Genomic DNA, 144,179 nt, shown 5'->3' on the forward strand with positions numbered 1-144,179 from the left:
GAATGCATTTCTTAATGGTGATCTCTAGGAAGAAGTCTATATGGTCCAACCTCCTGATTTTCTAGTAATTATTTCCTCTGGCCATGTATATCATCTTCGTCGTTCTCTCTATGGACTAAAATAATCTCTTCGCGCATGGTCTGAACGCTTTACTAAGACAATGCATTAATTTAGTTTTCCTCAAAGTTCTGCTGATCATACCATTTTCCTACGTCATTCCCAAGGTAAAACTGTCACTTTGATTGTTTGTGGATGATATTGTCCTTACTAGCGATGATTGTGACAGCATTAAAGAGGTAAAATCTTACTTAGACCGTCAATTTGATATGAAGGACTTTGGGCGTCTTCATTATTTTTTGTGCATTGAAGTTACGCGGTCCCACTCTAGTATCTTTATCTCTCAACATAAATATATCCTTGATTTACTTAGTGATTTCGATCAACTTTATTTTTGTCCCGTCGATACTCCTAGTAAGCAGAATCACAAGTTGGCTAATTCTAAGGGGGAGTGTTTGACGAATAGTAACCAGTATCAACTTCATGTGGAAAAATTGATGTCTTGTCTATGACTCGTTCCAACATTGCCTATGTTGTTAGTGTTGTAAGTCAATTTATACACTCTCCTCACACATCTCATCTTACTATTGTCTATCATATTCTTAAATATTTTAAGGGATATCTTGATCGATGTATTTTGTTCAATAATCATGGTCATCTTCGCTTTAAGGCATGTATTAATGCAAATTATGCTAGTTTAGTGACTAATAGACGATCCACTTCTAGGTACTGTACTAAAGTTGATGGCAACTTAATAACCTAATGCAGTAAAAAGCAAGATGTGATTTGTCAATCCAGTGTTGAATCAGAGTACAGAGGTATGGCACTTGAAATGTGAATTGTTATGGCTTAAGATTTTACTAGTTAATTTGTGTCTTCCTGTAACAGTCCCATTTTCATTATATTATGATAATAAATCAACTATTAACATAACGACAAATCCGATTTAATATGACAGAATGAAACATATTGAATTTGATGAACATTTCATTAGATAAAAGATTATTTATAGACAAATTTCTATTCTCTTTATTCCTACATCTCAACAACTTGCGATATTTTTACTAAAAGTGTTAGTAAGAACACCTTTGAAAGTATCTTATCCAAACTAGACATTGCGTCCACACACCAACTTGAGAGAAAGTGTTGAATAACTCTATTTTATTAAAAAAAAATTTCTTCTGCCCTTTTTAATTTTTTCCACTTATTAGACTATATTATCACCTTTAAAACCTAATTAAGACTTAATAATGAAGAAATTATTAGAGTTCTTTCACTTAAAATTAAACATAAACCGAACTGCCACAATTGCAGCTGGGATATTGTGCCTGTTAACAGCCATACCAAAGTAAATTATACCGCACCATAGTAACCACATCTTAGTACATTAATTGATGAGGTTTTAGGACTGCTGGTGATATGAAACATGATTGTTTTACGACCATTGGTGACCATCCTGAAATGAAGGGGAAGGCTCTACCTATTATGGAGCACATCCCACCCACAACAAATCTAAATATGATTCAACTTTACTTGTTTACAGCAATTGAAATGTTGAAAACTCGTGTATAGAACTAGAATTGAAGTCACAATCAGATTAGATTTATCCAAAAAAAAGGAACTTTCACACGTCACATGGCATCAGAATCAATATTGATTGAAATTTATTACATTTACCTGCTATTTTCCTTTCTAACTATGAGCATGATCCAACTGGTCATTCTCTCAGCCTCCAATAGAAGCAACATTTCATCAGTCATTACACCTACGGCACGCTGTTCTCATTGATGATGGATTCTTGATCACCACTACCATCGTGGCTTCTCACTGCTTCGGAGCTGACTATATCACCTTCGTGCTGGTTATCTTCTTTTTGGTCACGGACTTCTCTTCAATCTGTTCATCACTTTTCTCTCCATCTATGGTCACAAGGGGTAGGCGACCTGAAGTTTCTTCGAGATCATTCCCAAAACCCATGTCACTCACCAGAGCCTCTCTCACACCACTAGATTCTTGATCATCGTCAATAGGTAAAGGATCTGTCGATACATAATTATCATTTCCACCACTTTGGCTACTCTCAGTTCTCTGCTTGTTTTCCAAAAATCTCCCAATACTCAACTCTTCTTCCTCATTGAGAGGTTGAGGATCAGAGAACACTTGAACATCACTGTTCTGGCTTGTTCTGGTCTCACCACAAACACCTGGATCTTCGGAAGATGACTTAGGCACGCCCTCAGAAGGTTGGGGATCATTAAGCTCCGAAAGATCGTTTCTTTCATTTTGGCTTGACACTGCCTTCTCTCCACCACCTTCTACATGCTGCTGCATGTCAACAACCTCTTCAACACCTTCGAGAGATTGAGATTTAGAGTGCTCTTGGAAATCATTGGTGTCAGTATAACGTTCCAAAGAATTGTTTACTGTTGCAGGTTCTGTTGCAATCCTTTCCACCACTTGTGAATTAGCTGTTGTGTCTGTATCAGCAGTGGCAGGAAATGACTGGAAAGCATCCCAATCATCGTCTTCCTCCATTATGTCTGCATCAGATTGCATTGTAGAAGATGCCAAAGTATACCCTTGTGAATTCTCTCTTGTATTTTGCTCTGTTTGCACTGGTAGCTTAATGATGAGAGGCGAAGAGGTGGGCTTCGTCTGGGTAGGGTTCTTATCTTGGGTGACGGAAGCACGTATTATGTCCTGAGAGCACAGAAACCAGCCCTTCTAAGGAAGCTCCATAGTATAAAATAAGGGGAAAAAAAGAAAAAGAAAAGAAAGAGCTTCCTAGCAGAATATTAGCACCAGAAGTAATATATAATACTACCTTTAATCAAAGTAAATACTAGTATGTAGTACATGGAGTAGAAGCTATTATACCTAGATATTCCAATATGTCCTTCGTACGGGTATCCAAATTCCAAATGATATGATAGAAACATCAATACTGGTTACTGCGTCGATACTTCTACCTTAACATTTTCTTAGTGTTTCGTGTACTTTTAACTCCCATAAATGCCTCATTTTTCTTTTTCAACAATAACATATAGTTAGTAAAAAAATATATATGATAATAATATTAGATGTTTAATTACATTTCTCGCACTATCTTGTTTATAAAAATGATCTTGAGGTTAGAAATAATTTAATACCAAATTTGATGGGATACTTCCATGTAAGTGTGAGATTTTAGGAAATAAAGAGTTATATCCTCATTTTCCCATACCATTCTGTATGGTATCGCTATGAAGGCATCTCAGACTATAAGACCAATAAATTGATGCTAACCCTACAAGAGTGTAGAATGGTGCAATGAATTTCCATAATTTGCCTCTTAGCAGCACTCGAAGCTCTGAATGTTGTTTGATGGTTGAAAAGTTCTCATTTTCTCAGTCCAGAAACTAACATTATGCATAAATTATTTGAACAGGTCTGTATTGAAAAACCAATGGTTGCTTTCCAGAATAATAACCAATCATTTGGTCCCCATCATTGTATTGAATTTCAACATAATTCCATGAAATGATATAGAAATATTTCCCATTCCCGTAGGCCCAACAAGAAATGTAACTGAAAGTTTCATAGTTTCGTAAAAAGTAATATTGGTAGAAGTGTTTTCTTATTTTGGTGAACGGTAAATTTTGACTGAAATATTCTTTCTAATGTTAAGCACATTTTTAAATTTTCTGATAACATAGTAAAATTATTAGAGTTATTACTAGTAGAAAGAAATTGTAGATAGGGTGGAGCTTTATAAAATTTATTAATTCATTCTCAACCACAAACATTTGGGGTGAAAATAGCTTAAAGTGAAATTTTCCATAATTTTTTGCATTATCAACCCATAAATCCTTGACTATCTGTGTATAATTTCGATGTACATACATGATACATCATAAACCTAAAGATCTTGACACATTTAAAGACAAATAAGTTTCACAAGAGATTTCATTTCTACGTAAAAAGTTGTAGGAAGATATCACTTTGATTTGCTGCACTAATTTAGGTAACAATATCAAATTTTATAATTGGATACTGCAACAATTCAGTCGAGACTCACAAAGCATGGAAAGAAAGGTTAAAATGAATAGTATGCATATATATATATATATATATATATGGGGGCCGTTCGGCTGACAATCTTAGGATGACAAAAGTTTTGTCTTTTGTGGCTTAAAATTTTTTGATTGGGTTGACTTTTTGGAAGAATGATCACAATAGTGAGGAGATCATCCTCACCAAAAATCAGCCGAATCTGAAACTTCTAAGTCCATCAAAACTGGTTTACAAATTTTTGGTAAAAAATTGACAGTTCACAATTTTAAACCACTTTTTATGGACGTAGAAGTTTCAGATTCAGCTGAGTTTTGGTGAGGATGATCTCCTCACCATAGAGATCATCGTCAAAAAAAGTCTGCTAAATCCGAAATTTCTAACCCACATAGGACAAACGTTTTGGCAGCGTTTTGTCATCCTAAGATTGGCACCCGAATGCCACCCTATATATGGATAGCATTCTTTTGACAAAATCCTAGACAAAAGCATTTTGTCTTATATGGGCTGAAAGTTTCGGATTGGGCTGATTTTTTGCAAGGATGTTCTCTATGGTGAGAAAATCATCCTCACAAAAAATCAGCCAATTCTGAAATTTCTAAACCTAGTTTATAAGTTGAAGAATCGTGAACCGTCAATTTTTTACCGTTAGTTTGTAACCACTTTTCATGACGTTAGAAGTTTCAGAATTGGCTGATTTTTTGTGAGGATGATCTACTCATTATAGAGATCAACTTCACAAAAAATCAGCCCATTCCGAAACCTTTTAACCATATACGACAAAACTATCTAGAATGTTGTCTAGGATTTTGTCAAAATAACCCAACCTATATATATGTATGCTAAACGGAAAAGGAAAAATCCTGCCAATAAAATATATCCAACACTAAGAAAATTGCATAGAACTATTTCTGCAAATCTAGCCAGATAAGTAATGGAGTTAAACAGAGTAGTGCAGGATGCATATTATTCAACTTTAGAAAGGTCACCTGAAGTTGTTGCCTATGTGTAACATGCATAGCTAACAGAACATCTTTGAAGTGAACAGCCGAGGAAGGAATTTGAGCAAGATGAGAGACAAGCCTGATTGCAGTCCCCCTTATCTCAAGGAGTTCCTGAAATTATCACACAAACAGATGAATCCACACACACACAAAAAAGACGTTTTAAGTTGCTAGTGTGATACTAAATCACTTATAATATACCTGCGAATGATCATCAGTGGAGGCAGAAACAACCATGACTATGGCTTCCAGAAGCAGATTCAAAACATTTCTCTGACATTCACTTACTTTAGAGAGTGTCTGGAGGAGGAATAACAGTCTCAAGCACTCATCAATGACAACCATTGATTCCCTCGACATTGGTTTCTGTGAACAACATAATACAATTCCTTCAGAGGCCCATTTTGAAGCAAAAGTTTACTTTGACAACAATTGAATCAGAAATTACCTGCAATGTTTTCTGGATTAGGTTGAAAATATCTTCGAGAAGTTCTCCAGTAAAGAATATGAAGAAAGAGTGGCTTTCCATATTTGAGCCTTCACCAAGTTCTTTCTGGGCCATGCTTTTCAGAACTTGCAACCCAATTGTTTGAACCTATAAATGAAGAAAACAAATCTTTCTGTGCATGTTAAATGTAAGAAAAGATGGGCATATTAATTAGAGAGATTCTATTGCCACACCAACTTTTGCTAGCACCACCCCAATTCATATGTAAATCATCAAAGAATTAGCACAATCTTGGGGTGGCGATAGCAAAAGTTAGTGTGGCAATAGAAGCTCTCTAGTAATTATTACAGACAGATTGAGTCACCTGTATATGAGAATCATTAAGAACTGTCTTGATGCATTTGATGCAGTATCGGTTTAAAGGAAAAATGATCTGATAGTTATCTTTGTTTTCTTCATCATGATGAGTTTCATGAGCCAGTTTGGCAAGTGAAAAGGCTTGTTCAAGACAAAAAGTAAGCTTCATTCTCATTGGTTTGCACATGTTTGTTTTCTTATTCTCCAGAAAATTTATGCCCTTAACGCAGTAAAGTGTCAAGCTGGAAATTGCATTTTCCCAAGCCCCCAAGACTGTCTGCAAGTGGGCATCATCAACAAGTTCAGCTTTATCTGCAATATAAAACACAAACACTTCTTGGTGAATCTTTCCAAGTTGAAATAATATTTAACTTATTATACATGTGGCTTAAGGATAAAGCATAGCCTATTTAGCTCTCCACAATAATAATGATCAAGAAAAACCTGGCATGCAAAGTCAATCTTGGAAAAACATAAAAAAGACAGAAAGCAACGTGACGGAAAAATAGATAGGTGTCAAGGAATTTTCATCCTTATAAGGCTATATATCATGCGATCCACAATACACTCCTTACATAGAACTTAGCAATACCATTCAAAAGAAATAAAGTAAAACAAAAAGTTATTCAACACTCAATGTTTTAATTCCTTCTACAAATGCTTACCTCCCACATGTTTCATGAGTAAAGGTCCAATACTTTGGACAAAAGCAACAACTTTTGAGATGCATGGCTCAGTTGAAGCTCCTCTAAGACAGTTGTAACTAGTTAACAGAAATGCTAGCATTGCTGTAAATTGCATCTGAACCTCAAGAAGTGAAACTTATTAAGTAGATAAAAATGAACACAACAAAAGAAAAATATGATGCTAGAAAATAGATACATCAAATGCATGTTATCACAGGGATCTTTGATGCAGAGCTTGAGAATGGAAAAGCATATAAATATACATAAAAAAAGCTGTACATCAGACATACCTGTGATTTGCAACGGTGTATTAATGTTTCAGCTGTGATAAATAATGTAGAAAACAAATCCATGCAATTTGGGTCTTCTGAAATTGCTTCAGTACTGAAATACGATAAGGAATACAAAACAGACTAATGAATTATGGAAGACTCTTTTTAGAAGCTTTGAGCAGCAAATTATTCTACAAAAATAAAAAATAAAATAAAAAATCGACTTTTCATGGATAGACTACCTATGAAATATTTTATAAATATAGGTAATACAAAGTTCCATTGCCATGGATGCAAAACCTTCGATATCAAAAAACTCTTCAGGGCAGGCCTGCACAATCTGTTCATACAAGAAACAATTAAGTCATGATACCATACACAGACAGATCTCAATTGAACATGTCATAATAATACACATCAATTTATTTAGTAGTCCAATTTCAGATAAGAAGATGAAAGATACAACTTCAAGATTTTCCATCCGTTTTTGTGAGTGCCAAAGTGAAATAGACCCTATTTTTTCAATATATCCATAAATAAAGTTAAATGTACATAGCATGGAAATAATCAAATAGTTGTAGATTCTTAAGCACCAACAGAGAAGGTAAAAGAAAAAAACAGGAAGGGTCAACAAAAGTCAGTCAATGGCTGTTAAGGGTGGTGCAGAGTTTGGATAGAGTGAGTTAAAAGACTAGAACCATCATAAGTGCCGACTACATATTTGGCTGGAACATACTCAGTCTGCACAAATGAACATTGTTGTCATGGGCATTGTATATATCAACTCTTTCTCCTAGTACTTCTCTTTTCAATAAGTAATGTTGCATACTTGGTACTTAAAAAATTGAAAGAAAAAAATCCAATTTCAAATTACAGGTAAGTGAATGGGGAAAGCTTTGGTCTATGAAACAAAGACTAAATACTGCAGAAATGGCTATAGTAGATTTATCTTCAAATCACAGAAAAGGAATGGGGTATGTAGTCCGAAAGAGATGGCTGCTGAAATTCACCTGTGATAATATCGGAATTACAAGACCGTTCCGTGAATCTTCCATGGGAATGTAATAGGCAAAAACCTGCATACATTAAATATGACAAATCCTACATCAAGTAATGACTAGTGGGAAAAAAAAATTAGCTAGAAGAAAGTGTTTTCTGTTTGTTAATCCAATAAATATTGGACACAAAGATAAGAGTAGAAGTCACAAACTATATTACCAAAGACTAGAATAGAGAAAACAGGAAAAACACTAAATGAAGGTCAAGAACAGGATCTAACACCCCTATCTAAGCCCTTGTAAGACTACCTATTACCTCCGGATTTTGCAAAATAAGAAAACAAATAGTTGATGTAATATGTAAATACAATTAGATCAACCCTTGCCCAGACAAGTGGTTTAAATTACTCCAAAAAACATTGTACCTTCCCTCTCTATGCCATACATGTCATATCATGACACTGAAATATCTTACTCGAAATTGAAATAGCAAATATTTACCGTTACACTCGATTTAAAGTGGAAGAAATGGGTATGAAGCAACAATATGTGACCAAATGGATTCACAAGGGGCTCCATATGTGCCACCTGGGTGGACTATGTACAACTCTAGTGCGAGCCAGGTAACATGCAACAACTCTTTGCAGATTTCCAGATAGCATGAATTGAGAAAAAAAAAAATAGAAAATAAACAATTCAAATAGAGAAGATGATAGAGGTACACCACCACCTGCAGCAACTCTTTGCAGATTTCCAAGGTAAGAAACCCCGGACTAAAAAAAAGTTCTGTTGAGAGGGACTGAAACACCAGCAGTGCGATTTCATAATACTTTGAACCGAGGCGATTTGTTTCTTCAAGCATTGAATTTCCACTTGATTTAGCATTAGAAGGATCAAACATTGGAATTATTTGTGTACCTATGGCTGAATGCTGTCCCTGGAATAAAACAAGAAGTGCAAATCCCCAAAGAAAATGAAAATCTTTAGACTCTAATTTGACCATTTTGTATCCAGATATCAATGTAAGTTTCACGGAATCTTCATCAACTTCATTCAAAGATTCATCAGTTTCAAGTTTCACAGGAACAGCATCCTGCGTAACTGCTTGCAGAATTACAGGCCAGGCTTCTTCTAGACATCGTTGCAACTTTGAAGAAACCAGCGGTGATTGAATTCCTTCGAGAAATGGTTTATACTGTAAATAATAGACAAATTATAATGGAAGGTTAGTCAATGTTGAACTTAGCCACTGAAACACAGACTGAGTTCTACAAAATTAAACTTACACTGCAATTAGATTGTAGGTGGAAGCAAATATAACTGTAGTCCTTCAGAATCCATATCCAGTACACCCCGAGAATGCTTGAATGTTTTGAGAACTGTGGTATCAACCCTAGATATTCCTCGGGTAACTCACTGTGCTGTCTTCTTAAGAATGCATATGTATAAGATTTAACAGAGGCATGGGCAGCTAGAAGTCTTATTTTGATCTACCAACAACCACATAAGTTACGTTAAAACCTTGTGAACAAGGAAAAAAAATTTGTGGAGGTTCATTCAAGATAATATGAAAATTTTGAAAACAAGAGTGGGAATACCTTGCAAGCAACCCATTCAGCAAAGGATGGATAGTAGAGATCCTTGAAATCATTCAGTGGGTGTGAAATCAGTGAAAATATTCGCTTGACTGCAACTTGATCCCCACTAGTAATGCTGCTCGTTAATATCTAAAATTGAACATTATCGAACTTAATTTATGTTCCCATGATGAAAATGGAGAACCTGGACAGAAGTAACCTATAAAAGTCTAAATTCTGAACCTTAGTAGCTAGGTTTAGGCCTGCTTCCAAAAGTAGAGGACCGGAGGATGCATCCAAGGCTGTCCGGACTGCAGAAACAAGTTGGGCCTGAAAAAATTGCCAAGTTAATTGATCAACACCTGCCCATAGAGCAATAGAGTAGTGTACTATGCCTTGGAATTTCTTATGTTCCCTTTGGCATTATCCATTGACAATTACATCATGGACTTCAAAAACAACATTGCATCTGAAAGCGGGAATATTTAGCATGACCCAAATAAATAAATAAAAATTGAAAGCAAATAACAAATGTTTCGACAAACCTGATATTGTTCCATGAGAAAGTGTCCTGGAAGTTCTGGGTCAGGTATGTTCTCAAACTGAAAGGTGAAACAAAGAGAGTTATAAAAACCTAAAATGGTGTGAAATCATAGAATCAAATAATTGAAAGGACCTACTACATGAAACTATTTGGAGGGTAACAAAAAAAACATACTTCATACAAAACTTTCATCAGATATGATGTTTATTTTTTCATTTATTTATTTCTATGTCCTTCTCATTTTCCTCTATTTAGTTTTTTTCTTTGATTGATTATCAGGATCCTTTTCCTCTATTTATGTATTTCATATAAATAGGGAGTAATGAAATAAAGAAGATACTTTTTCTCTGGCATAATTTCTCCTCCTCTTTTTCTCTCTCTCTCCAAACCCTAGATTGAATTTGTACAAAAACAAACTGAGATATTCTCACCACAGAATCGCAAATAAAAAACAAACAAGATCAGTAAAATGTCAAGAGTGGCTATAAATTATTGGCCCATTTAGCTCTTCTAGTGGTAAAGTATGTGCTTTCATGTCTTTTAGAAGAGTCCAAGCTTCTTTTTTCAATCAACACTTGGTTAAAAAAGAATTTAAATCCCCCCCACCCCATAACAATGTCTGTTGTAGAAAACCTGTTTAATCTAATACATTTTCTATTCAATTTGAAGATTAGCCCTCCAAAAGAACTTGTTATTTATTCCAAGAAATCTAATAAATTTTGGTTTTAGTATTATGTTGGTCAGCCTAGGTGGAAATATTTTGTAGATTATTAGAGTTCTAGATTTAATTTATTCTATATTTATGTAATAAGTAGTATTCGGCACATAACTTATTATGTAAGTGGGCCCACACATAATAAGGAGGTTTATCAACTAAATTAGTCTCTCTCTCTCTCTCCATCTTTTTCTCCTATAGTCTTCTCAAACCCGAATTCTTCAATCTAACATGGTATCAGAGCACCTCTGACTCATAAATTTCAGCTATTTTCTCCAATTCTTCTTAGTTTCTTTCTTCTCCGACTCTCCGGGTTACTAAATCCTATGGCTTTGCTACAAACAAAGCATTAGGGTTTATTTGTTCGAAACTTGTTTAACCCTAGATGGTTATCTAAGGTGTGGTTTGTGTGTGCCTAGTTGTTTTTCCATGTTTGGAAACTTCTATTGGTGCGTTTGAATATTGTTGGTGTGTTTATCAATTTTTCGCTCCTAGGGAGAGATTGTGAAGGAGGATTCACTTTCTGCGTTTCTGCTCCTCTATTGGTTGTCTATAGAGGTTATTCTAACCTCTTTTCAAGTTTTTGAAGTCTCTGATCGAGAATTTAATTTTTTTGGCCGCATTTGATCTCCCAGAATCCTGCTAGGTTTTGCAGATTCTTCCAAAATCTGTGTTTTTCTATATTTCTGGTCTTGCCACCCCTATACTATTCCCTTGGGAATCTTCTCTCATTTTTTGACATCCCGGGTGAAAGTTATGCTTTGTTTTTGGCTTTTGATGGCTATGTCTAGAGTTTCTGATGTTGTTGGGGGCACATATTACCCTTTTAAGTTGAATGACACAAATTTTCTTCTATGGCCACACACTATCAAAATGTTTCTGTGCCAAGAAGAAATCGAAGTAACTTGTTGAAGATCCACCACAATTGATGATAAAATGTATGAAAATTGGCAAAGCGAAAACTCTATGGTGATGACTTGGCTGAAGAATAATATGGAGCTCTCAATATCCTCGAACGTGATGTTTTTGGAGACTGCTATTGGAAATAATTTAGTTTGTTGCTATAGTTGCTTTCTGGTCTTGATTACTTAGTAGTGATAGTATCTTTTATTTAATTCCTATTTATAAGGACCTTTCTGTAATTTGACCTTTGTAATTAATATAAATTCCTACCAAGCTCTTACAAAAAGACTTGACACAGTTATTCTCAAATTCTTCTTCGTATCAAAGCCGAGGAATTTTCTCCTTCCTCTCTTTCTTCTCTTTACTTGCTAAATCCTAAACCCTAACCTAGAGTCAATCTCATTCGATCTTCTCCCCTTCGGGGGTCTTTCAATTTTTTTTGTTTTCGTTTTATCACATGGTGCAATAATGCGTTGTGCTTCTACCCTATGTTAGGGTTTGTCTCTACATAACAAGAATTTTTTTTTTGGGTGTGCAATAGCAACTGTGCTGCTTTAGTGGTTGTTTTTGGTGCTACAACCACCATTATCGAATCCTACGACAACCTAGAACAAGATGATAGAAGTTACTATGTAGTTTTGGTCGTACTACCTTAGTTTTTGGTTCTGCGATAACACTAGCTACCTCGTCTTGGTTCTTCGACAGCCTGAAATCATCTGGTGGACTTTGCGACAGATTTTTTTTCTAGTTTTTGGTTTTGTTTTGGTCAAGAGACAGTAGATTTGGTTTCATTTTGATCAGGCAATAGTAGTATTGGCATCGGTTTAGTCCTACGACTTCACAGCAAGAGTTTTTGGTTTCATTTTGGTCAGGCAATAGTAGTTTTGGCATCGGTTTGTTCCTACAACTTCACAGCAAGAGTTTTTTGGCTTCGTTTTTGGTCAAGCAATAGTGGTTTAGCTTCGTTTTGGTCAGGCGATAGCAATGGCTATCTTGATTTGGTCCTTCGTTAGGTCTCGATATCCCTGGAACCTTTGTTTTGGCCTTGTGACAACCCTAATAGTTTCAAATTTCCCTGTGATTGGTTTGTTAGACCTTGTGGAGCGAGTACGACACTAGTGGACTCTTCTTAGGTCCCTGTGTCCTCACTGAAATCTAGTGACAGCTGTGGGATATCTTGTTTTTTGGCCCTTTTTTTGGTGGTCTTTGAGTCTTGTAATTACAACAGTAGGCTTAGGACTCTTCTTTAAGAAATTTTTACATAATTTCTCCTTCAGATCTCCCTCCAAACCAAAGTGATGTCTTCAGAACAAAGAATTACAACTTTCGCTACAGTCCTTGGGTCTAACGTCTCAGCTCAACGTATTACCACTGCTCTTCTTGATGGTCTCTTTCTAGGGAGTAGAGGGAAATCTGGATGACTCTCTGGAACTGTTATTAAACCACTTCTAACTGATCCAAAATTTGAATCATATCCTTGGGTGGCTATTTAACTCCATGGAGCAGTGCATTTATACCATGTTCATGTACCATGAGACAATTCTAGCTTTATGGTCAACGCTTACTTGGACATACGCACATTCCAGGAATGACTCGAGGATTTATGAACTTTATCAAGACATTGATCAGGCTACCCAAGGGACTCAAAGTATAGCTGATTACTTTGGATACCTTCAGTAACGCTGGGAAGAAATTTCTCACTATGAGTTTATAGCTGAATTGTCTTTAGAAGCAGCCGATTATGTTGTCAAGCGGATTGCTCGACATCAAACATATGAGTTTCTAATGGGTCTACATCCAGAATTTGAGGCATTTCAAACATAGATTCTCAACACCACTCCTTTACCTTCATTATTTGAGATATTTGCGACCATAAACAGTGATGAGCGTCGTTGCCGTATTCCTCATCCTCAGACTTAGGTCCCTGGCATTCTTTTTGCTCCAGCTACAGATCAAATGCTCTTAATTGTCAACTCGATTTCTTCTGACCTCCGTACCCCTGGATCAGGGACTCGTGGTCGTAGTAGGCGTGGTCATGGTAAAGGGAGTGGTCTTACTTGCAGTCATTGTGGGAGGACTGGTCATGAGAAGGCTCGTTGCTTTCAATTTTATCCTCATCTGATACCACGATCTTCCTCCACTTCATCTTTGGGACATTCTGCTCCTCGTGCTGCTACAATGGAGTCCTCATCTATTGATCTTCCTTCACTTGGCATTGCAAAAACTACAGACTCAGATTGCCACTATTGTCCAAAATCATATTCAAGCTCACACCAAAACCTCTTCAACTGCGACCTCAGGTATTATGCTTCCAGGTACATCTTCTGCATTCAATGTCACTCAGTCTAGCTCTACTCCTTTGAGATGGATTGTTGATTCTAGTGCCTCTGATCACATGATCGGTGAATCTAGCCACTTTACTTCTACTTTTTCTACCACCCATAGGGAAGTCGCTTTGCTGACGGATCTCTTACACCTATCCACAGCAAGGGTATCATCCCTTTATCCTCTGGGATTTCTCTAGATTCTATGCTTCATGTCCCTCACCTATCTCTTAATCTTTTGTCTGTTAGCAGTATTACTAAATCTCATAATTGCTCAGTTACCTTTTTTCCTACTAATTGCATTTTTCAAGACCTGACTTCGAAGGGGATTTTTGGCAAGAGGTATGAGAACGATGGATTGTACATGTTTGGATTTCAACCTACTGCTACTCCGACTTCCGTACTTCTACCATCTGGCAGTCACATTTTTACATCTTAGACACTAGATTTATGGCATGCTCGCTTAGGACATGCCAATTTTCAACATTTGAGTTTTTTATTTCCTGCTTTAAAAACTGCTTGTAGTGCACATAAATTTCAATGCTCTGTGTGTGAACTTTCTAAACACGTACTTCTTATATTCCTCGTATGCATCAATTTAATGCAATATTTAATTTAGTTCATTCTGATGTGTGGGGACCTTCTCCTGTTACTGCTTTTAATGGCCCCTGCTATTATGTTACATTTATAGATGACTACTCTCGTTGCACTTGGGTTTATCTGATGCGTTCACGTTCTAAGGTACTCCCAATTTTTATTAATTTTCCTAAAATGATTCAGACTCAGTACAATATCACTATTAAATCCCTTAGCTCTGATAGGGGGGCGAATATATATCTGATGGTATTCACTCCCATCTTCATGAGAATGGTATGCTTTACCAATTGACTTGTCCTTATACTCCTGAACAGAACGAGGTGGCGGAACGCAAGAATCGCCACCTCATGAACATTGTCCGTTGTCTTCTTCGCGGAATGCATGTTCCAAAGTCATTTTGGAATATGGCAATCCTTACTGTGACTTTTCTTCTTAATCATGTTCCAAATCGCACCTTGGAAGGACAGGTGCCCCTTCATGTTCTTCAACCTAATAGCATTCCCTTCCCTATTACATCTCGTGTCTTTGGGTGCACATGTTTCGTTCAGGACAAGACCCTCAATCGTATGAAATTGGATGATAAAGCCATTCGATGCATTTTTTTGGGTTTCTCCTCTATGTCCAAGAGGTATCAGTGTTATGATCCAGTTTTTCATCGTATCATCCACACTCTTGATGTTACCTACTTTGAAAATGTTTCATTTTATCCTACTGCTTCTACTTCGCAGGATTCTCCTACTTTGCAGGACTCGTCTCCTATTGAGTTACCTTCTCCAGTTTTTCCTCCGTCTTCGCCACCGCTTCAAGTCTACACTCGTCGCACTTGCCCCTCTACACCCTTGCCAACCTCCTCCTTGGATTCAGGTATACCCTCTTCTACCTCCACACATATACCTTTGCTTCTTCCGTCTATTTTTGACTCACTTACCTATTGCCCTTCGCAAAGGTAAGCGGGGGTGTTACTGATCATCTTATTGCCTAGTATGTTTCCTATCAAGGTCATTCTTCCTCTTATCAAGCCTATTTTTCCGCAACTGATTCTATTCAAGTTCCTCGGTCTATCTCAGAGGCATTAAGAGACCCTCGGTGAACAAAAGCTATGACTGCTGAAATGGATGCTTTGCAAACCAATAATACCTGGGAACTTGTTTCTCTTCCGTCCGGGGCGCGGACTGTTGGTTGTAAATGGGTCTTCACAGTGAAATATCTCACAGATGGTACTGTTGATCGGTATAAGGCACGACTTGTTGCTAAGGGATTTACACAAATCCTAGGAAAATATTTTGGTGCCACGTTCGCTCCTGTCGCCAAACTCTCCACTGTTTGCCTTCTTATCACCCTAGCTATGTGTAACTCCTGGCCACTTTACCAACTTGATGTGAAAAATGTCTTTCTGAATGGTGATTTGACTGAGGTTATTTATATGGACCCTCCTCTAGGGTTTCGTCTTCAAGAGGAGTATTATGGGAAGGTATGCCGCCTTCTTAAGTCTTTGTATAGCTTGAAGCAATCCCCGCGGGCCTGGTTTCAGCATTTTTCTGAGGTTATTCTTTCTATGAAATTTTCTAGATGTCACTCAGATCATACTTGCTTTGTTCGTCAAGGAGTAGATGGTCGTTGCAACATTGTTTTGGTATATGTGGATGATATCATTGTGACTAGAGATGATGCACAGTGAATTAACAAGGTTAAGGAGCTATTAGGCCATGTTTTTAAGATTAAAGGCTTAGGTTCACTCAAGTACTTCTTGGGGATAGAAGTGGCTCGCTCTAGTCGTGGTATATCATTATCTCAACGTAAATACACATTGGATCTTCTTCAAGACACTAGGATGCTTAGTTGTCGTCCTGCTTCCTCTCCTATGCATCAGAATCATCGTCTTCATGTTGATTTTGGTGATCTTTTTATCAAACCCCTCCTGGTATCAGAGACCTGTAGGTCATCTGATTTATCTAACACTAGACCGGATTTGTCCTTTACGGTCAGTGTGATCAGCCAATTCATTCATATTCCGAGTACATCTCATCTTAATGCAGTCTATCGCATTCTTCGCTACTTGAAGTCACGTCCTGGTCTTGGCATTGTCTACTCTTCCATTACTCAGCCACATTTGTTTTGTTTTACAAATGCTGATTATGCTGGCTCTCTTATAGATAGGAGATCTACCTCTGGTTTTTGTAACTTTTATGGTAATAATCTTATCTCATGGAAAAATAAGAAACAGAATGTGGTATTTTGTTCTTCTGCTGAAACTGAGTATCGTGCTATAGCCCTTGGTACATGTGAAATAATGACTTTGGTCTTTGTTGACAGAGTTGGGATTTCCTGTTTCTGGTTCTTCTACTCTGCTCTGTGATAACAAGTCTACTATTATGCTTGCTTTTGACTCTGTTCTTCATGAAAGAACTAAGCACATCACGTTGATATTCACTTTCTTAGGGAGAAAGTTCGATCTGGTGACCTCTAGACAGTCTTCGTTCCTTCTTCAGATCAGCTTGTCGATATGCTTACGAAGTCTGTTGGTCCGTCTATCACTAATTCTCACATTGTCAAGCTAGGTTTAGTTGATATATTCTCCCCAACTTAAGGGAGAGAGTATTGGAAATAATTTAATTTGTTGCTATAGTTGCTTTCTAATCTTGATTACTTAGTAGTGATAGTATTTTTTATTTAATTCTTATTTATAAGGACCTTTCTGTAATTTGACCTTTGTAATTAATATAAATTCCTGCTAAACTCTCACAAAAAGACTTGACACAATTATTCTCAAGTTCTTTTACTGCAAAACAAATCTAGAAAGCTTTACACGAGATGTATTCTCAGGAGAAGAATGTTTCTAGAATCTATGATTTGTTTGAGGCAATGTTCACTACCAAGTAAGGAGATAGATCTCTCAACGAATATTATAGTTCTCTTCAAGGTATGTGGGAAGAACTTCATTAGTATTAGCCTTTGAATTCTGATATTGAGAAATTGAAAGGACAACAGGAAGAATTTTAGGTTGCTTTATTCTTATCTAATTGAAATCTTGAGTACAGTTCTATTAAAGTATAAAATTTGGTTGGTGAGTCACTTCCCACTACAGCCAATGCTTTCACTCTTCTTCAAAGAAGCTGGTATTGAGTAGTGATTCCTCTGAGTCTTCCCATGGTCGGGGTGGTAAGCATGGCCGCGGTAGTGGTTTGGCTGAGCTAAAATGCTCGTATTGTAGTCTTTCTGGACATACTAAGTAGTTTTGTTGGAAAAAGTTTAGACAACCCCAAACTACACAACACCCAAATTCAAGCCCAAATCTGAAATCCAAATCCAATCCAAACCCAAACCAAGTCAAATCCAAATTCAAATCCAAAACAAACTCCCTTTAATTCTCTCAACCTTTACCACCAACGATTTTTTCATCGATTATACCTCAAAAAATCATGTTGATCGACAAATTGAATCACCCAAGATTTATATTTCAAATTTCAAAGTAATTAAAGTGTGAAAAGAGCTACATTTTATATATAAAAAAAAGGGTTCCCTACTTGCAATAAAACCAAGTCATCAACTCAATACAACAAGTTTCGCATTATCTAAATTCAATTGGCCCACAAGGTGCAACATCAATAAATAAAAATACTAGGATTTAAAAGACAAGAAGACCACTAAATTTGCTCAATAGCGATTTAAGAAAGCACATAAGATTTAGTTGAATAGAGAACAAAAGATATATTGATTCCTTCAAAACACATCTCAATGATAATATTTGAAAAACGAATTATTTCTCTTCTTTGTGAGTGAAAGTCGAGAAACCAACCCAAGAGACTTGATCCCTTTTCTAGACATTTTTTTAGAGAAAAAATAAAAGTGGGTATTGACCCATTGGAGTGAGAAAAAAATAGGTGGTGGTTATTAGCTATAGAATTTGAGAGAATTAGGGGGGAGTTCGTTTTGGATTTGACTTGGTTTTAGATTTGGATTTCGGGTTTCGGATTTAAGCTTTAAATTAGGGTATTGTGCAATTTTAGGGTGTCTACAGCTACCCCTCTTTATGAGAGTTACTTGCAACGAATTGCAAAGACTGGATGCAACAAGAAATTGCACAACTATTTCTTAATCAAACTCTAACTCGATCAGGTGTTACATGTAGTTTAAACTCGTTTCAGAGTATGTGGTAGTTTGTACTTATCTCAGAGTGTATAGTAGTATAAACTTGTCTTGGAACATGCACAATAATTTAAACTCATCTTGGAGTAGATATAATAGTTTAAGCTAGCTCATTTCAGAGCATATACAATAGTTTAACATAGGATCAATCGAAAGATTTGTTCAACCGCCTACCGATCTGAAGAAAAAACAGCAATCATTCAGATAACTCCGAAATGAGTATAAACTATATTTTCGAAATCCACTTGGGTTTACTAGATTCTACTACTTCAACAATCTCCAATTTTCTTATTCTAAAATAGTAGAATTGCGAGTTTTTGAGTTTCCCAGTAACAGAACACTCCAAAACGATCTTAAGCTACTAGAGAGTTCCAAAATGAATGCCAAAGACCTCTGAAATAACCATAAACTACCAACAAGATCAAGTGAAGGTCAACAATCAAGATTGTTCTAAACATTCTAAACTGAGCTAGCTTAAACGATTGTATTTGCTCTGAGATGAAGTTAAACTATCGTACATGATCCAAAATGAGCTAGCTTAAATTATTGTATTTGCTCCGAGATGAAGTTAAATTATTGTACATGCTCCAAAATGAGCTAGCTTAAATTATTATATTTGCTTCAAGATGAGTTTAAACTATTGTACATGCTCTAAGATGAGCTTATACTACTATATACTCTAAGATGAGTATAAACTACCACACACTCCGAAATAAGTTTAAACTATATGAACACCTAAGCGAGCTAGAGCCTAGGGGGCAGTTGTAGACACCTCAAAATTGCACAACACCCGAAATCGAAATCCAAACTCAAGCCTAAACCAAGTTAGACCCCAATTCAAATTCAAATTCAAATGCAAAACCAACTCCCCTTAATTCTCTCAACCTCTATAGTCAATAACCACCACCTATTTTTTCTCTATCACTCCAATGAGTCAATAACCACCACCTATTTTTTCTCTATCACTCCAATGAGTCAATACCCACTTCTTCTTTTTTTCTCTCAAAACATATCTATAAAAGAGATTTGAGTCTCAACAAGAAAAGCACCCAATATTCCAAGCAAAAAAATTCAGAGAACAAAGTCTCTCTCTCTGTACAAACTTCTAGAGAAGATATTGACACTCCTCCCTAAAGCTCTCTTTCAACTCTCTCGGATCGATTTCTCGGCTCTCCCACTCACAAATAAGATAAATAAATTTTTTTTCTTTTTAAGTATCATCATTGAGATGTGTTTTGAAGGAATCAATATATCTTTTATTTTCTATTCAAGTGAATCTTAACGAAGCAAGGAATCATTATATGTTTTTTTTAAATCTCTACGATAGGGATTTTTTGTTTTGGGCTGCATTTTCTGGCTGCCTTTGTTATTTTCTAGTTTGGTAGGACTTGATAGTATATCCTCTGCTTTTTCCTGGTTTGGGATTCTACTGGTTATAAGGCTATGTTGCGACAAGGACGGCCATGATAAGGCTGCCCGCTATGCGACACAACTGCTATGCACTGGCTTATCTGTGTCTACTGGCTTATCTATACGATAAGGCTGCTAAGATAGGGTAAAACACACAAACCTAGAGTTTATGTTAAAAATTTGATTCTAGGGTGAAATCCCAAGAACTAAAAGTAATGAAGAATCTCTACGTCGAGCAAAAGAAACTAGAAACTTCAATCTAGGTTTGAGATTGATGAAAATCAATCGCAAACACTAAAACTAAGAACCAATATCAGGTTCTTATGTTCAAAATAAATAAAAAAACAAAGGGAAGAAAAATCTCTTCTTTTTCTTTTATTCATCAATCTTCAAAAAAATTAACTCACTGAATTTGTTTATTGGAGCTCTTTATGTAGATAACTCTATCATAACAACTTAGAAACCTTCTAAAATACTAAAAAGTAACTTCCTAATCTATCTATAATATATTACTAACCTTGTAATCCTATTAGAACTCGATTTAAACATTTAAAAAGACTTATAATTATAACCTAAAGAATAAAAACGAATTTTAAACATAAAAAAAAATAGAAACTAACTAGGAAAAAAAACTTTCTAAAATTGAAATAGAAACAAACTAGGAATACTTAAGCAACTTAACAAATTGAAACTTAATCAAAGAAAGAGTCCTAAGATAAGTTGGACTAGGTCTTGTGGGCTAGTCAAAGATTGGACTGAGTTGAATCGGTCAAACAAAGTTGAGCCGGTTTGACTAATTTAACTCTGTCGATGTTGTTGATTTCTTTTTTCGATGCTTCTTAACTCGATCATGGGCATTGAGATAAGTGTCCGCAAGTCTATCTACATCATCCTCCCTAGGTTGGAGAGAATTCGCTCTTGAATTCATAGCAGCATCATTAGGAGGATTACCGAATCAACTCACTATATTTTCAATGGACCAAACATCGAGCTAACCCATTGATTTGATGTCTGAAAGAACCATGAAATTTCACATCTCTAATGAAATAATTATTGACCTGACCCACTGATTCGTCATCTCAAAGAATCATGGAATTTCCAAATTTCTTACTGGCTCGATTATTGAATCAACTCACTACCACCAATTGACAAGGTCAACATGTGGATCTTGACTTGGGAAATTCACAAGTGAGTTCTCACCTATGGATCATTTTAACACATTGTTCTAATTGATTATGTTAACGTACCACTTATGCAAAGCATTAGTGAGTCGACTGTTTCATCTTTCTAAATTCCAAATGAAGCTTTAATAATGACATTTGCACACGCCACATCGACTGGTCATGTGACTCAGTCTAGCCGTGAAATCTGATTTATCAATTGAGCGTAGATGGAAGGTATTGCCGAAGATGAGCTAGAAATCTTCGGACAATTAGTTAGTCAAAGATATATAATTGATTTGAGTATCCTTCAACTCGGTTCATTGTACATTAAATGTAAATATCAAACAAAAATAAAAAATTTGCGAGTCAAAACACTGAGTGATATTAATTAATTGGGCATGAATGGCCACCCGATTTCATTTTTTTATTTTTAAAACAATTTATTTTTCTAGCAAGTTGACCCTAGGGGAGAAGTTTACGAATCACATATTCAAGTTGGGAAGTTCAATTATCACTCAGGGAAGGTGTTACTCGTACACTTATGTTTCATATGCATGTACCAAAACTTTATTAGGGGATGCGATTCTAACTGCTTGCTATCTGATCAATAGTATGTTCTAAATGGCCAATCACCTTTTTCAGTCTTATATCCCAATGTTTCCCCTTTACGGTTCCTTGTTTGTTTGGATGTGTGTCCTTTATCCATGTACTTGATCTAACCATGAAAAACCACCCCATCAATCTGTTAAGTGTCTTTTTGGGTTATTCTCCTACTCAGTAAGGGAATCGTTGCTACTTCCAACTTCTCATCGGTATTATGTCAATGTTGATGTCACCTTTTTTGAGACCACTCTCTTCTTTTTATCTCGTCGAAAGTCATATGATTTAGATCGTTTACATCCACAACAGGGGAAGTTACCATCTACTACAGCTAGTCCTTCATATGTTAGTCTTGTTGTCATTCCAGATGTGCATATTAGTACTCCATTGCGCGTTTATGAGCATACTACGTCCCCAGTAGTAGTTCCATATGGACCATCTTATGCTACATTTGTCAAGTCTCAATCCATGACTTCTACTGAGGCTTTTGCTACCTCGATTGTTTCGAATGCTAATCTTCCAATTGTTGAAAGGAAAGATACTCGTACATGCATGAAACATCCTATTATTGATTTTGTTTATTTTCATAGGATGTCTCCTTCCTTTTGGATTTATTGCTCTCTCCTTGTCTGTTGTCTCTATTCCTACTTCATACACACAAGCATTATCTTCTCTAGAATGGAAAATGGCTATGGATGCGGAGATGATAACTCTTCATCAGAATCATATGTGGGATCTTACTCCACTTCCTACTCAAAAGCAAGTTGTTGACACTCATTGGATGTACACCATCAAGTATTTACCCAATGGATCTGTTGAACGCTTAAAGACCTGTTTGGTTACCAAAAGGTACACTCTTGAGGTATTTTAGAATTGAAGGTTCATTTGTCAAATCAGATTCATCATAAGGATGTAGGGCTTCTTCGTTACTTTTTAGGCATTGAGGGATCCAAACCTAAATATACACCATTGGACCCCACTATAAAGCTTGATGCAAAGCAAGAGGAGGTTTATGTTGATGTTGCCTGCTACCGTCGATTAGTTCCTTACTATTACCCATCCCGACATCACATGTTGGTGTAGTTAGTCAATTTATGCATGCACAACGAAAACCACATGGGGATGTTGTATTTCGCATTATGCAATATCTCAAGAGCTCACCAGGCAAGAGATTATTGTATAGCCCATCTCAAACTTAGTAGTCACAGGTTTTTCAAATGTTGATTGGGCTGGTAGTTGTACAAATTGTCAGTCAACCTCAGGATATTGTGCTTTTGTTGGTGGTAATTTGGTAACTTGACATAGAAAGAAGCAGGATGTGATTACATGCTCTACTGTTGAGGCAAAGTACAAGGTTATGGCTCATATTTGCATGTGAGATTTTATGGGTTAAGTCTTTACTCAAGGAAATGGGAATTGATATTCCCCTTACAATATATCTATATATTGTGATAGTCAAGCAACTAGCTATATTGCTAGCAACCCAGTGTTTCATGAGTAGACAAAACATATTGAGGTGGATTATAATTTTATCTATGATATGTTATTGATTAAGCAGATCATTAATCCATACATCAAGTCAAAAAATCGATTTAAGGGATGTACAAAGTCGTTGCCGATTCTAAATTATGTACCAAGCTAGACATGTTAGATTTGTATGCCCCAGCTTGATGGGGAGTGTTTTCTAAATTTAATTTATTTTATCTTTATATAATCGGTAGCATTGGGCCCATAAGCCCATAACTTATTATATAAGTGGGCCCACACACACACACACACACACGCACACACATATATAAAGGAGAGAGGAGATCTATCAACTAAGTTAGACTCTCTCTCTCTCTCTCTCTCTTTCTCCAACGTTTTCTCCTCCTTCCTTCTCTTCTCAAACCCTAATTCTTCAATCAAACATAGATATATTTCAATCAATGTGGAAATGAATACGATTTCGTGGAGATGTTACCGAAATATTCAGGAAATCATCATTAAACTTTACTGAATAATAATAAAACGAACATGAGAACTCATTCATGTTGACAATTATTTGAGAGCTTAAACAATTACTGAAACGAATTATCATAGATAAGAAAAAAGAATAATATTTCTCCATTAATAACATATTCCTTACTTTGTATAAAATAAATTACTAAAGTGAACAAACTATGAGTACTATACTCACACATTATTAATATATATATCAACATTAAGAATTATATTACAAGACAAGATTATTACACTAAACACAAGGGTTGACTTTCCAAGATGGATTGCAAAATAAAAAACAGACAATAAGTGGTTTCTTCAATAATTAACAAAACTGTATATAAGATTCGCTAAGTCATACCTTGTCCATAATGGTACTTAGAAGTTGCACACCTATTGGCTGCATGTTTTCAAACTGGATTGTGCTTATCTGTAAAATACAAAATGTAAATCAAATCTATACACATAATAAGAAAGTTAGTATAAGAATTGTAAAGAAGAATGAAAATAAAATTATGTGCATCATTTTGGATTGACCTGATACGCAAGTGCGACTAGCTCTTGTATATGCAAGACAAGCCAATCACGGTTTCCCTGTCCATTTACTGATGATCTCCTAGCCAATGAGAGGTCAAAATGAGCGGGATCCATTCCAACAGCTGTGGGTAGATGACTCAAACACCTACAGTTCCAACTAATACCTAGTAAATATAAATCTTACGTAAAATGAAAACAAAGTCAAGTATAAATGTCATTGTTCTTTGTCGGGACCATACACTTATCACATATGATACTGTAGCTTGTGTTCCATCACAAATAAATCTTGAATCAACTCTAACCGTATTCTTTAGAAAATTTTATGGACATGGAAATACCAATGAAAGGGTATGATACATGGTGTGCTCATTGTAAATGGACGTCTTTTTTTTCATTAACAACCAAATCAGTACTAAACAAGTAGTTTGGAAAACTAAATGGTCTTTGAATTAAAGCCACGGAAACCATAGAAGAACTACATACTCTGCAGCAAAAACCCTAGTCCTATATCTGAGATGATCATCTCTTATACGATCAACACCAGAAACATCAATGGTGGAACCTTGTATCTGCCTGTCTTGTGCACTGGAAACCATGTTTTCATCATCTTCCCCATAATATAACCTGCTGTCACCATCTGAAGTGCTAGGAGGATCATGTTTCGATGTAATAGTGTTTCGGTAACCATTTCTTCTTGTTGATGTAGCAAGAACCTGGGCAAGAATTTCAAGAATTATGTTAAGTAGCATGCAAACTGAGATGACAAGGCAAGTACAAGTTTTTAGTGCCCTGATATTCTAAGATACAGAATAGCATTATGGTACCATAAAACCACATTATCTGAGTAGCAAAAATATATGTTGAATGGAATATGAATTTCAAGATAGAACCAATGACTTTTCTTTTTAATATAAATACGATGTATTCCTAAGGAGTATCCTATGTACAAGCTAGGTATATTTACTATTGATTCCCAGATTTTCTTTATAAGTAAAGGTTGGGGCATTCAAAGGAAAAGAAAAAAGGACTAAAAAGCCCAATCTATGAATGTAGGATGGGATGAGAAGGCCTGCAACAGAAACCCATATGAGGTCCCTCCTCAGTTAAATTGCAAACTCTGGCATAAATACTTTCCACTTGAAATATCAAGCTTGTATGAGTACCACCCCTGAAATATTTTAGAATATGCTCTACTTCAAACAAAGGCAACTTCATCCTGTCCAAATTCACATATTGGTAAGCACCAGTATAGACTTACCAACCTTTTCTGTAAGAAACAATAAATATTAGTCATAATAAAGGACTATGGTTAACTCCCTCCATTGACTTCACCACCTAACTCTTGCATAAATACTTTCCACTTGAAATATCAAGCTTGGATGAGTACAACAACCCCTGAAATATCTTAGATTCATCATTGTTGGATCCTAAAAGAGTCTTTATTTTGGCTTTTAATAATGTACACGCAGGCCTACACTCCTTCCCAAGTTTGGTTTGTGATAAATCTGAATTTACTAAAATAAACCCATACCTCATGTTTCCTATTCTGACATTTCCTAAATTTTTATTTTTGAAAGATTATTACTAATCCTCTCTAAATTTTTTAAGAAATTCATATGTACTATTGATTGATTATAACTAATCGTATACAAACTAATCTTGTACCCAATTTTTTCCATATATCAAATTTGTCCACGCCTGTGATCTACTTGAATCTGTGCAAAACCTAACTGCATGGATGCTGAGTGAATCTCTCAAATCATGTAGTAGAGACTGTTGAAACTCAGTCATGACTTCCAGCAAGCTTCAATCTAGGTGGTAAAGTCATATAAACCACCAAATAATCTACATGTTTGCAGCCAAAGAAAGTACTCTTACTGAGTTCGTCATGGCTATATAGACAAAAGTTTCATTGTAGTTTATCCCACAGGTTTGAGTAAATCCTTTAGCCATTAGTCTTGTCTTGTATCTGTCAATAAAACCAACAGCCTTGTGCTTCACTATATAAACCCACTTACAGCCCACCAGTTTCTTTCCTCTGGGCAGAAAGACAAGTTCTTATATTCCATTTTTTACAAGTGCTTGCAATGCATTCATCATAGTTCTTTCCACAGTGGGTAAGTAAGGACATTTGCAACATTAGATGCCAAGGAAATAGACAACAAGACCTAACAAAGCTCTGATAGGACAGAGACAATGAATCATATGAGACAAAATTAGATATAGGGTGTTGTATATATGTACATACACCCTTACGAAAAGCAAGGGGAAAATCATCATAAACAGAAGTACCATGATCAGTAGGAGAATCCATGGGTAGAAAAACTATAGGGTAATAGAAAATGCCAATAATGGTAGGAGTGCCCATGTCAATAATAGAAGATGCAGGAACTGGCATAGATAGGGGAATGGAACTCTTTTCATTGCTACCATGAGGCTCACTTTAAAGAGAGGGTTGGACACCAAGTATTAGAACAGACTCAACAAAAGCATCATTCATCAACACAAAACGATGACAATTAGCTGAATGATAACATTTGCATCCTTTTGACTTGGGAGTATACAAATAAATGCCTTTGAAAGCCTTGATAACTAGTCCCGATGAAAATGAAAAATATGCACATAACAAAAACAAGAAGATCAGGACTCATAAGAAAAAATCCATGAACTATCCTAACCTTGTCACAGCTAGAATATATGTCATAACTGGAAAAGACTAAGGATATACCAATCATATTATCAGAGGGCCTTGAATCAATTATACCAGTAGTAACCAATGGACTTGAAGTATCGGAGAACGTAGACCCAATACCTATGTGAGCAAAAGTGAAAGTAGAAGCTAGCACACCGAGTTGGGTCATCATGGGTGAAGTCGCTCCAAGTCAGAAGTGAAAAAGTCTGACCCCAAAGGATGTAATATCTATGGTGAAATATCCTAAGTCATGGAATCAGCAGTATGTGGCTCGTGGCGAGATTTATTTCCTCTTTTCGGGTAGAACAAGTCTCCTAAGCAAGTTTTAAAATCCTGTCTGAAGACAATATTTTGATCAAGAGAAAAAATGACACAATCTTGACTGAAACATTCCGGGACAATCTGAAACATTCAAAGTTTAGGGGTCAATTCCAGTCCCACCAGAAAGCAGAATGTCTCAATACAAAACATTAAACCATTCACTTGATGAATAAATTCCACATCTCAAAATGTATTGTCATGTAATGTATTATGTATCATGAGAATGAATGTAAGTTTTTATGACCTCCAAGGGAAAAAATCACTGTCGTATATTTATTTAGAATGGACATTACCCACCCTAAACACAAGTAAAGTTCCTCCAGAAAATCATGAGCAATTCTAAAAAAACAAGAGGGAGATGTATAAATCCCATTTCACAATATATTAAGTAGAAACATCACTATTTTATGAGCAAAGCTAGATCCTTCATATGCTTGGACATCCATTCCTATTTACATGTAAAAATTCTTATTGGAAGTCCGGAACCATATAATTTTGTTTTGTTAATAGCACTTTTCACCACTAACTAACAGTGTTTCATTATATGCAGAAATCCAAATCCAAAGCATACAAATAATTTGGCAGTTGAATAAAAGAATCTTCAAGGAGTGGCAAGGCATGTTACCATGTTACGACATATTAAAATCCAATGTGCAGGACATGAAGGGCACGATGTATAAAGCAATCGATGGATAGTGGCACGCACCAAATTCGCTATCCTACAAGAATAAAGAGAATTTGAGATTGGGGTATAGCAAGATATCATACAGCCTATGTACGCTACTGGTTTCAGTGCATGCCTGTTAGATATATCAACCATACAAGACAATTAGTTTAAAGAAAAACTTAGATAAAAGATAAGGTTTGGTTAATGCAGAAAAAAATTATAGCACCGTAGAATGAAATGTAAGCATCTTTGAATTTCTCAACAAGAGTTGATAACTGCCCAACATCCACCTCCATATGCTCACTAGGGAACTTAAGTTGCAAGATTGATCCAATAACGTTGGGGAAGGATACAAAATAAAAACAAGAATAGTTTAGTATTTTAGAGTAAGTTTATAAAGATGAAAAATTTTCACAAGGTTTGGGTTTCACCCCACCAGAGACTATCCAAAATTCTTATACAAACCAGAGAACCAATAGCCTAACAAATATCAGGAAATGAAGAATAGATAATATATATCCAAAAAGGATCAATGGAGCCTTGCAAGAAAATGTCCACAATTACCTTTGAGAAATTAGCCACAGAAATGACAGAAAGAAACCCTGTTGTGTAGTTACACTGAATAGTGTGATGACTGATGACACAAAAGTTTTCTACTTTCTTGTAGATGTACAATATGGATTGTTGCTTACTGTTAGTTTTGATGCAAAATATCAACAAATTAAATTTCCCAAACTAATAAAAAAAAAAAATTACGAGATTTTTCTAGTGATTTCTTGTCATTTCATTGTGAGAAAATCCATGGACATGGAAGTCTGCCGTCCAGTATTGTTGGATTAACAAGTGACTTGCCTTAGAGTATCGTCATCAAAATTTTCTACTGTGCTCCCAAAAGTGTCATATTGCCATTAAGTTGGTATTGGTGAGGTTCATTGGAGATTATCAGCTATTACATTTGCTAAAAATCTCAGTAACACTTTCCATAACAAAGAAGAGAGGAAAAAAAACTACGTTTAGGAGTTTATGTGTTATGTTTAGTTGCAAGTCAGTCACAAAACTCACTAAAAGCTTGCTTTCTAGATTCATTTTGACAGGCAACGCATGCTTCTTTTGTCTATGCATTTTACTCTTTGGACAATCTCACCTTAACCCACTCTCTCATGGTAGTGCATTTTGCTTTGAAGAATCCTTAATTGCTCAAACGGAAGAGAAAATTTTCAGGCTTTATGAAGAGACAATATTACCAGCACCATAAGCAGCAATAACAAAGCAAAACGGAAGCCAAACATATCTGTAAATGATCTACAGAGACAGTTGTTGACATCTGCATCGTAGTTCAAAAAAGGAGGATAAGAACTAGAAGTGGTTCAATCCTTTGCAACAATGTCACTGATCTGGGAACAGCTTTTTAAATATCTGCCATCAACTTTTCATTCTCTCAAAAATAAGATATCAAGAAAGATAGAAATCAAGAGTGGAGTTCAACTGTGAATGTTCTGTGGGCTGACGAGAGAGTAGTAGAATATTACGTTTAAGAAATATAAAAGACGTCCCTAATGAGCTGGAAAACCAACAATCGGTTTTTAATCCATATGCTGATATTAAATCCTTTCTTTACTTGTGAAATTTTTACACTTTCTCAACTAGGAAAATCTCATACCTAAGGCTTAGACCCATAGCTCAGTTGTTTGACACATTCTAAAGCAACTTTGAGATCGTGGGTAAAAGTCAGCTTACCCATCCAAAAAATAAATCCCATGCCTCATTCGATAATTATTTAGTGATATCAAAAGAGCAATATTTGCAAGATGAAAAGAAATTATGATTTTAAATGAAAAGAACTTATGGTGATATAACCTCTGAAAACAAACTTTTTGAACAGTTTGAGATGTAATATAAAGGGAAATTGCAATGCAGTCCTTTACTTAGACTGGATCCAATAAATAATAGCTTTATAGAAAAGGGAAAAGAAATCATCAACATAGCAAAAATTCATGGTTTAATATTACATGGTAATAAAATTTATTGCCACATCTCAAACTCCAATAAGGAAAAAAAGTAGGCAGAGAGAGCCTGTTACATACTCGGAATTAGTTTCTTCATCGAGCATATAGAACAAGTTTTCTTCTATTTGCTCGCCAATAATGGCAACCTGAGAAAGAGATGATCAATGACTACATCTAAATACAAATACTCTTGAAAAAACAAACAATAAATTTACAAATTTAGAATTCAAGTTTAATGTAAAATTGTGACTAAGATTTAGATAACAAGCATCTAACCAGGGACGAGATTTTAATATCCATGTCACCGACATTCATGATTTAGGTGACTTCCCGATTCATGGTTTGCTAGTAAATATCAAAATATATCATTTTCATGACTTACTACTTAAATAGCATCATTATCCATTCTACTATAGAGCCTCTAACTCAAGTTGCAAAGTTACACAACTAACCAAGATAGGCCAACAATTTACGATGTTCTCGGTGGTCTTTTTATCTCAGTTTGAGCAACTTGGAACACAAATTCTAGCCATGTCAGCTCTTCCTCCTGTTAGAACTGTTTATACTATTCTATTGGATGACGATCGCCATCATGTTCTTATGGCTTCCGTGTCCAAATATATATGGGTATTTCTCAGGTGCATGTTGCATTTGTCACATCTGTTCACCCACCATCTATGGGCCCTACTAGAGGGACTGATGGAGACAGATGAGGTCATGGACGTAATCAATCTACTGTTACTTGTATATTGTGGAGAGTTGGGCATGATCATGATCACTACTATCGTCTTCATGGTTACCTTGATGGTCACCCTGAATGTTCATCTGCTCATATTGAATCATTCAATATCACCAAGATACAATTCATCCCATTGAATTTATAGGAGAAGGATTAATCATCTTTATGGGATTAGATCCCGATTTATTTTTAGCAGGTTAGGCATATTTATCTTTGTTGCATGCATCGAAGTAGTTTTCCATTTCAGTTAATTCATTCTGATATATGGTGTCCTTTCATGTTACCTCATTATTCTTTTCAGTATCTTGTTATGTTTATAGATGACTGCACCCGTGTTACTTGGATATATCTTTTGAAATCTAAAGACAGGGTCTTATCTAATATTCAAGAATTTCGATCTATGGTCCCAATATGGTGTTCTGCTCAAGTCTCTGCATTTGATAATGGTGGTGAAGAACCTCTCTCTCTTTTTCAATATCTCTAGGATCATGGTATGGTTCATATGTGCATACACTCCTCCACAAAATTGTGTAGTAGAAAGTAGGAAGAGACATCTTCTTAGCGTAACTACATCCTTGTTTCAAGGTATGCACATGCCCAAGTCTTACTGGTACATGCCCTTGCTTATTATTTGCCTCCTGACTACTTCCCGAATCTTAGAGGGTTGTACCCCATTTCATACCATATCTACTCAGAATCCCCTTTCTCTCCTTAAGTTCTAGGGTTTTAGTTGTACTTGCTTTGTTCAAGACATTCGTTCTAGTGAAAAGAAACTAGATGATATTGCTATTAGGTATGTCTTGATTGGCTATTCTATATGTCCTAAAGGTACAGGTATTATGAACCTCAGACTCAGACTGTCTTCACTTTTCTAGATGTCTCCTTTTTTTACTAGGTTCCTTGTTTACTTCTCCTGAATGTTCTGGCTCTGTCTCCATATCTCCTTGTCCCCTACCTATTTCCATAGTTTCTTTTCACCCTCCTTTGAAGCAGTAGGTTATCTTACATATGTTTGCAGGAGATTGTGTGCTCCCTCTTCTATTGCATTAAAACCTCCATCCTCCCCGCAGGTGGCTCCATCTGGTATTATCAGTTCTATGTCCCATCCTCCTATTTTACCCAATACTATTATTCGTACTGATATTCCACCTGCTGCTGCTTCTAATCTTGATTTTCCTATTGCTTTCCAAAAAGGAGTTCATAAGTGTGTTTCCACTCCTTATCAGCTTGCTTGGTATGTATGTTACAAGGCAGTGTCTCCTTTTCACATGGTATTTGTGTCTACTAGTGACACTATCTCCATTGCTTGTACTGTCCATGTAGCCTTCACCCTGAATGGAAGGCTGTGATGATAGAAGAAATGAAGGCCCTAAAAACAAATAACACTAGGCAACAGGGTTTGGTATTTTGTATCATTGGTGCAAGTTAGATGTAGCTTTTAAAGGGGTTCTCTTTGAGGAGTTTGGCTTTAAGTGAGACTCTTTGTGTTCTTCGTAATTTTTCATCTGTGGCTTTTGCCTCCCTTTGTTTTTGTTGCTTTTGCATCTCTCTCTGTATTTGTGGTTGGTCTTGACCTCCGTTTTAGTAACATATTGGTTTGCCTATCATAAAAAAAAACAAACAAATAACACTAGGTAGATAGTCCTCAGGGAAAAAAACTGTATATTTTCATAGAGTGTTCATTGTGAAGCACAACTCTGATGACAGTGTTGCTCAATACAAGAAAACTTAGGCAGGAGCAGCCACAGATCGGCAATCTGGATACTGTTCATTCCTTGAAGAAAACTTGGCTTCACAGAAAACTAAGAACAACCTCTTGCTTCTCATTTGAATGCTAAAGCTGAGTGCAAAGCTATTGCCCGCGGCACATGTGAGACGTTATAGCTTTGCCCCTTTATTTCTGAGTTAGATTTTGCCATTAGTGGTTCCATGCCTCTCGACCGTGATAATGAGGCAACTCAAAAGATTGCGTCGGATTCAGCTCCTCATGAAATAACTAACAAGATTGAAGTTGATGTGCACTTTGTGCTTTGTGAAAGAAAATGTTTGTGATGGCTCCTTGCTCCTCTAGTATGCTCGTTCTTTTGAAAAACTCGTAGATATCTTCACCAAAGTTGTTAGGCTTACTATTGTTCATGGTTTTTCTGTCAAGCTGGGCATGCTGATGCATGTATTCCAGCTTGAGGGAAAGTATTGGTTTGTATGAAGTGTGTGTAGTATTATAATGGGGTCTACAAAGTAATGGTACAATTGAAAAGTTTATGTTTTAGTATAAATACAAATCCATTAGAGCTCAACTCTTTTTTTTTATCTTTTTTTTTTTTCCTCATAATTCCAAGTCTTCCTTTGGATTCAGATCGATGCATGGTAATGCATCCACATGCAAGTTTGAAGTCAACCACTTTTTTTTAATGAAGTCAATTATACCAATGACAGACATAACCATTCTATCTATAAAAACTCTACATGTACTAGACATGTAAATAATATGATATAACCGTTCTAGGTTTACAAGGAATTATATAAATAGGTCCCTTGTACATAGTCATATAGTAACAAAAGAAATAATTTATGGATAAAACTAACTCGAAATATATAAAAGATAGGTACAATAAAACACAAGTAATTTCTCACCGGATCCTTTTCAATTAGATGCCGTAGAGTAGAAACAGCTAAGTGCCTAAGTGTTGGCTGTTACAAAGCATAAGTAAACTTTGTCAAGAAAAAGATTCAAATAAATTGAGATAATTAAGAAGAATACGATAAGTTGCAATGACACCTGTCTTGAGGACAAAGTAGGAAGAAGGGTTTGAACATGGGAGTGCACAGAAACAGCTTGTGGGGCAAAAAGAGCAAGTTGCTGTGTGAAACGAACACTCCTGAAAAATTAATATGTAAACCCACGTGCTCAAATACAAAAATAAACCTACTTTCACTAAAAAAACAAGCTTCTATTCATGCTGGAAAAAGGATCATATATAACCATCTGAAAATAATAATAACAAAACAGAATGAACCAAAGAACTACTTCACATACTCAAGAAGTGTTGCTATTTCTTGCCCTGAGCTTATCTCTGCAACAACAGACTGCGAGAAAATATAATATCAGAAAAAGTGGGGAAAAAAAGAATGTTGAGTCAGTCAAATTCATTTAATTTGGTATATTGAGCAATATTATTTGATCAAGAAAAGCAGCATAGCAAAGCTAAGATGATTGGCTGTTTCCGAATTCAAGTTCAGATACATTCAAGAGAAGCACATAACAAAACCTTGCAACGTGAAAAGAAAATGCTGCCAGGAGCGAGCTCAGGACCAAGAACAGCAACAATAGCATTTATAAGGCGTGCTATCCCCTGCCGAAGATCAACCCATCCATTCTCTTCGGACATAAGAATTTCCATGGCAAGCAATAGTGTTGCCTACACATTTAGGGGGCAAAGGCATCAACAATTAAATAATTGGTAATGAATCATTATGATGCTCCATTGCATGCTATCATTTTGTAAGCACGATGTTAAATTTGGACATATTTACATGAAATAGATTGAGTTATTTCCATTTCTACAATGCTCAACAAGAATTCATTGACTATTCTATGTACAATGTGGAAATCATGTTTCATTTTTAGTGAAATATTTTGTGAACATAAAAATTTTACTGTAAAAATTCCAAATGTAAGAATGCAAAAAATTTGTAGAATTAGTTTTTTGAAAAATAAATTTTGATCAAAATATTCTTATTCTTTTATTATTTTGAAAAAAAACATTAAGTATTAATAAATTTTGTAAAAATAATAAATTGATTGACTGTAGAAAGGATAAGGAAATTACACATAACATGAATTCATTAATGGAATGAGTAATGTTTGACAACGCATATATAAATCATTTTATTTTGATGTACCCCAAGTATATAAACACATAAATATAAGAAAATTAATCCATATCTAAGGATGTAAATGTAGTCACTCATAACCCCAACCTCAAATTTTTGGTATAAGGATTTGATGATGAGATACAGCATTTTATGTTCTAATTAGTTAGAATATACAAACATATAACAATGTGTAAATGTAATACTTAATAGTTTATTCTTGTAAGCAAATGTTTTACATAATAAGGTGCATGTAGTTCACGTGATGTTCACACTCATCATGGTTGTTTGTCGGATTTCAACGACTTAGAACTGTGTTTTCAGGCTTGTTTAATCATATCCTATAGTTTCAATGAAAGTGTCTTTAATATTTTCATCATTTCCATAATATTTTCATGAAAACTGATTTACTTTCCACATTGATTGAAATACTCCTCCTACGAATATATCCATTTCCAGTTTAAGGAAATAAGCAACTGTGAAAATATTAAAATTTATATGCATAGAAAGTAAGTTCGGTCACCCCTGTCATTAAAAAAAAAAAAAAAAAAGGTAAGTTGAAAGCTTTTCACAACATTCAAAAATTTAAAAAAAAAATGCTATCAACTTAAAATTAGATTTTCTCCATCACCTTTTCATGGTGAAACTATACAACATCATATAAAAACATACAAATGGAGAAATCCCCCCACTGAGTCATCTTGTTTAACACAAGAATGCTTCCCATCCAATGGAAAACATTATTCATAATTCTCAATCCTCTCAACCCCAATTATACATTGTAGATCCTCCGCAAAAAATTATTAAAAGTAGAGTATGAGTTTGCGAAATTTCGAGTCCCAAGTATCAAGTCATCATTAAAATAAAACAAATTCAAAAATGACCCTTGTGTCCCTGGGACACTATAAATACCAAACTTAAGAGAAATTTCCAGATTTTCTACCTTTTGTGCTCTCTTCTCCTCTAAAATCTAATCCTAGCCTCCTCCTACCTTGGTTTTCATCTACTAAAAGATTTTGTTATGTTTCAACGTAAAAGAAAGAATCAATCAGCTCGTCGTAAGCTTCGAGGGAAACCGAAGTAGAACTTTTGACCACATTTGGGAGTAAGACATCCAACTCAACTCGATCTCTCCCATTCTTCATGGACTTTATAGATCAAATCTAAGGTAGGGAACTTCTAGATCTTCCTGATAGTCGTAATTTTCGATGCATTGTAGTTTTTGATTAAAAAATCCTATATTTTTATTATAAATCAAGAAAAATTATATCTTTACAATCTCCATGTTTATAATTAGTCATTTTAATGTTGTTTCTTTATGGATCTTGTTTTAAAATTTTGATTTTAGAAAGTTTGGGTGAATTTGGGCAAAAATCGAAGGACAATAACAAAACCTTTACGCTCAATTGACTGAGGTCAACCCACTCAATCTACCAACCAGTCGCCCCATGACGAAGTGCAAAATTTACTCTTCTCAGGTTCGATTGACCCACCTCGGTGTACCCACTAGTCACCCCATGAACAAGTGCAAAATGTGTACTTCTCGGGTTCAGTCGACCAAACCAATGTCACTCACCCAACTCTTTGTGAATCAACTTGGAACCCTATTTTTGACTATTTTCTTCAAATGATTTTATGAAAATTGTTTTAGATATCTAAAATTGATAGGAAACTAAACTTTTATCGCTCTCAATGAGTGCAAAATTGGTTGAATTTGAAAAGAAAATGGTTTGAGTGTTAAAGTTTCAAGGAATTACATTGTAAGTATGAATGTCTTAAATTTTATAAATGAGTGTGTAGACTCTCTTTGGGTGCGTGTTGACGAGTGGATACCCAAGGTTAACATTCAGTTTCTATTATCACGAGGCGATGTTGCATGTTTATTTATTTTTCTGTATGAGATATGAGAATGAGTTTGTTATTTATTGTTTGCCGTGTTGAGCGGTTGCATGACAAGAAATTAGATATCCATTCCACACACTTGTATGTTAATTTCATTTTGTTTTCAAAAAGAAAAGTACTGTTAAATAAGTCTGTGTTAAGTCTATATCCTTTTTGGTATTTTCCCTTTACTTATATTATGTAATCCTTATATATTCAAATTAGGACTAATTAATTGAATTACTTTTCCTTAATCTTCTTCTATCAAAATACGAACTTAATATCAGAGCAGGCCTTTCTTTCCTCCACGTCACCCAGTTCAAATCTCCATGTGTTTTGGCCAAGTCCGGCCCACACGTGCGGGGGTGTGTTGAGTTTAGTTCCACATTGGACACAAATTGCCTTGTCTCTCTCCTTATAAGCTATTGGGCCTCGCCTACCTTCTCTACAACCCTCCAGCGGGTCTTTGCCTACTCGTCAGCGACATAAGTGTCATCATTGTGGAAAGTTGGGTCATGTGAAGGCTCGTTGTTATGCACTTCATGGTCGTCCTAATCAGCATTGTCAACAGTCTCAACGATCTTCAGCTCATGTAATTTCTCAGTAGACGACTGATTTAGCACTTCCTTCAGCTACCTCCTCATCGGATTAGGTATCTCTATCCCAAGCCAAGCTTGACAAGTTCAGAAAATTCTTCAATCAGATAGAGACTTCATCTCAACCGGTTTCTACCTTCGCTCACGCAGGTACCTTTGCATCTGCACACAATGTTTCCACCACTTTCCCACCATGAATCATTGATTTTGGTGCCTCAGATAACATGACCGGTACGTCCTCCCTATGTAAAACCTATAGTGTTTGCTCTGGTCATCGCAAGGCTCGCCTGGTTGATCGTTCTTTGTCTTCTACAACTGGTCAAGGTCTTTTACCTATTACATCCTTTTTATCCTTAACTAACACACTACATGTTCATCAACTTACTACTAACCTTGTATTCGTTAGTAGTCTTACCAAAAATTTGAACTGCAGTGTAACCTTTTATTCCTCTCATTGTGTCTTTCAGGATCTGGAGTCGAAGATGACGACTGGCACTGGACGTGAAGTGAATGGATTGTATCTCCTGGACGTTCCCGATTCCCCTAGCACCCATTCTGCTCTTTAGCTTAGTAGTAGCAGTAGTCAGTTTAATAAGGCTCATGTAATGCGTTGGCATTTACGCTTAAGCCATATTTCCTTTGGATATTTGAAACACATGTTCCCTAATTTATTTAATAATAACAATTTACTTGATTTTTCTTGTGAAACTTGTCAATTAGCTAAACATGTGCGTTCTTCTTATCCTATTAGTATGAATCCTACTACACCTGTTATGTTTGACTTAATTCATTCTGATGTGTAGGGTCCTTCCCCCATCACATTCACTCTTGGTTTTCGCTATTTTGTCTTATTCATTGATGACCACAGTAGTACCACTTGAGTTTATCTTATGAAACACAAGAGTGAAGTTTATGGGATCTTCAAGCAATTTCTTGCTATGGTTCAAACCCAATTTGGTCGTACCATCAAGACCTCCGTTCTGATCATGGTACTAAGTACACCTATAGTGAGGTCTTGAAACTTTGTTTAGAGTCTGGCATTGAGCATCAAATGTCTAATGTTAAGACCCCTCAGCAAAACGGTCGATCAAAAAGAAAAAATCGCCATATTTTAGAGTTAGCCCGTGTCATTTCTATTGGCATGAACGTACCTCAATCCTATTGGGCTGATGCAGTTCTTACTACTGTTTACCTTATTAATCGGACTCCTTCCAGTGTTCTTCAGTTTGTCACACCCCTCTCTAAGCTCTCTCTAGATCGTCCCGTGTTTCCACTTCGTCCTCGTGTTTTTGGGTGTGTCTGTTTTGTTCAAATTCTTAACCAAACTCGTTCTAAACTTGACCCTAAGGCCGTCAAATGTATCTTTCTGGGTTATTCCTCTACCCAGAAAGAACATCGTTGTTACCATCCTCCTTCTCGACGACGTTTCATTTCTCGAGATGTTTCTTTTTTTTAGCGTACTCCTTACTATAGTGGGTCTGTTGGCATTCAATCTGAGTGGTTTCCTTTAGATTCACCTAATGATCATTTTCTTTCTTTATTTCCCCTTCTCATGCATGTTCCTCGCTCTCCACCCCCCCTCAGTTACTCCTCTCCTCCATTGCAGGTTTACTCTCGACGTCCACGTGATCCTACCATCACTTCTATGTTCGGCTAGCTCGCCTCCAGCTCTGCCTCCGTCTCCGTCTGTTCCCTGTGATGATCGTTCTATTGCCACTCGTAAGGGTAAGCGCACTTGTACTTATCCCATTTCAAATTATATATCTGACTCTGCACTATCACCCTCCTATCGGAGTTTTCTTTCTTCTGTTTCCGTTGTTTCTCTTTCTACTACTGTTGCAAATGCTATTGCTCATCCTAAGTGATGAACAGCTATGAATGATGAGTTGACTGCTCTTGAAAAGACTCAAACTTGGGAAATTGTTCCTCTTCCGCCTGGAAGGAAAACTGTGGGGTGTCGTTGGGTATTCACACTTAAACATAATCCGGATGGTTCCATTGCTTGTTATAAGGCCCGTCTGGTGGCCAAGGGTTATGCTCAGACTTATGGGCTTGATTATCAGGAAACTTTTGCTCTGATTCACAAGATGACTACCATTCGCCTTCTCCTTTCTATTGCTAATATTCGAGGGTGGCCTCTCTTTCAATTAGATGTCAAGAATGTTTTTCTCAATGGTGATCTTCAGGAAGAAGTCTATATGGTCCAACCTCCTGGGTTTCTTACTTCTGCTTCTCCTGCCCATATTTTTCATCTTCGCTGGTCTCTTTATGGCCTGAAGCAGTCTCCTCGTGCCTGGTCTGAGCGCTTCACTAAGGCTATACATCAGTTTGGATTTCATCAGAGTTCTGCTGATCACACCTTGTTCTTGCGTCACTCCCAAGGCAAAATTGTTGCTCTGCTTGTGTATGTGAATGATATTGTCATTACTGGAAATGATGACGATGGCCTTATCGCGGTCAAAACTTACTTAGGACGTCAATTTGAAATTAAGGACCTTGGACATCTTCGCTATTTTCTGGGTATTGAGGTTGCACGGTCCTAGTCCGATATATTTATTTCTCAGCGTAAATATGTCATTGATCTACTCTGGTCAGCTTGGATCTCGTCCAGCTGATACGCCTATTGAACAGAATCACAGGTTGACTGATTATGAGGGGGAGTGTTTGTCAGATATTGGTCAATATCAACGTCTTGTGTGACAATTGATCTACTTGTCTATGACTCACCCTAATATTGCCTATGCTGTTAGCGTTGTAAGTCAGTTTATGCACTCGCTTCGAACATCTCATCTTATTGTTGTTTATCATATTCTTAGATACCTTAAGGGATGTCCTGGTCGAGGTATTTTATTCAAAAATCATGGTCATCTTCGCGTTGAGGCATGGACAGATGCAGATTATGTTGGTTCAGTGACTGATAGAAGGTCTACTTCTGGGTATTGTACTAAAGTTGGTGGTAAAGTGGTAACTGTCTTCCTGTGCCGGTCCCTTTCTTACTATATTGTGATAATAAGTCAGCTATTAACATAGCTGCAAATCCGGTTCAGCATGACAGAACGTAGCATATCGAAGTTGATTGTCATTTCATTAGAGAAAAGATTGTTTCTGGACAGATTTGTACTCCCTTTGTTCCTACATCTCAACAACTCGCTGATGTTCTTACTAAAGGTGTTAGTAAAGCCTCCTTTGAAGATGTCTTGTCCAAGTTGGGTGTTGTTGATATCCACGCACCAACTTGAGGGAGAGTGTTAAATAAGTCTGTGTTAAGTTTATGTCCTTTTTTGTCTTTTCCCTTTACTTATATTATGTAATCCTTATATAGTCTAATTAAGGCTAATTAATTGAATTACTTTTCCTTTATCTTCTTCTCTCAAAATACGAACTAGTATATTTATGTAGCTATTTTGGGATCTGTTAAAGAGTCTATGAATGCCTGAAGGGATAGGTTGTTATGTCATTTCCAAAGTGACATACAATCCTAGGATGTACAGTTATGATAGTACACTCCTACGTAATATGGGATGCATAAGAGAATAGCATCACAACTGAGATCCAAGAGATTCTATTCTATCTTTACCAATGAACTATATAACGTAAAGGTCGTTTGTAGACGAGTGGAGATGTCTTTCGAGAATCATATGTTTGCCTGATAGACTTAATGAAGATGGTTAGTCAATGATTATTAACAGTCTAGAGTAGTTGAACGTATTGACACTTCGTGAAAGGAGTTGTACCTTATGGTCACAATCAGTAGCCAACATAAACTAGATAAATAGTCACTCAAGTATGGTAAGTGCAGTGACCAACCACGAAATCAGGAACTAACAGTAACACCAGTAAAGTCTAGGACAATCAGATCTTGACTATGAAGTATCCAGTCATGATTCTCAACGCTCTTATCAACTACACTGCCACTGCTCGTATTTAGATCTCTTAAGTATGTTATGTTGATTTTAATTAGATTATCTACAAATTCTTTTAAGATGATTTATTTATATTTTCAACATATTTATACAACTTTAATCTTGTTTACACTAAAAAAACTTGCATATATTTTAAATGCTTTAGAATGATTATCAATTCATATTTAGGGGTAGTTATTTACCTGTTAGGTAACTCCCCCGTTACTCACCCTACCATTTTAGTTGTAGATCCACCCTCAATTGAGAAGCACTGTGAGAAGTCCCAAACCTAGGCAAGACACATTGACGATCAGAGTCCACTCCTAGGCAAACATTTGGGCTATACCCACTAGTCCAGTTGCAGTTTAGGTCTAAAGTCTTTTGTTTTCCTTTTTGAGTGAGAGGGTAGGATTTGATGTTAGTGAGAAAACTTTCTTATATTTGGCGATGTTATGACATCTCTTTTCTACTATTATTATATTGGTTTTCATCTTTGAGTACACTCTAATACTCTGATCTTTATGTGGGATTTTGGGCATATGTGATATTTAGTCTCTATTATTTCACTGCTATTTATCACCTTTTAAACTTGTTTGTCTATTTATATTGTTATCATCTATAGGAAGTATTATTTAGTGTCTTGGGATTCTAGCATGGAATCATGGGGATTCGTTTTAGGATTTGAGGACGATACATGATTCCTCATCACTTTCACCATTTTTGCAATGAAGTTTCAATGGATATATTCTTTTAATTTATGCCTTATAAAAACCCAAATAAATCAATGATTATATTATGACACCTTGGTTTCTGAAGCACATAGTCTATACATAAGAAGCAAGATTGACAAAAAGGGAAAACATTTTCTAACTAATCAAAAAAATATTATTTTGTTACGGCACAACCAAAAGTAAATAGCCTTAGATTTAATACTCAATCCAAAACTATAAAAGCAAACCCAAGCACGAAAAATTCATTGTCCTGGCTAATGTAGTTGTTCAATAAAATTTTTAAATCAAAAGGATGCTCGATGGATGGAGAAAAGTTATCATAATACCCCTATACAAAAACAAAGGAGACAACCTAATCAAATTAAGAAGAAAACATGATAGGACAATAAATAAGACTGGCTATGAACTAAAAGTTGGGCAATCAAGAAAAAACATATTCATAGAATGAGTAGAAAAGATGAGCTGAGATGGATCAGTGGTAACTCTAAGAAAGATAAAATCAAATATGAATGCACACATGAAAATGCATGCAAAGCCCGGTATGTGATAAGCCCAAAAGGCACTCATCTAGATAGGCCGGGTCACTTTCAGATTCTTGATTTTAGTTAATAAGAATTTTCTTAAAACACATGTCGAGACCCATCGATCGAAACGAGAGAAGAAAGAACTTATAATTTAACTGTTTCATGTTACTTTATTGGTTATACAACTATTAGTCTCAAAAGGAATGATTATACAATCATAACTATGTCTTTCAATAATTCCTCGAGATATGCACTAGGATTACATAAGGATTAAAGATTAACCAAGGAATTAACCAAGCGAATAGATATCACCAACGATTACCCCTCAAAAATAAAGAAAAAAAAGTAAAACTACTTAGGATGGATTATAAAATCACCTAGATCAAAGTTGAAACGAATCTCAAGGAATTACCTTGAGATACGTGCAACAACAAAAAAAATTAGATATGATTCGGTATGACTAATAGAAAGATATAGATAAATCAAACAAGATAGACTATTAGATCTCGTAAATCGAACTTTGAGGCATTGCCTCGAGATTCGCATAACTACTTGTAGGATGATCCTTGATCAAAGTATCATCGATGAGATTGAACTACACCATTGTGTAGATCTCGTCGAATAGATGAGAATTGACTATTGGATCACCAAATTGGAACTCAAAACGAGCCAAGAAGAGCGATCCGAAATCCCGTCCAATGGGGGAAACTTTGTATGTTACTACATATAGCATACAATAAAAAAAAAATCTGTCCCTTGTCACCTCAAACCAATTGCTTACATCAGCAACATATTACATATGGTCATGCATGTAAGACTTGGTTGCCATGTGTCCAACCCACCTATCATGCATCCACTCACACTTGTCACTAAAAAATTTAAACCTCTTATTTTTATCCACCTCACCATATCCGCCACATCAGATTTCCACTCAAAGACACCATGTCTTTAACTAAGAGACAAGTGTCTAGTTAACCCCCATGCATTACCCCTAGTTAGAACTTAACTTGACCATGGTTGCTTTAAACTTTAACCCACCCTAACCACCCCTTAACTAGGGGGAAATTCTAACTAATCTTAGTTAACTAACTTGACCCTAGTTAGTTTATCTCCACCCATGATTAAATCTCAACCCAATCTATATGATCCTATGCAAGCACTTTTTTACAACTTTACCCCCTTTACTTAGTCCATATGGCTCCATATTGCCACCTCAATTCATTGTTCTCTCAATTCTATAAAAATTGGGTAAATCTCTATGTTTTTACTCTTTTATACATTCTCCATTGCCTAAGCATCTCTAAAGACCTCTCATCCCCCTCAATTATCTCCACAAATCTTCATAACTCAAGTATAGTGTATATGCTTCTTCTAAAGCTCTTCTCTCAACACTATTAAAAAGTTCTAAAGGATTCTTGAAGAAAAAAATCAGCAATCTTCTTATGTCACCTAGTTTGGTATTTGAGAAGTCTTTATTTAATACTTATTAAGATAAGTGGTTTCCCACTACTACATATTTTTCTATCTTTTTTCATTTGCTTTTAGCCAAATCTTATTCTTACACCTTTCTTGCTTATTAAGACCTCCTACCACTTAGAAACTATAACCTCAACTCTTCTAAGAGAGTCCACCTTCAAGCATTCTTGAAGAGGAACACATACAACCTTAGGTAAGATCTATTATAAAAGGAAACTTTAGCTAGACTATGAACTATAGGCATTCATACCTAATGGAGTCTTTTTGTATTTCAGCCCCAAAAGAGCTCTAAGTGGCGTAGCCGGAGCATGGAACCGAGACCAAGGAATGGAATTTTTGCGAGTTGTGCTTGCGGTTTGAGAAGGTATGAACCTTCTCACCCTAGGTAGGCCACCTGGCATGTTTTCTAAAATACTTGTATTGCTGATTTTAAAACTAATAGTTTTCAAAATCTACTTCATTCAACTTATTTGACATAGGAGGAACAAATAGTGTGTTTTATATTTCACTTGCCATAGGTAGAATGATTTTCTTCACTTTATTATACATGACTTAGTTATTTGATATGAATTATTAGAGAAGAAAGTTTCATCCTTAAATGTTTATATACTTCTAAATTATGGATTGTTTTCACTATCTTGTTAGACACTAAGAACATAACTATTCGAAGAAAAAACATCACTAGAAATCTTACAACCTACCTCTTATAATTATTATGTAATATTTATGTTTCATAATATGGAAGTACATCATTGTTACCATGAAATGTTAATATGAAGTGTGTATGTTTTATTATATCTACAAAGTTCTCAATATTTCTATTTTGCTATATAAATATACATCATTTTACCAAGTAATACTTTGTTTTATTACCTAGAAAGCTCTCAAATATTTATGTTTAGCATCATACAAATACCTTATTTTTATCAAGAAAATTTATGTTTTGTAACATCATTTATAATCTAAAACCATTCATCTCACCCATGAAAGCTTTTGTTTTGTCAATTGTAGTAATGTTTCCCATTTACCATAAGAAATTTATAATTTATAACTTAAAAACCTATTATATTTACTATGAAATACCATGTTTAGTAATTTAAAAATATCTCATTTTCTTATCAAATGTTTCTATTTTGGAAACAAAAAAACCTCTACTATTTCAAAGTTATCTATGCTATAAGTATGTGCATTTACTAAGTATGTATAGATGATTGTTGTGATGTTTACTACTAAGTATGGATAGATGACTGTTCTAATGTGTACTCATTACATGGGTACCTGATGGTGTACTTTAGGAGTGATATAGTGGACAATCAATTTTAGATATGGATAATACATTGTGTATGATTATAGATGAGTTATTCAGTAAGTACATCGAGATGAAACACGGCATTGGAATTTCTGGGTAATTTCTAGGTATCCATGGAACGAGTGGTAATGTTTTGTTTTTGTGTTTTGGTTTTCTTTTTATAAACCAAAATGAAAACAATTATTATACCAATTATTTAACATCTCACTGATTTCTTCGGGATTTCTTTCAAATTAATCATACTTATATTATTTTAATACAATTGGTGATCCAGAAAAGGATCGTGAAACTACCTTTTGGGTAATCCCTTGGCTCTATGGAAAACGAGGAATTACCCAAGATGTCGATAGATTTAACTTCCTCCCTAGTGGTATGGGACGGTTTGGAGACATTCGCTATCAACGAAGTCTAGAAAGTATTGGTTATATCTTTTTCCGATAAACCTTGATTTTGGTTGTAAAGAGGTTGAGGTCCATAGCTAAAGGGATTTGAGATTGAACGTACGCCTGACAGGCATTAAACGAGAGGTTCACACCTGGTTCAGACATGGATCCATCCTATATTGTAGCCGTCAAATGCTTGACTGCTATTAGGTTCACTTGGGTCGTTGACCCTATCATCAAACGACAACCTGGGCTGGAAAAGATGGCATATTAAGAACGGCTCCACGCTCTCCATGGGAGCCAATAGTTACCACGCCAGACCGGAAAATCAAGACAGGTGAAGACGCCCGGTCCGTGTTAAAAGGCCAACGATGTTAGGATCCCTCATTGGTAAATTGATGGGACCCCGGTTCTGTTCTACACAGGTACATAGTAGAACTCTGCACGACTGGGCAGGCAAATTTTGTTCAGAAGATCAGTCACAAGTTTGGACCCACTAGAGATACTCCTCACCTCATGTTTTGTAATGGGATCTTACATGCATATTTATTATATCATTATATAACTATAACTATAACTAAACTAAAATAAATTGATTATTATTGCAATGCTTTAGCAAAGCGACTATCATGAGATTTACTTACTTTTTTCTATTAGTAGATGCATTTAAACATAGTCAAATATAATTCTTGATATATGCATCATGGCTTTTATAAATAAAAATTCATTCGCACAGCGTATTTTAAAGACACAAAACTTAGAAAGTAGATTGTTTTCTTATCCCTTGGGTAACTAGCTTAGGGTTAGTCAGTACATCTTGGGCAACTTTGTCACTCAAACCATTTTTTCACCTTTCAAGTTTCCCTACAGAGGACACCTTCTTGGTGGAGGAGTACGTTGACGAGGAGCCGTATTGGGAGTCGGAACCAAAGCCGCATTACGAACCAGACCTTGATTCAGAGGTCGTGCCTTGAAGAGCCATATGTTTGTCGCTATTACAATCTGTTTTCCCCGACCGTAGGTCTTTTGTTAGATGTTAGGAAGTTTTTGTTTATTTATGTATATTGTTTTTCGGGATTTACTTGGTTTCTTATTTTTGCTATATCCTATGTGCTACTCTTATGTTATCATTATGATATGTTATGTCACTAAACATCTATATATGATAGAATCACCTATGCTTTAGATAAAATTCTTATGTTACAAATTATTAGCTTGTAGAATAATTAATTCTTTCTATTGCTAAGTAATTTGAAATTTCTTTGGGCAGAAAGGTCCAATGAGTTACCTAAACTCTTAACCCATACCTTGAGAATCACACGAGTCCCAAGGCATGGTATCTAGACCAATAAGCTTTAGCTGTTAGCAGATCTCTCTCTCGCATAGTATTGAGATTTATGCTCAAGTTTTGGATTTGGGGCGGGGTCAAATATCCCCCCGTCATGTTCCCGAGTCGACGATAGTCAGATTTGGGGCGTGACACGGTAGCTAATAAACTGAAAGAAAGTCGATTAATATGGTTTGGTCATGTACACTGAGGACCAACAACCCTAGTTAGATAGTGTGCAAATTGAAAGTTCTTAAAGAGAGAAGAGAATTAAGGTACTGAAAGTGGATACGAACATACTTGAATTAATAAATATTTGGGATAATGCCTTGAAATATAATGACTCCAATACTAAAACAAACAGAACTGATGGTACTCAAACAAAAGAAACTACAGCCAATTACTTCAATGATTCTATCAATATGAAAAGGCATACACAAAAAGGAAGAGTTGAATAGAAATCCAACCAATGTCTCCCTAACTCCTAAATTACCTGCACTTGAGACACATAGGATAAGCCAGCAGCCTCTATAGTCAGAAGAAGTCCATGCAAAGACCAGATTTGTAAGCTGGCATATGGACTTCTAGCTAATAACGAAATTGAGCTCACAGTTGCAGGCACCAAAGTTGACAATGCCATTCCTCCTGCACTGCATGCAAGACAACTCAAATTAATTTGATCCACCATAATAAAATGGAAAATAAGAACGATTGTGTATATAATGTTCTTCCAGTGACAATGGAGAGGGTTCCAGTCATAACAAAACATGCACTTAGTGATAATTAGGTAAAAATGAATTCAGTAAACCATATGCTCAAAAGGCACAAAAACTTGAGTAATCTCTACCAACTGTGGACAATTTATGGAGAAGTAGCTTTGGATAGATATTTGGTCAAACTAGGTACATTATTCAAAATTGTGAACAAGCTTCCATATAATTACTAGTAATTGGGACCATGTTGAGGGAAATTCTATAATTTGAATGTTCACAAAGATTTTTCAACTAAACCATTGAATCGATCCCTTTTAACAGCTTAGAAAATTATCACCAAATTTTAAAAATTCTGCTTGAAAACTCCTTCAAAACAATTTAAGCTAAGCCTTGATGGTGAATATCTCCCATTTTATGCTTCATGACACATATATTAAATGGAAAGTAGTAGGAAAATATAAGTAGGACATACGCCTCGACAGAAATTACAGGTAGAGAATATATGCCTCAAGTGGTGGTGGTTGTGGTGGTGGTGGTGGTGGTGGTGACACATTACTTGGCTTCCAAATTCCAATAAAGATCCAATCCTCAAGGCCACATGGTTTATTTCAATCAATCCAAACAAACTAGGAGAAAGTCAAATCCATGCTACTCGAAGTGATCAAATATGGGTCAAACGAAGAAAGTTCCAAGGTTAGGGGAGCCAAATTACTGTCCACACAAGTCATGCAAATGGACACGACACAATTAGAACATGACCAATCAGCAGGACAGAAGACACTTCAACACAAAAATGCATAGTAAGCGTTACAGGACTTTTGATGATTTTTATACGTTGCAATACATGCATTGCTCAAGGGAATTTTTGTCTTTTCCATGTAGCATAAAATCTTTTTTCTTTCTAGGGCTGCTAGTGCGGTTATCCTGGTGTTTATTTCCCAATTTTCTCTCTTGGATTCCCCATTTATTCTGTATTCCTTTTTTTCCTTATGATCTTCTTCCAAAGGTTATAGTTTCTTAGATCAAATAGAAAGGTTTCCTTTTACATTTTTGTGAGTTGTGCAGCAAATATTATGATGGCTGCTAGTGTGTGTGATGCTGGTAACCGTACCCTTCTTTCATCACCTATATATAAAAAAGGGTAATTCATGGTCTGGTATTGCTATGTGGGTCAAGTGACAGCACGGAAATTTCCTTGAATTTGTTGTGTACAGTCTTTGAACTTTCTTGCTCAGACGTAATACTGGTGATCATTGTGTATGTTGTCATACAACCTATAGATGTCTGATGATATTCCTACGAAAGGGTTTTATGCAGAACTCTCAGGTTGGGGTTGATTAGACATTGAGAGAGACTAAAGGTCCGACTACAACTACAACAGTGGTGTAGGCTCATAACTATAAATTTGAATGGTCTTGCTGCCACGGTTAAATTTATTTTTAAAGATCCTCCAGAATAACAGCTATCAATTATAATGAATGGCAACAGGACAACTATGTGATTATGACTTGGGTCTGGAATAATATGGAGACAACATGAGTTCCAAAGTCATGTTTCTTGACACAACCAGATGGGTGTGAGAAGCTGATTGAGAACATATTCTAAGGAGAAAAATATATCAAACCTCTACAAACAATTAGAAATGTCTTCCAACTGCACAAGGTGATAATATCCTTGGTACTACAGTACTCGTTAAAGGATGTGGGGAGAAATAAACTTGAACCAGCCTTACTCTAATAATCTTGAGAGAGAGAAAAAAGACAAGTTTCAACTAGCCAAGTATTTTTTACGGCCTAAATCCTTTGTACCAGCCCACTTGTGGACAAAATTTAGCTAGTGATAGTCTCCATCACATAATGACTATGCTCGTGTGCAATGTGTGGTTGTTTGTATTCAATAGTCCCCATCTTCAGTTATTAAGATTAGTTCAACACCGATTTCATCTGCTGGTAGAGTCAATATGTCCTAAACTTCCCTTTGGTCTTTTGTCTGTTAGTAACCAAAGCAAAGATCTTCAACCCTAGTAAGCTTCTATCCTTCGTTCGTGTAACCCATGATCTCCAGACAAAGAAAACAATTGGAGGCAGATAAAAGTCGGAAGGGCTATAGTATCTTGATCGTCATCTTAAATCTGACGCAAGAAATATTGCACTTGCATGTCTCCTCTTCAATTTCATTGTCACCTGCCTTATCCATCTCCTCCATGTTCAAAGTTTTTAGTCCCTTCATTAAGGTTTGTGTCATGTTAGAATGTGAAGCTTGCGAGTTTGGCAAGCACCACAATGTGTCTCTCTTTCATTTGGGAGAAGGCAAATGTAAGGAATTATTCATCAAACATCCTATGTTGATACTCCTAAACAAAATGGAGTTGTCAAACACAAGAATCGCCCCTTGATTGAAATTGCCTTGTACCTTAAGGCCTAATAATCATGTTCCAAAAGGCTATTGACTAAATGTTATGTTAACCGCATGTTGACTTATGACTCATATGTCCACACCTGTTTTGGTAGCCAATCTCCTCATTCTTTCTTATTTCCATCTGACAATGCATGCCTTGCTAGAAGATAGAATTGAATGGACAAGTAAGATTGCTTCTCTCCCAATGTTTAGTATTTGGGATAAGACTTAGATGAGAGAATTAATCATTGACATTGACAACCACTGTTCAGTTCAAAATTCTACTAAAAACCTCTAACTACAACAATTAATGCTCAAAACATATAAGACTCTCGAAAAGGACCATAATAAATCACATTAAGTTCAAAATATCATGTAAAATATAAGAATAGCATTGTTAAATAACGTGATCGAAACAATAGGTAACCAATTATGCAAACCAACGTAATAGGCCTCCTAAATTGCATGTTTAAAAATCAAAGATCAATAGTTGTGTAAGGCCATAAAGAACATATGTTATGGAAAGAGATCCATGTTCCCATATTTCATCTGGCCTACCTACATGCTATTAATCTAAAAGGGGAACCTTTTTACTAAGACATCCAATTGAGGAAAGCAATAGATGTGTTGATAAGCTTGTTCAAAGATATATGAAAACTATCTCGTAATTTTTCTAAGTCGCAATATGCTAGAAGTTTTGGTATAGTAGAAATGATGCAAATCAGGAGTATTTTGGATATAACTAGGAAAATGTTAGTTTAGTTAAGGTCGATGGTTAGGATTTGTTACTTGAGTCCTCAATTAGGTCCTAAGAGGTAATTTTCTTTTAAATAGATGCTATGAGAACAAGTAAAAGGAGACTTGTGAGAATTAGATGTGAATTTCCCAATAGGACTTCTTAGCTCCATCGTGAAATTTCGGGTTTGCAAGATTCTACCCTAAAAGAGATTTCCCCTCCAACAAATATTGGCTTGGACGAGCACCAAGGGCTTAAAACAGGTCGGATACAGGCCAAGTATGAGTGTGTCCATATCCATATCCAAATATCCGGATTCATATTCAAATCTGAATCTGACTCAGATCTAGCTAAGACCATATCCAGATTCAATCCGACCGAATTTATTGATTCAGCTTAAATAATGTCACACTGTTTAAGGTTATTTTAAATAAAATTGCTAAAATATGACTAAATGGTGACTTGAACTCAAGACCTCTCCATTTTAAAAAGACGTCTTGACCACTACACCCAACCGTTGTTGGTTGATGAAAGATAACTTAAAAAATTATAAGAATATATCTTGCAAAGTAATATATCATTCGGATCTTGGTGGATATAGGGATGGAACCATACCCAATCCGAATCCGACACGGGTCAAGGGATGTCAACCCATATCTAAACCATATTTTAATTCAAATATACTTGATGAAACCAAACCCACTAAATTCAAATTCGGATCACTCGGATTTCAAATAAAATCCGTACCATTTTAAGCCCTAAGAGCACCGAGTTTCATTCCAACAATTCATGACGGTGAATGGAAAAAGACATACAGTTTCAAAGATTTAGATGTAATTTTTTTTTAATCTATTTTGACAATTTGTCACAACAAATTTTTGTAGTAAATAGATTATATTTATGTTATGTGGGGGTATTATATGAATAATGTGAGAGGTCAAGGAGGTATTTGTAATTTGAGAAAAGTTTGTTATAAAGAAGTGTGAAGGGTAATATGTAGCCCTAATCACGTTTTATTCCTAAATTAATATTCTTCTTCTTCTTCTTCTCATATTTTTCTCCTTGTATATCTCTATCACTTCCTACATGGTATCAAGGCAGAGATAAATTTGTTTTCTTCCATCTTCCTCACGGAATAAATTTGTGATGTCTCGATTAGACAAATTTTTTCACAATTTTCTAGAGAATTGGAAGGAAAAAAAAACTGTTTCGAAAAATCAATGTGACTGATCTCTTGGGGTTTTTTGGGTTGATTTTTTGTCTTAATATAGTGCGATTCAAATTTATCTAGCCAATAGAAGTGGTCTCATGTGATTCTGGGCATTATGAAGGTGCAACAACAATTTATATACCATAACCTTACCGACCCTCCCATTAATTCTATTATTTCTTTCTCGTAATAACAACAAATCCTATTTGTTTATCTGTGGGCCGAATTTTTTGCTACAATATGTCGAATGATAGTAGTTCTACCACATGTGAGTCAAGTTTAGGGGTTCCGACATATGTTCCTACTGTTGGGGTTCATGGTGACAATCCCAGGGCTCAAATTACGACTGTAAAACTAGATAGTACAAATTTCTTAGAGTAGACTTAGTCCATCAAGATGTATATCGAAGGACGAGGAAATTAGAATACTTAACAGGTCATACTAAAAGGCCCAAGGAGAATAATCACGTGTTTGATAGATGGGAACAAGAAAATTTAACTATGATGTCATGGTTATTGAACTCAATGCAGCCACAGTTGAGTCGGAATTACTTGTTTTTGGAAAGCGCTCATCAAATTTGGGAGAAAGTGACGAAGGACCTACTCTCAGCAAAAGAATGTAGCTCGAGTTTATTAACTTCATCAGGAGGTTGTTAATCTTCGTTAGGGGGAAAGGGGTCTTGCCACTTATCATTCCCCCCCTCCAAGTTTTTTGGGAAGAATTGGATCGCTATCAAGTGATAAAATGGAAAGATGCAAATGATGCCGAAGAATTTCACAAATTAACTAATCAAAACCGGGTTTTTCAGTTCCTTGCAAGGTTGGGTCCTGCCTATGAGTTTGTTAGGGTACAAATCCTTGGGAGAGATGTCACCCCACCTATTGACAATGTGCATTCTCTCCTACAGAGTGAGAAAAGTAGGAGTGTTATGCAACCTACCAATGAATCTTTTCCCACTACATTTGTATCTTCCTCATTTAGTAGAGAATAAAGAAGGAAAAAAGAATGGGAAAGGGGGAGATGATAAAGATAATTTCCGATGTGACAATTGTGGAAAAAACCCAACAAACTGGAGACCATTTGTTGGGATCTTATTGGAAGACCAGCAAAGTTCAACAAAGGAAGCCGAATGCACATGTGGCAAGTCAAGACCATCAATTAGCTTCCATTCCACAAGTAGTCACTTTATCCGTTGGTTCCACCACTTCGTCTGAGCTATCTAATGCCCGAGGGGAGATAGAGCGTCTGAGCAAGTTTCTTATCAAACTTAAGGACCAATCAATTCTTCACCTTTTGCTCAGTCAGGTATATGTGCCTTTGCATACTCTGTAAGTGTCATTCCTTCTTGTTCCTCTTGAATCATTGATTCTAGAGCATCTGATCCTATGAAAAGTACGTCTTCCTTGGTTTATTCATATCAGTTATCCTTGGGTATGGACAAGGTTAAAAGCAAATGATCTTAATCTACCATTTCTGGAAAAGGGGATATAAAAATTGATGATTCCATGTTTCAATCATTTGTTCTTCATGTTCCCAACATGTCTCTTAATTTTCTTTTTGTAAGTACTCTTACCAAGCCGTTAAATTGTTGTATCATCTTCTTACCTAATCGTTGTATCTTTCAGGATTTGGCTTCGGGTAGGACGATTGGTAGTGATCGACAAACGGATGGTCTTTATGTCTTGGGAGTCTCCTTCAACACAATCTACAACTCTTCAGTCTATTAGTCTTAATCAGTCCAATAGGTTGATTCAGTTATGCCATGCTTGTTTGGGTCATTTGTCATTTCAGTCTTTGAAAGTTCTTTATCCCGATTTGTTTAAGTCTATGTCTTTATCAAGTCTTCAATGTGAGGTTTGTCAGTTAACCAAACATTTTAGAACTTCATTTTATTCCAGCACTAAAAGACTTTTTTCCTTTTTCAATATTTTGCATACCGATGTGTAAGCCTCCGTCCATTATAACTGATGGAGGTTTTCTGTATTTTGTCTCATTTGTGGATAATTATAGTAGATATGCTTGGACATACCTCATTTGTACTAGAGAAGACATTCCTATGCAGATAAAGATGTTTCAAAAGATGATTCAAATCCAATTTGATAAAAATATCTAAATATTCTGATTCGATAATGCTCGAAATACTTTGAGGGTGATTAGAAATGTATTAGTGGAGAATGGGATAGTTCATCAAAATTCGTGTGCTTACACTTCTCAATAGAATGGAGTGGCCGAAAGGAAGAATCGTCATCACTTGGAGGTTGTTCATTGCTTACAATTTTCTATGCATGTTCCGAAGAGATTTTAGGTTGATGCTCTACTCACAGCTACATACCTCATCAATCAGATACCATCACGAGTTCTCCAATTGAAGTCTCCCCTCCAATTGTTGGTTCCTGGCCAATGTCCCTTAATGTCTTTGGGTGTCAGTGTTTTATCCATGTTCTTGGTTCATACCTTACCAAAACTTGATGCTAAAGCCATTCAAGATGTTTTTTTTGGGGTTATTCCCTAACACAAAAGGGATATTGATGTGTTGACCATTCTACTGGAAAACTCTATGCTACTATGGATGTTACGTTTTTTGAGTTTAATTCCTTTTTTCATCTGACTACCTCTTTTCAGGTGGAGAATTGGGTAGAAGAGATGTAGTATTTATCTCCTGCACTTCCACTTCCAATTTCAGATGTGTTGACTCCTCCAGTTCCAATTTCGGGTGTGCCACTCCTTCTTCATGAGAGCTAGTAGATAAAAGGAAAGAATTTCAAGTTTATTCCCGACAAAAGAAGTTGATCTAGCAAGATACTCCCATTCATCACACTCACCAGTTGGAATCCATGAAATCAGGTAGTAGTACTCCAATTCCCAATATTGACTCTCGTGACCTTGTTGTTTTTGTTGCCTTACGTAAAAGAACACCTTCATGTACCGTGCATCCCATTTCTAACCATATATCATATTCTTCATTATCTTCATCAAATCATGCATTCGTTTCATTCATTTCCTATGTACCTATTCCTCACAATGTTGTAAAGGCTCAAAAGATACCTGAGTAGAGCATTGCAATTCAAGAAGAAATGGGTGCTCTATTAAAAAATAATACTTGGGAGATGATAGCCTTACTGAAAGGAAAAGAACCAGTAGGTTGTAAGTGGATTTTTACAATGAAACACAAAGCTAATGGTACAGCAAAACGATATAAAGCATGACTTGTTGCCAAGGGATACACTCAAACTTAAATTGTTGATTATATTGAGACTTTTGCCCCAGTTGCGAAGATGAATACTATTCGGATCCTATTATCTCTAGCTACAAATTCATTTTGGCCTTTACATCAATTGAATGTAAAAAAAAATGTCGTTTTGAATGGGGAACTTGAGGAAGAAGAGTATATGCATCATTCGCCAGGGTATTGTGATCCACATAATCTATAAATTGAAAAAATTTATTTATGGGTCGAAACAATTTCCCAGAACCTGGTTCAATAGATTTAGTAAGGCAATCAAACAAGTGGGATACACTCAGAGCCACCTTGATCATATTTTCTTTGTGAAAAGGGGGGAGGGTTTATTACTGTGTTGATTGTCTATGTTGATGACATTGCAAAGACAAGTAACAACCCACCTGAAATGCAAAAACTAAAAAAGTTTATGGCATCTGAGTTTGAGATTAAGGATTTAGGAAATCTCAAATACTTCCTAGGGATTGAGGTTCATCGATCTAGAAAGGGTATATTTATTTCCCAACATAAGTATGTATTGGATTTATTACGAGATATAGGGAAAGTTGGAGCCAAACTAGTAGATACTCTGATTGATCCAAATCAAAAGCTTGAGGGTAATGGAGGAGAGTTGTTGTCAAATGTTGGTGAGTTCCAGAAGTTGGTTGGTCGTCTTTTATACCTACCATTGACGCGTCCTGACATTGCTTATGTTGTTAGTGTTATAAGTCAGTACATGCATGTTCCCAGAATTCCTCATCGCGAGCCACAAATAGGATTCTGCGTTATTTGAAGGAAGCCCCCGAAAAAGGAATTCTTTTTTCTAATCATTGGCATCTGAATTCAGAAGCCTTACTAACGCAGATTGGGCTGGGGCCAATAATGACCATAGATTTACAACTGGCTATTGTACATTTGTTGGAAGTAATCTAGTCACATGGTAGAGTAAACAACAGATTGTGGTTGCTTTGTCTAATGCAGCAACAAAATATCGAGCAGTGGCTCGTGGTGCAATGGAGATCTTTTGGCTTCAAATCTTAATGGGGGAACTTGGTCTTACAATGACGGAACCTTTGAGACTATTGTGACAATAAGGCCGCCATCAATATAACTCTCAATCCTGCTCAGCATGATAGGACAAAGAACATTGAAATTGATAAGCATTTTATCAGAGAGAAGGTTCAATCTCAAGTCATGTGTTTGTCTTATGTGAAATCCAAGAACCAACTGGCAGATATCCTAACGAAAAGAGCCACCAAGAAAAAGTTAGATGATTCCCCTAGCAAGTTGGGCATGATTAATATTTATGCCCCTCTTGAGGGGGAGTGTTGGAGTAAATAAATTATATGTTATGTGGGGTATTCTATGAATAATGTGAGGTCAGGGAGGTATTTGTAATTTGAGAAAAGTTATTTATAAATAAGTGTGAAGGGTCATATGTAGCCCTAATCACGTTTTATTCCTAAACTAAGTCTCTATCACTTCTTACTCGAATGACAAATACAAAACAACATATTCCGACATATTCCTAATTTTGAAGATTGTCAGAACGTTTGATCTGAGTGTCCATTCTACCATTATTATACAAGTATTTTAGGTACTTCGCGAATATCTATTCAAAGTCGAGCTCGAAAATCTTTGAATTGCAAATGACAATTATAAGGATCAAAAGTCCAGCCTTAACCTTTGAAAAGGTTGAGGCTTGACATTTTAGTGTCGATCTTCGACTTTGAAAAGGTTGAGATACATTAAAATGTCGAGGCTCGACGTTTTTCTGTCAATCTTTGACTTTAAAAAGATCGAGAAAGACATTTTTCAACTTTGAAGATAAACTTACACATGAATCTCCATCCAAACATCATTTATTCATCGAATCTCCATACAAACATTATTTTTTCATCTAAAAGTTCAAAAAGTGGGTTTTGGACATCAATTTTTTCATCCAGTACATGAGCCTTGAAGTAAATAAAAAATTACATCTAAATCTTCAAAATTATGATGATAATATTGTACTCCATTTCTCATTCACCAGTCCCAAATAATCATAATGCATCACAATCACCAATTAATGACTTAGGCAAGTTAAAAGAGGTGAGAAAAGGGATATTTTGGGTACTTAAAATTGGTCTTAAGGTGAATCGGTTTTAGAAAGAAAGATTTTACTACCTTGACTGTAAACCTACCACCCAAAAGTTCGAGGGTACTTAGCAATAAGTCCCTATACTAGGGTCAATTAAGCAATTTTCCCTCATACAACAGATATTTTGGGTTTCTTCCCAAGGGAGAAACTAACCTTTGGGCACAGGAAATAAACAGAGACTTGAAGATCTTTCATTTCAATTGGCCGAGAGGCAGGAAAATCAACGAGCTAGTGGTGGCTGAAACAAGCAAATGGAAAGTCATCTCTATCTCTTAGGGAGAAAGAGATTACTTGGAGAAGAATAATTGTCAAGTCTCTTTGAGAGAGCTTGGCAAAAATTTATACTAATAAAATAGTCAAAAGACTAAAATGCCCTTACATATAAGAAATAAATAAAAGCTATATCAAAAATAACAATTAGAGCTAAAAGAACAACTAGAGTATTTCCAATAGTCCCCTCCAACTGGGGAAAATATATCAACTAAACCCAACTTGATAAGGTGAGAATTAGTGATAGAAGGACCAACAGACTTCGTAAGCACGTCGACAAGCTGATTTGAAGAAGGTACGAAGACTGTCTAAAGATCACCAGATCAAACTTTCTCCTTGAGAAAGTGAATTACAACCTCAATATGTTTAGTTCTTTCATGAAAAACTGAGTTAGAAGTAAGCATGATACCAGACTTGTTGTCACAGAACAAAGTAAGAGAACCAAAGACAAAAAATCCCAACTCTATCAGCAAAGATCGAAGTCAAGTTAGCTCACGTGTATCAAGGGCCATAGAACAATACTCAGCTTCAACAGAAGAACAAGAAACCACATTTTGTTTCTTACTTTTCTATGAGATAAGGTCATCACCATAAAAAAATACAGAAATCAGAGGTAGATCTCCTATCTATGAGAGAACCAGCATAATCAACATCTGGAAAAAAGGAAAAATGTGATTGAGCAGTGAAAGAGTAGAAAAGCCCAAGACCAAGATGCAACTTTAAGTAGCGAAGGATACGATAAACATCAAGGTGAGAAGTATGTGGAGTATGCATGAACTGGCTGAACATAATAATCACAAAGGCCAAGTTCGATCTAGTGTTAGTCAGATAAATCAGACGACCTACAAGGAAAGTCAAGTCTCAATGCAAAATTGGTGGGCTGTGACTAACTCTGTGCCTCAGTTTCGACTCCATACTCCTGCGTGTATCCTTTGGCAACCAGGTGTTATGCAGGCAGTCTTTCCTTATTTTATCGAACCCAACTTATGCGATGTCAGGGCCTATCTTACCAAAAAAGGGTTAATGGGACATGCCCAGGGCTGGCAAACACTAGCTTAGTAGCTATCCTGGCAGAAGACCCTAAGCCTTTTAACCGCGCACACAAGTCTATCTCGTAAGCCCCTATTTCCATTGAAGTCATATTTCACCTGACTTAGGGGAGAGACTTGGACCGAACTATGGGGCCTACATTTTTTTCTTATGGGAGAAGGAAGTCTTTTTCAGCGTGGGGAAAGTTTTGGGAGGATTGTTGGAGATCGAAGAAGATACTTTAAGAATAAAATCGATGACTACGACGAGTAAAAAGGTGGATGGGAGTGCTAGCTCAATCCTTAGAAACGTTATGATCTGTTGTGGAAATTTCTATTATAAGGTGTGGATTCGGCCATCCAGGCTCTCGGGGGGAAGAACAGGGGAGGATTTGGATGATTTTTTGCTACATTTTAGAATCGCCTGGAAAAACCAAGTGTTTTGTTTCAAAGAGTCTAGCAAAGGCAACAGAATGAGGAAGAAAATCAATCGATGTTATCAGGTCAAACTTCGAAGTATCATGCCCCGTGCTAAGGTTGAAACCTAACTATAGCGTGAGAGTCAGGTTCAAAGATGGTTCAAAATTTGAATGTCAAAATAGGAATAGTACGAAAGGTCGCTATCGAGGCCTCAGCCACATGGAAATAGGTGGGACAGGTGGAAGGTCTAGCGGAAGAGCTGAGGTAGTCCCTATCTCAAAAGTTACAAATCTTAACGACTGTCAAAATCAAGTCTCTTCGCAAGGCAACGTCTACCCTAATCATCATGCAAACCTAACCCTAGGGTAGGGGTTTAGATCTAAACATAGTCGCTTGGAAGAGACGCGTGGCATGGCATCGACCAGAGGGTAGGGTCAAAAGATCGTCGATGTTTAAGGATGAGGACTTACACTTTCAAGGCCCATGAGGGCCCAGGGACTCGATTGTATAATAAGATTCATAAGAATAGGTCCGTGAAAATGGCCCAACACATTTCACGACCCATTTTGAAACTCCTATCTAAACGCGAGCTAAGAGAATCTTGGCATAACTTCTTATTAAGAATGGGGTCCATGGGCTTGGGCCTAGTTAAAATTAAAACCAAAAGCTCGGTCCAAAGGTGGGTGGCCAAGGTAGGCCCAAAAAAATACAATTTTGGCATAATCCATTTGAGGCAGTTGAGGGCTCAGTTTTGGTGGATTTGGGCCAGCAAGGGCAAGGTATGTCATGCCCATTTGGTACCAATGCTTCTATTTCTCCAGAAAGGTCAAAGGCTCAGCAGCTAGCTTCTTTGGCTCTAGAAATCTCGATAAATGATGCTTGCACTCAAAGTTTTCGTACAACAAGGACCCCTAGAGCCACGAGTTGGGGATTTGGTATCAGGAAAGATAGTTTTTCATTGTTTGAGGACATTTCTTCGGGTAGGAAGCTCTCCCTTATCTCTCTACCAACGTTCGGGTAAGTCTATTGGTGGTATTTCTTCCTTAGGGGCTTCCCTTCTCCTTTTCAAATATAGGTCAGATCTCAACCTCTATAAACTCGTTTCTTTTGAAAGGTCTAGCTTGCTTGTTTGATTCAAATCACTCTTGGACAGTGTCTTTTTTCTTTTCCTTCACTTTTTATCCTTTTAGAACTTCTTGGGTGTTGATTTCTTCTAGTGGTAATGTGATTAACGAGAAAGATAGCTCTAGTAGTGGAAGTTCACCCCAACGGAATTCAATTGTGTCTCTTCAAGTTGGGTTTATTCTAGTTGAGTCGAATGGGACTATAGATAATGAGGTTCTTGCTCCGAAAGACTTTCCTATGGGTAAAAGGATCAATTTCCATTGAGATTAGGAAGGCAGCAGCCAGTTCATTGAGAGTGTGGAAGAAGCTAAGTTTCCCATGCCAGTTCCCCTAGTCGATCCCTTACAACAAAAAGACATTACTGATGAAGAGTGTAGGGAGGCATTAGAGAAGGAGATGCTTGACTAACACATGGACAGTATATCAAGTCTAGTAGTGACAATGGGAGTGTATCCAATTGGAAAGCAGTAGCAACCAACTCTAATCCTTAAGGTTTCCCTAGGAAACAGTGGGGAGCTTAGGGTTCTGATAAAAATGAACAAGCTGTTAAAAAGTGGTTTGAGTCAAATGGCCACAGAGAGGAGGTCTGGTATGCCCTTGGGGGTGGCAATTCACAGAGTTGGGGGGACTGGACACCGGGAAGCACTTAACCCTTCCTCCAAGAAGATGCCAAGGTTGGAGAAAGGGGCTCTTGGTCTTGTTAGAAGTCCGAGTGATTCGACGCTTAGGAATGAGGGATCAAGGAAAAGGACAAGGGTAAGGTCTAGTTTGGGGAATAGAAAGAAAAGGTAGTCATGAAAACAATGATCAGATCTTCTAATGCTTGTGTGGTAGCTCTTCAAGAATCCAAACTAAAAATGGGGAAAAGAAGATACATTTAGAGAATTTGAATTGATATGTGAGCTGAAGAAGAATCGGGATCTCAAGATTAAGGGCTTTAGGGTCGCAAATAAGCTTTTGTTACTAAAAATTTCTAGTCTATAAAAACGGGTCATCAAAGCCCAGTATGGGGAAAATAGAAGCGGGTGGGAGTAAGGAAGTTAAGGCTTTATACGGGTGTAGTGTGTGGAGAGGTATCATGAAGATTGAGCCTGATTTCAGGAAGTGGGTGAAGTATAAGGTGGGGAAGAGAGATAGGATCAGATTTTGGGAGGATTGATGGTGCGGAAGCTTAGCTCTTTGTCATCAATTCCCTCGTCTTTAAAACTTCTCTTCAAAAAAGTGGTTGTCGTGTGCCGCTTTCTTGAAACTTGAGGGAAACGACCATTTGTGAAATTTGGACTTCAGGAGAGCTTTCAATGATTGGGAATTCAAGATTTGACAGACCTTACGACTCAACTTGATGAGGTCCGCTAGGCACATGAGAGAGGGAGTGGACTGTTACTAAAAGGAAGATCTTTTCTGTCAATTCTTTTGCCTCAGAGATGGTAAACATGCCTAGATCTCATGTTATTGTTCCGTCTAGTTTCATTTGGGGCTCCAAGACCCCTTCCAAGGTGCCTTTTTCACTAGGCTAGCAGTGCTACGCTTGATCTCTGGATTCATAGGGGTTTTGTGACTCCAAACTTTTGTTTTCTTTGTAATTCGTCTGGTGAATCAATGGACTGCATCTTATTACATTGCAAACTATCCTCCGCCATATGGGCCCATTTCTTCAGTCTCTTTAGAGTTTGTTGGTTACTTCCAAATTCAGTTTCCTCTTTATTTCAATGTTGGGATACCAACCTGTTTTCGGGGAGAATGAAAACCTTGTGGAAGTTCTTACCGTTTGCAATTACTTGGGGGCTATGGTTGGAGAGGAATAGGAGAGTCTTCAAAGGTGAAGTGGCAGACTTCAAGATCTTGTGATCACCATTATTGGGTTGCTGTTTTTTTTGGAGAAAATTAACCCAGACTTTAAAGGAGTGTTCTTTGAGGATTTTGTATTTAGATGGGACTTCTTGTGTGGTAGTTAGTTTTCTTTGGTTGGTCACCTTGACCAAACCTTTGTATCTTTTCTCTTTTCTTAATAAATCTTATACTCATCAGAAAAAAAAAAAGTTGAAGAAGATAAAATGTTGAGGTTGACGGGTAAAAATTTTACCCTATTCAACACTTAATCAGCGAATTGCTGATCTAATATTCAGAGAACTTTTCCAAATTTTTGGAAAAAATCTGGGCAAGACCATCATGGGTTGGCATTTTGCACATTTAAAAGGCACTAGCAGCACTCTGATTGCTTATCATCATTCGGTGAAACAGAAGAAATAGATCATTCCTACACTTACATGAACGACAACTAAAATTTATGCAAAACTTAAATAATATTTTGCTCCGGGGTTGGCATGAAACTATACTTTTACAATATCAACAGCATTTAACAACATAAATAGAGGAAGAGAAATAAAACAGCAAAAGATACACATTTTCAGTACAGTCAGATAGGTAATCAGACGATTAAACAGAAACAGAAACAGAAAAATCAATGGGGTTTATAAAGATTAGGAAATTTAGGGATAGACTTGAGCATTTAAAGTACAGTAAATATAAATAGTCATTATGAGAAGACTGAAATGTTCACCTGCGATGGATGCAACCAAGTGATAGTGCAATGGATCCAGTATAGTTTGAATCTGTTGCCCCAACTAGATCCCCAAGCAGTGATCGTGTCTGTTTATCAATAGAAGTAGATCAGAGTGAAATAAGAAAATAAGTTGGGATGCTTCAGTTCATACCCAGTAGTACTAATCTTACAAGAACACAGCTGTTAGTCTAAGACAAGTATGTTTCTTCATAGACATCAAGGGTTGGAACAGACCATTCTTGCCGTGAAAATGTCATTCCCAAGGCGAGCTAATAGACCAAGACCTTCTGCTGATGCTCTACGTTGTGCTGCATCTCCCTCTGCCAGAATACCCTGCAACAATAAGAATAATAAATGAAACAAACATAAGTAGAATCCTAATATTTCCACTCAAAAGATAGCAAAGGCAGCACTTAAAATTGCTTTTATACCTGAAATATGGCCTGTGCAGAACTCAATATTTCCACTCCCAGGGGTTGAGGACGTAAAGCAAGTAAAGCCTAAGCAAGGGACACATTGATCTCAAGATAAACTAAATAAGAAAGGTGTATTACAAGTAGATCAATAGACGATGATAAAAACCTTTAACCCGGCAAGTAATCCCACACATGCATTAGTGACACTGGCTGTGTGCCATGATTGTTTTCTTCCAGATTTCAGACACTGATCAATCATGCCAAGAAGCATGACCATCTCACCACTATCCTGATATACAACATCAAGTTTCAGTCAGCAAAATACATACAGCTAAATTCAATCTCTGAAGGTAGAGAACCAGTAAATAAACTGTAACATCTACCTGAGTAGCAAAAAGGATGCCAAAGAAGAGAAGCATCTGGTTTACCAACATCTTGCTTGTGGTCTCCGGCTTCATGATCATAACAAGATATTAAGCATTCTCAAAAAATAGCACTAGGAGAATGTTTGAAATGTACAACATATGTCAGAATAGTGCATGCCTCATGTGTAAGCTTATTATAGGTGTCTCCTAGGTGGGTTAGTAAAGTTTATGTGGTGAAAACTGTTTATGCCACAACTACTGAGGTGTATATGATAGGCATATTCATGGTTTAAAGTTTTGTACCGTTCTAGAATATTTCAACCGAGACATTTCGATTTCGGATAAGACCAGAATGCAACATTAAATGTTTTGTGAATGTTTCAGATTGTCTCAGAATGATTCAAAATATCTCAGAATGTTTCGGTCGAGATTGTCTCTGTTTTTCTCCCTACTGAAAACATTGCAGCAAGACAAGATTTTAAACCTTGGATATATGAACCTTTTACTTCTTGCTAGCCTCAATGTGCTTCACATGCACCTTTCTCTTTGATAGGCAACTATTGAACCCAAGTCCTTGGTATTACAACTCAAAGTCTCTACCAACTTACCAAGCTGGCACCTTTCCAAATATGCCTTTCAAAACACTTGAAAAAGAAAAACAAAACACAAAAAAAAAAAAGAAAAAAAAAAAAGTAAAGAAGATTGACATGTTCAATAAAATAAAATAATATTAAGCAATCACTGTATTTTCCTTCATTTAGTAGAGTTTTTTTTTTTTCTAATTAGTAATGGTAAAGGTTAGCAAGTGAAGTTGGGTTCGAGGGGGGTTTGTAGTAGTAATGATTTGAGCGAAAGCTAGCTGTAATGGCATACAATAATGCATTTTTTCCTTTTCCTTCTGGGAAAGGGTAATGTTCAAAATCCTGACAGTTGTTCTAAGATGTGGGAAGTGCAAACAGAATGAGGAGAACATGAAATCGTCATCAATCATCTATTCATTAATTAACATCTATAAGGGAGCTTGATTGTCCACAGTTGTAATCCACAAGCAACACCAATGTTTTTTTTTTTTTTTTTCAGTGTGCTTTTCAATAAGCACTTCAGAATGTCAATACCTAACTCGGGAAAAAGGGAAATGATTCAAATAAATGAAAAAACTTTTTTATTTGAAAACTTCATTATCTGTTAGAAAGACATTATTATTACCTGAGGAAAAGTAGAAAGTTCATTCTCCCATATACAAGGTAACAGCCCATCTTTCCCTCCTTGAAAAGCTCGAAGTTCATCTTCAAACCAATCCCTGGATTTGAAAAACACATCACTTTTTAATACACTGCGTGCATACATTTGTCTGCAACAACCTATTTGATTTATTTGCGCCAATTTTCTAGGAGAGCTGCTATTGGCACCCCAACTTGTATTTATTACACCGCAATTAAAAATAAAGAAAATAAGTGGATGGTTGAGAATAAATATAAGTTCGGGTGCCAATAGAAGCTCTCTTGTTTACTTTTTTCTAGATTTCAGCTTTTTGGGTTTAGGATTTTATATGACCCTAATCACAATACAACTACTGAAATTGTTTGAACAGGTGTTATCATGTTTTGTAATGTTGAGATTATAATTTGAGCCAAACCTTTGTAATGGTTGAAGAGTGTGATTTAATCTTTAATTGAAGTGTGATAAATAATTTAATAAATTAGGGTGTATTAAGTAAAAGTTGGGGTGCCAATAGCAGCTCTCTTTTCTAAAAACATCAGCAGGTAGAATTCAAAGGACAGGAAAATGAAAATCTAACAGAAAATTACCCATAGCATAAGTTTGCACGAATGATAATACTCACCTTCCGGGGATCCAAGGACCTAACCATGCATCTCTCTTGTCCAACAGCAACCTTAAACATGAACTTTCTTCACATTCAGAAGGGTTCCTTTTTAGTCCAATCATCAATAAAAATAATCAAATCAGAATAAATCATTCAAAGTAATACCTTAAACAAGGGATGGTGATTCATCACTGAAATAAGTAGCTTCTCAGGAATAAAAATTCCAGATATAATAAGCTAATATGAACAAAACAGTAACTTAAAGTACCTAAATGGAGTGCTACAGATTTGAATAATCTGAGCATGTTCACTTTTATAAGCCATGGGATCAGAAAGAGACTGATAAGCTATTAATGTTCTAATGACAAACAGGTCCATTGCAGGTTTCATATTTGGCTGATCTTTCACTGCTTGCAATGACACATTGGACAAAGCTCTGTTTAAGACAAATACATCACAATGTGCAAAGTTAAGAAAACATAACTCCTGAGCAAAAATGAATCATGATGAAACAGTGCTCAAGGCCAAAATAAAGATTTTCACCTGCCAAGATATACTAGCACCGGTTGAAGTAAGATCCCATTATTAAAAGCAACCACAGTTGGAGAAATAAAACATCTTATAAATGCTGTTAATGCATCAACTGCAGCAGACCACACACTACAAAGAAAGAAAATGAGAAATTCAATACATTGACTCACTGAATAAGATAGTGCTAGAAATGCCAAACTCAAGCATTCCCTCTAAATATTGATGACTATAAAACATGGTACAGATGCTACGTGATGAACTATTGGGAAAAAAATACAAGAGTATTGGAAAAGGAATATGTGAGAAAATATACATGAGCCACTACTAGTTTTTGTACTAGTGTTCCCCGTGCCTACCAGCAAACGGCATCCACTATGGGACTAAGGGGGTAGAAGACAAGGAAATAAAGTTGGAGGAGTATATTGAAAAGGAGTAGTAGAGGAAAGACAATAAAGTTGAAGGAGTATTCTTAGAAAGGGAGGCAGAAGAGGAAAGGAAATAAAATTAAAAGTTGTCCTCGAGATTCAGAGAGATTAAATCCCAACCCGTCTTTATGTGGGAGATAAAGGAAGTGGGGTCCACCGTTGTGTTTTATTATATAGATTTGTTACATGAAACAACAATCTCATGAGCTTGTAAACAGTTTAAAATTCTGAACCATAGTGTCGTGAAAGGACCCAATATACTGATTTATATGTAAATTCTCACTACCACTGAGAGTTATTTGAGTTGAACTTTATTGGTGATCAGTTTATTAGCTCAATACTGTTAAAATGAAGAAAATAATCAAGCTTGGCAATGCTACAAAAACTATTAAATTTTAGCGCTATTGTCTTCCATCAAGTAAATGAGGAAAAGTAGCAACCAGAGAGAACTTGAACCAAAACCAAATCAAGACCACATCTAGCTTGCAATGTAGTTCAACAAACCACACAGAACTAAAGAAACTTGCTAACCCTATTTCAGATGTAAGATCTTCAGCTTGCTTAGTTCGGTATTCTTGATTTCCACTAAAAAGAGCAGCCCAGAGTGACAAAATGTCAAAAACCTGGTCTTCAAGTTCCTACATAGAACACAGATATTCCCTATAAAGCACAAAGAAATAAGGTTTACCAAGTGAAAAGAAACTGAGACATTGAGATACCTCCTTCGGCATTGAGGCTAAAAGAGATGACAAAAGTAACCACCCAGCTTCTTTTTCAACAATTGCAACCACAGGATTCCGACGAAATTCAGTCAGCATTTTCTTTGAAACTTCAAGCACTGATTTGGGTAATCTGTACAAGATAATGTGATGATATTACATATTATAATCCAAAAAAAAATTTCAGGAAGTTTAAGAGACTTCAGGCTCTAACAACATTATCGTCGCAAGCTGGCCCAGATACCCTTCTAATCAAAAAAAAAAAAACAAAAACAAAAACAAAAAACAACATTATTGTAATTATCTATATAACATAAAACATCAAATTAATAAAATACCACACTTGGACTCATATAAAGTAGAATCAAAGCACAAACAGGAAATATATTATCAAGCAAAGAAACAATGTACTAGTAATTATGTGAAAGAAACAACATTGTATGGCAAGTCCAGTTGCTGGGTATGCACACAGTGCTATGACTGAACAGAAAAAGATACCCAGTCCTTTATTGGAATCAATGTTTAGAAATTCACATCATCAACCATTTAAAATGCAGTGCTGCTAAATTGAATCCAATAATAAGAGAATAGTATATATTTATCAACTTTATTGATACTCCAAACATTCAAGTGGATAAATCTAGATTCACAAATAAATCTTCATTCACTCAATATGCAAAAACTAATAGAGAACTATCTCAAGCATGGTATTAAATTTTGACATATTTCCCCAAAATAAACTACAATATTTCCATCTCTGCTTCAATTTCAGCATATTTCCAAAGCAATTAAACTACAATATTTGTATCTCCAATCTTATTCTTAATTTTTAAGTTTAAAATGTTTACAAAAACTAATCCAATTATTCAATGCAATGTAAGTAAAAAAAAAAAAGTTAGTAACTAATATATGCAAGAAAAACATGTTGTATTGAAGAAAGGAGAAGGGGGAAAACATAGCCATATAACAAAGAGTAAAGGAGAGAAAAAATAATGAACAAAGGGCCCCTATTTTCAATCCACTCACTAGTGCTTTTTCTTCTTGTGTAACTGCCATGTTGTTCAGAGGTCTCTCATTTTCTCTAATCCTTCAGTTTTCAATAAAGTATATGCATTATTGACAAAAACATATTGTGTCTAGATTTCAGAATGATATACAAGAATATACAAAATGTAATTCCATAAAGCATAGGAAAAAAAACATCATATAAGAAATTACGAATTAAGAAAAGCACCCAAACCTATCGCAAATGAGTATGACGGTAGTTTTAGAAATTTGATGTAAAATATATGAGGAAAAACAAACACTTACCTTGCTGGATAACCAAGAGGTAGTTTCGGGGCTATGGACACCAAAGCTGCTAAAATTGTGGCTTGTCCATGCAATGAATCAAGATCAACTTTCAAATTGTTTCCCTGTAAAACACAAATGAGTCTTTAAAGTTTTTGGACAAGGTATTGAATTTTGATTTCGATGTCTATTTCTATTAACTTGAAAATGGAAATATTTCATTAAAATATTTCGACCAAGGTAGAAATCAAAATACAATTTTCAAGGAAATGAAGGAAATATTATGAAATGATGGAAAGTGGAGGAAGTTTTCATTGAAAGTGTAGAAAATGATAAAGCAGACATGGAAACACACTCATAAGTCAAGTAGCCCTTGCTTCATCGCTTGGACCACCCTACCCATTACCACCTTACGCCAACCTGTCAAGTATATCTCATACTACCGACCAGAGACCATCCTAAACCAAGATTGTTGGAAAGGATGGCCGCCACTCAATTTCCTACAATTGAATCCCCCATAAACTCAGAATTATTTCAAGAGTCTACAGCACAATCTCTAGAAGTGAATATGCACGCATGCATCACACTACAATAAACAACCATATGAATTCTGAAAATAAAGATCAATAGAGTTTTGCTACATGTTGGCATAAGTATATAAGAGTCCAACACATAAAACATCTATATGCTTCATGGAAATGAGAATAGCGATGTCATATTAACTACAAATACATTAATATGTAAATCACTTTCTTAAGTGAACAAATTATTATGTCCAAGATGTTCACAGTATTTATAAAAAAAATGCTTCCTCGCATTATCAGTCATATCTTTTAATCTTTAAAAGATGTATGAATAAGTTTCTGATGCATCTAACTAATTAAAACATAAATGATTGTATGTACATACTTTTATGAATATTTTCGTCAATGCTTATTATTCATCAAAATATTTCCACCCAAATATGTCATTTATATACTTCAAATTTGAATATTTCAATCAAAATTCACTATTCAGAACAATATTTCGCAAAATGAATAGTTATTTCTATGGAAATATATACATCAAGAAATTATTGGTTAAATTTTATGTCCGACCTTGTCGAAATGGAAATATTCCAGTCTATGTTGTGGGAATATGTCAAAATTTAATATTCAAAGCCTAAGAAACCTTTGAATTTCCTATCCACCAGAAACAAGATGAGGTAACCATCATACACTCTGAAAATTGTGTGACGTGTCAACTATTCTTCCAAATTGAAAATCAATCAGTTGAAGCATGAAAGGAGCTAAATGAGTTAAAGGTGACACGATAAGGATTCAATTTGTGGATGATCTTTTTCATCATACTTTAAGAAAGACCAAAGAACTAAATGATTCTTTGGCAACAAGATCAAATAGATACTCTTTCACATTAAAGACTAGAGTTTGCCCATGCCTATGGCATGGTCATCCTCTTTGGGGTTAAGGAGGCAAAAGAGGAAAGACAATAAAGTTGTAGGGGGTATTATTGAAAAGGGGTAGAACAGCAAAGCCAATAAAGTTGGAGGGGTATCATTGGAAAAGGAGGAAAGAGAATAAAGTTAAGAGTGGTATTATTGGAAAGGGGCAGAAGAGAAAAAAGCAATAAAGTTGAAGGGGTATTCTTGGTAAGGGAGGAGAGGAAAAGGAACAAAGTTGAAATTGTTCCTCGAGACTTGTGGAGGGTAAATCCCAACCACTACTTATGTGGGAGATAAACATTGGGATGTGTTCTATCATATGGATTCTCTCCCTAAGCTTTGCTAAGTTTACTCGTACTTAATGAATCCATAAATTAGTTAGTAATTAAGAGATATAACTATCAAGTTAATATCCTGCAAAGAATAGAATAAGAGCATGATTATTGCACCCCATCAAGTACACTAACTTTTGATTGGTAATCGAACAAATTAAGAGTTTGAACAGAATTCAAACCAGATAGAATGGAATGACGGACAGGAATCATGTTAACATTTCAAGATTGTTGGGATAAAACAGTGATATTAATGATGGTAGTGGTGGGCTGTAATGCTGGTGATGGAGGTTGTGATGAGTTCATTAGTGTTGATTACTTTGGGTATTGTTCATTTGTTTTTAGTAGATTTAGAATTAGTTTTGTTTCTCTGCCTGTTTAAAATATCTTAGCCTAACGTTCATTTTATTGAAGTATGCATTGTCAGTTTAGTTTTCTTCTATACCTGGATTTTGGCACCATTTAGAATTTCTTGGTTACCTGGGAATGAGTGATTAATGATGACCATTGCACCATTAGAATGGAATTGTTTTTATTTGGTTTGGTTGACTCATTGAAATGTTTAGGGAAACTTCTTCCCTTATATTTGATAATTTTATCTAATTAAATACAGTTATTTATCTCCAACCAAAAGAAAAATAAAGATAATTATCCAAAAGAAGAAGAATAAGAGGACCAATGTATGGCATAGAAAAGATTCCATTGCCTTCAGAATGGGCTCTCTCACTTCCAAAATACAATTATTTTACTGATCTTCAACAACAACAAAAAGTTCCAACACTCAGCAGTGATTTAAGTTCTTTCACTTAAGTTCTTTCACTTGATAAGGTCTGACTCAAGGATGATTATCTTTCTTCTATGTTTCAGAATGTCGAGTTGCTAAATGAATCTATTGATTTGGAATTACGGGATCGGGGCGATCAGCCTTGCAGTCTCACATCATCCTGATCATCCTATGATGGAACTCTGGGACTCAAGAAAGTGAGATTGAGATACATAAGGTTTAGGTTTTTCAACCTAACGTTCTCTCTTTTCCGAATTTATAATTCCTCACTTTTTCCCACTATTTTTTCTGTCTCTTTACAGAACCACAGGGTGTTTATAATTGAGCTGTATGGAAGGTCTACGGGGAAGAGAGGAGAGGGATTCAATTACTATTATCTATTAGAACTTTTTATCAATATGTGCTTTGCAATACTTATTAAATTTTGAAGAAAAGTTTGAGATTTACTAAAGAAGATCTTCTCCGTCAATTTTAAATATTTCTATTGCTAAGCAAAATTTTCACCAATAAAACTAAGCCATTAAGGCATGGAGAACTAAGCATCAGGCCAGAAAGTTGAACGACTACCATAATAATTGTATTCTACTGAGTTTAATCTGGGTTTAGCTAATTTGTTGGGCAAAAATATAATCCAAACCTTCTTCTGTTTTCCAGAGTATGTTGTATGTCAACAACTTTCCCTGTTCGGAATCACTAGAATCTTATCCTTTCGAGCTCCTATGATATCTAGGATGCTCCACCAATGTAATACTACATTAGCCAAATTTGCTTATAACAATAGCTAACAGTCTAGTATCAGTATGGCACCATTCGATGATCTTTATGGCATGCCAAGTAGATCTCCTAATCTATTGGACAGAGTTTGAGGATAGCAGAAACTATAGAGCAGATTAGAATCATCTGCGATTGGTTGCAAGCAGCCCAAAACAGACAAAAGAGTTATCCTGACCGTCGAAGGCGACCCCTAAAGTTAGAAGTGCGTGAATATGTATTTCTCCAAGTTCCACCAAGAAAAGGGATAATCAAGTTTAGAATAAAGGGAAAACCAAAGCCAAGATAAGTAGGACACTTTGAAATCATTGGCATAATTGGTTCAATTGCATATAAATTGGCACTACTATCTCAGCTATCACAAATTCATAATGTATTTCATGTGTCAATGCTAAGGAAGTACGAGTCGGACCCTTTGCATGTTATAGACTGGCAATCCTTCCAACTAGAAGAGGATCTATCCTACGAAGAAGGGCCACTCCAAATTTTGGATAGAAAAGAGAAGACCTTAAGATCTCGTTCCATTCCCTTGGTAAAAGTTGTATGGAGACAACACAACATAAAAGAAGCCACCTGGGAGAAAGAGTCAAAGATCCAAGCACTACATCCAAAATTATTCTCAAACTAAAGTATGTTCTTAAATTTCGAAGACGAAATTTTCTTTTAAGGAGGGGAGGTTGTGATAACCTAATGAATCATCACAAATTCTAAGGATTAAATGTAGTTATATAATGATGTAATGTTTAAATTATTTTAGAAATGTTTTTGACATAATCTAACTCTACCATTAGTTCCAAAATAGTTGAAAAACATAGATTCAATTGCAAGCATGACCAAATCCAAGTTCAACACAAAACCTAAAAACCTCAAGATACACATTATGATCATAAAACAAAAATTTTATACAGTTACTATTGTGGAAAAAATTAGTAAGCCAAGTACATAGATCTCGAAAAATAGTAAGAATCAACTATTTAAACGTCGAAAATGAAGCTCGGATAAGGAAACAACAAGCCTTGCAAGTATTGTGTGTCGAGTCATGACTGAGTTAACTTGGGTCAGACCAATTGACCAGAATCAAGGGTATAAATCAGTTGCTTCAGCTGAGATAAAACCAACTTGACACCTAATCACTTGAGGTGTCAAGCCATCAACATGTTTTGCTACCCAACTTTTACAGCAATTGTAAGATAGCAAAACTTAACCCATTAAGCTAAGAAGCAAAAAACCTTTCCTTTCGTTTATTCTTCTAGAAAAAATACATAAAAGTATGAGTTGTTCAATTTGCAATTTTCTTCAAGCTCAATCTCCATACAAATCATAGAAGAAAACTGGTTTTCATCAAGAAGATGCAACTTGAGAGCTAAGGAAAATTCTTAAAAGATCTTTAAGTGTGTAGTTGAAGAAACAATATAGAAGGCATAAATTCAGGTAAAAAAAAACAACAAACAACCACCATCTTCAATCACTAAGATTTCAATTCATCATAAGTCTTAAGTATTAGGTATTACTCCTAACTAAAGAAGTGTAATAGAAAGAGAATCATCCAGCCTCAATGAAGGCTGGGAAGTGTATATATTATAATAAGAGTGAAAAAGACATAAATGCCCTTACAAAGGGAAAAACTAAACATAAAGGCATAAACTGATCATAACATATTATAATACTCCCCTCAAGCTAGAGCAAATATATCAACTAAACCCAACTTGATAAGATAAGAGTTAGTAACAGAAGGGCCAACAAACTTCGTAAGCACGTCAACAAGCTGATCTAAAGAAGATATGAATACTGTATAAAGAGCACCAAATCGAACTTTCTCTCTAAAAAAGTGAACATCAACCTCTATATGCTTGGTTCTTTTGTGAAGAATAAAGTCAGAAGCAAGCATAATAGCAGACTTATTGTCACAAAATAGTGTGGAGGAACCAGAAATAGAAAATCCCAGCTCTGTCAGCAAAGATCGAAGCCAAATAAGCTCACATGTGCCAAGGGCCATAGTCCGATACTCAACTTCAGTAGAAGAGTGTGAAACAACACTTTGTTTCTTACTTTTCTACAAGATCAAGTTACCACCATGGAAAGTACAGAAACCAAAAAGGTAGATCTCCTATCCGTAATAGAACTAGTATAATTAGCGTCCATAAAGCAGGACAAATGAAGTTGAACAGTGAATGAATAAAAGAGTCCAAGACCTAAGCACAACTTCAAGTAGCGAAAAATACGATAAACACCATCAAGATGAGAAGTGCGCGGAGCATGCATAAACTGCCTAACCACACTATCCGCAAAATTCAAATCTAATCTAATGTTAGTCAAATAAATCAGACAGCCTACGAGTATCTGATCAGAGGAAGGATCAAATAATAGATCGCCAGATTCAGCATGAAGGTGATGATTCTGATCCATAGGAAAAGAAGCAAGACGACAACCAAACATGCCAGTGTCCTGAAAGAAGATCCAATGTGCATTTACGCTAAGATAGCAAAGGGCATTGCCATGTAAGTCATATATGCATGTTGGAGACATCTAGGATCCATCACACATATATTGGTGTCTATGTTTCTTTGATTTTTAAAGGAAAAATATAAAAACTAGTGTATATATATATAATTATTTATATATATATATATATATATATAGATTAGTTAAAAAACAATAGATAGAAAGTTGTTTTCGATTAATACACCCTAATTGGGTTTTAACTTAGAATTACAAAGACAAACAAAGGAAAAAACTAAAAAGGACAACTGACTAAAAAACCTAATTAAATAAGAATTATTCAACACTCCCCCTCAAGTTGATGCATGGATATCAATAATGCCCAACTTGGACAAGACACCTTCAAAGGCGGTTTTACTAACACCTTTAGTAAGAATATCGGCGAGTTGCTAAGATGTAGGAACAAACGGAGTACAAATCTGCCCAGAAACAATCTTCTCTCTAATAAAATGTCGATCAACTTCGATATGCTTCGTTATGTCATGCTGAACCGGATTAGCTGCTATGTTAATGGCTAATTTATTATCCCAATATAGTGAAAAAGGGGCTATTACTGGAAGACACAAGTCAGCGAGTAAGATCTTGAGCCACAACAATTCACACACTCCAAGTGCCATAGCTCTGTACTCTGATTCCGCACTAAACCGAGAGACCACATCCTGCTTCTTACTACGCCAAGTTACCAAGTTGCCACCAACTTTAGTACAGTACCCCGAAGTAGATCGTCTATCAGTCACTAACCCAGCATAATCTACATCTGTCCACGCCTCAATACGAAGATGGCCATGATTACTAAACAAAATACCTCGACCAGGACATCCCTTAAGATATCTAAGAATGCGATAGACAGCAGCAAAATGAGATGTTCAAGGCGAGTGCATAAACTGACTTACAACACTAACAGCATAAGCAATGTCAAGGCGAGTCATAAATAAGTAAATCAATTTTCCCACAAGACGCTGATACTGGCCAATATCTAACAAACACTCCCCCTCATAATCAGCCAACCTGTGATTCTGCTCAATGGGAGTATCAGCTGGACGAGAACCAAGCTGACCGGAATCACGGAGCAAATCAAGGACATATTTACGCTGAGAGATAAATATACGAGAGTGGGATCGTGCAACTCCACGACAACTACAGAGGTGCAGTTGGGACTCGCAACCATTGCAAACGAGAGGTTGGGTGGCTACAGTCCCTGCAGAGGTGCAGTTGATGCTCGAGACCACTGCAAAAGTGCAGTTTGGGTAGTTACGATCACTGCAGAGTTGCAGTTAGGTTAGCAGTCTAGTCATCTAGAGGTTACGACACTCCAGACTCTGTTTTTTTGGTGGCTGCGAGCCTTGTGATCACTGCAGAAGTGTAGTTGGAAGGCTGCGATCACAGCAACCTTACTGGTTGAAGGCTACAGTTGAAGGTTACAGCAACACTTCAAACCAAACCACATAAATTCTCTTGATGGCCTCCGAGACATCTTCTTCCTCGATCACCAATAATAGTGATGGATTGGGAAGTCCTCCCTCTCATACAACCGACTTTCCAGGCATCCAAATTACCACCGTGAAATTAGATGGTCCTAATTACCTTCTTTGGGCTCGATCGGTTGAAATGTTTATTGGTGGAAAAAGGAAAATCAGCTACCTCACAGGGGTGGAGAAGCAACCGATACCAACAGGCACTACTTATCCCCAATGGTTTGCTAATGACTCTATGGTCCGTTCTTGGCTAGTTACATCTATGCAACCACACATTGCGGCTTGGTTTATGTTCTCCAAGACAGCTAAACAGATATGGGATTCTGCAAAGAATATCTACTCGCAACGTCAAAACAATGTCCAGATCTTTAACCTGGAGCGTGAGATTTCCCGTCTTTCGCAAGGTAACTCTTCAGTTACCTCCTATATATCCCAGCTCTGTGCTCGATGGGAAGAGTTGACCTTCTACTCCTCATCCTATGCTTGGAAGGACTCCGGTGATGAGGCATTATATGCGTCGATTCTTAATAAGAATCGAGTCTTTCAATTTCTAGTCGGGCTCCGGGATAAGTTTGAGTATGCGAGAGTTCACTTATTGGGTATGGATCCCTTTCCATCCCTATAGACTGCGTATTCCTATGTCTTGACTGATGAGAGTTGTCGCGCCGCTGTCCTACCTCAATCTTTAGGCAACCACTCAGTTATGCTTGCTCGCCTACCTTCTCCACAGCCCCCTAATGGGTCTCTGCCTACCCGTCAACGACATAAGTGTGATCATTGTGGAAAGTTGGGTCACATGAAGGCTCGTTGTTATGCACTTCATGGTCGTCCTAATCAGCAATGTCAACAGTCTCAACGATCTTCAGCTCATGTAGCCTCTCAGCCGACTACTGATCTAGCACCTCCTTCAACTACTACTTCCCCTTCGGATTCGGTATCACTATCCCAAGCCGAGCTTGACAAGTTTAGGAAATTCTTTAATCAAATGGAGGTTTCATCTCAGCCAATCTCTACTTTCGCTCACTCAGGTACTTTTGCATCTGCACACAGTATTTCCACCACTTCTTCACCATGGATCATTGATTCTGGTGCCTCCGATAACATAACCGGTACGTCCTCCCTGTTCAAATCCTATAATACTTGTTCTGGTCATCGCAAGGTTCGCCTGGCTGATAGTTCTTTGTCTTCTATAACTAGTCAAGGTCATTTTCCTGTTACATCTTCTTTATCTTTAACCAACACACTGCATATTCCTCAACTCACTACTAATCTTATATCTGTTAGTAGCATTACAAAAAATTTGAATTGCAGTGTAATTTTTTATCCCTCTCATTGTGTTTTTCAGGATCTGCAGTCGAAGAGGACGATTGGCACTAGACATGAAGTGAATGGACTGTATCTCTTGGACGTAGCCAATTTACCTAGCACCCATTCGATTTTTCAAATTAGTAGTAGTAGTCGGTCTAATAAGGCTCTTGTAATGCGTTGGCACTTACGCTTAGGCCATATTTCTTTTAGATATTTGAAACACACGTTCCCTGTTTTATTTAATAATAGCAATTTGCTTGATTTTTCTTGTGAAACTTGTCAATTAGCTAAACATGTGCGTTCCTCTTATCCTATTAGTATGAATACTACAGCCCTTGCTATGTTTGACCTAATCCATTCGGATGTGTGGGGTCCTTCCCCTGTCACATCAACTCTTGGTTTTCGATATTTTGTCTTGTTCATTGATGACCACAATCGTACCACTTGGGTCTATCTTATGAAAAACAAGAGTAACGTTTTTGGGATTTTTAAGCAATTTCTTACTATGGTTCATACCCAGTTTGGTCGTACCGTCAAGACCTTCCGTTCTGATCATGGTACAGAGTACACCTACAGTGAGGTCTTGAAACTTTGTTTAGAGTCTGGCATTGAGCATCAAATGTCCAATGTTAAGACTCCTCAGCAGAATGGTCGCTCAGAAAGAAAAAATCGTCATATTCTAGAGTTAGCCCGTGCCCTCTCTATTGGCATAAATGTGCCTCAATCCTATTGGGCCGATGCAGTGCTTACTGCTGTCTATCTTATTAATCGAACCCCCTCCCGGGTTCTTCAGTTTGACACGCCATGTTCTCACCTCTATCCGGGTAATCCTGTGTTTCCACTTCCTCCGCGTGTGTTTGGGTGCGTCTGCTTTGTTCAAATTCTTGACCAAACTCGTACCAAACTTGATCCTAAGGCCATAAAATGTATATTTTTGGGTTATTCCTCTACTCAAAAAGGATACCGTTGTTACCATCCTCCTTCTCGACGGTGTTTCATTTCTCGGGATATTTCCTTCTTTGAGCATACCCCATATTATAATGGGTCCGTTGGCACTCAATCTGAGTGGTTTCCCTTAGACTCCCCGAATGATCCCCTCCTTGTTTCCTTTCATCTTCCTTTCCCAGTTCCTCCCTCTCCACCCCTTGTCAGTTCGTCATCCCCTCCTCTGCAGGTTTACTCTCGGCGTCCACGTGATCCTACTATCACTTCTATGACAGACCAGCTCGCCTCCTTGCCTCCAGATCCGCCTCCTTCTGTTCCCTGTGATGATCGTCCTATTGCCACTCGTAAGGGTAAGCACACTTGTACTTATCTTATTTCTAATTATGTATCTGATTCTGTACTCTCACCCTCCTATCGGAGTTTTCTTGCCTCTGTTTCCGTTATTTCTCTTCCTACAAGTGTTGCAGATGTTATTGCTCATTCTGAGTGGCGAACAACTATGCTTGAAGAGTTGAATGCTCTTGAAAAGACTCGAACTTGGGAACTTGTTCCTCTCCCGCTTGGAAGGAAAGTTATGGGATGTCGCTGGGTTTTCAAACTTAAGCATAATCCGGATGGTTCTATTGCTCGTTATAAGGCCCGTTTGGTTGCCAAAGGTTATGCTCAGACTTATGAGATCAATTATCAGGAGACTTTTGCTCCGGTTGCCAAAATGACCACCATTCGCGTTCTTCTGGCTATTGCCGTTATCAGAAGTTGGCATCTCTATCAGTTATATGTCAAGAATGCGTTTCTCAACGGTGATCTTCAGGAAGAGGTTTATATGGTCCAACCTCCTGGGTTTCTTACATCTGCTTCTCCTACACATGTTTGTCGTCTTCGCCGTTCTCTTTATGGCTTGAAGCAGTTTCCTCGTGCATGGTCTGAGCGCTTTACTAAGGCCATGCATCAGTTTGGTTTCCATCAGAGTTCTGCTGATCACACCCTTTTCTTACGTCACTCCCAGGGTAAAACTGTTGCTTTTATTGTTTATGTTGATGATATTGTTATTACTAGAGATGATAGTGATGGCATTACCGAGGTCAAATCCTACTTAAGACGTCAATTTGAAATTAAGGAACTTGGTCATCTTCGCTATTTTTTGGGTATTGAGGTTGCACAATCCCACTCGTATATTTATCTCTCAGCGTAAATATGTCTTTGATTTGCTCCGTGATTCCGGTCAGCTAGGTTCTCGTCCAGCTAATACTCCTATTGAGCAGAATCACAGGTTGGCTGATTCTGAGGGGGAGTGTTTGTCAGATATTAGCCAGTATCAGTGTCTTGTGGGAAAATTGATAACAGCAGGAGTGATGTTTGATACCCACAACAACAGCCCTGTGGCTGTTTGACTTCAACGACAACAGTAGAGGTGTTGTTTATCATCCAAGACAACAGCAGGAGTGTTGTTGTCTTGGATGACAAACAGCACCTCTGCTGTTGTCGTTGAAGTCAAACAGCCACAAGGCTGTTGTCGTGGGTATCAAACAGCACTCCTGCTGTTGTCTTGGATGACAAACAGCACCTCTGTTGTTGTCGTTGAAGTCAAACAGCCACAGGGCTGTTGCCGCAGGTTGCAGAGAATAATGGGCTGTTGTCGTGGATGACAAACAGCACCTCTGCTGTTGTCGTTGATGACAAACAGCACCTCTGCTGTTGTCGTGGATGTCAAACAGCCACAAGGCTGTTGCCGCAAGTTGCAGAGAATCGTAGCTCTGATACCAAGTTAAAAAACAATAGATAGAAAGTTGTTTTCGATTAACACACCCTAATTGGGTTTTAACTTAGAATTACAAAGACAAACAAAGGAAAAGACTAAAAAGGACAACTGACTAAAAAACCTTATTAAATAAGAATTATTCAACAATATTGAATATACTTGGTTGTACATCATTAAAGAGTTGGCGAATTCCTAGAAACTTAACTTGTTGTTCTAAGTGACAAGTTAAGCTAGGATGTAGAAGCGGTTTTTTCTCCCTTGTAGTATGGGATGCATTGGAGAATAATATCATTATTGAGATCCGGGATATTCCTGTCAATCTTTAATGATGGTTTGTTTGTAAAAGTAGCAGTTGTAACACTAATAGAATGGTATGATGTGATATGATCAATCATAAAGCCTTTCTCCTTCCTTATCTTTTATACTGTCATGCTATCATGTTGTACTTGGATATCAATAAATTGATTTTATTATTTACCTTTATATTGTTTATCCTACTTAGCTAATTCACTTTGAATAAAATGAATTACTTTTTTTAAGCATATTTCATGATTAGTTGTAATTGAATATTGAAAACCTAAATGCTTTACAAACTTTTAGATGATTATATGTTCATGTCATGATTATATGATAAAAATATAAGTTTTTCTATTGGGTAACTCCGGTTACTCACCCCTCCCAAACCATCAATTTTAGATGACCCTGAATCAGAGATTCATGAAGAGTTTGTCTCGGGGATGCTAGAAGGAGATATTTGTGGTGATGTGGATCTAGAGTTCTGTTAGGTGTAAGCAATAGTTGTTTTTATGATGAGAGGTTTGGAATTCAAAACGTTTAGAGTCATCTTTTGGATACAATTGTATATATTTGTATTATAGTTATCGTTACTATTTTTAATGTACATGTCAGTTATGGAGAGTAGATGATATTATACTTGGGCAGTTGATATATATATATATATATAGGGAGCGGTTCGGCAGCCCTAAAGTTTGCCAAACATTGTGCCAAACATTTTTTGTAAATAACTTTTGATGGGGTTAGAAGTTTTGGAATAGGCTGATTTTTTGTGAGGATGATCTCTACGGTGAAGAGATCATCCTCACCAAAAATCAGCTCATTTTGAAACTTCTAACCCTAGTTTACAAGTTGAAGAATCGTGGACCGTCCAATTTTTGTAAATCATTTTTGATGGGGTTAGAAGTTTTGGAATAGGCTGATTTTTGGTGAGGATGATCTCCTCATCATAGAGATCATCCTCACAAAAAATCAGCTCATTCCAAAGCTTCTAACCCATGATTTTGTGTACACCTTGATATACATAATGTTGAGTTGCTTCCGCTATTATTACGACAGAACTGAACAGTTGTTAGGTTAATTATATTTATCAAATTTATATATGGGATTTTAATATCTCACGTTCGGGATCTATCATGGAATCATGGGGATCAGTGATAGGTTTTGGGGCGTGACAAAATATGTATTAGAATTATTTGGCGATGAGCCTCTACATGAAAAAGAAAATTACTTGGTTAAAAAAGTAGAACAACAACAGTTCCCACAGAAAGTAAAACTTCAGAAAAAAAAAGGAAATTTATTGTCATAACTTTATATTCACACAGTCTAATTCAAATTACACAAGGACATCATCTAGGACCCTTCAAAGTTGGTCTTGGATCAACTGCGAAAACATCATGACATTGATGCAGTGCATAAGTTTGTTGTCTTCTACATTTAGTGTTATGTGTCAGTGATGCAAGACAGTGGGGGAAGAAGAAGAAGAAGAAAATTAAGGGATAAGGAAAATCTGGTTGAGGATTGGGTTAAGGATTTGGGATAGGATAGGATATACCTAAAAAGTAAAATGAAATTTTGTGCAATTATTGTAAGGTAGAGAAAAGGGTTAAAGGTTGCAGAAAAGGTTTTCAAGAATCAAAATTAAAGAATTAAAGAAAAGGGTTTCAAGAATCAAAAAATCAAGAAAATCAAGAAGGAACTAAAAGAAAACCAAGAGAAAACTAAAGATTAAAAAAGAAATAGAGAAATCGATAGAGAAAAAGAGTGTTATCTTGGACTACTCCAAACTGGTCTCACACCACACCCATTGTTAGGAAGCTCAAGCTCAAGCTTTCTTTTTATTCATCATTGTCCTTCGTTAAAAAAAAAATCCTAATACAATCTATATATAAAGAAAATAAATCCAAGATTCCTAATCAAACTAAAATATCAAATAAATAACCTAATTTAATTTCTCTTTCCTAATTTTCCAACCCTAAGACAAACTAAAGTTACTAAACTGCCCTTAAATAGTACACTAAGACTATGGGCCAATAAAACATCAAAACAAGCCCCAAAAAACATAGAATTAAATCCAAAAAATATAAAACTAAATAAATAACTGATCTAAAATAATTTCAAATAAGAAAATGAAAAAATCTAGAGTTGTAGGTACAACATCTTCTAAAGCTGATGTTTGATATGTCTTTTCTTTAACCCATTCTTGGACTGATGATACCACAGGAGTTGATATTCATGGATATGCCTTGAGTAGATATTGTTTGCCTAAAGTAACAAATAGATGATTCTGCTCCGCATCAAACGTAGTTTTAACATGTGAGATCTAATCTCAACCTAACACTATATGACAATCTTCTAAAGGAACCACCTTGCACTCGGTACCATGGATAAAATTTCCCTGACGGAATTGAACGACGAAACCTTCATCACGATATCCATAATAGATCTGATCTTTAACATTCTACAAGATCTTCTTAGAAAGACTAATGGAAACCAAGTTTTCCTCATACTCATCACGACACAATACCCTAAATGACTTCCCGAGAGGTAAAACAAATCCGGTTTTGACTTTCAACCCCATTTCTTTCTATTCCAGGTTTAGCTCGGATACCAAATATGATGTAGGATGGTGGCAAAAAAAGAAAAAAATAAGGGGATTAAGAAAATCTGGTTGGAGATTAGGTTAAGGATTTGGACTAGGATACGGTAAACCCAAAAAGTAAAATGAAAATTTTGCAATTATTGTAAGATACAAAATAGGTTAAAGGTTGCGGGAAAGGTTTTCAAGAAAGGAGTTCTAAGAATCAAGAATTCAAGAAAATCAAGAACAAGGAAGTAAAAGATAATCAAAAAAAATTAAAAAAGAAATAGATAAATCGATAGAGAAAAAGAATATAATCTTGGACTCACTTCAAAATTGCCTCACATCACACCCATTGTTGGAATGATCAATCTCAAACTTTCTTTTTATTCATCATTCTTCTTCGTTAAAAAAACCCTAATACAATCTATATATAAAGAAAATAAATCCAAGAATCCTAATCAAACTAAAATACCAAACAAATAACCTAATTTTGTAATTTTCTCTCCTAATTTTTCAACTCTAATAAACTTAAACAAAAGACAAACTAAAGTTATTAAACTATCCATAAATATTATACTAAGACCATGGGCTATAAAACATCAAAATAAGCCCAAAAAACCTAAAATTAAAGCCATAAAACAGAAAACTAAAGAAATAACTAATCTAAAATAATCTCAAACAATAAAACAATAAATCTAGACCCAAATAAGTGAAAACCTAAATTAATTACAAATTTTTCGTCGGAACCCTTGACCATTGACTTGATTTGCTTTCCGCAGTAGTTAGTTTCCATTTGTTCGTTATTTTTGTTACAGTTAGTTATTTGTTGGAGTTAGTTAGTTAGTTAGTTAGTAGAATAAGTTGTTTGTTGGAGTTAGTTGTCTTTTGCTGCTATAAGTGTTCATGTAAGGGTTGTGTAGTCATTTCCACTTGGGTTAGTATGTTTCTGTTTTGCCTATAAATAGGCCATAGAATGTAGTTCTAACAAAGTTTTAATTGAATAAAATAGATTTGAGAGAGATTTTTGCTCTTCCAACTTAACTTCTCAACTTCTCTTGAAGTTTTCACACAAATTAATATAAATTTCCAGATCTTATTGCATCATTTGCTATCACAGTAAAGGAAAGACGAAGGTTCCTTCAAAAGTAACTACACTACTCTTACATGAGCACTTAAAGCAACAAAAGAAAACTAAAGAGAAACTACCTCCAACAAACACCTAATTCAGATCTAATTAGTATATGGCTACTCTACAGAACTCGACTTCCCTCTTCCCTGCCTCCAAGATTAGGGGTACAAAGGTTCCTTCAAAAATTTCAATCTTTGCGTGGCAAACATCCTTGGACTGGTTAATCACTATGGATCAACTTATCAAAAGAGGTTTTCAAACGCCAAATTGTTGCGACTAGTGTATGAGAAATCCAAAGACAATAGACCACCTATTGATGCATTGTGAAATGGCGAATCAGCTGTGGGTTCATTGCCTTGGCCTTTTAGGTATGGAAGGTTGTTTACCACGTACAATCCGAGAACTCTTCGTTTTGTGGCTGTTTTGGGGGTTTTCTTTTCGTCGTTCAAAGCGAATCTTGTGGAACCTAGTGCCATTTGTCATTTGTTGTGGTACATGGAAGGAAAGGATTAATCAGACTTTCAAAGAAAATGAGTTATCTTTCGAAGAGCTCAATTTTAACGTGTTGTGGCTGCTAGTTTTTTGGGGAAATGGTTTTAATGAGTTTAAGGGCCTCTTTTTTGAAGATTTTGTTGTTCATTGGGATCTGGGAGATTAGTGGTCTCTTCTATGGCCTCTCTTTTTTTTTCTCTTGTTTTTTATCAGCTTTGTACTTTTGGGACTTCTTGTGCCCTTTCTAAAGAAATTTTTACTAATCAAAAAAAAAATTAAAAAATTTAGTAGAGAAGTTCAGTCCAATTTCATATCTATCGAAGTTGCAGATTTTTCAGATCTGGTGAATATTTTGCATATTTTCAAATCTGTTTTGGATTTAGAATACGTTGAAGTAGCAGATTTTCAGATCTGTTTTGGATTTCAGATCTGTTTCTAACTCCAGCTCTGTTGAAGATTGCAGATTTTTAGATCTGTTTTCAATTTCAAATCTGTTAAAAAGTGCAGATTTTATTATCTGTATTCAATTTCAGATCTGTTGAAGTTGCAGATTTTTCAAATCTGTTTTAAATTTCAGATTTATTTAAGTTGCAGATTTTCAGATCTGAAAATTTTGGTGTTCGACTATTGAAGTTGTGCCATCAGATATTCAAAATGAATCAACGAGGACAAAATCAACGTGGTCAGGGACACGCCACTGCCGCTATTAATCCAGAAGGAAATGTGGCAGCACAACATCCTAATCTGCAAGATGAGATGGAACACCTTTGAAGATAAGTTGAGGCTTTCATTCATTTCCAGCATCTTCAACTCCAATGGAGCAACCTCGAAAGTCTCAAACTCCTCGTTCTATGTCCGAAGATGATGATACTTCTAACTAGAGCTTCTCTGACTTCAAGAATCCTTTTGGAATGAATCAGAAGAGTAATTTCCAATTGGAGAATAGTATCAAGGTAGATCTATCGCAATTTCAAGGTAGCCTCATCTGGATGAATTTGTTGATTGGACTGATAATCTTGAACGAATTTTCGAGTATTACGAGGTTTCCAAGGTGCAGAAGGTAAAATTAGTTGCCATCAAACTCAAGGGAAGAGCCTTCGCATGGTGGAAACAATTGCAAATGAGTCGAGTTCGAAGAGGCAAAGGAAAAAAAACTAAAGATTGGTCCAAAATGAAGAAGAAGCTCGTTGAGCAATTTCTTCCATTCAATTACATGCAAACCGTGTATAAAGCCTTGCACAATCTTCGACAACATTGGAGTGTGGCTAAATACACTGAGGAGGTCTATAAATTCGTAACAAGAGTTGATTTGAACAAAACCGAAGAACAAATTGTTGCAAGGTACCTTAGGGGCTTGAAACCTTCTATTCAAGATATCCGTAGTCTACAAAATTTGTGGACTGTTTCGGAGGCCAATAATCCGACTTTGTTGGTGGAAAAAAAGAAAAACAACAAAGTACGAATATATACCAAGGTATGGACAGCAGTCCCAAGGTAACTCTAGGGGCCAGACAACCATTTTGAATTGATACCAAGGTTGGTATGGGTTGGACTGCAAGCAAAGTCTATTTCTAATGCACTTGATCAGTCCCATACAAATCGATTTGGGATTGGAAATCAGTTCCAAGGTGGCAACTTCAAGTGCTATATATGCGGTGAGCATAGACACAAGTCTTCGGACTGTAGGAAGGCAAATGCTCCTCACAATAAGGCACTTTTATTGGAGAAAATGGTGGAATTGGAACCAAAAGAAGAGCTACCCTTCTCTGGTCAACCTTCCAATGAGGACATCGGTGGAGATCTTATTGAAGAAGAAGGACAACATTCATGATGAGGAAACTCTCCTTACTCCTAAGCATCAAAGTGACGAAATTGTGGAAACAAAACCAGTAGAAGAACTGCCCATCTATGACCAACTCCTACATGAAGAGATTGTTGGAGATTTTGAAGAAGAAGAAGAAGCGGTAGCACTCATGATGAGGAAAACTCTCTTTGTTCTTAATCATCAAAGTGAAGGAGATTGGACTTTGCCACAAATGAAGGATAAAAAAAAAAATTGTTTCTAAGGTGCCAAAGGATGTTGAGAAACTTATGGAGCAATATGTTGAAGTTTTCCCTGAAGAATTGCCTCCCGAGTTGCCTCTTATGCGAGATATTCAATAGTGTATTAATCTAGTACCCGGTTTAGCACTTCATAATAAGGAAACTTATAGAATGATGCCTAAAGAGAAGAAGAGCTACAAAAACAGGTTGAGGCACTTTTGGGCAGAGTTTATATTCAGCTTAGTCTTAGCCTTGTGCAGTCCTGACCCATTTGACTCCCAAGAAAGATAGTTCCTGCAGAATGTGTGAATTTGGCTCTTTTACTAATTTCGAATAAGATAAACAACAAGGACGGGGGCATGGAAGCATATATGAAGACTTTTCACACACAAGTGAGGGCCAAATTGAAAAGTCTAATGCCAAATACAAGGCAATTGTTGATGTACACAGATGAAGACTTGTTTTCAAAGAAAGAGATCGTGTATGGGTCATTTTGATCAAAGAAAAACAACCTCAAGGATCTTACATGAAACTGAATGATAGAAAAATGGGTCCTTGAAAGGTTTTGAGCTAGATTAATGACAATACTTATTAAGTACAGCTTCCTCCACATTTCAATATTTCTAATTTCTTCAATGTGAAGCACCGTGTACTAAGCTTATTATGTTGCTGACGTGGGCTATACTAATGCTACTCCACTTGAGGATAAGTATTTCTTTAGAGGGGATCCTGATGCAATGCATACATTTGTTGTCTTCTACACTCAAGTGTTGTGTGTTAGTTTCCATTTGTTTGTTATTTTTTTATAGTTAGTTGTTGGTTGGAGTTATTTAGTTAGATGGAATTAGTTGTTTCTTAGAGTTAGTTAGTTGTTTGTTGGAGTTAGTTTCTCTTTTTGCTTTAAGTATTCATGTAAGGGTAGTGTAGTCATTTCACTAGAGCTGTTATGTTTCTGTTTTGCTTATAAATAGGCTATCGAATGTAGTTGTAAATAAATTTTAGTAGAATAAAATAGATTCGAGAGATATTTTCTCTTCCAACTTCACTTGAAGTTTTCACACAAATTAGTCTAAATTTCCAGATCTGATTGCATCAGACATGCCTCAGTTAAGTGTTATTGCAAACAATTTAAATAAACAAATTGCGCCATGTTATCTATTTTTTGATAAAGATAAAGATTTCAATAATAGAGGTCGAGGTGATCAACCAATTACAACACTATACACCACCACCAAACTAATTTTTTCTAATGAACAAACCTAGATCCATCACCCACAAAGTCTTCAAAAAGAAGACTACTTTGAATTCCTTGAACATTTTGCACCAAAAAAACAACAGACTCAATATTGAAATAACAATTTCCTAGATGAATTGCTCTTTATCCTGAAAAATGTTGAGGTTTCTATCTTTCCATAACCCCAAATGAATAACATGAAATTAGGCTCCCCATTTTCCTCTTCAAAGCCAAGAAAGCATTACCTTGGGATACCCAACCTTGGAGAAATGCCCTATAGACAAAGGAATACAGCTTGCAATACCAAAAAAAAAGGAAAAAATCCAAGAAATGTGACCAAATCTCCCATGCTAACTTGCAGTGAATCAGAATATGATTTGCCAATTTCCCATTTTCTTTGAAAAAGCAACACAAATTTGGGATATACATACCCATCTTGATGATTACATCCAGTATAAGAATTCTACCTAATGATGCTAGCCATATGAAGAAGGATACCATTGATCTGCATCCATCTCCCAATCATTGAATGCTCTTCTAAATCCTAGGTCCCAAGATATGGTCTCATTAAGTGATCTTACAAACCTACCAACTGGTAAAGTTTCAACTTCTATTAAGTGCATCCATAAGTTGAGAGTATATTGGCAGTTGGCACAATCTTCCTGGCCTCTCTGGAAGGAATAATCATCATCATAGTCTTACACTTTCAAATATTGGGGTCAGCAACTCAAATCCTTTTTCGTCATTCTACTCTTGTCATTCATTAAGACATCTATCTTCATATCCTTTCTTATTATCTTCATCTATGTCATTTTCTACTTTTGTGTTCCCCATTTAAATCCCTTGACCTCCACCAAAGTGCTCCTTCTCAATGATATTATTATCGGTCTTCTTTACACAAGCCCGAACCATCTCAAACGACCTCATTTTATCACTAATCATGCTCTTTCCACGATGGAAAGGGGTGATGCTATAATAGGATTAGAACTCACAACTTGCATAAGCGAACACCCATTAAAGGATAAATACTTTAAAAACAAAGAAGACAAAAATCTTAATGATATGACCAATCAGAACATGAAATATTAAATACAATAAATCATACAAAAAAGTTAACTAAATTTGTTGTGACAAAAACACCAACAGAAAGCAAAAAATTGGCTTGAACACTATGCAATATGCAATATTATAGCTAAAATCCAATTTCTAAGGCACTATTTCCATTGTTACATGCATACCTTTTCAAATGAAACACTCTCTCGTAAAGCATATAATGTCGTCACTGCATAAGAAATCAAACCACCAACACAAGTAGGATCAACCTCTGCCAGTGCACGCAATGTCAAAGCAGCTTCAATGCGAACCTAGCACCAAATATGTAGTTAATGTTGTGAAGCTGGGATAAACCATATCACTAAAAGAATCAAGAAAACTATCATCAAAGATAGGTCAAAAGTAATTTTAAAGAAAAAGTAAATTACACAATATTGTTACCATTTAGATTTTAATGCCATTGTATCTAAATCGAAAGAAGGAAAACAGCCATTTTCCATACGCCCATCTTTTCTTTGCATAAGCCCCATCAAATGGCTGGGGTAACAAAGTTCCAATGAAATTCTCTCCCTTCCCACGAAAGTTGTGGATTTCCAGCAATCCAAGACCACTTTGACAGACCGAGGGGCGCACCAAGCAACATTGAACAAAGAAAGGAAATATAACCACACAAGATGAGCTACCTCGCAATGAATATGGAGATAGTTAACTCATTCCCCGCTTGATTTACAAAACAAAGTCCACAAGAACAATACCCCTCGCTAAAGTAAGCAATTTATCCAAAGTGACGGTCCACAAGAAAAAAGACAACTTTGAAGGAAGCAAGGGTGACCAAACCCCGATCACAAACAGAGAGGTCAGGGCTTTCACCAGGTGCATCAAGAAGAGAATAAAAGGATTTCACACTAAACACACCTTCCCAATTGCAACTTAGCTTCAGGAATCTTCCAAATGAGTAGAGAAGGCAAAAGAGGACAAAAGGCTGGTTAGGTAAGCAACCAGAGAAATCCCTCAATCAATCAAATTTCTCCCGAATGGCTGAAACCAAAGTCCCAAGACACATATTGGCCAATTCAAATAAGAAAGGAAGATTTAAGACAAACTATAAAGACCAGGGAACCTCTCATGATCCACACCAGCAGTCTTCAAAAAATTCGCCTTATCTCCTCTTCTTACCTTAAACTGGATATACTTCACAAAGACAAGGGTCAAATTTTGAATTTCTTTCCAGACACCACACCCACAGGGCCTATTGTTTGACAAGCTACTCCACCATCTAAGCTCCACACCATGTTTTGGTAATCAAACATGTGTTAAACTTCTTGGTATGATAAATATTAGAGACATTTTAGTCATTATAAGGAAGATGTTTATTTTAAGTTAGACGGATGTGTGGGATTTGTTATTCTTAAGTTAAGTTCAGGATTTTCATTATTGTAATAATAGATGTTATAAGGAAAATGTTATAGACTTTTTAATTATTGAATGTAATTTTATTCTTAAGTTATGTTTAGGATTTTCATTGTTGTAATAATAGAAGTTCTAAGGAAATGTTAAGACTTTTTAATTATTGAATGTGATTTGCCTTAAGGATTTTTTAGCTCCTTTATGAAGGGTTTTCTTGAATTATACCCTGTACGAAATTTTTCCCAGAATTCCCTTTATAAAATATTGACTTAGGCATTGATTGAAATCTTATACCTTACTCATGTACCATTCTTCCATTTTTTTCTATTCAAAAAGAGGGGAAAAATGACAAATCTAGAATATCAATGAGAGCAGCCAGGGAAAAGGGGAAAAACAAAGGTTGTCCCATTTATAATAAGATCCCATAATATAACAAAATCTACTCCCTCTCACAAACAAAATCTTTATTAAGGTGTAGGTTTAGTCAGGATTGTAGCTCACAATGATATAGAAGCCCAATCTCTGCAACATGGTCTTGAGATTATTTATGAGGAGGCTCCTTTTCCTTTAGTGGTGGAAGGTGACATTTCCAAAAAGAGAATAAATAAAGCACATTGAAACAGTTTCACATTAAATAACAGCAATCTTATTACACAAGATAACAAGAAGTACAAATGGGAAAAATCAATCAAAATTTCAAATGCAATTGATTATACCAGGGAACTTTTGCAAGAGTGGACCATTATTATTTGTCATACAATAATAAGAAGTACTAATGAAGTTGGTGACCTCTTATTAAAAGAAGATGTAAATAGGAAATCCTTGCACATAGGGATAATTCTTCCCCAATTTTGTTTATAAGACCATACTCAATACAATTTTGTTATTTATCAAGTGAGGAAAATAATATTCATTAGATCAATCGAACACTTACAAGTACTGTAGGATGAGACAAAGCAGCAACAATTGTGTTATCAAGAACTTCCTTGAATTCAACTGGAACCTGCAAAAGTTGTCATGAATTGTTTATAGTACAAACATTTTAGGAAGAAGATTTAATTGATCAAAAATTCAAGAAAAGTTAAACCATAGAAATCATCCCCAACAAGTCACTCGGTATAAGGAATGTATGCATATTTAACCAAACAAAGGAGTAAGTAAGCTTATCATATAAACCAACTGTCCAAAGAAATGAGTACATCAGCGTGGCATAGGTTGTGATGCAGTCCAAGTTAGTTAGATGTTGGAGTTAGTTATTTAGTTAATTAGTTGTTTGTTATTCTGGTTAGTAACAACCTCAAAATAGTTAGTTGTTTGTTGGAGTTTGTTAGTTGTTGAAGTTAGTTAGTTTAGTTCTCTTTAGTTTGTTTTTGTTACTTTTAAGTGTTCAGGTAAGGGTACTGTAGTCATTTCGCTTCGGCTGTCATGTTTCTGTCTTACCAATAAATAGGCCATCAAATGTAGCTGTAAATCAGTTTTTAGTTGAATGAAATAGATTTAAGAGACATAGTTTTCTCTTCCAACTTAATTTCTTTTGAAGTTTTTACACAAATTAGTCTAAATTCCATATCTGATTGCATCAGATTGCCTTAAATAAAATATAAAAAAATTCCTTTTTTTTATGAAACATGTTATTATAATTCAGGACTCCAAGTTATAAATTTGCAAGCGAAATGCATCTCTTCAAATGTGTTGTGCTTTATCTTCCAAGCTTCAATCTCGCAAATGCAGTCGAATTTGTTTACGACTTACCTAATTACCACTTTTGTTCCAAAAAGACCAAGTGCTCTTCGGTTTTTTTTTTTTTTTTTTTTTGATAAACAAAAAAGACCAAGTTCTCTGTTAGTTCTACATTTAATGAGGTCCCTCTTATAGAACCAGTCAAATGTTTTGGTCAATAGTTGATATGCACTAGTTATAATCACAACGTGGTTGGAAAGGAATCAGGCAGAAAAATAAAGATACACTCCTACAAGAAATCAAAGGCTTTGTAAATCCTACTGTAATCAGGCCTCACCTCTCCTAAAGTTGTCAGAATATACGAAAGTGTACGTAATATAGCAACTTCCATTGAAGGACTAAGATCGGCAGATTCCAACTGCAAAGTACCAGAAACTCTTCATTTAGTTTCTTAAAGAAAACTTTTAGATACAACAACGAGCAGCATTAGGTACATTAATATTTATAAGTCTTTCAAAAGATGAACTGTATTCACAAGGGAAAATATAATAATATAAATGGAAAACAATTCAGTAAACCTGTCTTCCCAGAAGAACCAAAAAGCTCCTTTGAGTGATTTCTGTCATCTGATCAGTTACACCAACCCGAAGAATATACAAAACACATGCCTTCAAAGAAACAAGGAAAAAACTAATGAGACTTTTTTACTATACTATTCCAAGTAACATAAATAGAGTATAGTTCGAGTTTTAGATATACTAAGCTTCAAAATAAGAACTCACTAGACATACAGTACCAAGGCTTTCAAAATGATGAGTGAAATGAAACTCGTATTGCATTCAGTGATTTTACATGTTCAGGAGTGTCGTGACACATTTCATTGACTTGAGGCATAAGGTGAAAGTTAATGAGCATGTTTTTTTTCAAAATACATAAATAATTAACTTAAAATATAAACAAATATCAAAAGATACAAAACAGAGAAAACCAAGGGAAATCTCAAACAGAAGTATTTCCAAAAAACCTCCCTATGTAAAAAATTGCCACATTGTACCACAAACACAAATAAAACCAAAATGGAAGGGTTCAACAACGTTTTTGTTTAATGGCTAAGCTTGTTTTAATTGAGATCAGTAACTCATTGATGGCAGAAATTGAATGTTGGTTTATGGTATCATCACCCATAGACTTTACAAACTAAGCCCAGCTGGCAACTTTATCCAACAACAATTAAAAGAAGTGGCTTTTAATGTGAGACGTTAGATGCTCTCCTAGATGGACGGTATTAAAATAATAAATTGTGTAATTTTGCGTCTATAGATCTCGTCCACACATATAGTTAAAAATCAAAGCAGGGCAGGGTATATAAAAACCGACCCCGCCCCCGAATCCGACTCGGTTTTTTATTTTTAATACCAAAACCATGCCGAAACCATTTCAAGGTGTGAAAACCCGGACCTATAGGGGCGGGGTGAAATTGCCATCCATAGTTCAGCATAAGATTTGATGTTTTCCATAAGAAAATAGTAAATTGACAAGTTGTGTCACCCAAAATACAGTCCATGTAATAAGATGATAGTTTAGTCGGGTCCATCATCGTTATCGAGATTGTGGTTGGTTTGTGATTGCCTTGCTAGCTACCAACACACATCTAGAGGGAAGTGCCTTAGGACCTTTTAATGAACTTAGGAGATTAGTTTAATATCACTGATTTAAGTCACTAAGGTTGCAAATTTATTTTTCTTCAAAATGAAAAATTGTGAGATCTGATAGATCAGCCAAAAGACATTGATCCATCGAACTAGGCTTATAGGTGATCAATTGAATTATTGTGTTGATCGATTAGATTGAGAAAAAGTTGTGTGAACGTTCATGCCATCACAGTTTGATTGATCAAAATTCTTCACAAAAAACTTTGTGAAGCATTGAGTGTATATGGCAATCGATAGGTCAAAGTCTACGAACAATCAATAGCTATGTAAAATGGTGATTGACCAGCACATTATTGCAATATATTCAACTACTTCAAATGGAAACATATATGAAATGAACTTATGTGTTCCAACTCCGAAGATCAACTTTAGGGTTTTGAAATAATTTCTCTTCATCCCAATACCGCAAAAAAAAAAAAAAAATTTAAAAAAAGTCTCTAAGAACACCTTGCTAAAAGATCATTCTTTTTGCATCTTAGACCAAATCTCGAGATTTGTGCACAATTTGTTTTAAGTCTATCTCATGATTGTTCAAAGATCTCCGCTTGCAACCACAAAACATTGTTCTTCCATATAAACCTCTCATGCAATCAAGTGTTGGTGGTGAGTTCCACGCTTTGGTGTGCGTTCCGTCAGGAGAGAATCCGTTGAGAAAATGGAACAGAATGAACATTCTTTGTCAAGAGCAGATGAGAAAGTCACAGATATCGATCGAAACGAAGCAGGTCCGCTGGATGGTCATTGATGATCACAAAAAGAAGACAGCTCGTGGAATCGAAGCTAAAGATCAAAGGCACCTACCATTTGCAGAAACTGGCCGTGGAATCGAGGCAATTGGGCACTCTATGTTGGGTATAGGGTTTGTATTTTTTTTTCTGTCTACTGTGATTGTTATTTGGACGATATCCCTTTGCTTTTTCCCGGAAGGGTTTCTACGTAAAAAGTTTGCGTTCTTTGGTGAATGAATCTTAAGAATGAACTAAACAATATATATATCTTTGCATATCCAGATTGGTCAGATTGATCTGATCCATCGTCATAATCGCCAATCCATTATCAAGGGAAGGTATTAAGAAATCTAGCTTTCCCCATTTTTTGTGCACCTGAAGAAAAAAAAACTCATCGTGAGTATTATCAATGGTGAGGGTTTATTCTAAGAAGCTGACCACAAAAGAAGCCTACTTTGAACAGATAATAAATCACTATAAATAAGAGTTGGTAATTGGTGCTCTTGAGTGGTAGAACATAACGTAAAAGGAACTAATTGGAAGGAAAGGCCGCTTGTCTTCATCTGTAAGTAATATGGGCTAAATCGATCGCTCTCAAGCTTACTAGCCATTAATTCCATTTCCAAGTTGTTTAAGGTCCTTTTGTGGCCCAAGTTCCCTAATGTTCCCACAGTATTTCAATACTCAAGAAGCGTTGAACCGACTAATTTTTTTGTCAGAAATTGAATGGATGACTGAACACTATCTCATAAGAGGACTCTCCCCACCAAACATCCTCCCAAGACCTAACTCTTGTTTTTTTTGCTTTCCCATCAGGAATCTAATAATTACCTTAATCCTACCAGCTGTTCTAAATCTCCCCTCCGCACTCCATAGCCATAAGAGCTCCTAACCCACACTACTCTCCCGCCATCCCAAATCTCCGCAACAAAACTTTTCTATTACAACTATCTTTCAGGGATTATGCTCCAAACCAAATCTCAGAAGCATCATTCCCAATAGCACCTTATTCATTACCCTTAGCTTCCATGATTCCAAACCACAACTAGTTTAAAGGCACAGATATTTCCCCATATAACAAAAAGGACTTCTCAATATTCATCTATTTTCTCCCACAGAAAATTGTTACAAGATCATTTCTTCTCTTCACCACCACCATTGGAATGGAGACCATTATCATACAGTAAATTTTCAACAAGTTTTAATGATCGCTATCCTGCTACATTTTGAAAGATATCTAGCCTTTCAGAACACTACTTTTCAATCTATCCTTTGCACGGCTATTTCCATAACTACTTTAGATCTAAGTGCTTGGAAGTTGACCCGCTTGGCATCCCAAATCCTATGCAAAATCCTTGATATCAAAATTCCCCCTATCCCCAAAACTTTCCTTTTACTGATTAACATACAAAACAGAATCCACTTCAAACAAACACAATTCCCCTCAAATATCTCATTTCATCTTGGAATGCATAAAAGAAGACAAACGTATCATCCACAAATTGGTGGGAGATATTTGAACCTCTTTTCCTGGCTCAAAGACTATCTAGATTTTCTCCAGATGCAGCTTTTAGTTTATAGTACCCAAATGCTTCAATGACCACAATCAAAATAAGAGAGAAGGGAAAAAAAAGAAAAGAAAAATAAACTTTCTAAAATTCATATCTCTACCTTTCCAAGTTTAAATCCCTCAAATATAAATAACACTCGTACCAACTACTCCAACTAAACACCACTTGCAACAGAAGAAGCATAGAAGAAAATTCGGCATAGAGAGAAAAAGATATAGAGAAATGAACGAAGAAACAGTTAAATAAGAAGGGCGTGTAAGATTAAAGAAGAGAGATGTATAAGAATTAAGGTCCACTATGTAGTGATACAACAAAACAGAGAAAAAACATAATACATCCTCGTACGGCATATGTTTCTTTTTTAATAAGGTGTAAGCCTTTGAAGAGAAGGGGCCTTTTTAATAAAGCCTCGAGTCATTTTTTGAGAAACTCGCCCTGAGGTGAGCCTTAAGACATAAGCTTCCACACCATTCAAAATATTGCCAGACATAATAAGCAATATATGATGTTACTCAACTTCTATTATTAGTTTCTTTTTTATCATTCACTTTTCCCTTATTCAAAATAGGCAGAAATAAATTATAAGAGCAAATTCTTTCATCAAGCCAAAAATCAGGGCAACAAAAAAGATTAAAGGAATAGAGTTGAGAGAGATGATACAAGTGCATGTGCATCAACAGAAGATTCCCCACGAAGCATGTCCATAGCTTGCAATGCAAAGTTCATAAGCTCACTATCTGGATGGAGATACTTGAAACGAATGGCCTGCAAGGTAGATGTCAAGCATGAATGAATACACCATAGCCACCTCAAAGTGCATTGAAACATGTGCAAATGGCACTTCCCAACATTAGTTGAAGTGAGAGACTACAATTACACACCACCAACGAAAAAAAACAATAATGAAGCTATTCCATTAGAAGTGCCACTGATAATGCAAGTAAACTTCAATTCATAAGTTCAATACCAAATCTGATGCATTTCCAATCACAGAAATCTCAGAATTGAAAAGGATGCCATCACCGTACTCAAAGGGTATCAGCTCGAACTAAGAAAGAAGTTTCAAATCAAGACCTTACCACCGTCAATCATCAATTAAGCTAGTGGATTCTCAACTTGAATTATTTGTTCATTTAACAAAATCTTGAGCCATATTTTCAATCAAACGTGTCTTTCCTCAGATCTTTTCTTGCTACACATCTTCAATCAAGGCATCTATGCAATAATATCTAATTAGTAATTCACAATTAGCTACGAATTCAACCATGATCATTCAGCTGAAACAATTTATTGGCAGCAAAAGAAAAAAACTACATATGCATAGATATTGATAACCAAAAGCTTGTTCACCAGAATAAACTTAAACAAAATCATCAAGATGTACCTGTAAAAAGAATACCCAGGATAATGTCAGTCCAATTCGAACATCCTTTAAGCGTACTCCATTTGCTGCAATTAAGGCATTAATGAGAATATGTACAGAGATGCAAGGGTAAATTATAAGGCAAGAGTTGGCCAGAAGTAAGCAAGAGACTCTTGAATGCAGGTAATGAAATTAGTCCAAGGGTGTAGGAATCATCTCGTCACTTAGAACTTGGGAACTTCGACAGATAATAGCCTAAGAGTTTATATAGAAAAAAAAAAACTAATAGCTTAAGAGTTAGTGAACATAATACAAAGAAGGAAATTAATATTTCTTGCTTGCAAGAAACCATGGTTCAAAGTCCTGTGCTGTTTAAGAATGCTTCCACAGAACATTCTGACTTCAGCCAACAGCAGGGTGGAACATTGAATGGTTTGGATTGTCTCAGAATTTTTCGGTTGAGACTATTTCAGTTTTTCTTCAGACTTAAACATTCAATCGAGGCAAAATGTTAAACCTTGCAAGAGATAAAATGTGATGGAACATAAGCCAAGGAAATTGACAACTACAAGCTTGGGTGCATACAAAAAGTTAGAAATAGATGCAAAGTAGCTATAGAGGATAAAGTGGTAGGTATTAGTAAAATACCTAACGGACTATTACCTATAAGATTAATGTAGCAAAAGAGATAATTCTGTAGTAGGTGTTAGTAAAAGGTGATTTACTGTTACCTATAGTGTTAAAGTAGCAAAAGAGACAATTAACAGATTTTTTTTTATTTTTTTTTATTTTTTTTTATTTTTTTTTATTTTTTTTTATTTTTTTTTATTTTTTTTTAATAATAATTAACAGAATTCTCGCATATATACCCATGTTGGATTAGGAGAAAATGTCAACAACAACAACAAAAACCTATTATGGGAAGAGATGGAAGAACACATCCAAATAATTCCCAGAGAGGATATTAATAGGAGGAGATTTAAATGGTCATATATGGAAAATTAAGACTATGAGAGAGTTTATGGAGTACATGTATGGAATTCGCAATGGCATATGACCCTTCAATAGCAAAGACATATCTCAAAAAGGAGAGGGGGAGGGGAGATTTACTTTCTATTAAAAAAATGGACCCAATAAAAGCCACATAGACTTCTTTTCTAATTTAAGAAAAAGAAGCAATCAATATACGAAGATAGTAAGGTTATCCCAATGACATTTTAACTACACAACATAAGATCATAATTTTATATGTTTACACTAAGGATGGTAGAAGCGGTTGAAAATAAGGAATGTCAAAAATTAAGGTGATGAAACCTAAAAGACAAAAAAAAAATGTTGGCTTTTACAAACAAATTGATAATGGAAAATGTGGAACTTAACGATAGCATATCCCGAATCTATTAGCATTGTCGACCATGTATATAAACTTCTATAAAAAATGCCTGCATCCAAACTTAAAGTGGTCATCTTATTCCCGACAGCGATAGCTCTCAAAAAGGTGCCTTCATTAAGGGTAGACAAATCGCAAAAGAGTGCATAGGTTCTAGATTGAGATCTGGTGTCCCTCAGATTGTTTGTAAAATTGATCTAAAAAAATCCTAGAATTATGAGAGTTAGGTGTTTTTGAGGTATTTGATAGTTAAAATTTAGAATGGGATTAAAGGGAAGGTGGATAAGATGGATTGTGGTATGTCTCGTCAGAGTCCTTTTCTATCCTAGTCAATTGGTCCCCATTTGGGGAAGTTCCAGATGATAGGGGCAAGGTGATCCACTATCTCCTTTATGGTGCTTTGAGATCATGCCAAGGTTGTCCATTAATGCTCAAAAAAGCAACACATTTGGGGTGGTGTTGGTCGTGTCCCCAATTTGCAACTCATTGTAGGATGCTTAGGTTTCCCAATGAATTCTTTTCCTACAACATTCTTTGGTCTTCCCCTTAGGGCACCTTATAGGAGCTCAAGTATCTGGGATTGTGGTTGAAAGGGTGGGTAAGCCATTGGGTCCTTGGAAAGGCAAGATACCTTTCCAAAAGAGTAAAAAATAACTATGATAAAGATTACATTAGCTAGCATTCCAATTTATTTCCTTATGCTATAGTCTTTAGCTAAATGAGGAATTGGGACTGGATAAGTTGATTGGAGATTTCATTTGGAATTACAAGGTCAGAAATCACAAATTTTGCTTAGGGTCTATTTGATTGCATGGAAAATGCAAGTCCATGGACTTCAAAATCCATGGAAAATGGGGGTGGGAGAATGAGCATCACGGAAAATTGAAATCCCGTGTTTGATTTTACCTGGGAAATTACCAGGGAAAAAAAAAAGAATGGGGGGAGAAAAGAGATATAAAGGGGGGAGGGGCATTTGGAATTACAAGGTCGGAAATTACAAATTTTGCTTAGAGTCTATTTGATTGCATGGAAAATGCAAGTCCATAAATTTTAAAATCCTTCGAAAAATGGGGGTGGGAAAATGAGCAACATGGAAAATCGAAATCCCGCGTTTGATTTTACCTAGGAAATTACCAGGGGAAAAAAAAAAGAGTGGGGAAGAGAGAGATATAACGGAGGAGGGGGCACGGGAAGAAGAGACGGAGTGGGGAGAGGAGGTAATAGGAGGAGAAAGAAGAAAAGAGGGAGGAAGAGAGAAAAAAAAAAAGGGTGGTTGACGGTGATTTTCAAGGTCGACTACCCTTCATTGGTGACGGTGATCATCGTGGTGGTGCTGGTGGAAGTGGTGGTGTTGGAGAAGATTAAGAAAAAAAGTTATTAGAATTTTATTGGATTTTATTGTCGGGGTGGATTTTATTTTCCCGTCTATCCCCATGGGAAAATGAAATCCACACTTTGCTGGATTTTGAGATGAGAGTGGATTCCCATTTTCCATGGAAAGAATTCAATCAAACAATGAAGAATATGATTTTGCATGAAAAATGGAAATCCAACCCATTTTCCATGGGTAATCAAACACACCCTTAGTTGAGTGGATTAGAATTTGTCTTTCAAAAAAGGAAGGTGGTCTAAGCATTAGGAGGTTTAGGGTTAAGCATTTAATTATGTTGGAAAAGTGAATGTGGAGTTATTGGGAGGCAATAGAAAGTTTTTGGAAAAGAATCACTTGAGCTGCATATGGTAAGAATTCCTTCATTGACAAAAGTGAAAAGGGGATATCATCCTTTGGTAGTAATGTGAGGAAGGGTATAGCTAAACTAGCCTCAAATTTTAGTAAATAAATTACTTCAAGATTAATAGAGGTAACAGGGTGCATTTTCGGGAGGATTGATGGTATGGAGAATCTACTCTTAAAGAGCGATCCCCCGGGTTGTTCTCTATACACATTCAAAAGAAGCGATGTCAGTCAAAAGCTTTTTGGTTCATTTAGAACAGAACTATCTTGGAATTCAGATTCATGACAAACTTTAACGAGTGGGAAGTCCATGACGTTACAACTCTTTCCAGTCTTATCTTTTCTTCCTTTTTTCTCTCACAAGGATCAGAGGGTTTGGACTCTAGCTAAGAGAGTAGGAACGTTACCCCCCTAGCCCCCTCGGGGGTGACTTCGAACTCACCTATCAGCATACACCAAACTCTTACTTGTATCTTTATGCCTAGAACTTTGAAGTGACTACTTTTTTACAGATTAGAGCCTCAGGTCTGTCTAGTCTAAACCGACTTTATTGCTGGTTTTAGAGCTCCTAATGGCATGCTTAAAATTTTGTGTATCTTTTTTTATGTTAGTAGTGATCGAACACCTTAGTTCCTTCATAAGTTTAACTGACAACCATCCAAACCTCTATTTCTTATGTTTGGGAGGCAGTTGGCTGGGGCCGTCTCTTGTACAGTAACCATTGCGAGATTGAAAGTTCTCAATTAAGTCATTCTATAATTTTTTGTTTCCTCGTTCTAATGTGGAGCTCCTAGTTTTTTACTGTTTAAGTCTCAAAGGTTCCCTCCAAGATTTTTTTTTTTTTTTTTTTTTCATTTGGTCTACATCCTTCGAAGGGATCTTTCGCATTGATCACACCCTGTATAGGCCTGTATAGGGGTGTAGTTTCAATCTTTTTTTGTTCTATGTAAGTCTTCTAGGGAGTCAGATAATAATTTACTAATTCATTGTCCCTTTGTCTGGGAGATTTGGACTTACTTCCTTTGCCTTCTCCACGCTTAGTGGTGTTCCCAAATTATGTCGTTTCTTTGGTCCAAAGTTGGCAAATCTAAGCCTTCACTGATAGAAAAAGGATCATACGGAGATTGATTCCCTTTGCAGTATGTTGGGGCAACTAGAAGGAAATGAATAGCGGGCTTTTCGAGAAAATTTAGTTTAGATGGGCCTCTATTGTTAGGGCTATACGTAATTAGTGTTTGCTTCTCTGTTTGGGCTTGTTTCCTCGACCTCCTTCATCTTTCCCTCTTTAATAAAATTTATATTCATAACTAAATAATAATGATAAGTCGATGAGCCTTTCGAAGATGGAATACAACAATGTACCAGGTATAACTATACCTCTCTTAAATGGCCACGTTAAATGTTTTTGCAAACAGCCTTCCAGTTTCCTTGCTGGAGTAGAATTATTTTTTCCCCTTGGTTGCACCTAGTTAGAAAAAATTGCTAGAATTAGATTTCCAAAAGACAACAATGTCCAGTGAATAATGGCCATTTGATTATACGCATATAGTACCTGCGCCTCAGGATTCATTGCAAGAGCAAGCAGTGCACCCAAAGCTTCAGCAAAGGCATCCCTGACAGATGAAACAGGATCCTCAAGAGCCTAGAGTGCAGAATAGCCTTAATTAGTATACACTGATCAGGAAAATATATATATATATATATATTATATACATGTTGATCAGGACACCTACCTTGACACAATAAGAGGAAGAATTTTCAAGTTCAGTAAGTCCCAATCCAGGTCCACCAATACTGGCAAAAGTCTTCAGGCATCTTGCAGCAGCTATTCTAACAATGAATGATTTATCCCCCACTCCTGTCCGCATGATGAGGCGAAAAGCTTCAGAATAAGCTGCAGAAGCACCAGTACCACCTGAACCTTCCAATGCATTCTGAAGCATTTCCAGAGCTTCTTGTCTCACAAAATCCTGAAAAGTGTGATTTACTGAATGTAAATGTTGAAATTTTTAAGTACAAAACAAAAGAATGATATTATAAATGAAAAACGAAAGAGCGATTGGAAAATTCTTACTTGCGTATCACATTCAAACCTGCACTAGCTACATTAACCACAGCTATTTACATAGAGGGAAAAACGAAACAAATGCGGATCCAACAAAAGAATGGGCTCAATAGGTAAGACTCGCGTTTTTGTTAAATTCAAATGAAATGGTTTTTTTTTTTTTTTTTTGCCTTTGGTAGCACAAAGGAAACTGTATAGCAAGGGTTCCTCATAAGCAAAATAAAATAAAATAAAAAACTCCATGGACAGCAATCTGACACGAGAGAAGAATATTAGAATGGTGGAAATAGAAATTCAACATCCATTAAGATCATTTGTAAACAGTTGTTCAACACAACTAGAGCGTAGCTCCTTCGAGTGGGAAACCAACATTGTTAGCATGTCCTATGGATACAAAGTTTGAAAGGGCGATTATGTTCGAATTTAGGAGAATGGTGGCCTTCAAGGTATGGAAAGGTAATATGGTTCCTTTCTAGGAAGATTGTTGGTGTGGTGATTGCCCCCGTAGTCTGCAGTTTCTTGATTTACTTTCTATTTCAAATAACATAAACAACCCAACTCTGGAGTTCATGTTGTGGTTGATGGACATTATCTTTGGACTTCAGTTATAAGAGGAGTTTCAATGATAGGGAGGTTAATTTCTTAGCTAAGCTTATTAAACGTGTCCTTGACATCCCAATCTCTCTGCGTGGCCAGCACATTCATGTTTGGAAAAGAGGATACGTGAAGTTCTCAATCTATCCTTCTACCTCTGATTTTCCCTTCTACAAATTATTGATATGCCAAGATCCTTCATATAGGAACCAAAGGTCCTTCCAATGTGGCTTTCTTCATTAGATTGACAGCATTAAAGAAAATCTTGAATGTGGATCTCCTTTTCTCATGATGCCTTAACATTGAAAAATTATTGCTCTCCCAACAAAGCTAGTGAATAATTCATTGCAGTTTTGCTAGAGCTATTTTGTTGCAATTCCTCAATCATAGTTAGTTCATACCAAGCAAAAATTGCATCTATCCCTGAAAGCCGGTTCATACCAAGCGAAAGATGCATCTAGCCCTGAAAGGCAGTTCGTCAAAAGCGAAAGTAGAGTCCAACCCTGAAAGTTGGTTCGTCCCAATGAAAGTTGCACCTAGCCCCAAAAGTAAGTTCGACTGAACCGAAAGTAGCATCTGGGACGAAAGATGCTCCTAGCCCCGAAACTCGGTTAGATGGCAGAGATTTGCATCTAGCCACAAAAGGCAATTTGTTGTGACAAATAAGCCTAGCCACGAATGTCTGTTCGACCCAAGAGACAAGGATCGGGGTCATGTTAGGATATGGCAAGGTTTCTACACCAGCAGTCAAACAAATGTAACACTCCTTTATCCAGCCAAGGGACTGGCAATGTAGTGTAAAAAAAAATTCTGTATATTAAATTTCCAAACCAGGTTCCTAATAATTATATAATTTATTACGACCATTCCATCCATATTTCCAAACCTCGCATAACTACATAATTTTAAAGATAACCCCACTTATAATCACAAACACACCACTCAGGTGTGTCTAATTTGGGCCTCATGCTGATCAAAAAATAATTTGGGCCTCATGCACTTAACAAGAAATATAAATAAAAATAAAAGTAAAAATAGAAACTAGGCCTCATACACTCTTTGAAAAACAAGACTACATATTAAATTTCCACACCAGTCCCTAATAAATACAGAATATCTTACCGCCTATTTCATCCATATTGCAAAACAGCCTCGTGTATAGCATACATAGTTGTAAAGATAACTCCATTTTAGGGGTGTCAATGGATAGTCGAAAATTCGAATTCAAAAATCAGATATCGGATTCGAATTCGGATGGTTTTATATATTCGAATCCTTATCGGATACAGATTCGGATATTAACATTTCGAATCCGATAATATTCGATTTGAAATAATATATAATATATATTATTCTATTTGATTTATTTTTTATATAAATAATATAATATATATTATTTTATTTATTTATTTATATATACATAGTATAATATATAATAGGGTTTTTTTTAATAATGAAAAATCAATTGGATAAGGAAAAATTGTATTTTTTTTTTTAATACAAATTATTCGAATTCTAATCGGATATTATCCGATATCCGATAGGATAATCCGATTCGAATTCGGATAGAATTTTAGAACATCCATCGGATTCGAATTCGAATTCGGATATTAGATAAAAATTTCGGATTTGGATTTGGATTCGAACATTACTGTATCCGAACCGATAAGCATCCGTTGACAGCCCTACTCCATTTATCACTATAACACGTACTTAAGGTGCACCAAACTTGGGCTTTGTCAAAAAAATCTGGAACAATTATTGTACCAAGGAACAGGAACATAGCCTACATACTCATCAATGTGAAACTCTAGATATTTTTACTTATAATACATGCATCGATGAGTGCAAAACTTGGGCACGCCTTCAGATACCACAACAGTCCGTTGCATCAACAAGGTGTACATGTTGCATGCCACTCACTAATTTTCTTTAAAAAAAAGGCATTTAGAAGTTGACATTTTAGCCAATTTTGGACTTAATTGGGATGAATTTGTAATTCAGGATCATGTACCCCTATTGTAATTCCCAAAAAATGTCTCCAATCATTCTTTCATGCATCTCTAATTATTCATAAGAAAAAAAAAATACAGGAGGATGTGCCTCAAATTTCATTCATATTACAAACTCTAAATTCCAATGAAATTTGTAAAAATAAATAAATAAGTGTACCATGTACAGAGGAATGTTTTTAAGCGTCCTAAACAATGAAGAGGGGACAATTGGACAGATACCGAATGCTAGTAAATGCCAAGTAGAAATGAATTAGAGTACAAAACAATTGTATTTCAAATATGAATACCTCATGAAACTTCATCAGTTTTGCTGCAATGTTAGTTGTTTCAAGTAAACCTGAAGTAATCCTTCTCCCAAAATGGCGGTATAATTCTCCCAAGCATTGCGCTGCACCTATTGATACAGTTACCAATGGCCAAGAAAAAAAAAGACAAAATGCTTAGACACACACCACAAGCAAAGAAAAAATCAAATCAATATTCCATTGTGTGAATCATAAGCACTTTAACACCTGTCAACATCTTAACACTTGGCATATGTGCCACATGTCTAGATAATACTGGTTGGGGTTTCAGCAACTATTGATGTTTTATCTTCGAACACGAGATTTAGAAACTACTTTGCATCAAACAGCTGCCACTCATTTCTAAAACAACTTTCAAATTATGATCTCTATATTCCACAAACCATTTACACCAAACAAATACAATACTTATAAATTCCAAGATCGATTGCTCCATCCATCAAAGACTAAATTATTCCTTTCCCTCCATATGCCCCAACAAATGGTAAAAGCAAGTTAATGCCATAGAATCCTTTCTCTCCCCCAAAAAACCCAAGATTGCCAACTCTCAAAAAATGAAAGAAGCAGTGAGAGAAAATATCCAGAATAATGGAATAACGAGATAAAAATAGACCACACAATACATGTAACATTACAATGGATTAAAACATGGTTAACTAACTCCCAAAAAGCTTTGCACATTGAACAAAAATTGGTTGTTCAACAATACCACAACCATTAAAAAGTCCACTTAGAATTTTAATCAAGACCATACACCAAAAGAAGAAAAAGCAACCTCAAACGGGATTTTCTTACTTTAAAAAGCAAACATCGATGGAAAAATCGCCAACGAGTTATCTATGGATGCATTTAAAATGGTATGTGTAAGCCATGTGCCCACGTGGATTTTCACTTGGGTCCTCGTGACCATGGGAACGCAATCTAGACACTTCATTCTTGTTAGGGTTAGTTTTAAATTAGTTAGATTTATTACATTCTAATTTTGAGTTTTCTTTTTTCTTTGTTATTTTAGGAGTTTGATATTAGTCTAAGTATTATTTACATCACTTTGCTTTAGGTTTTATGTAGCCTACTGGGTTAGGACTTATTTTCAAGGGTTAAAACTTGTCGTATTAAGTTGATTTTCATGTCATTTGAAAAATTCTTCAGTTACCCATCCAACGAGCCCAAGATTTTGCGAAACCAATATGTTTTGATAAAGTTATGACCAAATGCCAGTAGGATATGAGATTTAAATCTGAGGGTCAAAGTTTAAATTATGTTAGGATTAAGGTTTGAGCCTAAAATGTGAGAGCCTATTCATATGGTCATTGTACTTGATTTCTCATAGTTTATTGAATAAAAATTTGACAACTCTCTTTTTGACTCTTTAATGATTGGAAACTATGTGGTGAGATGCCATGAAAATCTTTAGTGTGGTTTCAAGGAAATTCTAGCATCTTTTTCTCCTTAATCTTCTTTTTCTCTTTCATCTTTAATGCGGAACGCAACCGATGATGAGAATTACTACAATTTTATCTCGCCAATGGCGAAATCTTCCAAGTCTAGGAGAATTGATGAGGACATCAAATCTTGAAGTATGGATTTTAGTTTTTATTTCAATTTCTATTTTAAAGCTTTAATTTTATGTTTTTAGGGCTTATTTTAATGTTTTATTGGCCCATGGTCTTAGTATAATATTTAGGGACAGTTCAATAATTTTACTTTGTCTTTTATTTAAGTTTATTAGGGTTTGAAAATTAGAAGAGAGAAAGTTACGAAAATTAGGTATTTTAATTTTACTAGGACTCTTGGTTGATTTTTTTTATTTATAAATTGTATTAGGATTTATTTATGGAAAATGAATGAATAGAATAAACAAGAAGTTTTTGTTTTCTTTGAATGTTAGTGCATTCAACATGGTTGATGCCATGGAAATCATTAGGGTGATTCTAAGGTAAATATCATTTTTTTTCCTTTCTTTAATCCTCTTATCATCTATCTTCTTTTTTTATTTATGAGAAATTAAGAAACCATCAAGAATCCTTTAATCCTTTCTAGAACCCAACCCATAAACTTTTGTTTTCTTGATTTTTCAAGAAATCTTGAATTCTTGATTCTTGACTACTTGAAGTCTTGGATTCTTGAATCTTGAAACCCCTTTCTTGATTCTAGAAACTTACAAATCTTTAACCATTTTCTCTATCCTACAATAATTGAAATAAAATTTTCATCTTACCTTTTAGGTTTACCCTATCCTAACCCAAAATCCAAATCATAAACTCAATCTTAAATCCTTAATCCTTACCCAATCCTAAACCAAATCCTTAACCCAATCCCCAACCAGATTTCCCTAAATTCCATATTTTTTCAAAATCAAATTCTATCTTCTTATCTCCCCCTCATCGTCCTGCATCAATCTTCTTCTTCAATCTATCTTCTTCTACACTTTTTATTTTTATTTATTTTGAGGTATCAAACCATCCAAACTCTTCTTGCTCCACAAGAAACAAACCAAACCTACCATAGTGCATTTAAAACCAATCAAAACTTTGAAACCCACAACCTAATCTACAATATTCAAATCCTCCCTCCATCAAACCTAACCTTATATTATACCCTCAAGTCGAACCCTACATTATACCCTTAAACCTAATTTCAACACCCTAGTGCCAAACTTTGCTTTTAACATATCTAATTAGCATTGTTGAAACCTTTCAAGATGACCAATAAACCTTAGGACTAAAATCTTTTTCTATAATTTTTATTTCTTTGTAACCACCTAATTAGCCTTGCTAGTACCCTTCCTAAAGTAGATCAACCTTAGAATCGAACAAATATAGGTTGTCCTACATTAGTAGGAAAATGGAAGGCTCACATCAATAAAAAGAAATAAAGAGATAATAGAAGCTACTAACAAGTATGATAACAATGTAAACTTAACTACTTGTGCACTCTTAACAAGGAGTCTTCTTCTCCTTCAAGGCCTCAAGAGTGCAAGGGGCTAATTTCTTTTAAGTGTGTCTCTGATGAAGTAGTCTCTAAAGATGGTTTGTATAAATGGTATGGTGTGAGGAAGCATTTTTGCAAAATGTCTCTAAGCCTAACAGAAGGCTTCTTGGAGCAAATTTTTAATCCTCAAACCTGAGAATTAATGGGCATCTTACAATCATTCTCCGGGCATGTTGGAAAATGATTAAAATGCCCTCATTTTTAGGGGAGAATTACATATTACTTTATTGATACGAGTCTTGTACTCACATGAAATTCCTCCTAATTCTCAAAGGCATGGTGGGAATTTACTCACCGAAGGCATGGCATTTTGGGTAAACTCAATGAACTTAAGGTAAGGGAGATAATTTATCCAAGGAGATATTTTAACTTATGGCCCAAATGCTAAGACCAAGTAAGCTAACATCTTGCCTTACCCGACCTTGGAGACCAAGTAAATCCAGATTTTATTCTTAATGTGTATCACACATGTTTCATATGGTCATTTTTCGAGTTTTTGAGGTAGGGCTACACCCATCATGAATATCTGGCTTTGAAAGGCATATGCTTCTAGTCCAAGAGTGGTTAGAAATACACTATCCCCACATGATAGCCACTTGTCAAAATAACAAGTGGTTGTTCCAGACTAGAACACTAGGTAAAGTTTTTGTATACCGATTTGGTTTTGTAAACCAAGAAAAGTGAAGTTTAATTGTCTCAATCTAGAAGGTTGAATTTTCTAGGATTTTGCTTACCCAATTTTTATATTTTTCTTTTCCTTTTCCTTTTCCTTTTTCTTTTTTTTTTTTACTTTTTCTTTTCTTTTGAAACGTAGTAGACGCTTGCCTCTTGTTTACTTCACCCTTTGTCTTCTGGATATCTTGGATTTTTCAAATTTTGTGCAGTTTCAAGAGCTTATAGTATGTGGAGCTTGAAAACACAAATTGAAGATCGGCAGCTTGGCAGACAAGATCTCTCTCAAAAGTTGGTTAGATGGTTCTCTAAATAGATGCATGTCAAGTATTCCAATTTATTAGATTTCCTTGTTTCTCATGTTGATGCCAATGGTGAGAAGTATTTAGATATTGTACTACAAGTTTTGTAGGATGATGAGGATTCATTTAGAAAATATATTTTAATAAAATGGGAGCTTGTGTGTGGGTCCAAAAGGGGAAGGGGCTGGAACAGAAATAGGAGCCGACTTGAATCACTGATAATAATTGGAAGGGAAAGCTTGATTTAGTGGGAGAAAGCAAGGCAGAAATTGGAACAAAAATATCATTTGATTCATTTATCCTAGTACGCAAATCATCTAAAACATCAAGTTAGGTACCTATATGGGGCCATCAGTCTTTCAACTAAGAAAAAAGTGAAAACTCGTAATTTTATAATTCTAGGGGGGGATGAAGAGGGTTACTCGATTTGATATGGATATAAGTAATGGTTTCCATTAAGTTCATATGTGGCTTATAAAAGGAGGGTGTTATTATAACTGTAACACTTTCACATTGACAACAACATATAAGAAAGATGTAAAGCAACCAATTTTAAAATGTATTAAGTCATCAAGCAGAATAAAAAAAAATTAAAGAGGCAATTCTATCCAGGATAGTTGTTGATTTTATATATAAACCCTATTAGGATTCATTGCAAACCATCTAATAAGACAATCTATCCAAGTTCATTTTGTTCAGTTAGATGAAAACCTGCGGCGCGAAGAGGCTCGCTTCTCTTCCCATCCGAGAGCAAGCCTTGGAGGCTACTCGCTCTCGAATATATCGAAATGCCATCGCCCTTTGATATAATTCTCGCCATTGCTAACGACGCCAAATGCCGAACTGGACGACGAGCACCAAGAATGAGCAGAGAATAGAGAGCGTCCTCGCATTTCCTCTGCCATAGGAGGATAGATTCCTGCAATTTATCAGAAAATTAACTATCTTTAGAGAAATTTAACAATCTATTTTGAATCAAATTGCATAGAAGAACGGATCTGAAGAAGTTAGGAAAAACATGAGAAGTGAAATTAGATTGAGAGAAGAAGTAAAACTGGCCTTGGGTTCTTCATTTATAGCAGAGATGAGATCTGATAAGAGATCGAAGCAGAGGAGAGCATCTGGAGATTGTTGAGCTGCGGAAGCTACGATGGATTCTAACTGTGCGACTAAAACTCCAAATCTGGAGAGAGGAACGTTCTCTCTTACGTATTTCTTCGCCATGGGAGTTGCAGTGAAAAGAGAGAACAACTCTTTAGACCGGTCGACGCTGAACCTGAACAGAGGAAAACTGCCTCGCTCGCTGGCTTAATCGGTGGAACAAAAAGTACTCAAACCACGTGGCTATAATCACGTGGTTGAGAGCCATAATTTGCAACTCGGTGTACGGTAAGGTTTCGATTCATTAGTCCCAATGCCTTTTTGTTTTCGCTGTGGGAGGGTGCTGATCGTGCGGATTGCGGACAACCAACACATTCAGCCTATTTGGCTCATTGAACTAGTTGCCGGCTGTTGAGAATATTCTATTAATCGGATTGAAGAAGTTGCAATGCCCTCAATAACTTTAACTTTCAAATCATCGATACCCTCAATTCCCTACATATAAAATGTAAATAGTTAATAGGCGTTTGGATAGGACTCATTGGCTACTTCTGACTCTTGCGGGGAGTTAGAAGTCGTTTGGATGCGTTTTGATGAACAACTCCTTCGAAGAGTTACTCCGCGCAAGAGCAAGAAATTACTCTTTGTGAAGAAGTTGAGAAAACCTATTTCTCAAAACTCATCTTGCGGGGAGTCAAAATCTAACGGTTCGTTTTACCAAAATACCCTTAACTTTATTAATTTTCTATGAAAATATTCCTAATTCATTTGCCCTTAAATCAAATGAAAGAAACATTTATTAATATTAAAAAAAAAAAAAAATATATTTGAGTATAATGGATTTAAACACATTATATTAATATTTAATATTTAAAATATTATATTATATTATATTAGTATTTATTATATTATATTATATTATATTTATAGTTAAACACATTATATTAATATTTAATATTTAAAATATTATATTATATTATATTAATATTTATAGTTAAAATGTCAAAAACAATATAGTTTGAAGGCATATTATGACACTAAAAGACAGTCTGTCAATTTTTTTTTTTTTAAATTTTGAGTATAATGGATTTAAACACATTATATTAATATTTAATATTTAAAATATTATATTATATTAGTATTTATTATATTATATTATATTAATATTTATAGTTAAACACATTATATTAATATTTATTATATTATATTAATATTTATTATATTATATTAATATTTATAGTTAAAATGTCAAAAATAATATAGTTTGAAGGCATATTATGACATTAAAAGCTAGTCTGTCATTTTTTTTTTTTTTAATTTTGAGTATAATGGATTTAAACACATTATATTAATATTTAATATTTAAAATATTATATTATTATATTATATTAATATTTATAGTTAAAATGTCAAAAACCGTATAGTTTGAAGGCATATTATGACACTAAAAGACAGTCTGTCAATTTTTTTTTTAATATTATGTCATACTATGTCAAAAACAGTCTGTCAATTTTTTTAAAAAATTTTGAGTATAATGGATTTAAACATATTATATTAATATTTAATATTTAAAATATTATATTATATTATATTAATATTTATTATATTATATTATATTATATATATTAATATTTATTATATTATATTAATATTTAATATTTAAAATATTATATTATATTATATTATATTAATATTTATAGTTAAAATGTCAAAAACAGTATAGTTTGAAGGCATATTATGACACTAAAAGACAGTCTGTCAATTTTTTTTTTTAATATTATGTCATACTATGTCAAAAACAGTCTGTCAATTTTTTTAAAAAATTTTGAGTATAATGGATTTAAACATATTATATTAATATTTAATATTTAAAATATTATATTATATTATATTAATATTTATTATATTATATTATATTAATATTTATTATATTATTATATTAATATTTATAGTTAAAATGTCAAAAACAATATAATTTGAAGGCATATTATGACACTAAAAGATAAAAAACAGTAACTGGTATAATATAAGGGTATTCTGGTCTTTTTTCTAGAAGTCATGAGAAGTCAGTATGGTTCCCAAACAGACTTCCAGCACAAAAGTACTTCTGCCAGTACTTCATAGAGTTGATTGCCAAACGCCCTTTCTACACAGAATTACTTTTCCAACTCCTCCATAGAGTACTTCAGCTCATGTTCTTTGGAAGAGTAGTTCTGCTCCTGGTATCCAAACAGGCCCTTAGTCGCCAAATCAAAAAATATAGGAGATAAATCTCCTATTCATTCTGAGATCAAAATCACGAGTGTGAGCAATCCATAAAAAAAAAAGTAAGAAGATAAGGTTAGATTAATGAGATCTTCTAAGGAATTTTTACAAATAATAGTTATGAATTTATTATGATTAATCGAATACCTAACAACCATTATTGTACCTTCCATCTATTAGGTAATATTCCCATTACTCACACTTCTTACACCCCAATTCCAGGATCCGAGGTAAACTACAATAATCGGGTCAGATCGAGAATGCTGATATGGGAAAGTGCCATGGAGGATTTTGTTATAAGGTACCTTGATAGGAATTTAGATAAACAGATAGTTGGATGCATTGGTTGGATGTCGATCAAAGAACTAGAGGATGGTATGTTAAAATTGGTCATGGTGGTGATAGTGGTGTATAGACACCCTTTTTTGCAACTATCTAATTTAACAAAATGTCACTCTGTTACTAGGAATCCGTAACGATGAGTGTAGACACCCCATTTTTGCATCTGCCTAATTTAATAAGTCATCATCCAGTCATTAAGGGTTCCTAATTATGAGTGCAAAGAACTTGAAAAACTTGAAAGTACATTTCTCAATTTTTTTTGTTTTTAGTCTTTTCATCTCTCTTATTCATTACGACTTGACATAGAAAATAACGTATGCTTAGAATTGCCACACTTTACACTTAATTTAACAAGTACGCACGTTTAGCTTCGCCACACATTTTGATAATCTGGAGACCTTGAGACTTAGACCATGTTCGTTTGAGTTTCAAGAGCCAATTTTTTTTACTTTTAAGCCAAAAAAACTAGAAAAATAATGTTCGTTTGGGCTTTTTTGACTCCCGTGGATTTCAATTAAAGTTCAATAGTAGCTCCTAAAAGAAGTCGTCCAAAAAGGACTTCTTTAAATGATTTTTACAAGAAGTCAAAAACGTAAAATGGCTTAACTGTAGTTATCAAAATACCCTCCATCTTTAATCAAATTTCCAACCAAACTTAACCTTAAAAAAGGAAATGAGATTAATAAAAATACCTTTCATCTTGACCATATATACCCTTCATTTTTATCAAAATACCCTTCATCTTTTTCAATTACCAAAATACCCTTCATCTTCTAAAATACCCGTCAATTTTAATCAAATTTCCAACCAAACTTAACCTTAAAAAATAAAAGAGAATTACCAAATACCCTTCATCTTTTAAAATACTTGTCATCTTTATAAAAATACTCTTCATCTTCCAGAAGGATATTACTACCAAAATACCCTTCATTTTTATCAAAATACTCTTCATCTTTACTATTAAGACCAAAAGTAATTCATTATCACTACTTTATTACCAAAACACTCTTCATCTCTATATGGATGTTGGATTGTATATTATTGACAATTTTGACAATGTACATGTACATCAAGAAAATCTAAAGAAGTCATGTTTAGGAAAACCAAATATTTTTACATAAAGTGGCATAATTCTTCATACAATTTCTATCACGTGGAATTGCGTCGATTGATCGCATAAAATGATGATTTTTATTATATGGATTAACATCTTCGATTTGTGATGAGATAATAAAATCAGAAGTTTAAATTGCAAACTTGGATATTGGACATTTATCGATAATAGTTTTTATTTATTACACCCTGATTTCAAAATAAAAAAATCAATCAAAATTGAAGAAGGGTGGCAATAGTATTCGATAAATCAAACCAATCACTAATCAATCAATTGAATAAATTTGTGATCAAGCATAGCACAAAATAATGAATTAATTTACAAAAATAAAATCGATCTAGCCCAAAAAATTAATAAGTTAACTCAATAAAGATTTAAAAAAATTGATCGATCTAATAACTATGAAAATAACAAGTAGACTTTCTAATCTTAAAAAAAATAAATTCGATTAAAGTAATGAACATGCCATCAAATAATCGGTGAGTGGACCCATAAGTTTTTGAAAAATATTTCTATTGTGCTAAACGCACCCATAAAAATATTGAATTAAGAGACGAGTCATATAAAACCATAATACCTTACTTAATGCACACCTTAAACATGAGTTAACTCATTAAAGCATTCCACCTTCAATTTAATGTGCCAAAAAAATGATCTAGTTAACTAGGCGCGTGTATAACGACCTACCTATTTTATGCTAAATTGAATATCTTGCTACCTTTGAATTGGGCTAGATGTATGTAAATATCCAACAAAATAAATTTTAAATTTCAAGTTTCCAACCCGATCCAAAAGGTTCCAAGATTCTTTCAAAAGCATTCAAGTGGGTAGATTGATTTACTTATGCTAAGAAAAGGCAAGAAAAATATTGATAAAATTAGCTAAGTGATTTGGTCGATAGAGAAATCACTACTCCATAGAAAGAGTGAACCTCAATGGCATATAAAAGGAAAGGTATCCCAAAAGCATATGAAATAATAATTTCTCCCTTTGGTCAAAACTAGTGAGCATGGCCTCATTGTAAACGTCCTTAACCTGCATGAAATGTTAGTTGCTCGATCAAACCATTAAGGAACACATCTCCAACAAACCACATTGGTGAAAAGCCATGATTCGATGTAGAACTCAAATCTAACCTTACAAACTTTCCTAAATGAGGCTCAAATCAATTAAAGTGATAACGATCATTCGGTTCTAAGCATCGAGAATGATACCTATCGCTACAGGCACATCATTATGAAGAGGAGCACATAATATGGAAGAAAATCACGTACACAATAACCCACCTTCTTTCAACTAGAGATAGGATGTGCGCCAATAACAATCCTATATAGATCACTAGAGAGCTAATTGAGTTTTTGTGGGTGATTCTTTTAGAGTTGTATTCCTCCTTGAGGGAATATAGACAGATTGATGTAAGGCTGAATAATTTAATGTAATAGGAAAATGGATTGAAAATTTGAGAGGGAATCGCAATTTGGTAGAATATAAGCGAGATCACGTAAGGAAGAGAAGGTGAAATTGAGAGAGAAAATGAAATAGCTCAAGTGGGAGAGAGAGTTTTAAAAAGGAGTGGAGCTACTACGAAAGGCCGAAAGGGGGTGTGTGGTTGTTGTGAGGTCGAAAGAGGGGGTGAGGCTTAGAGAAGTTAGTGAGTATGGGGCTGTTATAAAAGATCGGGAGGAGATGGGAAAGTTGAGGGGGAAGGTAGCTGTGGCTGGGATGAAACAGAGAAGAAGAAAATGAGGAGATGAATAGTGTGTTGCTGCTGTGAAAGTGTGCAAGAAAAGGATGTTGTCAATAGAGATGGCTCAACAAGTAAGTTTTTTTTTCCTTATTTTTCTCTTCTTTGTTTGTTTTTGCTTTCTTCTTTTTTCACCCTTGCCGCGTTTTAGTTTTTTTGCTTCTCCTTTGTGAGAGTGGTAAGAGAAATCTTATAGGGAGCCAATTTCTTTTTTTGTCCCCATTCCTTCTTGTACGACTCTCCTTATTGAGATCGTGATTTTATGTTGTTTTTACTCTCTAATTCGTTTTAGACAATCCATTCCTTCTTGTACGACTCTCCTTGTTGAGATCATGATTTTATGTTGATTTTGCTTGCTAGTTCTTTTTGGATATTCTAAAAAACGAAGAAGAAAAAAATGTGAAAAGGAAAAAAAGGGAAAAAAAGGGATTCTATACAGACTTTTTCTTTCGAACCAATTACCCTTAATTGTTTTTTTTTCTTCTTTTCGATTTTTATGAAGATCTTTTTATTTTATCTTCATGATTTTGAGAAGTGTTAAAATAGAAACTTTTTGTGCAACGTGAGCCATAGGGAGTTCCCTATTTTTTTTGGTGGGTGATGATTCCATGCATTTTACCTACTTTTTTCCTAATTTAAATCCTAATTTTTGGTCAATTAGATCGATTGGTTGGTGATTATGTCGATTGATTTTCTTGACTTTTTTTCGATAGCAATCAATTCTTCATTCGATTGATTAACATTTTTTAAGTTTGATAAAAAAATTTATTTGGAAATCTAATTTTAAATTATATTTAATTTGTTGATTGGTGATCGATTAATGGTTGGTTAAGTAGCGATTGGCTAGGATCTTGGATTTGGTAATTAACTTTAAATTGATTGGATGATTTTAATGTTTATTAACTTTTAAATTTAAATTGGTTATGAGGTCAATGATCAATCAAAAATTAATTCGGTCGATTTAATTTCCCTTGATTAGTTTGAATTGGGTTTTTATAATTTTATGATTAGTGGATAACAAGTTCCGACTTTAAATGGTTATTATTGGCACCCCATCTTATACCTTGTCATTTTTTTTTAAAATTGAGGTGTTATAAATAAGTGTTTAAAACTTTTTATTAATGAGGATTCATTGACTAATTTTGAAAAAAAAAACAGATTTTTTGTTTACTAATGTTGTTTCTTGTTGTTGTGTGTGTTTTGTTTTGCTTTTGATTTCATTCATATGTCCGCAATGTAATATTTACTTACATTTTTGTTCATGATATTTGTAAGGGGTCGATAAAAAAAATAATGAATGAAAATGCACGTGTGCACTTGTGAGCACCCCACCCTCAATATACTTAGCCCCGAGGCTTAGTAGTTCCACGGCTTGAGATCGTTATTTCAAGTGTCGGGAATGAACACATCAAACCCGATCACCAACCAACAACGTGTATACTTCGGTATGCATCGAGGTTTGAAGATCGGGTAGCCGTGAAACCACCTATTAAGCCGTATGCATGTGCCTGACTAGACAATGCTAGGACACGAGTTTCCAACGCTACATCGACCCCCAAACAAAGTTGTAATTGTACAAGTTGTTGTCGGGCCTAGAAGCCCAAGTTGTAAGCCCAATGGGGCACCCTTAGATCATTAGGTAGATGTTTTCAATCTATTTTTATCCTCCCTTAGGTAAAATGGAATAGTGCATGTGACATCATTTAAAACAAACAAAAAAAAAAACAATGAGCAAAGGACTTAAAACAAGGAGACATGGAAAACATGGGCAAAGAAAACAGTTCTGTGAATTTTTAGAAACTGAATTTCTTTCTGGTCCGTGTCCATGACATGGATTGACAAAAATATGCCCCATCCGTGTTGGGAACAAAGTTGAAGCAATATGTGCCTCATCCGTGTTGGTAGCACGGTTGAAGCAGTGGGTATTCTATCCGTGTCTTAAGCACGGTTGAAACAGTAAATGTTTCATTCATGCCCAAGACACGGATAACAAAATGTTGATTACATCCGTGCCACTAACACGGACCAGAATGAACTCGACCCCCATAATGAACTCGACAGTCCATTTTTTTTTAGGGAACCCACTTACCATTTTTGAAGGCACCCTTTTTAGAAAAATCCCAAATTTTGGAAAAACTAAATGAAATGGATTTTGTTAATTAATGTTTTCAACAAAGAATAACAAAAATAGAAAAAAAAATAAATAAAAAAATAAAAAAAAATAACAAAAAAGAAAAAAAAAAGGAAAAAGAGCGTGCGAATTTTTCAAATCAAATCCATTTTGTGAAATGATCTAGATCCATATCCATTTTCAACTGGGTTTACGACCCAGATCCAATCCTACTGGGGCCACGACCTAGAGCCATTTTTAACTGGGTTTATGACCCAGATCCAATCCAACTAGGGCCACGACTCAGATCCATTTTCAACTGGGTTCACGACCCAAATCCAATCCAAACGGGTCCACGACCCAGATCCATTTTCAACTGGGTTCACAACCCAGATCCAATCCAATCCAATCGGGTCCACGACCCAGATCCATTTTCAACTGGGTTTACGACCCAGACCCAATCCAACTGGATCCATGACCCAGATCCATTTCAACTGGGTCCACGACCTAAATCCATTTTCAACTAGGTTACAACCCAGATCCATTTTCAATTGGGTCACGACCCAGATCCATTTACAACAGGGTCCACCACCCAGATCCAATCCAACTGGGTCCACCACCCAGATCCATTTTCAACTGGGTCCACGACCCAGATCCATTTTCAACTGGGATACGACCCAGATCCATTTGCAACAGGGTCCACGACCCAGACCCACTTTCAATCAGGACCACAACCTAGAGTCGTTTCGACTGAGTCTAAGACCCAGATCCACTACAAACCGGATCTAGATCCAATATCGAACCAAGTTCATGATCTAACATAGATGACAATCAATCAATCGACTCAAATGCACTCAACTCTCTAAAAAAAAGATTTCAAAGAGCACCAATTGCAGTTCTTGATCAAAGTCGGTGCCTAGAAAGATCTTACCCTGTTGATACGAGGGGGATAGACTACGTCTATTCAGGGAATAAGGTGATTTAAGAGTGCCATTGTGCACCGCCTCTTCCTTGGAGATCTGCCTGGCCAGTGGTGATTTTAGATAACTGAATTGGAGGCTACTAAAAACATGGGTTGTTCCAAATCGATTTATCTCAGAAATCGCCTTTCAAAATATTTTCTGACTCCGTGTCGATGCCAACTCCGTGCTAATGAAATTACCTTTTCAAAATATCCCCCCGACTCCGTGTCGATGCCAGCTTCGTGGTGATGAAATTACTTTTTTAAAATGTTTTTCGACTCCGTGTCGATGCTAGCTCCGTGCTGATGAAATTACCTTTTTAAAAATGATTTACCGACTCCGTGTCGATGCCAGCTCCGTGCTGATGCCAACTCCGTGTTGATGCCGACTCCGTGTCGATGCTAGCTCCCCGCTGAGTTAATTCCACTTTTAGAAATATTTTATCGACTCTGTGTCGATGCTAGCTCCGTGCTGATGTAATTCTTTTGTAAAATACTTTACTAACTCCGTGTTGATGCCGACTCTGCGCCGAGAAATTATTTTTCTGTTAAAACTCATAATAAACAACTTTACTTGACCTAATAAAACATCACGCATCTTCATTTTTTGTAAACAAGATAGTAACGCTTGGTCTTCTGTACCCACAGGTGGCCAAGCGAAAGAAATACAAGCAGCCAAAAGTACCTTCATATTTTCTGAGATCATCTACAGTCACCATGAGTTCTTTTGAACCAACACAACCCCCAATGACCGAAACATCAGGTATTGACCCACAAATTGTAGCATTATTGAAAATAATCGAAAGGCAAGAAAAGATAGTAAGTGTTATGCTAGCCAATGCCAGCATCATACAAGCTCAAACAATACAGCAACATGCATCTGGATCAAATCAGGATTTACCCGAGCAACCTCCCCAGGGACCACAGACCACCATGCCGCCTGCAATGCCTGAATACCAGGGGCCCCCGCTCTATATCTCATAGAATCGACCACCCCTTGTGGTCATTCCTGATGATGAATGTGAGTACAGGGCTACAGAAGTCAAAAGCGCAACGGACGAAAAATTGGCTCAGCAAATCAAATCTCTGCAAGAAGAGATGAAGATGATGAAGGGCCTCAACACGATGAGCGAAACTAGGTTCAAGGACCTTTGCTTCTACCCCAATGCTTAATTACCGACTAAATTCAAGTGTCCGGAGTTTGAAAAGTATAATGGAGTGGGGTGCCCACTGTCACACTTGAAGTTATATTGTGGATCCATATGCCAGGATGGCAAGGATGACAGACTGTTAGTGCAATTGTTTCAGAGGAGTTTAACGGGGCCAGCACTCAAATGGTTTTCTGGATTGGACCAAACGCTTATCAAAAACTGGCAGGACCTAGCTGAAATGTTTTGGCAGAATTACCGATTCAATACAGATGTGGGTCTGGACCAGAATGACATGGCTAAAATGACAAGAAAGTATAGGGAAACGGTGAAAGAGTATGCACAGAGATGGCGATAGTCAGCCTTACAAGTAAGGCCTACAATGACCGAACAAGAGATGAACACCACGTTTATCTCGACACTAGGGCACGCCTTCTATACTCATCTGGTGGGGCACACCACAGGCACATTCTCTAATCTAGTACAAGTAGCAAATCGGGTCGAGGACGAGATCCAAATCGGTCTGATATTTGATTTCACAAGTCTAGGGACAACGACATGAATCCCTTCTCAGAGAAAGCCAGTGCTTACGAGAAAGAAGAGGGAAGAACCACAAGTTAACAACGTACAGCCAAGTCGACCCCTCTTCATCCCTTCACCTGCACCAAGACCACAAGCGCCATCAACTTCATGGGCACCAGCACCGCTGACATGGAACCCTCCACCTCAGAATCCATTTCGAGCAAATCCTCCACCAATTGCACAGCAGGCACCACTATATGGGCAAAATCAGCATGCACGACCTAACAGAATAAATAGAGTATTTACTAGATTGCCCATGACACTATCAGAATTGCTGCCAATCTTACTCAGGGGTGAATATCTGGTAAAACGTCCACCAAACCCCGAGGCCGCCAAAGGGCCAGAGTACAACCCTAATTTGTTCTGCAAATTTCACATGGGTGCACGAGGGCACTCTAAAGACCAATGCTGGCAGCTCAAACATCAAGTATAGAACCTGATTGATAAAAAAACTTTCATCCTGGATGGACCTGCCACCCCGCCCAACAACAAAACATCAATCAAAATCCCCTACCAACTCACAATGGAGAGGGGAGTGGGCATAGGATAAATGTTGTTTGCAAAGAACTCGACTTTAATCCATCAGACTTAATAGCACCTGTCGGGACAAAAATCAGGGTCTACTGAACAAAGGAATCCAAGGCGTCAACGGTTAACACAGTCAACCACTACACATCAAATCCATATCAAAACTCACAGTTGCCACTCAGATTGGCCGACCTCACCATCCATCCCACTCATCAAAATACTGCTACCCGACCACCTTTAGTTATACCTTATGGATCACCAAACCATCAAAATCAGACCCGACCTCCCCTTGTTATACCCTACACATTGCCAAATTCTCAAGGACCAACTCGATCCCCCCTTCATATACCATACACTTCATCTTCACGCCCACCGCTCATCATTCCATACAATCCATCAACTACTCACGTAACTCCTCCTACCATCACTACCACCTCTCATTCTCAATGCAAAACTCGATCCACCTCACATAACCATTCACTCACCTAAATTGTTCCCCTATAGCTCAAACCATGCAGTTTCCTGGAGCTACGAGACCACTATCACCACAATCACAAGGGTTGAAACCGTAAAGAAAGCAATGGTGGCTGACATCGGCCATATGACAAGGACAAGAAGATGCCAAAAATTACCAGAAAAGGGGGTAAGCATCGATGAAAAAATGAAAGAGGTCACGAAAGAAGTAACAGATGAAGAGAAAAGAAAAGCGAAGGAAAAGGGCAAGCTGTATAAAGATGATAAGATGGAAGAGAAGGTGAAAGTGATAGACAAAGAGGCTGCAGACTTCATTAAGCTCATTCGAAAGAGTGAACATAAGGTTGTGGACCAACTAAACAAGTAACCAGCTCAAATCAGTATTTGGGCCTAATGCAGAAATCAAAGGAACACCAAGAGGCATTACTAAGAGTTCTGGGAAAATCGCATGTACCTGCAACCACCTCGCCCGCGTAACTAGAACAAACGGTTGGCCAAATAATGGCTCCTAATCCCATCATATTCACTGAAAGCAAATTTGTACCAGAAGGATGAGGGCATATAAAATCGTTAATGTAGACACCCCATTTTTGCATTCGCCTAATTAATCAACTCGTCGACCCGATCGCAAAGGTTCCCAATGATGGATGTCTATTCCAATGCTTTATTTTGTTACCAGATATGTTTCAGAAATCCGGATGAGGTATCTCGAACTGACAAAACTTAAAAACCACGCTACGCTAGGAAAATACGACCCCAGAAACATAGAAATCATCATCTTGCAAACCAAAAAGAAGCTTCACGATAAAAATCACTAAAATTACCAAATTACCCCTAACATCAAAACAACCCTAGAGCCTGCATTATGCTTAGGAAAACCCACTCAAACACATTAAACAACAAATCGAAACCAAGTAAACCACTTCGCCAATTTTCAAAAAATTTGACAAAATTACGAAAATACCCCTCATAAAGTTCACAATCATTTCATACAAAAAACTTCATAAATGACAAAAACCAACATTCCCATTAAATTCCTTACGAAAAACTGATTCCAAAACATCCTGAAACATTGAAAAACGACTTAAAACGTAAAAAATCTTCTCTGAGGGCAAAATGGTAATTTCACAATTTCATAATTAAAAAATTCGAAATTAATAAATAAAATATTAAATAATTAAAGTAAAACATTAAATAATTAAAGTAAAACATTAATGAAATTAATTTAAAATTTTGAACCTAAAAAATTGATCAATCGGACTTTCGGGTAAAATTGTTGAGGGTTCGTGGGATATTTCTTTAAAGACCCCTTCATTTGGGGGTCCAAAGAATTAAAGATATAATAGAAGGGGGTTCTCCAAAAATTAAAAGTAAATCAAGCAAGACTGAAGTCAAGGTATTAAAGTCAATCAAGTGAAACTGAAGTCAAAATTAAAGTCAATCAAGCAAGACTAAAGTCAAGGTACTAATCGAGTCAATCTCATAAGACTAAGGTCAAAACCCTAAATCAAAACCCTAATCTAAACTAATCAAGTCAATCTCATAAGACTAAGGTCAAAACCCTAAATCCAAACCCTAATCTAAACTAATCAAGTCAATCTCATAAGACTAAAGTCAAAACCCTAAAACCCTAAAGACTAAGTCAAAACCCTAATTGAAACCCTAAAAGAAACCCTAATCAAACCCTAAATGCTTCTAAAAACTTTATAAATAGGAGCCTCCACACCCTATTTTCGTATCAAAGAAGAAACCCTAGAAAAAGTAGGTGAAGAAGCCTCCACAACCCTTCCAAACCCTAATTTTGGAGTCCCAACTCCTTCCCTAACACCCCTACTCCTATTTTAGCCTAAAAAACACCCAAAAACCTCCCAAAAACATCCCAAAAATCCACCACAAATTCAAAGCATTCAGATCCAAGAAGGAGACACCTTGCCTCGGAGATCAGAAATCAGATCCGGAGACAAAACGAAGCAAGGAGTACGGTACAAAGAACTGTTTTTCAGATCTGAGGGAATAGTGCTTTTGCAGATCGAAGGTAAGGTTTTTTATTATTTTTTTTAATCTAGGTTTTATCATTAGCAATGTAGATCTATTTGGGATAAGTAGAGACCGGCATTGGCCGGACGGGGTTGGTGCCTAACACCTTCCAACCCCGTAACATGATCCCCGGATTCAGATTTCTATAGTAGATTAGTTCTTTTTATCCATTGTAGGGTCAAATTGGTTCCTAAACCGTAATAACTAGGTGGCGACTCCCAAACCTCAAGGGTCAAAAGCGGATCCGCGCACCCCGCGGATCGAGGGCGCTTTCAGTTAAACATTATGGTCATGTGCAAGGGCATGATGGTTGCTAAGGTGCTGATTGATAATGGTTCAACACATAATGTATGTCCGCTTGAAACCTTCCGAAAACTCAACGCTGATTGGTCACACGTCAAGCCTAACAACAAGGTTGTCCGAGGCTTCGACAGTTCAAGAAGGGATTCGTAGGGAGAAGTGGACTTACCTATTACGATAGGCCCGTGCACATTTGAAGTAATATTTGAGGTCATGAAGATATCGACAACCTTTAATTTATTACTGGGCAGGCCATGGATCCATATAGCAGGAGCAGTACCGTCCTCGTTGCACCAAAGAGTCAAATTTATCATGGGGCAAATGATGATATCTATGCTGGCAGAAAATCTTATCCTGGCTGGGAGAGCTCTGAATGTACCATTCATCGACATTGAGATGACAAAGGATAAGGCGATGTACCACTCTTATCAATTTGCTATTGTCAATCATGTTGAGAATGGGAAGGAGAAAGTAAAAGTAGAACTATCAAGGGCAAATCTGATGATCGGACGAGTTCTGAAGAAAGCTGATTACCGACCCAGGCGAGGGTTGAGGCCGAAAGGGAAAGGGAAAGCTGCATCGGTCGAAGCAAAGAAGCACAATCCTTATTTTGGTCTGGGGTTTAGGACCACAAAAAAGGATATTGCAGAGATGAATGACAAGAAAAAGGAGTTTCAACTAGCAAGAAGGAAAAATCAGGAACCAAATGTCTTGAATCTGGGCAAAGTTCCTCACATCAGCGTTAGCTTCCTGAAATCTCAGATCAGACCCGACAACTTATCAGAACTGCTGCCAACAAAGTCGGTAAGAAAGTCAAAAGTGATAAATTTCAAACCGATGCGTATTCACGAAAACTTAGTTGTCGAGTCCCAGTCATCCTTCGTAGAAGGCATTGATGTTTTATTCAATGGCGATTCCAATGAAAGTCTATTAGAAATTGCTCCAGAATCCATCACAAGCCGAGGGAAAGAATCACCCTTTCCCACTGGAATCGACTGGGCATCCGTCGTCATCCCACCAAACTTGGTAGGGACTATGTCCCAACTTGACAACAATCAATCGGAGATCATGGTCATCTCCGAACCACCGACCAAACCATCCAACAAATCACTCTTTTATCTCATTCGCCCCCTCAGAGAAGAGGAGGTCCTGAACAATTGGGAGGAATTCCCATTAACCCTCGAGGCTGCTGAGGCCTAAAAAAAAAACGTCGTTAATTGAATCTAGTTTGTTTGAGGATCATAACGAGCCCTCGTCCTTGGGTAAAGACTATTTTGAGAGCTCCCTATCTTTATTAAAGAATTTGCATGATTGTTCTTCTTATTTCAGGTATCCAGAAAATCACAAAAAAATAAATATTTTTCAAAAATAAAAAATTTCTCAAAAGATAAAAAAATCAAAAAGCTTTCAAAATCGCAAAAAAATAGATATTTTTCAAAAAATAAAAAAAGAGTGTTCAAGAGATCTGTCTCAATCAAATGAGTACCTAGATAAAATAGAGTTTGAAAGGGACGAGTATGATTTCGATCTTGAACTCGACTTCGACCTCATGGGGATCGAAGAAGAATCTGATGACGAAATGGAATACCCGCCCAAAGAAATCAAAGATCTGGTAGATCGTTACGAGAAAGGTGTTCAGCCAAACATCAATGATACAGATTCAATCAATCTTGGTACCGAAGAGGACCCACGAATTGTCAAGATCGGAGCGTTATTAACGTCGCAACAAAAGGAAGAAATGGTCGAACTCTTACGGAAGTATCAAGACGTTTTTGCATGGTCGTACAGGGATATGCCGGGTTTAAACACAGATCTGGTCGTCCACAAACTACCCATTGCTTTTGGAAGTAAGCCAATCCAACAAAAACTGAGAAGGCTGAAGCCAGAATGGACGCTCAAGGTCAAAGATGAGGTCATGAAACAATTCGAAGTAGGATTCCTCGCAGTTTCTACATACCCTGAATGGTTGGCTAACATCATCCCGGTACTCAAGAAAGATGGGAAGGTGCGCATGTGTGTTGACTACCGAGACTTGAACAAAGCTAGTCCTAAGAATGATTTTCCACTACCACACATCGACACTCTAGTCGATAGTACATCAGGGCACGACATGTTCTCGTTTATGGATGGCTTCTCAGGCTATAACCAGATAAAAATGGCAGAAGAAGACCAAGAAAAACTGCATTCATCACACCATGGGGTACTTTCCACTACAAAGTCATGCCATTCGGATTGAAGAACGTAGGGACGACTTACTAATAGGCAATGACCGCATTATTCCAAGATATGATTCATAAAGAAATGGAGGTCTACGTAGATGACATGATTGTTAAATCAGGCATTGAAGAAGACCATCTGGTGAATTTAAAGAAGTTGTTCGATAGGCTGAGGAAGTACAGTTTAAGGTTAAATCCAGCAAAATGTGTATTCGGAGCAACATCAGACAAGCTACTGGGGTTTATAGTCAGTAGAAGAGATATCGAGATAGATCTAGTAAAAATCAAGTATATCCTCGAGATGAAAGCAGCCGTTTCAAATAGAGATGTTCGGGCATTCTTGGGGAGAATACAATATATTAGTCGTTTCATTGCTCAGCTCACGCCTATCTGCGAGCCAGTCTTCAAGCTACTCAGAAAAGATATGCCAAAGAAGTGGAATAAGGACTGTCAGGAAGCATTTGATAAGATCAAGCAATATCTGCTCAATTCACCAGTCCTAGTCCCTCCTACTCCAGGGCGACCTCTGCTGATGTACATCTCAGTGCAAGAAACGTCAATGAGGTGTGTGTTAGGGCAACACGATGAATCAGGATGGAAGGAACATGCCATCTACTATCTGAAATCGCCTCGACCCCCGCGGCCGTCCGCTAAATAGCGGATTAGGGGTCCGATCTACGTATCTCGGGGATTTTTAAAAGAATAGGGAGTCGCCACCTAGTTTAGGTCTAGGAACCAAAATTAACTCCAAATGGATATGGGTCGGTCCGTGGATCAATGAGATGGGTAAGGGGTCAGGTTACGGATTTCGGAAGGTGTTAGGCACCGAACCCGCCTGATCAAGATGATCAGTCTCTACTGCGATCCAAAAATATCCTACGGTCAACATTCAAAGACTAAAAGTTAAACTAGGGTCCAATCATCATCAAATTGCATCGGATTTACTAAACAAATCCTACGGTTAACATAATTACATGATTTAATGAGGCATACATGACACCACAAATTAATGGATCAATTTGATCATACTTTGAATAATAGAAAATTGATTTTCAATGCCACGTACATGAAATTAATGAATTGACTCATTGATGATATTTATCAAAGAAATTTGATTTCTGAGTCGTCACGTGCATTAAATTCAATGGGTTAACTTGCAAATTTTGAGTTGCCACATGTATTAAATTGGTGAGTTAACCACATGCTTAATTTTTAAATAAAATCGATTCAAATTTTCAATGTACCAAAAATCAGCGAGTCGACTCGCAATTTGTTAATCAAAATAATCTTTGATTATTTTTAAAAATCGCCACATGTGTTAAATATGTGATTTAACCCACGTGCACAATTTCTAAAAAAATCGAACCAAAGTTCTAATGTATAAAAAATCAGCGAGTCGACTCGGAATTTGTTAATCAAAATAATCTTTGATTATTTTTAAAAATCGTCACATGTGTTAAATATGTGATTTAACCCACGTGCACAATTTCTAAAAAAAATCGAATCGAATTTCCAATGTACCAAAAATCAACGAGTCGACTCGCAATTTGTTAATCAAAATAATCTTTGATTATTTTTAAAAATCGCCACATGTGTTAAATATGTGATTTAACCCACGTGCACAATTTCTAAAAAAAATCGAACCAAAGTTCTAATGTATCAAAAATCAGCGAGTCGACTCGAAATTTGTTAATCAAAATAATCTTTGATTATTTTTAAAAATCGTCACATGTGTTAAATATGTGACTTAACCCACGTGCACAATTTCTAAAAAAATCGAACCAAATTTCCAATGTACCAAAAATCAGCGAGTCGACTCGCAATTTGTTAATCAAAATAATCTTGATTATTTTTAAAAATCGCCACATGTGTTAAATATGTGATTTAACCCACGTGCACAATTTCTAAAAAAATCGAACCAAAGTTCCAATGTATCAAAAATCAGCGAGTCGACTCGGAATTTGTTAATCAAAATAATCTTTGATTATTTTTAAAAATTGCCACATGTGTTAAATATGTGATTTAACCCACGTGTACAATTTCTAAAAAAAATTCGATTCGCATTATCAATGGTCCCAAAATCAGCGAGTCGACTCACAATTTTTATCATAAGAATCCTAATTTTTTTTAAAAAAAATTCGATTCGCATTTCCAATGGCCCCAAAATTAGCGAGTCAACTCACCAATCTTGATAAGCAAAAAAAAAATCGATTTCTTTACCCTCCACGTGTACCAAAATTCATGAATTAATCCACATATTAGTGAGTTGATTAATATCAATGTTAGCGGGTTGGCCCAATAACATCATAAATCGACAAATCGTCCGGATAAATATCAACAATGAGTCGGTTCACTATCTTGATGTTAACAAATTAACCAATCAATTTATCAACAAAATTTGTGAATCGATCCACTAATAATTTGAAATCGTAAAAATTGTCATGGCGTCACGCCTACCCCAAAAATCGATGTATCTATTCGGATGCATACGAAATCAAGAAACAATAAAAAAAAAATGAAGAAAAATAATAAAAATAAATAAATGAATAAATAAAATAAAATAAAATGAACATAAAAAATAATTACCTTTGCCGGATGATTTTTGATGCGTGGATTCCTTCAACAAAGAATTCGAAATAATGTGAGTACTTGTTGTGTCAACTACTACGGCTGATGGAGAATGTCGTAGTATAGATTCTTCACGGTGAATTCGATGGTAATTTGTGGGAACACGTGATAGAGAAGATGATATGGTTGCTACGATAAGATTTTTAATGTGATGAGGTGATGGAGATGACGACTACTCCAATGAAATGAGGAAGATGTGGCTGATGTGATGAGGGTGTTAATGTGATGAAATGATGAGGATGGTGGCTAGGCAGCACATAGATGTATCGTGATGTTGTGAAGGGTAAGAGAGCTGAAAAATGTGGTTGGAAATGGTGATGTTGATGATACTGAAAATGGGGCTGCTAATGGTAATGTTGGTGATGATAGATGGGCTGCTAATGGTGATGTTGATGATGCTGAAAATAGGGCTACTAATGGAGATATTAGTGATGGTAAATGGGGCTGCTAATGGTGATGTTGATGATGCTGAAAATGGGGCTGCTAATGGAGGAGAAAATTTGCTTTTTATTTTTCTTGGACATGAATGGGTGCTGTTTTTTAATGGAGGCAGCCCAAAAAACGTTTTTTTTTTTTTTTTAATTTATGGAGAGGAAGAAGATAGGGAAGGGTAGAGGTGCAAGGTAGAGAGAGGAAGAAATGTTAGAGAAGAAAACGTGGAGATGAGGGAGACCACAACAGATTTTTAAAATGGAGAGAAAAAAAGTTGCAGGTTTTTCTTTTCCTTCAATGGCAGCCAAGCTAAAAAATGTCCCCCTTTAATTCGTTGCTTCCACTCTCTTTTATAATGGTATTCCTCATCAAAAGGTGGGAGAGGGAGAGAGGGAGATAGTGGGGAGAAAGAGGGAGAGAGGGGTGAGGACGTGAGTGTTGTGTGGGTGAAGAGAGAAGTTGGTGAAGAAGGAGTGGAATACGTGGGGACTTTTGAAAATTTTTTATTTTATTTTTTTATTTTTAAAAGAATGAGAGAGGGGGATCCTACGCTACTCGTACTACAGTAACTCTCCGCCAATGAGTCGTGATTGGTTAAGTTAATGAATTGATTTTGTTTCCAATTAGTTGATTTCGAAATTTTTTTTTTTTTTATTTTAATCGATGTTTTGATTTGAAATTTAATTTGATATTTTATATTACATTTGAATTTGTATTGATTTTAAATTTTGAATTTCGATTAGAATTTAATTTGAATTTTGATATTAAATTTGGTTGTTGGTTGATTTGATTTCGATTTTTGATTGATTGATCGTTCGATTTTTTTTTACATTTTAATTGGTTGGGTGATTCGTTTTTAATTTGAGTTTTAATTGTTTAATTTGAATTTTTAATTTAAATTTTGAACGGGTTGATTAATTTACGTTTTAATTTGAAATTTAAATTGATTTCAATTTTTAATTGGTCGGTTGATTGGATTTCGATTTAAATGTGATCGAATGGATTTTAATTTGTTAATTATATTTTTGGTTGGTCGATTTGGTTGATTGATTTAAAATTTTAATTCAATTTTGCATTTTAATTGGTTGAGTGATTTTTAACTTGATTTTCAATTTGATTTTGATTTTGATTTTGTATTTTAATCGGTTTCTTAAAAATTTAATTTTTCTCAACAAGAAATTCACCGAGTATGAAGCGAAATATTCAATGCTTGAGAAGACTTGTTGTGCATTAGTCTGGGCATCTCAATGACTACGACATTACTTGCTTAGTTACTCGATTATGCTCATAGCTAGGATGGACCCCCTGAAGTACCTATTCAAAAAACCAACACTAACAGGCCGCACAGTAAAATGAAAATGTAAACTATTATTATCAGAGTTTGACATCACCTATTCACTCAAAAGGCCATCAAAGGGCAAGCCATCGCAGACCACCTAGCTGAGCACTCGTTGCCTGATTACGAGCCATTAAAGACAAACTTTTCGGATGAAGCCATACTATTTATCGAGATTGAAAATGATGATGATGACGAAGAACCAGGCTAGAAAATGTACTTTGACGGAGCAACCAATCAGAAAGGAAACGGAATAGGGGCGGTCTTGATTAAACCAGATGGGTCCCATGTGCCGATCGCAATCAGATTGAAATTCCAATGTTCTAACAACGAGGCCGAATATGAAGCATGCATAGCAGGGTTGAAAGCATCACTACATCTCGAGGTAGATGAGATTGATGTTTTTAGATATTCAAGCTTAGTAGTTTATCAGACGACTGGAGAATGGAAGACCCGGAAACAGAGATTGGTCCCTTACCACGAGTATCTAGAGGAACTAAGCTCACGCTTTGACAGGATCTCATTCACATACGTGCCAAGAGCTAAGAATCAGTTCGCAGATGCACTAGCTACGCTTGCTTCCATGATTAGTATTTCAGATCTGGTCATCAATCCAATTGAAATTGGAATTCAAGATGAGCCGGCCTATTGTCTACCCGTAGAAGTAGAAGAACTTGAAGAAAAGCCATGGTACTCAGATATCAAAGCATATCTTGAAGATCGAACCCTCCTATCAGATGCAACGTCGAACGATCGGAGGACCATTCAGAGATTGGCAGGGTAATTCTTTTTGAGCAACGACACTCTGTACAAGAAATAGCATCACGAGATCTTGCTCCGATGTGTGGCAGAAACAAAAGCGAAACAACTAATTGAGACTGTACGTGGGAGAGTCTGTGGACCCCACATGAATGGTCACATGCTAGCAAAGAAGATCATAAGGATGGGATATTACTGGACAACAATAGAGAGTGACTGTTATCAGCATGTTCGCAAATGCCATTTATGTCAGATTTATACCAACAAAATCAATGCTCCGCCTTCAGAGTTACATAATATGATCACTCATTGGCCCTTCTCACTCTGGGGCATGGACGTCATCGGTCAGATCTCACCAAAAGCCGCTAATGGGCTTCGTTTCATTCTAGTTGCCGTCGACTACTTCACCAAATGGGTAGAAGCGGCGTCCTATGCTAATGTCACCAAAAGAAATGTCTTGAAGTTTGTCAAGAATAATATCATCTGTCGGTATGGACTTCCCAACGGATTAGTGACTGATAATGCCAAAAACTTCAAGAACAAGGATATGATCAAGATGTGCGAAGATTTCTAAATTACTCATCACAACTTTGTACCCTACAGACCTAAGATGAATGAAGCAGTCGAGGCAGCCAACAAAAATATCAAGAAAATTATCGAGAATATGGCAGTTACGTACAAAGATTGGCACGACATGTTGCCTTTGGCACTTCACGCCTATCGAACCTCATTCAGGACTTCGACTGGGGCAATTCCGTATTCATTGGTCTACAGAATGGAAGCTGTCTTACTCGTAGATGTTGAGATTCCCTCCCTCTAGATCTTAAAAGAAGCAAAGTCAGATGAAACTGAATGGATTCAAGCTCGATTTGATTAGTTGAATCTGATTGAGGAGAAACGACTTGCAGCTATCTTCCATGGGAAAATCTATCAACGATGAATAGCTCGTGCCTACAATAAGAAGGTTAAGCTTAGAGATTTCTCACTAGGAGACCTTGTATTGAAGAAGATTCTGCCAATCCAAGAAGACGCTAGAGAAAAATTTTGACCAAACTATGAGGGACCATTCATCGTACAGAAGGTAATGAAAGGAGGAGCTTTGATACTCACGGAGATGGACGAACAAGTCTTTCCGCAACCTAAGATCTGACCTTAAGATGACGAAAGGCTATCTTTACTATCCCAAACAAATTATTTAACCCTAGTCAAACCTTTTGAGCCATCACGTTCATTTCTTAACCTAAGACTGGGGTAAGTGAACAATTACAAAAAAAAAGGTGACAAAAGAAAAGAAAAGCAAAAAAACATCAAAATACTCCTGGTTCGCATGAGGATAAACTGTGAACGGTTAAAAATACAAAAAATTTAAAAACTCGGACACTTGATCTGAGTTCGACCCAAATTTCCAACCTAAACAAGTTCGAGAGACACTGGGAGGAGACATAGATTACCTTTTTGAAATAAAAATAGATGAACCCCATGTCTAAACCACCCTAAATACATCTAGACTTTAACCTTTTGTATCCTTCCACCACTATTAGACTAAGCCAACGTTTCATCCTACTTAAAGTCCTTTGTTATCAGAAAATATTCTAAGGCAACATAATGACAGTAACAGCACCAATGATCTTGTGACTTGGTCCGGATATCAAGTCTTATTAGTCGTTAGAAGACTCGAGAGGGGAATCTAGGTCGGATATTCAAAAAAAAGAGTACTCGAAGTGTAGAGTGACCAATCTTGCAGCTCAACTTGAGTTGTCGAATCACGAATAGTCAGCGAAAAACTCGAGAGGGGAATCTAGATCTGTTACTCAAGAGAGAGTGCCACTACAAGAGTAGAGTCGCCGATCTCGCTGCTCAACTTTAGTCACCAAGCCACAAAGACTCCGAGTAAAATTGTAATAAAAAATCAAAAAATCCAAAAATACAAGCATAGTCTGAAAGGGCATAGTGAAAACCTGAAAGGGCGCTATGAGTAAAAGAATCAGACTATGGCAAGATCAAAGCCATCGACACGATGAAAATCCCAAAAAGAACGTCGATGGGCAAAAATGTGGAAACCGAGTTTGGTGAAAATCGTAATTGGCACCAGGGGCAATAAAAGTGAATAAAAAATAATAAAAAAAACTCTTAGCCCGCAAGAGTCTAAACTGTGAACGACGGAATCCTTCCAAAATCCCGTGGCCCGAATAGAAAACAATCCTCCAAATACCAAGGCATTGGGGATGACTCTAAAGATACCAAAAGAACAATTGACATTTGTATCCCCTGTGTTTGGCAAAAGCATCAAAATCATCATAACCAAATATTTTACAAACTTTGAATTTATCGTACTCATTAGATAAAGACATTTCACAAAATTACATTTCAAAACTACTATTTTGGCCAATGATGACAAATCTAGGACTCATTCAACAAAACTTCGTGTTTTCAGGAACAATAGATATACCTGAGGCCAAGTAAGTACAAAACCTATTTTCTTTGCATTAATCTTTCAACATTTGGCATACATTCAGATAATGACAAGAAAATACAAAAGTTGGGAGTACAACGCAATCAAACATCATGGTGAGAAATGAAAAACGAGTCAAGACGTTCCTCCCAAGCACGGATCCGGGCAGCCTGGCTCATCCTCACTTTTTCAGCGTCGGAAGCATCGCGACTCACCAAATATGCTGCAAAGTCATCAAAATGAGGACACTGGGCAAGCCGATCCCTCAACTCAGCAACTTCAGGTCGAAGCCAAACTACTTCACTACTACCACTAGATCCAGACTGGGCAAGATAGTCAAGCAATCTGCTTCTCGGATTTGAGCCAGATAGCCTGAATTCAACGATGATCAGTCAGAGACTCCTCCTCTCAATTTCGATAATCAAAGAAAAATGAAGCACCAGGACATGTTCAGGGAACTATCGACACCGAGGGTCTCCCAGAAACGAGTTCTCGAATCCAATGAAGATATGCCGGGAATAAGTGTGTTGCAAAGATGGGTCGACTCAGAACCTCAACTCGACCCCATTCTTTCACAAGTCAACTCAAAAGGGCAGTGGACAAAGGACCAACCAACTCATTGAAATACTCGGGGATGAGCACTCCTTGGTCATAACTAAATTGACAAAGAACCCGAAGTGGTACATAATGGGTTGCCCCGTGAAGACCAATCAAAATGAGAAAACGAGCACCATCAAATGCAATCACGGGAGACCCCCAAGGTTGGAAGGCACCTACCCATCTCACTTCTTCATCATCGAGGTTGCCAATAAAGGAATACCAATCTTCCTTGCCACCAGAAACGAAGGGAGCGACTCGTCTCGACATTATAAGTACGAGATCGGTGTTAACGCAAAATGGGCGATTAACCACTTCAGTTGAAGTCAGATGATCCATAAACCAGAGCTACGATAACAGGAACATTCTAAACTTTGGAAACTAGAAAATTTAAATTTAAAAACCAAGCTAAGTTTAGAATTTACCTGCAGGAGTGGAATACACCCTCGAAAAACTCGATCACGATCAGAAGAATAAGCCGTGAGAGATTGGAACATCTCGCTCAAAAACATCGGTGCCAACTGGCGTCCCTCCTAGACTTGTTGAACCACGTGAATGAGAGAAAGATCTATGATGTCTCCACCACTTGGAAACAGGAGTTGACTCACCACCATCAGAAGGAGAGCATTAAAGTGAATCAATGGCTTCGAGGGATCCGTGAAGTGTTCAATCAGGAAAGACTTGGACATTGTTTTCAAAATCGATCCACCTTCTGGAATCTTCAAAAACTTGCGGCTTATCCCCAAGAAGTTGGAAGCCTCACTTCGATATCCATCACTCAATGGTGGGATCACAACGGGGCCCGATATCTCAAGCCCCAACAACACTTCAAACTCTTCAATGGTAAGAATCATCTCGTGCTTCCCAAACCGAAAGAGATTAAGTTTGGGGATCCAATACCCCAACATGGCCTCAATCAAGCTCCATTGCAATGGAACCTTGGGTAAAGAAAGAGTGAACCCCAACTTATTCGAATACCATGGGGCTCTATCATCATTATCCATGCCATCTATCCAACTACTCAAAAAAGAATCAACAATGCCATACCTTTTCAAGTTGGGAAGAGTAGATAGCGCCTCTATGGAGTTTGAAGAGAAGCATTGAAGAAGAAGGAGAGCAAAATCAGCCTAAAATGTGAAAAAGGGAAGTGTAAACATGAAAATAAAAAACTAGGGCAAAACCAATGGTAAAAAATGGGCCTGAATGGGGAGTAAATGGTGCTGGTCCGTATTTGAAACACGGAGAAAATCAACATTAGCTGATTCGTGTTGGTAATACGGATGAAGCAAAATGTGACTCATCCGTGTTCCTGGCACGGATAAAGATAAGGGTAACTCATCCGTGTTGAGAACACGGGTAAAAACTAAAATGCCTTAGCCGTGTTCTTAGCACGGATAAAGGCTTGACAAAGCTATCCGTGCTGAGAACACGGACCAGAACATTTTAAGCTTTGAGGTCTGAGTCATTTGAGATTTTGACAACTTCGAACTACGTAACGGTCATCTCAGGGCTCGATACCTTAAAATCATGTGGAAATGATAATGAATTCCTACGTGCTCGATAAATGCATTCAAAAAATATATCGGGCACGTCAAGATCATGTCGGGTTAGGTTAGGCCTCTACGAACCATCTTAATCACCATGGATCTCGAAAGACTCACACCACTCAAAGAACACACTCGAAGGGTCCTTTGGACCCTAATCGCACCCTCTACCTGCCTGTAAGCTCACCAACACTCAAAAGGGCTCAAAAGCCCTGATGATTGATATCACACCTTAGGAGCCCGAATCAGTTGCACATGTGATCATAATAAGACGAATGCAATGAAATACGAACATAAATACATATATATATACAAAAGTTGTAATGTTTGCATACAATGTCCAAAAGTCTAATACAAAAAAGTCTAATATTTTGCAAGGTTCATAAAAACAAAATCAGATGGAGGGGAGAGCATCGTCTCCAACGCTTTGAGTGTCCGAAACCGCTCCAGAAGAAGATTCGGCCACTGCACCCTAGCCAGACACCCCAGAAGAAGGTAGACCGTGCAATCGTAGTTGTCCCTCTGAATCTGTAAAGAAAAGCTCTGCGTCCAGGGCAGCATCCTGCTCTGTGGTACCCACGAGATTAGCGCCCGGGACAGGAGGGCCAGTAGAGGGGGAAGCATTAAAAGAAAGAAATAGAACAAATTAAAACACAGACAGTGATATATACAGAATATGCAAAGAAATGAATAACTAAAATGCAGATACTTACCCTAGGAGGTGTCGGAGGACGCACAGAGGTGCTCGTTCCGTCTCGGCGTCGATAGTAATCCTGAGAAGATCACGAGAAAATCAGTCAGAACAGATGAAAAATATGCTATAGTTTACACTGGAATGAGAAAAAGAAAAAATAATGACATACCATCTCAGCCTGGAAATGAGACTCCCGCAAGGCTGCCTCCAGCTCTAGCTCCGGTACCTGGGCCTCAAGGCCAGCTTCCTGCTCCTCAATACGGGTAGCCTGCTCATTCACCTCCGCCGTAGAGGCCCTCCATCTGTTCTCCATCTCCACGGCCCTCGCTGCCTGAGCCTCGATAACGACATAGCCCTCGCGGAGACGACGAAGATCATTGGGCTGAAGGCAAAAATAGCAAACAAGTGATAATGATGAGAAACTAAGAGTTCTACATAAAAGAGACAATGATGGAATGTATACCGTGACAGCATGCTCCTACAGCAAGACCCTTCTTATCTCTGTGATCCCGGCTCGGGCGGTGACAGCAGGCATGATGCACCCAATAGAGGCCTCTCGAAACCAGACCTGGTAGTCACCGCCCCTCACCAGTCCAGCAGCATCAACACCCCTCGACTGGGCGAGATACTCATCTATCGTCATAGCCCCCGAGATGGGCACAGGTGGAGCGACAGGGATGCGAAGGCTCCCGTCGTGTTGGAAAAACAGGCGCTCCCCAAGATAAAATGTATATCTCTGCTCGCCAATGTAGTAGGGGTAGCGCTGTCGTCTAGTATTACGCCTGTAGGCGTTCTTCACCTCCTGCCTCCCCTTGACAGTGCAGGGGAGGTCGCGTAGAATGACAGAAAAGTTTTTTAAAAGAGAGAATCAGATAACAGGCACAGATAATTGCAAAAATAGAACAAGGGCTAAAATACTCACGTCTTGAAGCTGACATCGATCGATATGGGCCTGGGTGCTCCTAGGGCTGCTTCGGATGGCCTTAGCATCTCTGGTGGCCCAAAATGCTCCCAATGGGTAACCTTCGTTGGGATGGCGACGAGTGGGCAAATAAAATTGAAAATGCACATGGACAAAAATCTAAAAGAGGGGGTGCAGAACATTAAACGATAAACGAGGTATGGAAGAAAGAAACTGAAAAGAAACGGAAGAAAAATATCTTTTACCTCAATAAAATGCTAAAAAAATTGAGTGGAGATACCAGCTCCACGGGGCGCGGTGATGCCCTCTACCACCCGATCCAAACCCACCAGAATGGTACCATAAATGAGACTCCCCCAGTCGAAATCGCCGATGTGGTCGATGTCATGCATAACTTAGAGGAAAGTAGTGGAATCAGAAGAATCGTCCTCCAAGAAGAAGTAGCTACCGATGAGGAGAAGGAAACAGATGCGAAAGATGATATCAAAGTCTCTATCTCCAAACCGGGTTGATTTCTCTCTGTAAGTGTGAGGGGCTCCATGCTCTCCCTCGATCAGCAACAAACCCATCAACACCTCTGTGCTGATACGCCCCATCTTTCGTACCATAGAGGCGGGGACTCTAGTGAAGCCCAACAGCTCACCCACCTCTTGGACGGTCAGCATGGTCAAGGGAAAGGGTTCCCCATCCATCGTTATGCTCGTGATCGCCACAAATTCAGAGGGCCTAATGCCAATCTCCACATCGGGCATGTGGAAAGAATAAGTTGCTGGGAACCACTTCTCTACCATGGCTAGAAACAGAGGTCGATCTGCTCTGAAAGTCGATATATGCAAGAAGGTTCCGAAACCCACTGTCGAGAACTGGGTTCGAATATCATCTGAAAATAGGGCAGCTATGGAAAGAAAGGCGCTCCGTCTGCCTCTGAAACTAGCTGAAGGATAGGGCGTAGGGATATCCAAGTGAACGAGCATAGAAACATGCCTCCCTAGCCCATGAAGCAGAGAGCTATCTGGGACCCTCTTGCTCTCCTCCGCAGGGATCTCCACCCTGGGAACCTCACGGCTTACTCGGCCAGTACCTACAGCCCGGTCAATCCAGCCTCGACTACCACGTCTGCCTCTTCTACTGCTGCTGCTTGGCAGGTCCTCAACTGGACCACTCCGAGAAGTGCTGACCTCATCTGCCCTATTCCCAGATGAAGAACCAGCTACTTACGTTGAATCAGGCCTCCGTGAAGGCTGCCTCGGCCAACCAGACTCTGTCGCCACCCCATATCTTAAAGCAAAGCAAGCCCGGGTCCTGGGCCTCGCCTCCTCCTCGTCCGACGACTGATGCACTACTCGGCTCCTCCGCTCTCTACCCATCTGCAAGGTAATAGGTACTGAGTAAATGAAGAAAAGCGTCCTATTTTCCTATCTCGAGGTAACCCAAGTACCCAGTCAACTCGAGTCAAACCTACCCAACTTAGTCAAACCTAGTCAAATCTGAGTCAAACCAGTCAACTCTGTCAAACCTATCCAATCCCAGTCAAATCTTAGTAAAACCCAATCAACCTAAGTCAAACTCAACCCATTTGAGTCAAACCCTGTCCAACTCTATCAAACCTAAATCAAACCTATCCAACTTAGTCAAACCCAGTCAAATCTGAGTGAACCCATTCAACTCGGTCAAAACTAGTCCATCTAAGTCAAACCCTGTCCAACTCTTTCAAACCTAAATTAAACCTATCCAACTCAGTCAAACCCAGTCAAATCTGAGTGAACCTATTCAACTCAGTCAAAACTAGTCCATCTAAGTCAAACCCATTCAACCAAAATCAAACCCAGTCAACTCAGTTAACCTAGTCAATTCGAAACCCAGATAACTCAGTCAAGGCTCTGTCAAAACTCAATCGATCTGAAACCCATTAAACCCAATCAACTCGGTCAAAACCCTGTTAGCTTAGTCGAAACCCAGTTAACCCAGTCAAAGCCCAGTTAACCCAGTCAAACCCAGTTCGACTCATCTAGCCCGGTCAACCCAAGTCAACTCAACCGGCCCAGTCCACCCAAGTCAGACTTAGTCGAACCTAGCAAAACCTAGTTCAGACCTGTGCAAACCCCCTCCTATCTAATCAAGCCTATGTCTGGGCCTAGCCAACCAATCATTACAATGTGCTAAGGTGTTAAGTATGGGCGTTTGATACCAGTCATAATGGTCAAGCAAAGATGAGCGAAAAGAAGTGCAACAAGCATGAAAAACAAATCGTTCTAAATCAAAAGCATGTTAAGATGGACGAAAGAAAAGAAGGGAAAAATCGATTTGCTTAAGCTCCCATCTCAATCCCGTTAATAGTCCGCATCCTCACTCCAAACCATCTTTAATCTTCACTAAAACCAACCTCTAAAACCGGCCCCACTAGACAGCCCTATTACCCAAGCCAGTCCCAAGGCTATCTCCTATCCATCCTTAACTTTTACCCAAAACAAATCCCAGACAATTCCCTAGTCCATGCCTAACCTAGTCCCTAAAACCACCCTCAATGACCACTATAAACAATTCATAAACAGTCCAAATCCTCGCCCAAACGATTCATAAACAAGTTTCATCCAACCTCAAATTCCCAGCCGAAATAATCCATAAACCACCTTAAATTCTTGCTCGACAAACCACTCCAAACAACGCCCAAACCACCTTACTTTTCGCCCCAAATCCTAACCTAATCCCGTCCATAACAGTCCAAAGCCATCCCCTCAAAACCATTCCTAAAAAAAAAAACTACACTTAAAGTTTTTTCTTGGAAGATAAACTCAAAACCACCAACCACCCCATCGCTAGGCCATTTGTATACCCCCAAACTCGGTCCATCAACCACCAAACAACCGAGCTATCATCCATTCCATCATCAATCCATCCATCCATCCTATCACCCGTAACTTTAACCCTCAACTTACGAATCAATCCCGAGACCCTTTCACCCCCTATCAAATTCCCAAACCTCCTGGCAAATTTCCATCCACCCCACCATTCTTCATAAATCAACCAAATCATCCACGAAGACAGCAAAAATCCATATCCAATCCAATAATGAAAGATAGGCTAGCAAGGCAAGATGGCAAGAATCGATAATATCGTTTCAAAACATGATAAAGTTCAAGTGCTCAAAGAATTACATAAATAAAAGCAACAGAAATGGCAAAAGAAGAGGTCATGCCAGAGACAAATCAAAGGTTTCATTATCATTCTAGGCAAATGAAAGCAAGAAGGAGTGGAATAAAACGAGGATAAAACTCACCTCAAACGCGTAACTCACTAACACCAAGGAACCTTTCGAGGCTTTAAGTCGCTTCCACAAACGCCCAAAACGCTCCAAATCTTCTAGAACAACCTACCAAACTCCTAGATTAAGGAGAACAAAAAGAAGATGAAGAGAAGGGAGAGAAATCCCAAGGAAGAAGAAGGAAAATCGAAAGAACTGAAAATAATGGGGCGCGAAGGCTTTATCGCTTGAAATTCGTACTGGTCCGTGTTACCAGTACGGATGAAGCAAAGTTTGGACTATCCGTATTACAAACATGGATGAAGAAAGTTTGGTTGGATCCGTGCTCCCGGAACGGATGAAAGAGACATAAGTGTAATCCGTGCCCTAAACACGAATGAAATTGAATCAAGAGCTATCCGTGCCTCAAGCACGGATCAGTCAAAAACCAAAAATCAAATAAAAAATAATAAAAAAAATTAAAAAAATCAAATAAAAAAAAATCAAATAAAAAAATCAAATAAAAAAAAATTAAAAAAATTAAAAAAAAATTCAAAAATCCTTTCGAGTTGCACTCAATTTCGATTTGTTAAAACACGATCGAGAAATACCCAAATTTCAAAAATCACTAAATCTTCATCAAATCCAAGGTCTCACACGAGCTCCGTGCCATCGAGACCAAGGAATAAATAAGGTAACTCTGTCAGACCCCGTGCTTGAGTAACCATTTTCTACAAAAGTCATCAATTCAACCGATAATTCAAGGTCGTGTTTTACCAAATTCCATTTGGCCCGTACAAATAGGGGTTTAGTCTATTCTTTACAGTTCTTAGCACGCAATTCCTGAAAAGAAGGGCAGCTGTAGACACCCCAATTTGAACGGGCCCTTACTCGAAAGGGCCCAAAAATAGTAATCTTCCAACAAAATAAGCTAACGGGCCTCGATAGCCTGAATCATCGAAATATGGCATTTTCGCCAAAATCAAAGCCTCTAAAACCTTTCAACAGGTTATTAGGTCCACCAAAAGGCTCGGTATGCTCCGCTCCATTCAAAATGTTGGTTTTCCAACAAAATAGGCCAACGTGGCTCAAAGGCCCAAAACATTAAAAAGTGACAATTTAATTGATCCAAGGCCCCTAAGACCTCCCAATGGTCTATGGGATCCACCAAGGGGGTTTGAACTACCCTACATCTCTCCAACCCTCACCATTCCACTCTTGCATCCAAAAAATCGATAAAAGCCTTTAACGGGTCCAAAAAGCCTGATTTTCCAACACGTGGCATTTTTTTTCAAATCAATGCTCGCAAAAATCTCAAAAAAATCAAAAAAATAAAAATGTGAGACTTGGGATACCTACCCTTCATCTACCCTCCACCACTCCGCCTCGAAATCCACAAACACCTTAAGTCCATTAAAGGCCCATGAACCTGCAATTCTCCAAAAATCAATTTCCCACCTTACCCTCTAACCTAAAATTTATCACATATCCCCTAAACCCTAAAAGCCTACCCACCCTCAAAAACCCTATCTGAAACAAACTCTACCCAATCCAAAACACATATAAACAATCTTAAAAATCGATGCCCAACACCTCAAAGCTCAAAAAATCTTACCCATATCCAATTCATTACCCAATCCACAACCTTAACCCATTATCCATTACCCACATCAACCAATCACCTTTTCAACATCAAAAGATGACACATGTCATCACCACCCTTCACCTTCCTCTTCCTCATCTAATCACCTACTCCCATCACCATTTCCTAAACAAATCATCTAAACCATATCACTTCTCTCCAAAATCACCTCAACCCATACCCTACCCTAACCTAACCTATCCCCATTCATCAACCACCCACATTACAACCCATATCCTACATACCCTAACCTATCCCCATTTTCTAACACCATCAACCACCTACACCTCAACCCATCACCACCCATACCCTAAGACATCATTTTCCCTTAAAATACTCTCACAAAATCACCTCAACCCATACCTCCATCATCATCAACGGAGCAACCCATACTCTTCCCTCTAATCAAACAACCACCATCAACCAATCAATCAATCTCATCACCACACTCTCTCATCACATATGCCACATGTTTTCATCTTATTAATCCTCCCAAAAACCAATATACCAACCTCTTACACTATCCATCCCCCCAAATTTAACACCTTACCTCTTCCATCAACTCAACACTCAATCAAATACCTAACACCTTACACCCCCATTCTTTTCATCAACCATCACTCATCTCATTTCACCAAACACTCTATCAAAATGGATTTGGGTAGGATCCAACCCATTTGGATCTAAACCTCATCCATTTTCACTCATTACACATTTACTCTCCATTCTACTTTAAATTTCACACATTTCACCTCTAAAACCTATGCCATTATCCATCCTTTCAACCTTTCATCCTATTATACCTCCAAATACTCTCCCAACACCTATAAATACCTCTCTCCTCCTTCTAAAAAGGGTTACCAAGTCTAAAAAAAAAAAGAACTCAAATCTCTATTCACATCTCCTCTACTATTCTACCTTCACAATAGTCCTCTAAAAAATACATACACATCCTCTCATAGTCTACTAAGGATTCAAAAAGACATAGAAGAAGAAAGAAAGAAGAGAAGAGAAGCTTCAAGGTGGGTTTAAAGTGCACCCTCCCTTCTCTCTCTACCTTCTCCTCCCTCCTCTTCTATCATCCCCCCTTCTTCATTTTATTTTAGATGGTTTAGGATGAATGGACCCCAAGGCTAAAGGTCTATAAGGGTCATTTCCATTGATGAAATGATCCTATGATCAAGTCAAGAAAGAGATCCCTATCTAGGGTACAAATGCACCCACGTGACACTTTTTTTTTTATTATTTATTTTAAATCAAAATGATCGAGTTATTTGAGGTTACCGCCACTTGGCGGGGAGAAAAGGGTGCCTAACCCCTTTCCTTTTATCCAACCGAGCCGCTTACCCAAATCACTAGGTTTGATCAATCCCTATCCATCGGAGTCACTACATACCAAAAATGATATTTTTTAGAAAATGTACATCGGGTGACCATTCACACCCACTTATAACATGAATGGTGGCGACTCCAAATCATAGTAGATGTGACTGTCGTAATAACGAAAACCATGTATCTACAACACTTTAATATGATTTTCCACATGAGCCACTCTCTACTCTGTAGTATAGGTATGGAAGTAGTCTTACCAGTTGAAATGAAAATCCTATTTCTCAAGGTCTTGATGGAAAATCAGTTATCAGAGGCAGATTGGGTCTGTCAACAGTATGAAGAACTAAACATGATCGTACAGAAATGATTTAGAGTTTTGTACCACGTACAAGTTTATTAGAGTAGAGTTGCTTATGCATTTGACAAGAAAGTCAAATATCACTACTTGCAAGTTAGGGATATGGTACTCAAAGAAACTTGAGTACTTGATTTTGACCCTAGATGGAAGTTCAAACCTAATTGGGGATGTCCTTTCATCATCAAAGGAATAGTACTTGGAAAAGCCGCCAGACTTCAAGATCATGATGAAATTGAACTACCAGAACCAACAAACCTTAACCAAATTAAGCGGTACTACATTTAAGGAGGTCATTTTTGGCCGGACAAATTTTCTTATTACCGAGATCAATGTCTCCGTTCTCAGCCCTTTGTAGTATTTTTGAAGAAATAAAAAAAAATGTCTTTTTCTTTCTCAACTTGATCACCTAACCTAGGGAAATGAATGATTCGAACTACGCTATGGCTTGATCCCAAAATT

The 144,179-nt window shown here is 36.6% G+C and overlaps 1 protein-coding gene across 2 annotated transcripts; it reads right to left on the bottom strand.

Moving 5' to 3' along the window:
- Positions 1-1,609: 1,609 nt before the first annotated feature.
- Positions 1,610-110,408, bottom strand: SWEETIE (HEAT repeat-containing protein). 2 transcript variants are annotated; one of them, XM_086442803.1, is made up of 48 exons: positions 109,921-110,408; positions 109,573-109,780; positions 104,879-104,985; positions 101,651-101,887; positions 101,470-101,559; positions 101,295-101,382; positions 96,814-96,878; positions 96,090-96,194; positions 91,997-92,086; positions 91,756-91,836; positions 90,673-90,741; positions 88,517-88,642; positions 68,210-68,313; positions 66,899-67,031; positions 66,711-66,817; positions 65,767-65,883; positions 65,492-65,659; positions 65,242-65,328; positions 64,605-64,698; positions 63,417-63,485; positions 63,200-63,322; positions 63,049-63,117; positions 62,852-62,950; positions 62,615-62,703; positions 47,292-47,448; positions 34,066-34,215; positions 33,834-33,883; positions 33,576-33,675; positions 33,431-33,487; positions 30,136-30,203; positions 28,010-28,103; positions 24,855-25,084; positions 24,372-24,528; positions 24,196-24,264; positions 9,995-10,051; positions 9,693-9,779; positions 9,471-9,599; positions 9,159-9,362; positions 8,603-9,067; positions 7,885-7,950; positions 7,117-7,214; positions 6,893-6,986; positions 6,582-6,717; positions 5,924-6,228; positions 5,560-5,706; positions 5,313-5,477; positions 5,097-5,222; positions 1,610-2,757 (listed from the first exon to the last, which is right to left on the bottom strand). In XM_086442803.1, the coding sequence occupies exons 1-48, from the start codon at positions 110,083-110,085 to the stop codon at positions 1,900-1,902; spliced, it is 6,759 nt and encodes a 2,252-aa protein (XP_086298929.1). In that variant the 5' UTR covers positions 110,086-110,408; the 3' UTR covers positions 1,610-1,899. The 2 variants fall into 2 exon arrangements, with proteins under 2 accessions (XP_086298929.1, XP_086298930.1); XM_086442804.1 differs by having other exon boundaries at positions 24,372-24,516; positions 109,921-110,404.
- Positions 110,409-144,179: the final 33,771 nt, after the last annotated feature.

Source organism: Akebia trifoliata, chromosome 5 (assembly GCF_017979445.1).
Source record: "Akebia trifoliata isolate Shusen 1 chromosome 5, ASM1797944v1, whole genome shotgun sequence".
Taxonomy (NCBI): Eukaryota; Viridiplantae; Streptophyta; class Magnoliopsida; order Ranunculales; family Lardizabalaceae; genus Akebia; species Akebia trifoliata.

Excerpts from the sequence above, each read along its gene's own strand:
- SWEETIE (XM_086442803.1), bottom strand. The coding sequence starts at position 110,085 with ATGGCGAAGAAATACGTAAGAGAGAACGTTCCTCTCTCCAGATTTGGA. Across the intron at positions 33,676-33,833 it reads GAAATAGCAACACTTCTTGA|GAGTGTTCGTTTCACACAGC; the intron begins GTATGTGAAGTA and ends TTAATTTTTCAG. Across the intron at positions 9,363-9,470 it reads CTGAATGGGTTGCTTGCAAG|ATCAAAATAAGACTTCTAGC; the intron begins GTATTCCCACTC and ends GGTTGTTGGTAG.